This window comes from Antechinus flavipes, chromosome 2 (genome assembly GCF_016432865.1).
Source record: "Antechinus flavipes isolate AdamAnt ecotype Samford, QLD, Australia chromosome 2, AdamAnt_v2, whole genome shotgun sequence".
Taxonomy (NCBI): Eukaryota; Metazoa; Chordata; class Mammalia; order Dasyuromorphia; family Dasyuridae; genus Antechinus; species Antechinus flavipes.
The window spans coordinates 160,463,058-160,607,236 of record NC_067399.1 but is presented as its reverse complement, the minus strand read 5'-3'; the positions used below and the strand labels follow the sequence as shown (position 1 = coordinate 160,607,236).

Genomic DNA, 144,179 nt, shown 5'->3' with positions numbered 1-144,179 from the left:
CCAATAGAATTAAGTGATTTCTCCATATGTGGCCCTCCTACCACCAAATCATATTGTCTTTGTTCTCGGACTTTTGGTAGATTCCTTTCCCTACCTACCCTGTGTCACCATCCTGGGCTGCTGGACCAGGAGAGGAAGAAGGGCAAGGGAAAGATGAAGGAGGCACCTGAGAGAGTGGGGGATGAAATTTCAAGTCTAAATAACATTGGCAGTAGATCAGCTCTCTTCCCTGGGCAGGGTAGCAAGTCCTGCTTGGCCTATAGCCACCCTGCTCCCTTTGTCTCCCACGTCATAATTTATTACTGGGAAAAGGGAGCAGTAATTGTCTTACACACAATTTGCTTAACCCATTGTGGAGGTGTAGGGACCATCCTACTTGAATGGCATTATCAGAGAAACTCAGAAATGCTTGGATGGCTAGATAAATAGATTATCTGCCTGTCCGACAGGCTAATTAAAAAAGTAGCCAAAAGTTATTTCCTCAGACTGTCCTAAATCTTTGTTCTTTACATATGAGGGGAACAAATGTAATCTGAGACTCTTGGAATAATTCTGGGGTAGTATCCAGTCCAATTCAAACACTGAATTTGAAACCATGGGGATATTATGCCAAACCACCCTTCATTTCACTAGGTACATTTATGTGTAAATATATATTATGCCAAACCCAAGATACCCTTTCCAGGAATGGGTTATGTGGATGATGATAACAACAGACAGGCGTGAGCTGCCATGAAAAAAGGCTAGAAATGGGTTGATAGGAAGAGCAGGCAAGAATAACAAGAGAAGCCTGAAGCAGGCAAGGGAAAAAAAAAAAAAAAAAAAAAACAAACAGAAATTTAGAAACAACCACGATTTTATTGACCATCTAGCTCAACTTTTTGATTTTAGAGATGAGGACATTAAGGACAGAATGTAAGTAATTTATCCAAGACCACAGAGATCACTAGGTGCAAAGCTGGAACTGAATATTCAATTCTCTTAAAACCAAGACAGCATCCTTCCTGCTATAACATGCCAGCATATCAGGTCCTATTAAAAAACAAAACAAAATGAAAAAAAATTAAAGAATGAGCTCTACCAACCACTATTCATAAGCATATCTATTATTGTATATAAGTGGTATTCAAATGAGTATAATGGGATTTTTCTCAGTCTGGGGAAATTTCCTCAGTGCAGATGAGCATATCACTGTATAACTAAATCCTGTGAGCTGGTTACTTCGGGCATGGAGATATGAATAGTTTGCCAGGTTTCTATAACTAATTAGAGTCTAAGACCTAGCAGGGACTCAAGTTGACTCCATCACAAGTCCACTATTCTATGCTTTATGCTAGGCTATCTCTTGTGTATGTCTGTATATATGCATAGTATATAATAGTAATAATAGCTAGCATGGGAAGTGGGTGCCATTATTATCCCCATTCTATAGATGAGAAAACTGAGACAAAAAGGGTTGGGTGACTTGCCTAGAGTCACACAGCTAGTAAGTGTCTGAAGCTGAATTGTTACTCAGATCTGCCTGACTCCAAGCCTAATGCTACTTGTCCTACCCACTGCACCACCTAATTGCCTAGAAGATGTAAATAGTGACTTGCCATTTTCTTCTCTAACTCATTTTACAGGTGAGGAAACTGAAGCAAACAGGGTTAACTGACTTGTTCAGAATCACGTAGCTGGTAAGTATCTGAGGCTGATTTTGAATTCAGATATTCCTGATTACAGATTCAGCACTCTATTTGTTATGCTGATTAGCACAGTGTATGTACGTATGGTACATGATATGTGCTAGATATCTACCATTATACACATTTATTTAGAACTTTAAGTTTATAAAGCATTTTCCACACAATAACCCTGTGAAGTTATATTTCAAGTATTTAAATCATCACTCTTTTACAGAAATTGAACAAAAGGAGGCTATGAGAAATAGTCAATCACCCCATCACGCAGTTGCTTCCAAGAGGCAATGCTGGCATGTAAAGTCAAATCTTCTGTGCTGTTTTTACTGTTATTCCCATTCTCACAGTTCCCAACCCAGGAGCTGAGAACCCCTGGGGGTGTAGCTGAGTTATTTTAAGGAGTACATTTTTTATTAAATGACTCAGTATAACAGATAGGCAAGCTGAATAAGATCTCACCCATCTATGCAATATTATTTTTCAAACATATGTAGATGCTGTTATAGTTAGTGAAATACCAATTTACTTAAAAGTATTGATGAATTCACAGTAGCTTTTCTGTCATTATGTATTTTTTCAGTTAATAATAGCTCACACTTGCATAGCTTAATCTGCCAATCAACAAGCATTACTCAGTGCTTATTATGTGCCAACTATTGCTCTAATGATCTATAGAAAGGTAAAAACAATCCCTACCCTCAAGGAGCTCATATTATGAGAGACAATTAGGTACGTAGCAGATAGATACATATAGAGTAAGTGGAAAGTAATCTTAGAGTTATGTGGGGAGGCTGATAATATCAATACTATTATCCCCATTTACCAACTATGGAAACTGAAACTTTTGAAGATTAAATGATTTCATAGCCATAAGTGTTTAAAGAGGGATTCAAGACCAGGGCTCCTGACATCAGGTCCAAAATATTATCTATGTAACTTTTTAACAGAGCAAATATTAATAATAAAAGCATTCATATAGGTTAGTGAAAATCCTTAATATTTCTAATGTAAAAAAAAAAAAAAGAGCAGTAAGATTACAGATTTAGAATGAGAAAGATCATTAGAGATCATCTAGTCCAACCCCCTTATTTTACAAATGAGGAAACTGAGGCAAGAGAAGTAGGGTAGAAGAGAATCTTCCAAGATTCAAATCTAGTTCTGACTTTGAGACCAGCAGTTTATCCATTACACTTTACAGGCTGGGAACCTATATACTATCTCAGGAAACTAAGAATAAAAGAAGGTCCTATCTGCCAGAAGTTTATAATTAGGTGATAACAACAGCAATAATTAATAATAACCCATATTTGCATAGTGCTTTAAGGTTGACAAAATACGTGTTTCAAAACAACAGGTAGATATTACATGTCTTATTATATATATATATACCCTTTTAATAGATGAGATTACTAAGGCTCAGAAAATATTTGCCTAATATCTCACAATTAGAAGAGTTAAAGGAGGGGTTTTAACCTGTGCTTTTGCTGTCTCCAGAACTTTTAAAATTATATTACAATATAATACATGAAACAAACAATACCCTAGGCAAATAACATGACAAAAACTTATATTAAAACATCTGAAGTTACTTCAGCAACAACAAACTAGAATAGTTCACATTTGTATAGTTTTATACTTTTATACAAAGCTTACTTTACATATCTGTGACTTTTAAAAGTTAGAGGCATAGTTTCTGGGTAATTAATCATTTTATTAATAATGCTAGCATTTTATTAATAAAAAGCCAAAGACAATCATGGCTTATATGCCCTTGTGAAAATAGGTGTTCCAAAGATGGCTATCAATCTTTATTGGTTAATGATAGCGAGATCTACTCTTTTTTTTTAATTTTTGACAAGGCAATTGGGGTTAAGTGACTTGCCTGAGGTCACACAGCTGGTATATACCAGATAGCTGCCCAGGTGGAACTATTCAATGAGGGACTGGAAGAGTGACATTATGTCACTCTTGGAATGACTTTACAGCCTTGGGCAATCTAGACAGAAGATCTTCCTTTGCCCAACAAGCTTCCACAATGGGCAGGAATTCATTTTAGATTAGATATCTGATTGAGTTGGAAAGGTAGCAAAACCCAGAATGAGGAGAATGTTATTCCTATCTTCCATCAGCTCTGTCCTTGAGAAAATGGACTTTGAATAAGGAAATAGGACAGAGAAAAAAGCTTTAGTTTCCCCAATTTTAATAACTGACTATTAATATGAAAAAGAGAGAAATACACATATAAATATTATATATAAATATATAATGTATAAGTATGTATATTTTAAAATCTCATTTGATCTTCACAACAATTCTTCCCCATTTTATAAATGAGGAAACTAGTAGTAAAGTATCTGAAGAAAGATCTGAACTCAGGTCTTTTTTTCCCCATTAGAGGGTAAGCTTCTTGCGAGCAGAAGCTGACTTTTACCTTTCAGAGTATCTCCAGTGTTTAGTGCAATGCCTGACAAATAGTAAGAGTTTAATCGATATTTATTGTCTCCAAGTCCTGATCTTTATCCACTATCCCAAAGTTTCTTAAACTATGGATTTAATGCAGTAACTGAATGTTAGGGTCATGAAATTATGATTTATTATCAGTAAATGTCTGATTTATATACCTATTTTATATACTTATATACCAGGGGTTGTATAAAAATTTCTTGTACAAAAAGAGGTCATGAGTGGAAAAGTTGAAGCCCTGCATGATGTCATCTCGCTGTCTTCTGTCATAGGTACTTTGGGTAATATCAATCAGGCAATCAGTCAACAAGCAATGATTAATCCCCCTATTATATGCCAGACTCTGCCAAGTGCTGGGGATACAAAGAATGCAAAAGACAACTCCTTCTCTCAAGAAGTTAGCTCACAGTCTAATAGGTGAGACATGCAAATAATAACATATACAACAAGCTAAATAGAGAATAATTAAGAATGAAGATACTAGAATTAAGGGACATTGGGAAACGCTTCTACTATAAAGTAGACTCTAATCTGAAAGTTTAAGGAAGCCGGAAAGGGAAATGAAGAGAGAGAATTCCAGGCATAGGGGAGAACCATGGGAGAGATGCCTGGGACCCAAACATAGAGCATCTTATTCCTTCCAGTTTTGTTGACTGGATCATAGGGTGCACAGGAATTAAGTAGGGCATAAAAACATGAGAAAAGTAGGAGGTGGCTAAGTGCTAAATCACAGAGGATTTTCTATTTAGTCCTAGAAGGCAGGAAGCCATTGGAGTTGACTGACTGGAGAGGAAAGGAGGTCATGTGATAAGACCTATAATTTAGAAAGTTCAACTATTTGACAGCAAAACTGAAGATAGACAAGATTGGAGGGAGAATGGTAGCAGGCAGACAAACCAGCAATTATTCATTGCAATAATCAAGATAGGAGGTAATAAGGTTCTGCGCCAGGGTAGGAGCAGTATCAGGAAAGAAATAAGTATATCGAAGAGATGTTTGGGAGGTAAAATAGAAAGGACTTTGTCAATTAAATGTATTCATTTTGTATTAAAGAATGTGATCTCTCTCAGGACTGCCTTTCTATCTCCAACTCCTAGTAATAGCACCTTTCCTGCCATATGAGTAATAAGCTCTTAATAAATGCTTGTTGAATTGATTGACAATTTGGAAATCAATCACGTCTGTGTGCACATTTTATTGTAATTAATACCACATACATAGAAAATTCTTTTTTATTAGCTTTTCCAGTTCTTGCATAGTCCTGGCTCATTTTCTTTCCTGCTACTGCCATGAAAATGGCATTCAAACCAAAAATAACAACCCTGTCTGAATATTTCAATTTTTTAGAACCAAACAGGGAGTTTCAAAAATCCTATAAACAACATTAAAATCCATCAATTCACATTCAGTTTTTTGGGTTTTTTTCTAAATCATTAAACTAAAGTCTGAACTCCTGGTTCTAGAAACTAAAAAGATGGGCCTGGAAAACCAACTCTTTAGCAAGCAGTAGTGAACTTTTAAAAATGTCTTTTCAGCTCAGCAAATAAATTGCTTTTAAATTCCATACTGTCAGGCCTAATGTGGCTGAAGGTAAGCCTAGCCTGCTGGGACCATTTGAAAGGTGATTATTATTTACATGTTAAATCTTTCTTCTATAAAAAGGAGGTTATAAAAGGCAACTGAACTTTTAAAAAAAAAAATGCAATGATTAATCTTATTTCCAGGGAACAGATAATGAAATATGCTTCCTCCCTCTGAGTTGGGAAATAAAACCAGAGGTTGATATTATATATTATTGACAATGACAGATAGGGTCACTGTTTTGGTTTTGTTTAATTGGTTTTTGTTGCTGTTGTTACAAGGCATATTGAGGGTGGTGTAATAAACAAAAGAAATCTATAAAATTTCTCTAGCATTGTTTGGGACTAGGATTCCATTAATGAAGGGGATTGCCAGTGAGGAACACACTAGAACCACAACTGGTCTGCAATTCATAGTCATAGAGTTGTTTGGGGCCCTACTAGCCTGTGACTTATCCAGGATCATAGAGTCAGTATGTATCAGAGGCAGAATTTGAACTTAAGTTTTACAGACTGTGAATCTGCCTTTTTATTCATTTTACTATGCTACTTTTCATATATGTGGGTGTGTTTATATAAACATACATATATGTCTTTAAAATAAATACATGGTGAAAATATGTTTAGAAGAATTGTACATGTTTAACCTATATTGGATGTCTTGCTGTCTGGAGGAAAGGAGAAAGAAAAATTTGGAACACAAGGTTTTGCAAGAGTAAATGTTGAAAACTATCTTTGCATGCATTTTGAAAATAAAAAGGTATTATTTAAAATCTAAAAAAAATCTCTTAAAAATTAAATAAATACATGATTGAGGCAGCTTTGATGGCACACCAACTCTGGATTCAAAAGAACCTAAGTTCAAATCCACTCTGGACAAGTCATTTAACTCTGATTGCCTCAAAAAAAAAAAAAAAAAAAAGCAATAATAATACATGAGAGGCAGAATGACATTCTGAGTAAGGAATCAAACTTGGAGTCTGGTTCAAGCCCTGAATTCAAATCATACCTCAAATGTATGACTGTGCTTAACTCTTCTGTGCCTCAGTCTCCTAATTGGTAAAATGAAGGAATACTTGATGATCCCTAAGGTTCTTCCCACTCCAAATTGATGTTAGGAAATAAACAGTAATTTAATGAAAAATAAGTCATTTTACCTTATCAATGTTTCAGAATTATCCTCTGCATTAATTTTTTAAAAAATCTTTTATTTGCTGCATATAATGAACCAAAATGCAGAAGAAAGGGAACTTGCAATTGGTAAGTTTGCTAAAGTCAAAGACCACCCCTTCTACTTCCCATACCCATTATACCACACACACAAACACACACACACATTTACATGTACAATGGGAAAAGAAACTTCTGCTCACTGGGTGATAAACTCAGAAGGAGTGAAAGTGTTGTCAGTGCTCCCAAAAGTTCTGTGTCTTGGGATAAAATTCCAGTCATTCTGGACTAGTTCTGGCTCTTGGTCAGCTGGCTCCATTTGGTATGCTTGCTGGAGTATAAGAGGAAATTAGAGTCACAGAGCATTGCTTATATTCCAGCAAGCATAGCAACCAAATACTGCTCTGTGACTCTATTTCCCCTCATACTCCAGAAAGCATAACAGCCAAGTATTGCTCTGTGACTCTATTTCCTCTCATACTCCAGCAGGCATACTAGTCTAATTGACATGCTACCTTCTCCTAGGTCAGTGGTTCTCAAAGTATGATCTAGAGAATCCTGGGGATCTCTGAAACCCTTTTAGAGGGTCTACAAATTCAAAAATAGTTTTTATTTCCAATATAGTAAATGTCTATAAATATAATTCAGATAAACAAAAACTCTTTGGAGAGATCCTCAATAATTTTTAATAGAATTGTAATGCCAGAGAAACTGAGGCAGGAGAGAGATTAGAGAGTTTTTAATATTTTATTAATGGGAGAGTAAGATTGACTGGATAGGACTCTGTCTCAGATTATCCAGTCAGACAGAGATAAGTATACTGGGACCAAGGAATCCATATTGGTCCCAGGGCTGGAGGACCCAAAGAATCCATGGTCCAGCATACAGCTGCCAGACGCCATTCTCCAGCAATGAATGGAGGAACCCCGACTTCTTAAATACCTTTTTGGAGACAAAGAAGAGAAAGGGAGGGAAAGTTTTTATCAGGGAGGGGAAGCCATAAAACCCTAAAAAATCCGGAGACAAAGAAGTAAAGATATCGTGGGTTATCTTGGAATATTCTAAAGGAATATTGTAAATCCTTGAGGACACAAAACAGTCAGGAATCTACTCTCTTATCTTGCTAATTTATAAGAGATTGAGACAGAACAGTTAAGGAAACTGAGACACGGAAACTGAGTCAGGACAGTTAAAGAAAACTGTGGCATAACAGAATAAAGATATTGAAAATAAAAGTTTGAGAACCACTGGCTAGGTGATCAGTTCCTACTAGAAGGTCCTGGTGGACTCCACCTAGTTAGCAAACCACACCAACCAGGAAATGCCAAGAAACTAATAGCTGTAGCAGAGTAAGAATAGGTAGCAAGAAAAAGAGGCCTCTTCTGCATCTGTTCCTACCCTTTGAGCAAATACCATACTGTAGATAGATGGTTGGTGGAAAAACAAATATTGACAGAGAAGGTAAGGAACAGAAAGAGTGCCAGGTTGTCTGTGGTTTCACGGAAATCCTGTTCCTTGAAAGGAACTGTTAAAACAACCCAAGGCTTCTATGTCCAGATCTATCTGGCCACCCTAATTTAACAATGGGAGAGGTCATAACCAATAATTAATCAATCTATCAATAAACATTTATTAAGTACCTCTGTTTTTTCAGGCTCTTTATTAGGTGCTTTTGTTGTTCATTTGTTTTAGTCAGATCCGACTTCTTATTTGGGGTTTTCTTGGCAAAGATACGGGAGTGGTTTGCCATTTCCATCTCCAGCACATTTACAGATAAGAAAACTGAGACAAATAGTGTTGACTGACTTTTCCAGGATCTCACAGCTAATAAGTATCCAAGGTTGAATCTAAACTCAGGCTCTCCTTACTCAAAAGCTGAAGCTCTATCTGCACCTACCTGTGCTTAGCTGTACTAAGTGTTAGAGGTACAAAAAGAGACAAAAGGTAGCCCCTGCCCTCAAGGAGCTTACTAACGGAGGGATTTATAATTTGATGGTTATTAATTATTATTAGCAGTAGCAACAACAGCAGCAGCAGTAGTAGTAGCAATAACAGTATTAGTAACAGCAGCAGCAACAGCAAAATTAATAATAGAAGTAAAAGCAGCACCAGCATTAGTAATACTAATAGAAGTAGTAGTAGCAGCAGCAATAGGAATAGAAGTTCTTATTCACAACTCTCAATTTGCTTCTGGAGTGAGTGCCCATGCTAGAAATTCCCATGTTAGTGATATTTACATAGTGATATGTGGTTAGTTCCATAATACCCAGTAATAAGTAGTGGTCAATCAGTCAACAAGGATTTATTAAGCATTTATAACCATTTTACAAATGAGGGAACTAAGATCCAAGAAAATTAGATTAGGAGAGACAGGAAGTCACTCTGAAGACTGAAATTTTCAACTACTATTTTGGTTGAAGAAACAGCTAGGAAAAGAATGAGAACAGGGAGCCCAGTCACCTAGTACTCTGACAGCCTGGATGGTGGAAAGCAGTGCTCTTCTCTTAGGGAAGGTCTTCTTGGAAGATAGCCTAGCTTCCTATTCTGTTGCTGCTGCTACCACCACTGCTACATCTACTCTTTCACTGTCTTCTTTGCTTTGTAGATACACTTGTGTAGATATGCTTCCAGAAACTGTGCTCAGTGTTGAGTATATTTAAAAAAGGCAAAAACAGTCCATAGTCTAAAGTCAAAACATCATGTAAACAGTTATGTTCATGCAAGATCTATACACAGTTAATTGGAGTTAATCTTAGAGGGAAAGAACTAGCAGTAAAGGGGACAGGGACTTTAAACATATGGATAAATACCACCACCACCCCTTTAATTACTACCTCCCTTTAGCCTTTGATGGAGATAGCCCAGGATCCTGAATCCAGAAGTCTAGAGAATGACAATCCCACAGACCCCTCACTGGTCCATTTTTTAGTCTAGCCTCAATAGTCATCATCCTATGAAGTAAGGAGGAGCTAACCATCCACAACATTAACTATTTCTAATGAATAGATAAATCAGCCTGGTTGAAGCAACAGGACACTATAACAGGAGGGAGTATGTGGCAGGACAATTAAACCACTACCATCAGTCCTTAGGCCCCAGTAGAAATAAGAACTTTAGGAATAGCAATAATCTTTAACCTACCAGTTCCATAGCCATCACCAAGTGGAGAAATTGTCATTGAATAAGAGCCCACCTTCCTCTTCACTAGGAGCACCAGCCGCTGACCAATTATTACCAACAGACCAGTAAATCTAACAGTATTTTCCAGACCTTCAATCTTACTTCATTCCAGCTTTACAACTATCATCCTGGAAAGCAACCCTTTGGATAATGTAGCTACTGCCTGCTATAACCACAACTACTGAAAACCTAGGGAGAAAAAAAGTTTTTGCCACCAAAATCACTTTCAAATGGTTTGAAATCAGAAACTGATATGATCTTGTTGCTAGAAATGACATTAAAGAAGAAATATTATCATCTGATACCAAAACCCCAGATGCTTTGTAACTGCATTCTAAGGATCATGGGAACTTTTCCACCTGATTTGCACCTGAATCCTTCTATAAATGTTGTCTGCCTCCATTAGAATGTGAAGTCCTTGAGAATAGAGATTCTCTTATTTGGCACAGTGCTCTGCACAGAACAAGTACTTAATAAATGATTTTTTATTTGTGTTTCTTCTGCTAGGTCTTTACATTTCAAAAGGGTTTTGTTGTTATTGTCATTTGTTTTTGTTGTTTTTCTCTGACCAGACACTCAAAGGATATCAGAAGCTTGCAGTGTTCTGATCTAGACACTAAAATGAAGCAAAATACACTCCAAATGTGTACAGTACTAGAGTGAAAGAAATGATTGCTTCTCTCCTATATTAATAGCCAATTGTTGAATTAGGACTAAGGTTTTTTCCTTTTTTGTCCTGCATCATTTAGAAATCAACTCCTGTAGGTTATTCAGGAAGTCTGTAAAATGCAGGGCTTATAATGAGATGGATTCTTGGGCAAAATTGATCCAACTGGAAAACTCGGATCTCATCAAAAGGTAAATAAATTTTAGTTTAGGCAAATTAATAGATTCCAGACCATTGTGTTTTATTCAGACAAGTCTAGGTTAAAGTGGATTCTGCCTTTTTTTTCTAGAGTACCCTAGATGGAGTAATTTGGATATAGATCAAAACGGAGGGATCAGAGTCCCATCCCTCAGAATTTTATTAGAATAAGCTCCCCTCTCATTATAATATGCATTCTCTTATCACTTGTTAATCAGTCAGAGTTAATTTTCACTCTCAGGAATATCCACTCTTCCAAGGGCATTTAAGCTCTGAGTGAGTTCCATGAGGGGTTTTTGGCATTTGAGAAAGCCACTAACTTCTTTTATTAATTATCTGCTAGCATGATTCATAAAATGATTAATTACCCAGAAACCATGTCTCATAAACTTTTATCTGTCAGAAGAGAAAGTGAAGAACATAGAGGATGTGCCAGAAAGGGGCCTCAAAACAGATTGTTCTTAGCACAATCACATGAAAAAAAGATAGAAGTGTTAGGAAACCAGAAAACAAAGATCAGGCCAAAGAAAGCCTATTCATCCTTATCCAAGACTACAGAAAAGTAGAACTTAGCTTTAGCAAAATCCTAAGCCAGTAACAGAAACTGAAGATAAAAAGATACAATAAAGATATGAAGATATGATAAAAAGAACATAACACAAAAAACCATGAAGGCATTTCCAGCTAGGTAGTGCAGTGTATAGTGTGCCAGGCCTGAAGTCAGGAGGATTGGTCTTCTTGAGTTCAAATCTGATCTTAGATACTAAGTCACTCTGGGCAACTCACTTAACCCTGTTTGCCTCAGTTTCCTCATCTGTAAAATGAGCTGGAGAAAAAAATGACAAACAAATCCAATATCCTTGCCAAGAAAACCACAAGTGGGATCAAGAAGAGTTGGATATGACTTAAATAGCTGAACAGCAACAAAATGCATACAAGATGTTAAGCTAGAATAATAGAACAACTTCCTAATAATTATAAGCTGAGGGGCTTTGGGGAGGAGAGGGAAAATGACCACAAGAACAATAATGAATAAAAGAAACGAGATAAAATTGAAATATGTGCTTTAGAGGAAAAATTCAATAAAACTCAAAACAAAACCTGAGTAAGGTGACCCAAGATAAGAATGTTTGGGGTGGATCCAGGACTTCGAGCACCTAAAATTCTTTGTATCCATCTCCAATATACCTGAAGGGTTACTGAGGTCAAAGTGACATTCTGGATGGAAACGATATTTAAGCACCTTAAGTTGGATTTAAAAAGTATAAGTTTCCCAAACAATATAATCAAGTATTTTTCACAAAAGTATGTATGATATAAAGAAAAATAATTTTGATAGCCAACTTTGTCTCTAGAGAAAGTATAATGAAACATGATGCCCACCTCCTGATAGAAGTGATAGACACAAAATATAGAAAGAAGCATGCATTTTTGGACAGGGCCACCACATGGGATTCACTTAGATTTGATTATTCTTAATCATTACAGGCAGTTTTTTCCCCTCTCTTTTGGGTCTTAATTAGAATAAATTGTGGGGGGAAGGAGGAGGAGAGATTAGCAATGTTAATTGTCTCTTCCAGAGAAGAGAACCATTTGATACATTTTTTTAAATGACATAGAACAAAGTTATTTTCAGAAAAAAAAATACAAAAAAGCTTTAAAAGTAATGTGCAAATTTTATGGTCATTTTTTTATTAAAAAGCAAAAGTTTTGAATTGGTTTCACATATAATCCTTTTTGATGTTCTGCTGTGTACATAAAAATGCTCTTTTGGGGTGCTAAAATTTAGAAAAAAAATAAAAATGTTAAGAGAGACCATTGGTAATTTTGGAAAGAGAAGTTTCCATTGAATGACTGATAGGGGTACTATCAGTTCTATTCAACAATAAACTAAGGGCTACTTTCTATTGGCCTTTGCCTCTGTTCTTGCCATTATAAACCTGTATCTCCGTCTATTATTGCCTCCAGGGCCAGTCTCATAGCCAACTCAACCAGGGACAAGCACTGCCTCTTATGTCAAGCTTGAGCACCACTCCCCTATCCCAGAGCTCACACACTGGGAGTTTCAGTGTTTCTGCCCTTTTAGGCAGGAGGGCTTCTGTAAGCACCATCATTATTTTGGCCTGATTCTACCACATGTGCTCCTCTATGGGGACTGGCTCCTTTCTCTCTTCTCTGCTCCCTCTCTCCTGCTACATGCCATAGGCTAAGATGTCGCTGCTCTAGCTTAGGTCTAATATATTAATGAGGTCATGGGTCTGGCCACTCACTCTAATGGATTCTGGCCAAAGGGACAATATTTATATGCTTCTTCCTGTCAATGTTCATTCTCAGGAAGGAAATTTTTCGATGCCAATTATTCATCACTGAGGGATCCAGGAGTTCCTGATGTCTCCAACTCATAAGGCTAATTCCTTAACTAATAATTCCTGATAATAATAATAATTAATAATAATAATAATTCTGCCCCAAGACTAGGAATTCATCATAGAATCACTCACTCATCTATATGCAGAGAAAGAACAGAAAGCAACAAGTGGATTTTTAGGTTCCATCTTCCATGTACAAGTAGTCACTTGTTAGTTACATTGGGGTTGGCCATTAGGGTGGGCTCCAAAGAAATTCCTCATCGAATTCTTACTGGAAAGTGGAGAGGAGAAGCAGAGACACAGAGAAAGTCATATTGCATAGATTAGAGAAAGAGCAGATTTTTAAACTTTAAAAATTGATACAGACCTTCCTTATCAAGTATTGCCTTTGCCTATTGCTTCAATTCTGGAAGAGTCGCTGGGAAGATCAAATATAAGTCTTCCCCAAATTTAGGTACCAGAAAATCCCAAACAAGTTCTTTGTGCAAAGCTCCCAAAGGTCTCCCAAATGCCTTTTTTTTTTTTAAAGTCTCAGCAGTTCCTACTAAAACCAAACAGTTCTTTCTTTTCCCCAGTCACACACAAATCTCATGGTAAGGCACAACAGACAAAAGCTATTTCTTTGTAACCCTCAAGATACAAAGATTTTGAATTTACATTACAAATAACTCCTTAGAGCCAGGGGCTTTCTTATTCAGTAGACTTTCTAAAGGTAATTAGATGATGACCATAAGTAATACAAATCCATCTAGTCCCAGCAGGAGCAGAAGCATCTTTTTCTGCTAAGGAAAAAACCTCCCATCTTGAAATTTCAATACCTCCCTGTGGTTTCAAAGATAAAGTGAGTTCTGAGGAAATCCCTTAACCAAGGTTCTTAATTGGAGTCTGTGTGAATCTGTTTTTTAAAATGTTTTGATAATATAATTGGCTTCCTTTATAATCCTATGCATTTTATTTTATATGTTTAAAAATACTATTTTGAGAAAGTGTTCATAATTTTACCAGACTGCCAAAAGGGGCCTGGACACACACTCACAAAATATTAAGAACGTAGAGGCTTAAATAACCAGTTTGGAAGGTCTAACAATGTGGGAAAGATTCCTTTCTAGATTCCCACCCTCTCCTAGTTAATAATGTAAATTACCCTTTAACTCACAAATCCTGGTCCCTTTGAATTCCAATGACTGTCCCAGCCCCACCCGGATTTGAGCCAACTTTGGGGCTACACTCAAAAGCCCCTCGAGCTAAATTTCTCATTATAAAAGGGAGACGATGGGACCCCCTCTTTGCAGAGATTCCAAGCATGCTAGCCATGTGAGGACCCTTTGTCCACTGGACCCTCTGTCCTGTGCCCTCCTTATCTCTACCTTCACCTATCTCCTTACTTCCAAACCCAATAATAAACCTCTTTTATCAATCTAGCTCTCAGGCCAATAAATATTTTTATTGGGACTCGAGCCACTACTAGACCCCATTTACTGCCGCATCCTTGCGCTGAATCCAGGGGGATTGCAGGGGAGCTCCATTTGGCTCCCTGTACCCTGAACCTGCCACTAGACCTCAACTAAACCCTAATTTCATTTAGGTACCCCAAATCTAGACCTCAACACGAAGACCAAGAAATTTGGTAGGCTTGAACTGGAATTCATTATCACTCCCAAATTAAAAAAAACTTTTTGTTACTCAGTTGTTTCAGCCCTGACCAATTGTTCATGAACTCATTTGGGGTTTTCTTGGCAAATATATTAGAACAGTTTCTCATTTTCTTCTCTAGTTCATTTTACAATTGAGGAAACTAAGGCAAACAGGATTAAATGACTTGCCCAGGATCACAGTTAATAAATGTCTTAAGATCAGATTTGAACTCAAGATGATGTCTTCTTGACTCCAGACCCAACATTCTATCCACTGGCCACCTTGATGACCCTACAAGAATTATACAAATCCAACAAATTATAATTGCAGTTATGTTCATAATATAATTTCTAAAGATGCAGCTCAGATAAGTCCCACTGGTCTCTCTTGATGAATGGCCACAATTTATTAACTAATTCCCCAGAGTTGAGAGGATTACTTATGATTACCATGATACTTCACAGTAAGGACTTCTTACCATGAAGTAGCTGCCATTTCCAGAAGCAATATCAGAAAGCCTGGAATGCCAGAAGCCTGGAGGGGATGTTGATGAGGTTATTCCCAGAAAGGGAACCAAATGATGTGGTTAGTGGCGATGCAGAGAGTTGTGGGAACCCCTCTTTGGTCGATGCAGGTCCAACGTGAAAGAATTCACAAACCAAAAATATTAGACTAGCAAGAGTTTATTGGCACTGAGAAGTCAGCTTTTGCTAGGAGACTGACATTCAGTGGCAAGGTCCTGACAGAGAGACAAAGGTCCTAGCAGAGAAACCCTGGCAGAGAGATAAAAGAGGGTTAATGCTGAGAAGAGAATGTCTTCACAGCGGGCAGGGGTCCTGGCAGGCAGCTATGCCAAAAAGAAGTCCCTTGGCATGACATGATTCCTGCTTTTAGGTCTTTGCAAAGAAATGAGCTCCAAATTGCCCTTTAATAGAAAATCTGAGACTGAAGTTTCAATTGAATGAAATTACTGCCCCCAGGCCTAGATTTCCAGTAGAATAAGACCACTTAAGTTTGAGCTAAGTAATACCAAGAGAGGATTGTATATGAAAACATACATTTCAAACTACTTGGTTTAAAAAACATTTTTTTAAAAGGACATAAATTCTGCACCCTACTAAAAGCAATCCTTCCTTTCTGTGCTTCCTTTTGAAAATCCTTTGTTCTCTTCTGGGCCATTAAAAAATATATTGGGAACATAAAAAAAATTTTGGAAACATCAATACTATTAATATCTCCTTTTTAATTATCTCAGTAGCCACCTCTATATTCCAAGTCTTGACTTTGGGAACATAGAATTCAAGAGCTGCATGAGAAACTATGTCCCCAGCAACAAAAGTCCCTCCCCTTATTATCTATACTACATTATTACATTAATACATTACACTAATTAATGAATACATTACTCTACATATAATACAATACAATACACTACATTATTACACATATTACATATTAACTACACTACAGCTGTGGCTAGTGGTCCTGCCCAGGAATCTATCCCCTGGAGCTTTTATCAAGGAAATATAAGTGGCAGAGAAGGGAAATTGCTACCTTTCCTGCTACTGGATCTTGTATTCCAAACCTTCCTAAATCTATATTAAGATATCTGTGGGGGACAGCTAGGTGGTACCGTGGCTAGAGCACCAGCCCTGAAATCAGGAGGACCTGAGTTCAAATCTGGTCTCAGACACTTAATACTTCCTAGCTTTGTGACTCTGGGCAAGTCACTTAACCCCAATTGCCTCAGCAAAACAACAACAACAACAAAAAGACATCTGTAAAGGATTTTTTTTTTTAAATACCCAATGATCAGGGAAAGCACAGCCAACTCAGACTCAAACATTATAGTATAGATACTTATAGAGAAACTTGAATTTGCATTTAAAAGAACAAAAAAAAATTTTTTTAATTAAATCTGAACTAGAAAAAATGTGTAAATATAGACATCCATGATGCTGGAAGTGGAACAATTTAAAAAGAAATTAGAAAATGATTCTTAAGATATCTGAAGGAGGCAGAGATAGAAAAAAAGGAAAAAAATTTGACCTTTATATTTCAAGAGGTAACTTAGAAAATATCAACAACTATTGTACCTCATACATACTTTCCTATCTGTGTAAATAATAATGAGATATTCTACACATTCACTGAGGTCATCAAGGATATTTATTAACCAGGCAGGTTGAAAGACTGGCATGAACTGATACTAAGTGAAGTAAACAGAACTAGGAGAACATTGTATACAGTAAAAGAAATATTGTGTGATGAACAACTGTGATAGACTTAGTTCTTCTCAACAATACATTGATCCAAAACAATTCCAGTAGACTTGGGATGATCAATGACATCCATATTCAGAGAGAGAACTAAGGACTGAAGCATTCTGTTTTCATCTTTTTTGTTTGTTTGTTTTTTCTTTGTCCTGCTTTTTCCCTTTTGACCAGATTTTTCTTTTACAATATGACTCATATGGAGAAATGTTTGGAATGATAGTATGAGTATAATCTATATTTGATTGCTTGCTGCACTGAGGAGGAGGGAAGGGACATGATAAGAGTAAGAAGAAAAAAAAAGAAGTAGGGAAAAAAAAAGGAAGGGACATGATAGAGTAGGAAGAAAAAAAAATTGTAACAAGGTCTTAAAGGGATGAATATTGAAGGCTATCTTTGCATGTATTTGGAGAAATGGAATACTATTGGGTAAAAAAAAACATTCATTTTTTATAGGAGACCACCTCTTTACCATCAGAAAATTTCTGGGTTTTGTGTACAAAAACTGTTACTTGGTTCAATAAAGTAAGAACCTGCCTCAAGGCTATCCTTTGATTCCAAAGTTTCTTAACCTAAGGTTCATGTATCCTTAATAATGTATAGCCAAGTTTCAGAAGGTCCAAGGATTTGGATAGGAAAAAAAATTATACTTTTATTTTCACTAACATCTAACTGAAATTTACCATTGTCTTCCATTATAAATTTAACAAAAACTATTCTGAAAAGAGGTTCATAGGTTTTACTAGATTGCCTTTGGGGTTCATGTTACCAAAAAAAAAAGGTTAAGAACTCCTATTATTGACAATACATAAATCAGAATTATATAAGGTACTTTAAAAGATATTACAAAGATAACCTTGTTTGATGGCCCTTTCATAATAAATATTAAGTGAGATACAAAACAGGCCAATATACTTGCTCATGAGGGAGAATCAATGCAGAGTCCAAGTTGAAAGGAATTTTCTGAGAGATGATGAAATCTACATTGCAAAATCTCCTTCATGAGAGCCCCTAATCAACAAAAATAGTTTGCTTTAACTATTCACACAAAAAACTATCCACAGGAAAAAGTAAAGGATGAAAAGAAAATGCCTACAAATTATTTTATATATCTATACACACACATACACACACACACACATACACACACACACACATATATACACATATACATAAATATATATGTATATATGGCTGTGTGTTGATAAATATACATATAAATTATTGTAAATATATAATTATATATAAATCATAAAGAAACATACATAAAATTACAAATATATATTTTAGACAGACAGTAGCAATAGACAATGAGGTCTAAAATTGAGCAGGGAGAAGAAAAAAGGCTGGATTTAAGAATTTAAAGTTTAAAATTCTTTTCATATTCTCAAGTTTCTTCCTGAAACAAAATTCTATCTTAATAACAATATTCTTTTAGTGATATTACCTAAACATGAGTCATGAAACAGAATAATCTTTGAAAAACTGAAAGTAAGGGTCATCCAAAGTGCAAAGGAGAGCCAAAGTAATGTGTCTGAGCAGATTATATAACAAATTTCAAACAAAGAATTTCAAAGGAGATTTGGAATAAAAGATATCAGTAAAGATACTTTTTTAAAAAATGATAATCCAGTAGCATAAAGAGTACAAGGAATAACTAATGAATGACCCTCTTCATGGTGTTAGGACAACATAAAAAAGGCATCCAGCATCTCAGATGGATCCATCCCTAGTGAATGTCTGGGCAGATGTGGATTAGACTTACACAGAATGGCCAGGCACTGACAGGTTACAATCCAGATGCCTTCTTTTAAAATGAATTCAATAACTATTTATTGCATATATTTCATATCCACTGGAGAACTGGAATATACATATTGGTCACTCGATAGTCTTCCCACAATAGCTTACTCAGTCAATCTGGTTTTTAAAGGGAGGAGTTTTGTTTTTTTAAACTCTTCTGTGGAAAGTGCTGGAATTATTTTAAATGGATTCCTAAGAGAACTTGCTTGTTTAATTGTCCAAGTTTTTATAGCTAATATGGGCCTCACTTGGACAAAACTTAATTTATAAAGGGACCTATCAACTTTTAAAATGTAATATAAAAAGCTATTTTAATAAGCAATTCTTCAACTCTCCAGAGACTTGGAGTCAAGGCTATGTTGCAAGAAATGTGCATTCCCTGCCAGCATCATCAGACAAACAATGGGATTTTTATATTTTGCTCAGAGTCAGCAATTGCCTGTACATATTCATCCATTCAATCATACCCAGCAAGTCAATAAACAAACATTTATTGAGTACCTAGGATATACACAATGCTGTAAACCATCATGGTAGTGGTAGATAAGAAAAAAATATATAATGAGAACATTGTGTTTCAGGAGTATACAATCTAGTTGAGAAAACAAGATATACAAACAAAATTAGATCATAAAAGCAGAGGTTTAGAGCTATGTAATTTTAGAGACCATCTAGTCCAGCCCCTTTATTTTATAGATAAGGAGACTAAGGCACCAAGAAGTTGTGACTTTCCCATATCTCTTATAAGAGGCAGTATTTGAAGCCAGATCTGTAAGTCAAAGATATAATAAATATTATCATAAATTTACATATAAAACTTTTTTCTTTCTATTCTTTCATTATTTTTTCCTATTCTCTTGTGATTTTCTCTTCTTTCTTCCTTCTTTTCTCTTCTACTATAACTTTTGTCCAACAGGGTTAAAAATCTGAACCTCTTCCCTACACATACACACACACCAAAAATACTTGTAATGGGATATTTATTAAATGTAATTATAGTGAAGTGCTCTAAGACTCTAGATAATGTGAGGGTGTTGGGGCCTTCTCTTATCCAGAACCATAATGAACCTCCCTTGGGCAAATCTGGGTCTGAATTAGAACCAGTTCCTATTAGATACTGAACCCAGTAAAATTTCAAAAATTTGAAGAAAAAGTGATTCAGAGATCACTTGTTGATAAATAAGCTTGGGAAGAAGCTCATCCATCAGCTAAGACAAAACCGAAGTGAACTTGGTGGGGAAAATGCTTTGTTGATTGATTTAAAGTAGAGCCCACTTTCCCTAGGAAGTATGGATGAGAATCCATTCCTATATACTTCAGTTCAGAGGGTGATGTATATGTTTTAATTTCTGTTCTTCTTATTAATTTAGCTCTGTAAAAGTTCATTGGCATTAATTAGTTATATGACCAGGACAGTAATCATTGATTTCTCCTACTAATATTAGGGAGAAAACATCAAAAGGCAGTCTCAAGCCCATAGGACTAGCAGAATTCCAGCTCACTAGGGGTACCTCCTAGAACTCTGAGAAGGAGAGGCAGCTAGCCAGACCTCTGGGTTCTTGATTCATCTGAGGAAGTGGGTATTGTGATAAGAAACCCTCAGAGTTTGTATTGCTACGTAACAATTTTCATTTATATAGCCCTGCCAAGTCACAATAACTCTGTATGATTAGTGGTATAAATATTATTTCCATTTTATAGATGGCAAAATGTACTAAATAAATACTTGTTAACTGATTGATTGATTACCTAGTATCAAACAATTAATTATTAAGTGTTTGAGAAAGAATTCAAGCCAGTTCTCTCACTTGAGTCTAAAACTACATTCATTTCATAATCTTGTTCCCAGATTCTACACGTCTTTGGAAACTACTCTTTTCTTATTCATATCTAATCCCTATCTCTCCAGGTAGGGGAGAAAGGAAGAAGGGGGCAGGTTGTAGTAGTATTCTCATTAAGTGGTAGGAGTCAGTAGGCTGGGAGAAACATCTCCCCTCTGAGAAATTATAGAAATAGGACATGGGAATAGAGTGGTGGGACACAAAATTACAGAAAGGAAATGGCCAACCCTAGGCACTTCTTATCGAGGAGGACAAAGTGCTGCCTCCATTAGCCTCCCAATTCCATCCCATTTTCTCCTCAATGATGATCTTCCCTGCCTCATATCACCTCAATATATGTATATATATTCCCTGGGCTTGTGTGTGTTTGTGTGTGTGTGTGTGTGTGTGTGTGTGTGTGTGTGTGTGTGTGTGTGGCTATGTAGGGATAAATAGATAGATAGATATAGATGTATATAGATATTTATCTATAAATAAACGGATATTTATACCTATCTCTATCTTCACAATTTCTTTCACAACTGATCTCTTCCCTCTCTTTAAATGGCTACCACCATGTGAGTGATACCATTTATATTTATACATGCAATATTTACTTTCATATGTATTTGTTTGTCCTTTATAAGTAGGGTTTAATCCATGGTTTATACTTATATTCCCAATGCCTGGCATAGTGTCCACCAATAGGTGCCTTCTAAAAGCTGGTTAATTGATAGAACAGCCTGACTTGAAATCTTTTTTAAAAAGGCAGATGTAAACTTGTCAAGTGTATCATAAGGAGATTCTATTCACATATAAATTAATTAGATGGCCACAGAAGATACCTTCAACCTTAATATTTGTGTCTCTTTGGGAAATAATATGAGTGCTTTGCAAATCAGTGTTCTCTATTAATATCCCAATGAAATTTGCATTTTAACTGGGAAATAAGCTTCAAGGTACAAGGAATTTCAGTCTTGTACCAAAAGGCCTTTGAGGTAAACTGAAAGTCACTGAATGAAATCATTCCTTCAAATCCTTATTGAGACCTACTGTATGCACAGGCTTGTGCTAAAAGTTGGAACCAAATTCCATAGGGAGTTATCTACTTCATCTACTGGGAAATCCAGTTGTGAGCCTGAACACTTAGAAGAATTTGGGCCTACAGCTGCATAGCATACTGGAAAAAGCCCTGGAGTTAGGATCAGAACACTATGGCCCTACTAAGAGTAAACAGTAATCCTCTCTGGCCCTCAGCTTCCACTTCTAGTTCCTCCACTCCTATAGGCTGACAGAGAGCACAGTACATTGGAAAGAATACTAAACTCCCAGTTAGAACATTAGCTCTGCTGAGGGTGACTTTGGACAAGTCCACTTCCTTACCTGTATTTACCCACTAGATGATACTGCTGGCCAAATGTTGGCTCTTCAGTGAAAAGGACCAAGTGTTAGTCACATATTTAAATGTGGAATTATTACCAGCTAAGGAACCTAATTCCCAAATTTCTCATCCCAAGAGGAACTTCCCCACCAATTTAATATAAAGCACTTATTTGCAAATCCCCTTTTTGACTCCTGCTCTTCTCTTTCCCCATTCAATAAACCACTTTCCTTCTCTTTCCCCATCCTCCCTCCTCACCCTCCAGGCCCACTCCCCACTTGCCCAACCATGTATTTTCTCTGCCTAGCAAGTGCATTAGCATCAGACAAGTCAAGGAGGTAAAAACTATGCTGACGACAAAACCAGACTTTAGAAAAAACACTGTGCGCAAACAGTCGCTTCTCAGGGACAAAGATTGTGATTTACAGTGGAGAGTTTCCAGTGTTTTCTGAGCTGGGGCAGACTCGGGATTTCCTGCCCTCCATGGCAACAGTCCTGCCCTCACGGAGAAGGGAGACCAGGCCAGTAATTGCTACAGAGTCGGGGACTGACTTTTCACTGTCGACTTGTTTTTCAGATTTAATTAGACCTTCCTTTTTTTTTTCTTTTTCTTTCCTCCTTTCAATATTTTAGATGTTATGGGTACACACAAATACAGATACACACACAGACACTTTCAACCACACTCACCCACAATCTGCATTCAGGCAGAACAGACTTTTGGTATCACAACAAAAATATAAAGATTTCAGTCTGTATCGAAAAATTTTAGCGCTATTGTTGAGGAGCCTGGAAACTGGCTGGAGCTAGAAATGATTGCTTTAAAGAGGAGCCTGACCGAAAGTCAACCAGAGGCTTATCAATAAACATTTATGAAGTGCCTACTATGTGCCAGGCAACATGTTAATTGCACAGAAAGGCAAAGGGCAGTTTATATCCTCAAGGAGCTCATAATCTTATGGATTAGACTTAAAAGAAATCCCTAGTCATCTAACATGGAGGAGATCCGTCAGAATTGAGAACTGGCAAATCATCAATATCAAAGATTTAAAATTGGAAGGAACCTTTGAGGCCATCTAGTCCAAGCTAGTTCAACCTCCTCATTTTATAAATGAGGAAACTGAGACCCAGGATTTTCATATTAAGTGGAAGAGCTGAAATATAAGTTGAGGTCTTTGGACTACAAATCCAGTGTTGATGAATCACACAATATGTATGCATGCATGCATGTGTATATTTATGTGCATATTTATACATATATCAGTAGTTCACATATGTTCACCAAAGAATGTAAGTGTACTCATGTGTATATATAAGGAATATAATATGTGTTCATATATACATATAAGGAATATAATTTATGCATTTGTGTGTATAGGGAATATATATATATGTATACACACACATACATATAAGAATATTATCTATGAATTCATATATGCCTATAAGGAATATCATGTTTGCATTCATATATGTATATATAAAGGATATAATGTGCTCATATAGTATATATGGAACATAATATGTGTTCGTATGTGTACATGTAAGGAATAAAAGCTATGCATTCGTGTATATAAGGAATATGTGTGCATGTATATACACACATGTAAGGAATATGACCTATGCATCCACATATGTATATAAAGAATATAATATGTATTCATATGTGTACATGTAAGGAATATAATGTGTTTGTATATATGTAAGCAACATATGTATTTATATGTACATTAAGTAATATAAAATATGCATTCAAATGTATATATAAGGAATATAATTGTGTGTTCATATATAGAAAGAATATAATTTGTATGTTCATATATGTATATATGGAATATAATGTGTTCATATATAAATATATATGTATATTAGGAAATATCTGTATTCATGTGTACAAGGAATATAGGATTTGTGTCCATATATGTATATATAAGGAATATATGTTCATATATAAAGGAACATATTTGTATTTATATGTGTATATTTAAAAATATATGTAATCATATGACTATATAAAGAATATAATTTTATGTTCATACATAATGAATGCAGCATGTATGTTCATGTGTGTGCACAATGAATATGTGTTTTATATGTATGTTAAGACCTCTAATGTGTGTTTGTGTGTGGAATGTGATATTTGTGTGCATGTGTGTACATGTAAGGAATGTAATGTGTGTTCATGTACATAAGGTATAAGTGTTTATGTATATTAAGAAATAACATATATGCATTTATATAGGTATATAAGGAATAAAATATTTGTGTTCACATATATATAAGGAATATATGTGTGTATACAAGAAATACATGTATTTATATGTGTATATTAAGGAATATCATATTTGCATTCATATATTTAAGGAATAAGATATTTGTGTCCATATATAAGGAATATAACATGTATGCTCATCTACATATAAGGAATATGTATATTTATATATATTAAGGAATATAATATATGCATTTATATATGTGTGTAAGGAATATGATGATTGTATGCATAAGTGCATGTAAGGCAAATGCTATGTGTTCATGTGTATATAAGGAATATATATATTTTTATATGTATGTTAAGAAATATAATGTTTGCACTAATATATTATTATAAGGAATAAAAGATTCATGTTCATGTATGTATATATAAGGAATATAATAAAATACATACAAGTCAATCCTTCTTTGTTAATTCAGAAACCATTTCAGGAACAGAATTTCTGTGCTGTTGTGGATACTGTGTGGTTTAATGAAGAGAATGCAGGGCTTTGAGTCAGACTCCCTGAGTTAAATCAGCTGTGACTTTAGGCAAGTCCCATCATCTTTCTGGACCTGAGTTTTCTCACTTCTAAATTGACTGATTCCGTGAGGCAGCTTGAAGTTGTGGAAGTTGGAAGAAGCCTCAGAAGCATGCTGGTCATGTCAGTACCTGAACAGGAATCTCCTAAGAAACAATACATTTGCTAAATTGATCATCCAGCTTTCATGTGTTTCTCTCCAGCAGAGGGGAATCTGTTACCTCCTGACAGACACTACGGCCATTTTGTATAGCTCTGGTGGGAAGCTGTCTTAAAGATAATAAATAACAATAACAATAACAATGACATATTGTAACTACTTCAAAGTCTGTGAAATGTGTTCATTCATTCAATATACATTTATTATGTGCCCAAAATATACCAAGTCTATAATAATATTTCTATAATACTTTAAGATTTACAAAGCACCTTATAAATAATTGCCTCATTTATTCTTAAAACAATAACTGAGAAATGAGTACTATTATTAAATTCCATTAAATAAATGAGGGAACTGAGACAGAGATTGTGACTTGCCCAGAGTCTAAGTGTCTAAGGCTGGGTGTGAACTCATGCCTTATTGAGCCATCATTCTGTCCAGTTTCACATAGCTGGTTTGAGCCTCAGTCCCATTTTAGGGATGAGGATGCTTGTACTGATCAAAGGTAGAATTTGAATCCAAATCTCTCTCTCTTCAAAATCAACCCTTTCAAGGTCCTCAAACTTTTTAAGTAGGGGGCCAGTTCACTGTCCCTCAGACTGTTGAAGGGCCAGACTACAGTAAAAACAAAAACTTTGTTTTGTGGGTCTTTAAATAAAGAAACTTCATAGCCCTGGGTGAGGGGGATAAACGTCCTCAGCTGCCACATGGAGCCTGCAGGCCATAGTTTGAGGACCCCTGCGTATTATGTGATAACTCCCACCCATTATTATAAAGGCAAAGTAGAACAGGTCAGTCTTTCTTCCGTGTGACAACCCCTTAAATATTTGAAAAGAACCAATAAATCTTCCAATACCAGAATTTAGATATTGACTGATTTTACAACTGAGCAAGTCACTCAAGTTTTCAGAGCTTCAGTTTCTTCATATCTAAATCAGATATAGTAATATCTGCACTATCTTCTTCAGAAGCTTATTATGAGGAAACACTTTATGCCCCCACTAAATGCTGCATGATTATCAACTACTGCTAAGAACTGATTATTGAATCATAGATGAAGCACTGAATTGAGCATAGAATAGTTGGTTTGAGTTTGAGTAATACCTGAACTAGTAATTAGACCTTACTTAAAGAAGTCATTTAATATCTCCATCCCTCAGTTTATCTGTAGAATAAAGGGATTAGGATAGATAACCTATAAAATTTGCATTTGGAGTCAGAAGTTCAATTCCATATTACATGCTAGCCATCATCCAGATATCCCTGGATGTTCCACAGATATCTTAAATTCAATATGTCCAAAACAATCTTCATCCACCCTTTTTCCAAACTTTTGTCAAGGATACACCATACAAAATATTTTAAAGGATTGTACATGTTTAACCTATATCAGATGGCTGGCTATCTTGGGGAAGGAGGAGCTACAAGAAGGAGGGAGAAAAGTTTGGAAAACAAAATCCTATAAAAATGAATGTTAAAAACTATCTTGGGGCAGCTAGATTTTGAGTGCAGTGGATAGAGTGCCAACCCTGAAGTCAGGGGGACCTGAATGCAAATCTGCACTTAAACTTCCTAGTTGTGTGACTCTAAGCAAGTCACTTAACCCCAATGTATGTGAGAAATGTATGTATTTGAGAAAATAAAATTCTATTGAGAAAAAAAAAAGGATGCCACCATACTTCAAAGTCACAAAGGTCTGTTACCTCAGAACTAATTTTAATTCTTTCCTCTCCCTCACTGCCCATATTTAATCATCTCTTGAATAGTAATGATTCTGTTTCCTACAACTATCTTGAACTAGTCCCCTTTCTCTCCATTCATAGCTACCATCTTAATTCATGCCTTTATATCATAAATTACATCTGAATTTATGCCTTTATCATTTTTCATCTGTCCTCCTAAGTTGTTTTCTTGCTCCCAGAAATTCTCCTTTTAATGCAATCTTCCACTCAGTTACCAAATTGATACTCCTAAAGCATAATTCTGATCCTGTCATTCCTCTGTTTGTGAAACTTCAGGGGGTGCACATGTATAACCTATATCAGATTGCTTCCCATCTCAGAGAGGGGGAAGGAAAGGGAGGGAAGCAGAAACAGAATCTGGAACTCAAAACTTTTTTTTTTTAATATTAAAAATTATTTTAACATGTCATTGGGGGGAAATAAAATATTGTGGTTTTTTAAAAAATCTTCAATGGAAAAAAGAAAAGATTCTTTAGTGGTTCCCTATAAGTTCTAACATGAAATAGAAACACTTCTATTTGGTCTTTAAAGCTCTTCACAATCAGGCTCCAACTTCTCTCTCCAGACCGTTTTCATATTGCTCTCTATCCCACAATCTGTATTCCTGCCAAAATGACTTACTTATTTTATTGTGTTTGAGAGCCACATCAACCTATTGCCCTGTATTTTGCAGTTTCAGAGGAAGAAAATTAAGTGAATATTTAAATGTCTTTCAGCTAGGAGGGCGCTGAAAGAAGTCTACGAATAAGCTATGACTTCTGCTTAAAAAGAGATGCAACAGAAACAGAACAAATATTCAGGTATATTGACAAGACCTTCAACAAGGAGACAAAATTTTGTTGAGAAACTTTGGTGATCAAGAGACAAACAAGTTATCTTCCATTGATCTGTTGATCAACAGAAATGTAACCTATACAAAGATATTGAGGGACTGGCCAATTTGCCCTAAAAAGCCCTAGAGATTGGAGAAAGATAGTTTTTCAGTTATGTTTGATTCTTTGTGATCCAATTTGTAGTTTTCTTTTTTTTTTTTAACTTTCAATAATAATTTTGGGGCAGCTAGGTGGCACAGTGGATGGAGCACCAGCCCTGAAATCAGGAGGACCAGAGTTGAAATCTACCTCAGACATTTAATACTTCCTAGCTGTGTGACCTTGGGCAAGTCACTTAACCCCAATTTCCTCAGCAAAAATGAAAAATAATAACAATAACTTGATTGATTTTTCCAAATACCTGTAAATATAATTTTCAACATTCATTTTTGTAAGACTCTGTTTTCCAAATTTTTCTCCCTCTTTACCTCCCCTCTCCCCAAGCCAGCAAGCAATATGATATTGGTTAAATATGTGCAATTCTTTTAAACATATTTCTATATTTGTCATGTTATGCAAGAAAAATCAAACCAAAAGAAAAGAAAAATCATGAGAAAAAAAATAATATAAGCAAAAAAGGTAAAAATGCTATGCTTTGATCCACATTCTCTCTCTCTCTCTACATGTGGATGATATTTCCCACTCCAATTCTATTAGAATTGCCTTGAATCACTGCATTGTTAGTCAAGTCCATCACAGTTGGTTTGGTCATCATAGAATCTTCTTGTTATTGTGCACAATGTTCTCTTGGTTCTGCTCACTTTTTGTAGCATCAGTTTATGTAAATCTTTCCAGGCTTTTTTGAAATCAGCCTCCTCATTATTTCTTATAGAACAATAATAATCCATGACATTCATATACTGTATCTTATTCAGCCATTCCCCAACTGATGGACATCCACTCAGTTTCCAGTTCCTTGCCACTACAAAAAGGGCTCACACAAACATTTTTGCATATATGGGTCATTTTCCCTTTTTTATGATCTCTTTGAGATACAGACCCAGCCTATTTGGAGTTTTCTTGACAAAGATGCTACAACAGTTTGCCATTTCCTTATCCAATTCATTTTACAGATGAAGAAACTGAGGTAAACAGGGTTAAATGACTTGTCCAGGGTCACACAACTAGTAAGAGGCTAAGGTCAGATTTGGATTCACAGATGAGTCTTTCTGATTCCAGGCCCTTTACTTTATTCACTTTGCCATCTAACTGTCCTCCTAGGGTATAGACACAACTAACAAAGGAAGAAAATACTGAAAATTAGCCTGGTGCTTCAACAACCCTAAATTTCAGTACAGATTTGGAGAAGCAAGCCTCCATTTATAATAATGAAAATGATTACAACCATTCCATTTAACAGCTCAGATGTAGGAGTAGAAAAGTCAGTAAGTTACAGAAGAGTTCCATCTTTTTAATCAGTCTATAGACCAAGGGTTCTTAATCTATTTTGTGTCTTTGGCAGTCTGGTGAAGATTATGGACCCTTTTTACAAATAATGCTTTTAAATGTATAAAATGAAAGATTATAAAGGAAAAGGAATATATTGAAAGTTATCAAATGCTAAAAAAAAATTCTTTCACCCCAGATTCATAATCCTTTCAATCCTGAAAGTTGCTCTAGACTAATCTATGTTATTATTGACCCATAAGAAGTACACCTATCCAAGCAACACTACTAGAGACTGCCCATCCAAAGTACGACTTGCAAGTAATTGCATGTATTTATTGATGCAAAACTTAATTACTGCTCATTTTACTATTTTACTGTCATATTTATTTGCCTATTTACTTGTTATGTCTTAGCATCTACTTGTAACTGTTTCACTTATCATTTATTTGTATGTACACTAATGATTAAACAAAATTTGTTCTTTAGAGGTGTATTGGTATTACTGGCTTTACTTTGTTGGTTTGCTGTAAATTATTGTTTGCTTGTGTACGAGGGGACATGCTTGTATTATATCCTGCATATAATTTGGACATCTAGTCACCAAAGAATATTGCCACGGAATGCTTTGTATAGGATTTTGTATGTGCCTATGTATGCATTGCTGATGCATTTTTGTTTTCAACAATATAGAATGACTACCTGGAATGTCAGAAATTAACCTTATTTTAAAATTGTGATATTTTTATTCATGCTGCTTAATTTAAAATCCCCACTATTTTCCACCTGATATTTTGCAAAGGACTGCAAAATTTCTGGCCCCATGTTGCCATGGAGACACAAACCCAGAATCCATCAACTAGTGATGTTTTTGAACTCAGAATTTCTGCAAAGGATTTTGTGGAGATATTTGGGAGGAAGATAATAGAAGAAGTTTGAACCAAATCAGAATAAGAGTTCAGAGTTCATTCTCCATTGCAGGGCTCTGTGGACATTACAAGGTAGAGCCCTGATCAGTATCTGTGAGCTTGTGCTTTATTATAAAAACCTCTATGGCTATTGCTGCTGCTGTTTTTGTGGTTACCAATCCTGTTGACACTCTGCTGAGAAACCTGAGAATGATTGATGATCATTACTTATCAGCCACTGTGATGGGAACATCAAAACTTCCCTTAATTTCCCCATATACTTCTGGAGTTTTTATCTTGACTATTGTGCTTATGGGAGAAACCTTAAGCAGGAAAAGTGAATGCTCATTGTGTAAACCTGTTAACTTTCTATATCCTTTTGTGTTTTCATTCTTTCATATGCTTTTGTTTATCTTCTTCTATATGAAGCATGCAAAAGATAATTTATTCTTGTTTCATGGTTAATGTTAGCAGCTCAGATTGATGTTTGGGGCAGGGAATGAGCTTAGTTACAAACCAAGGTAAAAAATAGCCCACTTCAGTAGGAAGCACAGGAGGTGCCAGAGATGGTGATTCCCACTGGAAAATATTTTGAAAGCCTTTTAGAATAGTAGCTCCAAGCCAGTTCAAACTGATAAGTAGGTATAATTTAAGGAGAGAAATTAATAACATAAGTGAATCAAAAGCCCCTAAGAATAGTAGAATAAATTTGTGAGCCACCAAGAATCTGGGAAGAAGTGGAGAGAGTAAGTATTCATTGACATATAGGCACGTTGGTTCCCTCTTTGGATTCTTCATAGTTGTTTATATGAGAATATTCTTGTTTCTAGTATACCACCCTACCCCATAGGTTTGCTACCCCCTATCTTTATCACTGGTAGTATAATACCTGAGGGTACAACTACCATCACACATCTCTCAGCACATATGTAAGAGACAACATACACCAGAGGACACTTCACAATACTCACCTTGATCTAGATAAGTCAGTAAACTAGCATTTATTCTGGGCAACTTATATTTTTATAAATATTTTTCCATTTCACTTAGATTGTCAAATTCATTGGTATACAACTGGACAAAATAGCTCTTAATTATTGCTTTAATTTCCTCTTCATAGGTAGTAAATTCACCCTTTTCATTTTTGATACTGGCAATTTGGCTTTCTTTTTTCCTTTTTCTAATCAAATTAACCAAAGATTAATCTATTTTGTTAGTTTCTTCATAAAACCAACTCTTGGTTTTATTTATTAGTTCAGTAGTTTTCTTACTTTCAGTTTTATTATTCTCTTCTTTGATTTTCACCATTTCTAATTTGGTATTTAATTGGAGTTTTTAATTTGCTCATTTTCTAGCTTTTTTCATTGCATGCCCAATTCATTGGTCTCCTCTTTTTCTGTTTTATGCATGTAAGAATCTAGTGATATAAAATTTCCCCTAAAAACTGCTTTGACTATATCCCATAAATCTTGGTATGTTGTGTCATTATTGTCATTCCTTTGGATGAAACTATTGATTATTTCAACTAGTATTTATTAATGGCCTACTACATGCCAAGCAAAGTGCTCAGCACTAGGAATACAAAGAAAGGCAAAAATCTGTCCCTGCTCTCTAGGAACACAGTATAAAGGATCATTTTGGATGCCTTTGACTTTCAACTCTCTCAACTTTGTCAGATATGGGGTTTCACCTCAGCATCTTTCTATTCATTCACTGAAATATTTTATCTGCCACTTATATTTCTAGTTTAATAAGTAGTTCAAGTGATAAAGATATTTAGAAAGGTAAGTAGCATTTAACATTGGAAGAAATATATCTACTTTCTCATTTTAATCTTTTAATACCTTGTCCTTGTGCAGGGGCTGCTGTCCCTCTTCTCCAAAAATCCATTTTCTATATCTTAGTGACTTGAAGTTTTAGTGTTTCTTCCTTAATAACTTAAAATCTTGATCTTCTTGAAAATGTAGATTTCAGCTAACATTTTAAGCTGGTAGAAGATATTTATACTTCAGGGCAAATGATTTTCAGAGTCTTTCCAAAGAACTGGTTTTTAAATAATAGCTAGCATTTAGATGGTTTTGCAAAGCACTTTATAAATATTAATTCATTATACCTGACTACCATCCTGGAAGGTTTCTATTTTACCAGTGAGGAAATTGAAGCAGAGATTAAGCAACTTGCTTTTAAAGACAGCAAAGTTGAGGAAGAAAAACCAAAAGGCAGAATTTGGGATTTAAAACAGATTCCACATACTTTACCATTAGTGTTGTCCTAAACTGTTCTCCTTTAGAAATTCATAAAAGAGGGGAAAAAAATTGAGGGCCAGAGGAGGTAATAAGCATGCAGGCATATTAATCAGAAGTCCTGGGATCTTTTCCTGTTTATAGTAGCTGTTGGGCTTTTGTTTTCTCAATTATCTAAGTAATCTCTTTTTATGTCAGATCTAACATTCTATAATTCTATAAGGTTCATAGCTAAGGGCTTCTGATTTTCAGTTGGAGTAATCATTCCACTAAAATATAATATTATAATATGGCGATTCAATAATTTAATTCAACAAGCAAATAATGACTATTATATACAAAGGACTATTGTGCTCTGGGTATTTCTTTTTGTCCAGACTTGTGATTTCATTTGTTTAGGACATTGATTAGCAAAATGATGTTTAGAGACCCAAGGGGGAGCTCAAGATCCATTCAGGGGGTCTTCTGGATTCATACTTTTTACAATAATACAAAAATGTATTCATTTCTAATATGTTGTTTATAAATATAAACTACATAAAACTTTTTTGGAGGGAGTGGTCTTTAAATATTTTTTAAAATATGAAGGTGGCCTGAGACCAAAATATTTGACTCCCACTACTGTAGGGAAATCTAGTTACAGAAACTCCTTCCATTGACACAGTTCAGCAAATCATCTGCTATTCAAGTATTCAGATAGCTATGTGAACTCAATGATAGAGTGTTGAACCTGAAATCAGAAAGAGGAATTCAAATATGATCTCAGGCACTACTAGCTACGTGACCTAAGTCTATTGCCTCAGCTTCCTCAACTTGTAGTGAGAATCAAATAAGATATTTATAAAATATTTAGCACACGATCAACCAGATGATTTCAGAGAGATCTGGAGAGACTTGCATGAACTGATGATGATAAGTGAAGTGAGTAGAACCAGGAGATCATTGTACACAGCAACAGCAAGATTATACAATGATCAATTCTGGCGGACGTGGCTCTTCTCAACAGCGAAGTGATTCAGGCCAGTTCCAATGGTTTTATGATGAAGAGAGCTATCTACATCCAGAAAGAGGATTGTGGGGGCTGAGTGTGAATCACAGCATAGTATTTTCACCTTTTTTTGTTTTTGTTTGCTTGTATTTTGTTTTCTTTCTCATTTTTTCCCTTTTTGATCTGATTTTTCTTGTGCAGCATAATTGTGGGAATATGTATAGAAGAATTGCATGTTTAACATATATTGGATTACTTGCAGTCCAAGGGAGGGGGAAGGAAAAAAATCTGGAACATAAGGTTTTGCAAGGATAAATGTTGAAAATTAGCTATGAATGTTTTGAAAATAAAAAGCTTTAATTTAAAAAAAAAATCTAGCACCATTCCTGGCACATAGTAATAGATATCTAGTAATAAATATCCCCTTCTCCTTCTTCTGGGTTAGTTCAGAAAAGGGAAGTGCAATTCAGATCACAGAGCTAAAGTGTTTCAGGCCGGAGAGAAAAAAAACAAAAAATAAATCCCTTTTCTTGAGGACTTTTGGTTCTGGGGATACAACAAATATATAAGTAAATACAAAATAATTTAAGGAAGTGTTTTCCCCCAGGAGTCAGTGGAAGCAATAGTGCTTAGTTGCCAGGACTTTGGTATCTCTTTGAAGGCCATACTATCTAGCAAGCAGCTGAGATGATACCTTCCTTGAGATCTCATCCCAATTTTTATTTTTCCAGGTTGACTTAAGGCTGACTCCACAGGCCCACTCTACAATCACATCTCTCCTCAACCACCAGACACACTAAACCCTCGAAGCACATTTCCACTCTAAAATAAGCAACTTTAAGGGTATAAAGTTATGCCTTGGGTTCCTGTATTTTAAGTCAAAAGAATTCTATAAGAGATTCCTGTTGTATAAAGATGACATCTGGAATTACTTGAAATCTCAGGATGAATTTTTTTTCCCTGTTACCATAAAGGTTTTAACTGCAAACAAATTACTTTAGCAGTCAAATTGCGCAGGAATGTTCAGATATACATTGCATTAATGGGTGGAAAACCCATGAGCCCTGGCAAATGTCTGAACTAGGTTGCCTTGGTCTGCCACCTACAGACACAAAGTTAAAAGTACAATCCTTTGGAAACTGAGTGGGTGCCCATCAGTTGGGGGAATGGCTGAATAAGTTGTGGTATATGAATGTAATGGAATACTTTGTTCCATTACATATATGGAGAATTAGAAATAATGAGCAGACGGATTCCAGAAAAACCTGGACACCCTTAAATGAACTGATGCTGAGTAAAGTGAGAAGAACCAGGAGAATATTGTTCACAGTAAAAGCATAATTATGTGATAATCAACTATGACATATTTAGCTCTTCTCAGCAAGACAGTGATCCAAAACAATTCCGATAGACTTGGGATAGAAAATGACATCCACATTCAGAAAAAGAACTAGGGAGACTGACTGCAGATTGAAACATATTGTTTTCAATTTTTGTTTTGGTTTTTTTTTCCTATCTCATGGTTTTTTCCCTTTGGTTTTGATTTTACTTTCACAACATGAGTAGTATGAAAATAATTTTTAAATGATTGTACATGTATAATCTATATCAAACTGCTTGCTATTGTGGGAAGGAGAGAGAGAAGGTAGGCAGGAAGAAAAAATTTAAAATTCAAAACCTTGAAAAAATGAATACTGAAAACTATCTTTCCATGTAATTGGGGAAAATAAAACAATATTAAATAGAAAGTGTAATACATTTTATTTAAATAGATTTATTTATGACAAGAAATCTCTAGTGGAGTTTCTTATGCCATATAATTTAATAAGAGATCCAGGATCTAAACAATGCCAGTGTATCCTTCAATGTGTGGATTATAACCACTCATCCTCTTCATACTGTGCCATTCTTGTCCCTGTTTTCCATATATCTTCCACAAAATAGACATAAGACTTGGGTCTTTTTACATATCATAGATGCAACCATACATAGACCCCCAACTGTTCTTTTCTTATCTCTCCTTTTACAGCTATTGAATGGTATTAATACCTAGGGTGTGGCTACAAAATAGTAAAGTAGTTTTTGATTATCTCATTTTACTCACATCAGTACAGTAAAGATAATTCCAAAAATGAACAATATGAACTAAATGGCCAAATGAAAAAAAAAAGATAGAGTAAGCATTTATTAAGTGCCTTCTATGTGCCAACCACTATACTAAGCACTTTACAAATATCCTCTCATTTGACCCTCACAATCATGGATGGCAAGTGCTGTTATTATCCCCTATTATATTATATTCTGTTATTTTACCATCTATTATATTCTGCTGATGGCAGAACCTGAGGCAGGCAGATTAAGTGTCTTATCCAGGGCCACATAGAAAATATCTACAGGTGGCTTTTATCTCAGATCTTCCTGACTCCAGGCTCTGTGCTCTATCCATTGGGTTACTTAGATGTCACAAGAAGATAATAAGAAAACCAGAAAGGATAATTCCACTACTCAGAGCAGATAGTAGAAGAATCTTTCATTTTCAATAATATCAATTAATGCAAGAATCTTTAATGATATTTTGTAATTTAATTATAATTTATTATAATTTCTCCTATAGATGCAAATGTATTTTCTATACACATAATTATAAGCAGACATGATTATTTTATTTTGAAATTAAAATTCTCTTCCTACTCTGATATGTGTAAATTTATTATTAATTGACACAATGTGGTCCTTCAAAGTGTTTTAAAATTTTAGTCCTTCTAGTTAGCAGATAATACAACACAGAACTATGCAGTTTGTACTTCCTTTTTCTTCTACAACAAGGAGAATAATCTTAAAACTGAGAAAGGCACATAAAGGTGTTAAAGCCCAAGACAAACTAATGGAGAGCTGGGGAGCACCTAATTGCATTGAATGTAGTCAGGTCTCCATGTCCTAAAAGAACCTACAGACAGAATCGCTCATCTACAAGAAGGAATATTTAAGGAATCATGGAATATGGGAGAGATTGCATAACATGAAAAATGAGCAACTATTGTCCCAGTCTTCACAAAGGGGAGAAAGTTAGATAAGAATCTTAAAATACTTAAAAAAAAAAAAAAAAGATGTATTTATTTATTTGTAAAGAGATTTATTGATATATTTTGTTTTTATGTCACCTAGATTTCTCCTTGTATCCCTTTGCTTTCTTTGTCAAAAGAATCATCCCTTATAATAGATTTTTTTTTTTTTGAGGCAATCAGGGTTAAGAGACTTGCCTAGGTTGAGATCACTTTTAAACTCAGGGCCTCCTGACTCCAGAGCCAGTACTCTATAGCAAAGCTTCTTAAATTGTAAGTTATGGTTGCATAACTGAATGTGGAGGCAGTGAAAAATGTGGCAACAGTAAAAGTTATCAACTATTCCAAGATTTAATTATTTTTTTATAATTTTTTATTAAAGCTTTTTATTTACAAAACATACACATGGCTAATTTTTCAATATTGACCTTTGCAAAACTTTTTGTTCCAAATTTTCCCCTCCTTCCCCTCCTCCCCAGATGGCAGGTAGTCCCATATGTGTTAAATATATTAAAATATATGTTAAATCCAATATATGTATATATATTTATACAGTTATCTTGCTGCACAAGAAAAATCAGATCAATAAGGAAAAAAAAACAAACAGAAAGAAAACAAAATGTAAGGAAATAACAATGAGAGAGTGAGAATGCTATGTTGTGTTCCATACTCTAATCCCATAGTTCTTTATCTGGTTAGATGGCTCTCTTCATCACTGAACAATAGGAACTGGTTTGAATTATCTCAATGTTGAAGAGAGTTATGTCCATCAGAATTGTTTGTCTATAGTCTTCTTGTTGCCATGTATAATGATCTCCTGGTTCTGCTCATTTCACTCAGCATCAGTTCATATAAGTCTCCCCAGGCCTTTCTGCAATCATCCTGCTGGTCATTTCTTACAGAACAATAATATTCCATAACATTCATATACCACAATTTACCCAACCATTCTCCAATTGATGGGCATCCATTCATTTTCCAGTTTCTAGCCACTACAAACAGGGCTGCCACAAACATTTTGGCACATACAGGTCCCTTTCCCTTCTTTAGTATCTCTTTGGGGTATAAGCCCAGTAGAAACACTGCTGTATCAAAGGATATGCACAGTTTGATAACTTTTTGGGCATAATTCCAGATTGCTCTCCAGAATGGTTGGATTTGTTCACAACTTCACCAACAATGTATCAATGTCCCAGTTTTCTCACATCACCTCCAACATTTGTCATTATTTTTTCCTGTCATCTTAGCCAATATGACAGGTGTGTAGTGGTATCTCAGAGTTGTCTTAATTTGCATTTCTCTGATCAATAGTGATTTGGAACACCTTATCCTATGGGTAGAAATAGTTTCAATTTCATCATCTAAAAAGATGAGATTTCAAAAGAATTCTATGATATACAGTAGCCATGTGAAAAAAAAAGTTATAATAATTAGAAAAATACAAATTAAATCATCTGTGAAATTTCATTCACAACCATGAATTTGACAAAGATGACCCCCCCAAAAAATGAAGAATGTTAGAAAAGCTACAGGAAGCCAGGCACAGTAATAACACTCTTAAGTTTGAATTAGTACAGGTACTCTGGAAAACAATCTGGAACTATGCCCATGAAGTTACTAAATTGTACATACCCTTTGACCCAACAATAATACAATTCAAATGATACCCCAAAGAGAACAAAGAAAATAAGATAACAATGCACAAAAATAGTTATGGTAGCTTTTTATATCTTTGCCAAGAAAATTCCTAATGGGATCGAGAAGTGTTAGGCACAACTGAAATAAATGAACGATGTTTTGATTAGTTTTGCTTGATTTTTCATATTTATTGTAAGAATTTTACTCCTGTTTTTCATGCCGAAGATCAAACTTTCCCCTTCCCCATGCCGGCTGGCCATCATTTACAAACTGATTATACTTTTTTTCATACCCATTGACTCACTCGTCCTGGTGAGACAATCACACTACTCCTTCTTCCCCATTGCCACTTCCATATTCTTCCTTTATTACCATCACCTAACAACTTCTCTTCCTTTCAGAGTCAAGTTATCCAAATTTGTCTCCCAGTCTGGACCATAGAGGCTCTTATCTCTGAACTCCCAGGACACTCTTTCAGTGCCTGATTCACAATCTCCCTCTCCACTACAATTCCTGCCCTCATACTAAAGGAAATCGTCATTGTTCTCTCAAATACCCAATTCTTCAATCTGCTCAACTTCTGCGACCTGCTCCTCCATCTCCCCCAGCTGCAGAGATGAGGATATCTTTGATCTTGGTCACTTCCATGTTTATGAATTCCAGATTTCCTTTATCTCATGGTAGACAATCTTTTAAACTCTTCTACCAAAAAGTTATATATGTTGGGGATAAAATTTCACTGTGTTTTAAATCTCTGACTATAGAAAGGCTATTATTTTTCATCCTCATGATTCCTGGGGTCCCTGGACCCCTTGGCACTTTCCCATATCATCTCTCTTCCAGCTCCATTTTTTTCCCTTTCAAATCTTGACCCTTAGGGGAAACAGGTTCAATCCAATACTAGCTTCTACTCTCAAATTCTTTACTTTCCAGGCTCATGACTGACTTGCCTTGCCAAACCCCAATCCTGGAATGTTACTGAACGAGATGAGGTGAGATCTTTCAAGACAGTTGTGAAAATCAAGTAAGGCTTCATCTATTTCAAAGTTTGAGCAGGCCTGAAGGACTTTAAGCATTAAGTCAAGGGCATGCTTAAGCCCCTCCCTGTTATCCTCCTAAGGGCATACTTAAGTCCCCTTGTTATCCTCCTGTGACATCAGTGTCTTTCTGTTTCGGTCAAATATGGGCAACTATGTACTTATTGGTCAAGTTCAACTTCTTGGGTAGTGCCCTCGTTTAGAATGTAAGATCCTCAGCCAATGAGGTCAGTGGTGGGAGGGGGTATTTGTGTTAGGGATTAAAAGTGTTGACCCTGCCCCCAATAGGGCTTCCTCCCTTCGATTGTCTGCTGGATGAGTGGGGCACCCGATTCTGGAGAAAACGTATAATAAACTTTGCTTTGCTTCTACAGGTCTCTCCTGCTTTTTTATTAAAATGGTGACCTCTCACCATTTCTGAACCACACACTACCAATGCTGACTCTGTTCCAAGATTGTCTCTGTAATGCTACAGAAACATCTTCCTCCTGGTACCTGGACACTTCACATGTTGGAAGAACCCATTGCCCCTTCAACCCCTGACTTCAGTTGGCTGATTCCTCCCAGAAACTTCATTATGAGAGGAAGTTCTGGCCACCCATGCCTTCCTTCCACTCCAAGGTACTCTTCTGAATCTCCTACAATGACGGTACTTTCATCTGAGTTTCCTTTTACATGTTCTTTCCCATGAGAATGTAAGTTCCTTTAGGACAGGGACTGTTTCTTTTTATTTATATTCCTCATTCTAAGTACAATACTTGGCAAATTTGTGGTTGTTCATTCAGAGGTTGTGACTCCATTATGGAGTTTCTTGGCCAAGTTAGTGAAATAGAGTGCCATTTCTTTCAGTGGATTTAAATAAACAGAGGCTAAGTGACTTCTCAGGGTAAGTGCTAAGATTGGATTTGAATTTACGTCTTGACCACAAATTTGGTACTCTACTGAGATACCTAGTGACCTCCAGGTTGACAAATAGTAATATTAGTTATCATCATCATCGTCATCATCATTATTCCCTGTGCTTAGCAGATAATAAGTGCTTAATAAATGCTTGTTGATTGACTTGACTCTGATCTCAAATGGATCCTCACTGCAGGAAAGTAAACTATCTACTCCTCCCTAATTAATTTTCTACCCTATTTAAAACAGTAACTGGTCCGTATCTTCTCTCTTCACATGTCCCAGGGCACTCTTTCCTCCACTCCCTAATTACCTCATTTTACCTCAATTTATCTCATACTTCACCAAAAAAAGTTAAGGCCATTTAACACCAGAACCTTCTTTTTCCCTTCTCATCTGACATCATCCCCCATTATCACCTCCTGTTTGCCAACTTTGAGAAAGTACTGCCGGGTGAAGGGAGAGGAGGTGAAGATAAAGAATAAGATTAGGGATAGTAAGGTGTGGATAGGGTTAGAATGATTAAAAAAAAAAAAAAAGGTCATAATCATTTAGTAGTGTATCAGTGAGAGTTTGTATAAGGGGAGAAAAGATTCTGGGCTGAAGCAGGAGATGAAAGATAGGATCTTTACTCTGTCCTCACCCATTTTGGAACAGGTATTACCTGTCTTTCCTCCACCCACTAGGTATGGCTTATTCTCTATAATCACCTACCTTGACTCTACTCCTGCATAAGTGATTCTCCTTGAATTTGTGGTAACTAGAACAAAGGTCTTATGACCCAAAGTAGCAATTTGCCCATCCTCCCATCAGTCAGAAATTCCTTCTCAGCTCTCTTTTGTCTGGCAGAGGAAGAGAACTGGATCCATGCTATTACCTAGCTTTAGGAATTTATGAAATATAAATCAATGATTATCTTTCATTTTCTTCAAGTGACCACAGCTAGGAAAAAATGTCAACAATTTCTGACATTCTATTTTCTCAATTTCATTCTTTCTGTGGAATAGCTGGCTCACTTTCCCTTCACTCTACTATATTTTCAATAATGAAACACACAAATCAGAAATCACTTTGTTATACTACATTGTTATCTTATTCTAGCTTTCAATACTAAAAATGTAAATAAACTTTTAAAAATAGATAAACTTTGGATAGGACATAAGTGCTGCTGGACAGGCAGAGTGGAATAGGAGAAGCAAAAATTCCCTGACAAATATCAGTTCTCCAGAAAGTAAAATTCAACGTCAGTGGGTCACCTCAGATATGCCCCTTTCTGGGAAAAGTCTGCTCATGGCCATGATGGAAGCAATAATGGCAGCTGCCAAGATATAGTGAATGAAAATGGATGCTCCTCAGATGACAACTGCACCCCTAGATCTAGAAAAATCAAGGGCAAATTGGCTCAATTAATTCCTGCCTCCAATATGTCTTTCTCTCTAGAGATTTCTCCCTCAGGGAAAGGGGAAGTTGTCAAAGGGATTTTCATAAACCCTGAGTCTGAGCCCATCATTGCCCTCCTCAATAAATAATAATTTGCTTCCTATTAACTCCAGAATGAAATATAAAAGTCTTCTGTTAGGTGTTTAAATCTCAATTGACTATCTTTCTAGTCTGCTTAAATACTCTGTATCCTTTATAGTCCAGACATACTGGACTTTGTTCCTCACACATGATGCTTCATTTCCAGTCTGCACCTACGTCCCTTATATCTGCAAGGTTCTCTCTTCCCACCTCTGCCTCTTCAAATCCCTGGATTCCTTCAGGACTCAGTTCAAAAGCCAATTTCTTAGGGGCAGCTAAGTGGCTCAGCAGACCAAGTACTGGTGCTATAGTCAAGAAGACCTGAGTGCAAATTCTGTCTCAAGACACTTACTAGCTGTGTAAGACTAAAGAAGTCATGCAACCCTTATTGCTTTTGGGGGGGGGGGGGGGGAGTTGCTTTCTTTAAGAGGCTTTTACCAATCTCCTTGGCTGTTAGTACTTTCCCTTCAGAGGTTATTATATCATGTCTATGCATATTTATGTTGTATTCCTCACTAGAATGTAAACTTCTTGAATTGAAAATGTTTAACATATATCAGATTATTTGCTGTCTAGGGGAAGGAGCAAGGAAAGGGAGGGAGAAAAAATTTGGAACACAAGATTTGCAAGGAAATGTTGAAAATTATGTATGCATGTGTTTTGAAAATAAGCTTCTTGAAAAAAGAGATTTTGTTTTCTTTTTTCAATTGGGTTTTTTTGGCTTGATCTGGGGCATTTAATAAATCAGGAAATTCTTAATTTTTGTGTGTGTATGTGTCCTGAGGTGGGGATGGGGGAGGAAGAGGGCTTTCTTTGGCTGTCTGGTGAATGAATAAAATAAAATGTATTGGATCACTAAGAGAAATTATAGTTTCTTTCATATATTAATAATCAATTTTTTAATTAGGACTAATGGGCTTTCCCCTTCTCATCCAAAAATCAATCATTGTGGGAAATCTTGGACAAGACTTATCCACCAGAAAGGCTAAGATCTAACCAAAGAGAATAAAGAAATTCTAAGTTTCCTGCTCCTTATGTTTACTCAGACAAGTCTGGGGAATTGTGAATTCCACCTTTTGTCAGGTGATATGGATATTGAAAAAAGTCTCTTTGAACAAGACTGGTTGCTTCATTAGAATAAGCCTGACTCTCATTATAATATTCATTTTCTCACTATTTATTAACCAATCAGACTTGATTTCTACCTTCAGATGCACTCCCTATTCAAAAGACTTTATAAATATCAAAGATTCGACAGGCTTGGCTTTTTTGTTCATCACAGGGGAATAAGAAGTCTATTTTTTTGACTGCTAATAAAATTATTTATCCAGAAACTCTCTCAGAACTTTTCAGTCATCATATTACAAAAGGAAACAGATTTTATTGAACTACAATTGCCAAAATATCTTTAAGAGTTCAGGGACTCCATGTTAATACATCCTATATTAAATATCTGTTAATTACCTTATATCCTTGTCATTTACAACTATTTACTGGACCTCATTACCCCATTCAAAGAGTCAGTGGATAGACTTAAATCTGGGAGGTCTGTGAACTTAAGTAAAAAGAAAATAATATTTTTATTTTCACTAATCTTAGGATTTCCTTTAATAGTTTATAAATATTGTTCTAGGAAAGATTATACAGGCTTTACCAAACTGCTAAAGGAATCCATGATACAGAGAAAGATTAAGAATACTGACCTAGGTGGAAATCTCTTTCTCCTACTGGGTCTCCTTACAGCCTTATTTCTATTTACATCAATTCTACCTCTTCTCAGACTATGTAGAACTCTATTAATAAGATCTTATTTTTTTTATCACACACCTCTTTTTCCCCAATCTCTTCTTCCTACTTTTACTATTTGAAATCTGGCTTTCTCTGATACACATTTCTTCCCCCGACACCCCTTCCAGCACCAGTAGCTTTTATTCTCACGACTCAGGACTCACTGGTCCAGGAACATAAAACACACTCCTTACTCCTCACTGCCACTGTCACTTCCAGACTCCTATTTTTCACCATCATTCAATTTCCTATTTTCTTGAAGAGAAAGTGATTAATCATATCACTTAGTCCTGAGCCTAACCCCGAAACCTTCAAGATACTTTTCCATCTTCCTCAGTCTTTAGCACTTAGCTTAGTTTTCCTCTCATTTCCAACTTCTGTAATCATCCTTATCATGGATGACTCCAATATCAAATTTGATGACCCATTCGACAACATGGCTACTCAATTAAATACACTTGACTTTAATGACCTCCACTTCCATTCTACTTTAGATTTCACCATCACTTGAAACTAATCTAACTCTAAGAGCTTGAGCTTTAATGTTTCCCTCTTATTGAAATCTTCTGTCCATTTGTTGTTTTTCATCCTTGATTTTCAAAAAACAATGACATCAAGATGTAAGGTCTTGATCTTTGAGTAAGTTGGATTTAATTGAGGCAGAACTACATAAAGTCATTAACTTCACTGTGTCCTCCAGAATCAGAGTCCAGTGACAAGACAAAAGTCAAGATGACTTAAGATGGTCCAGCTCCTTCTATGTCTCCCACTCATTCCTTCTTACCCTAATTGTGACCTTCAAGACCTTCAATCTCTTCTCATTAAAAGTGCTTAATGTATATTATGTACTATGAGTTTGTTATCATAAATTTTATGAGAATATTATATATTTTTTAATTTTTAAAACTTATTTTCAAAACATATGTACAGATAACTTGATAACTTGACCTTTGCAGTTTTGTGTTTTAGATTTTCTCCTCCTTCCCCCCACTCCCTTCCCTAGATGGCAAGCAATCCAATATATATTAAACATGTTAAAAATATATGTTAAATCCAATATGTATAAACATATTTATACAATTCTCTTGCTGCACAAGAAAAATCAGATCAAAATAAGAAAGTAAATGAGTAAGAAAACAAAATGCAAGCGAACAACAACAAAAAAAAGTGAAAATGTTATGTTATGGGTCACATTCAGTCCTCACAGTTCTCTTTCTGGGTGTAGATGGCTCTCTGCATCATTGAACAATTGGAACTGGTTTGAATCATCTGTTGATTCAACATTGAATCAGAGAGAAGCACGTCTGTCAGAATTGATCCTCATATAGTATTGTTGTTGTCATGTATAACAATCTCCTGGTTCTGCTCATTTCACTCAGCATCAGTTTATATAAATCTCTCCAGACCTCTCTGAAATCATCCTGTTGGTCATTTCTTACAGAACAATAATATTCCATAACATTCATAAACCACAATCTATTCAGCCATTCTCTAACTGATGAGCATCCACTCAGTTTCCAGTTCCTGGCCACTACAAAAAGGGCTGCCACAAACATTCTTGCACATGTGGGTCCCCCTCCTTTAAGATCTCTTGGGATACAAGCCCAGAAGTAACATTGATGGATCAAAGGATATGCACAGTTTGACAGCCCTTTGAGCATAGTTCCAAACTGCTCTCCAGAGCAATCTGGATCCATTCACAACTCCACCAGTAATGTATGTGTCCCAGTATTCCCACATCCCCTCCAATATTTGTCATTATCTTTTCCTGTCATCTTAGCCAATCTGAGTTGTCTCAGAGTTGTCTTAATTTGCATTTCTTGATCAATAGTAATTTAGATCACCTTCTCATATGATTAGAAGTAATTTTAATTTCTTCATCTGAAAATTATCTGTTCATATTCTTTGACCATTTACCAATTGGAAAATGGCTTGGATTCTTAAAAATTTGAATCAATTCTTTATATATTTTAGAAATGAGGCCTTTATCAAAACCCTTAAATGTAAAAATGATTTCCCAGTTTATTGCTTCCATTCTGATCTTGTCTGGATTGGTTTTGTGTGTTCAAAAAAATTTTTAACTTAATGTAATCAAAATTGTCTATCTGGTGTTCAATTATGAGTCCAGTCATTCTTTGGACACAAATTCCTTCCTTCTCCACAGATCTGAGAGGTAAACTATTCTATGTTCTTCTAATTTGCTTATTATCATTCTTTATGTCGAAATCGTGAACCCATTTTGACCTTATCTTGGTATGTAGTGTTAGGTGTGGGTGGAGCCCTAGTTTCTTCCATATTAGTTTCCAATTTTCCCAGCAGTTTTTGTCAAATAATGAATTCTTATCCCAAAAGCTGGGTCTTTGGGTTTGTTAAACACTAGATTACTATAGTTATTAATTATTTTGTCCTGTGAACCTAACCTATTCCACTGATCAACTAGTCTATTTCTTATCCAGTAGCAAATTTCTTAGATGACCACTGCTTTATAATATAGTTTTAGGTCTAGCACATCTGGGCTACCTTCATTAGCATTTTTTTCATTAATTCCCTTGAAATTCTTGATCTTTTTTTCTTCCAGATGAACTTTGTTATTATTTTTTTCTAGATCTGTAAAATAATTTCTTATTAGTTTGATTGGTATGGCACTAAATAAGTAGATTAATTTGGGTAGCAATGTCATTTTTATTATATTCCCTCAGCCTACTCATGAGCACTTGATATTTTTCCAACTGATTAGATCTGGCTTTATTTGTATGGAAAGTGTTTTGTAGTTGTGTTCATATAATTCCTGACTTTTCCTTGGCAGATAGGAGAATAAATATATTAAGAGAACATTAAGTTACTATGTTCTTATGAGGAGGGATTGTTTTGATTATTGTATTTGTATCTTTAACGCCTAGCACATTGTAGGCATAATAAATGCTTGTTGGTGGATTGTTTTCCTGGTCTTAATTTTACTTTTCACAATTCAGAAGATAAATTCAACGACATAATTAAACACAACAATCCCATACCCTTGATTTTCTTGCCCTTCTTATCCTTGTTTTTCCTATTATAGTAATTTCCAACTTGCAATACCCCTACTGACCAGAAGATTGACCTTTCTTTAAATTAGGAAGATTGAGGAAATCTAGCAGGTAATCCTTTATCTCCCTTCTTCTTCTTGATCTCACTGGTTGATAAGGCCATACCTCCTTAACAAAGTTAATTCCCTTCACTTGTGCCCATGATTGCCTCTACTCCCTTCTCCTGTCTCTACTTATAACCCATTAACTCAAAAATCCCCTTCAATCTGACTTCCAGTCCTACCCTACTCTATTGAAATACTTTCAAGAGTCACCAATGACATTTTAACTCAAATCTCAGGGCCTTTCCTCAGTTCTTGTCTTCTTTGATCTTTCCCCAGATTTTGACACTCTTTCATCCTCTTTAGAAAAAACTTTTCACTGTGCAAAAGTGGAATGAACTGTTTCAAAAAGTGGTGAGTTCCCTCTCCTTGGAGGTCTTCAAATGAAGTTTGGAAAACTACTTGCCAGGCATGTCACAGTTAGGTATGTTTTTGTATGAGATGACCTCTGAGGTCCCTTCCAACTCTCAAATACTGTTTCTCTAACTACTCTCAAATCCTTTGTCCAACTGTCCTATTGCCATTCATCTTTTGTCATATTCCAAGCCTTTATTATTTTCATAATACAACGAAAAGTATTGGATTAGGAAGTGTAAAACACCTCATTTCAAATCCCACAGTTACTACCTGTAGGACCTTGGCCAAATGTTTACAACCTTCATGAGTTTGCTTCTCTACCCACAAAATGGGATAGGTGAGAGAAAGTGAATTAAATGGGCTCTTCCATTTCTAGTAATACGATCTTACAATCATGCTGTTCTTAAACATGTTATTTAACATCTCTGAACCCAACCCATGGGGAGGGCCAAAGGTGTTACATATATGTATAAGTAAATGTAACACTGCATGTTTTTAAACTTCTACACTGAATTGATTAGTTACTGATTTTTCTTTTGTCTTTAAAAATAATTTTTATTAAAAAATAATAATAATAATAATTTTTATTATATTGGTTAGTTCTCCAGGAGCTAAAAGGATACTGAGAAGAACTATGATAATGGAAAAAGCAGAATACATCAATAAAAACTTATCTTTAAAAAAATAAAAACTTTCTTGGGCCTTGGTTCCTTCAATTACTATTTCTTCCTATTTAATAATTTTTTCCCCCAATTACATGTAAGGACAGTTTTCAACATTCATTCTTGATTTTGAGGTCTCATCACTTCTTGCACAAACTATTGTGATCTCCCTGCCTCCAGTCTCTCCCCTTTCCAATCAATTCTCCAGATGCTAAGGTGATAAACTTAATATTTTTCTATCCATATCACTCCCCTTACTCTAAGTACCTTCTATATGAAGCCTTTCCTTCTCTCTATACCAACTACTACAGCCCCTGCCCACTCCCCACAGCCCTTGTATCTGTTTTTTTATACACTTGGGTTCATGTTATCTCCTTCCAATAGACTGGAGAATGGTTAAACTAATGATGGTGATGGGATTATTTCACTGCAAAAAATGACGAAAGAATGACTTCAGGAAAATCTATGAGAAAGACTGAAGTGAACAGAAAATGGAGGACAAATTAAAATGTTATTAAGAATTCTAAGAATACTAAGAATTCCATTATTGTTCTGTAAAAAATGACCAGCAGGATGAATACAGAGAGGCTTGGAGAGATTTACATGAACTGATGCTAAGTAAAATGAGCAGAACCAGGAGATCATTATACACTTCAACAATGATACTGTATGAGGATGTGTTCTGATGGAAGTGGATTTCTTTGACAAAGAGACCTAACTTCATTTCAATTGATAAATGATGGATAGAAGCAGCTTCAACCAAAGAAAGAACACTGGAAAATGAATGTGAACTATTTGCATTTTTGTTTTTCTTCCCGGGTTATTTCTACCCTCTGAATCCAATTCTCCCTGTGCAACAAGAGAACTCGGTTCTGCAAACATATGTTGTATCTAGGATATACTCCAACATATCTAACATATATAGGACTGCTTGCCATCTAGGGGAGGGGGTGGAGGGGAAAAATCGGAACAGAAGCGAGTGCAAGGGATAATGTTGTAAAAAAAAAATTACCCTGGCATGGGTTCTGTCAATAAAAAGTTATTATTTTAAAAATAATAATAATAAAAAGAATACTAAGAATTCCAATCCAGGATTGATGGTGAAACGTTTCCTACCTCTGTCACAGTGAAAAGCACACTTAGCCAATAAGATGATCTTTGTTGCTTTATCAAAGCTTATTTGATACAAGAGTTTTTGTTTGTCTTTCAATAAGAGAGAGGGGGCAAATGAAAAGGAGAGGGCAATTAGCAGGAATGTTACCAAGGTGAGGTAAAAAAAAAAAAAAAAAATCAGTAGGAAATAAATAGCTGTTTTGAAAAGTTATTTTCCCATTAGCCTTCATGACTGATTATATCAAAGGCCTTGGTCAGATCTACAAATGTTGTATAGACCTCAGTCCTGCTTCTGGCATTTTTCCTAGACTTGTGAGCATATCGACTGTTGCTCAGCCCTTCTGAAGCCACACTGGCTCTCAGGCAAATGAACTTTTCACAGGTATATTGAACTTTTTTTCAGCCTATTAAGAGGCAAGAATCTTGAAAAATAATATGTTGCATTTATTATATACTTGTAAGAAGTGAACTGGAGGTTTGGCAAGGTAGTTAGAACATAGGACATGGAATTAAGACCCAAGTTCAAATTCAGCTATGTGAAGTTGGGCAAATCATTTAATTGCTGTTTCCTCCCATGTATCATAGGGATAATAATAGGACCTGCCTCTCTGATCATCAAGGATCAAATGAAATATCGCAAAAGTGTTTTGCAAATCTTAAAGCACTATATATTAGCTATTAAAAACTGCACATTCTTTATATGCAATGTTTGTCTATTTTTAAGTTCAGAATTTTAAAATTAATTTCTCTTTCTAAAAGAACTTAAATTGCTCTTTAATGTATCTGGGATAAAAATGCATATTCCTGTTTATTTTTAAAATTTTTCATAATCAGGAAGTCTAGTTTACCAGCCTTATTATATATAACTTCCCTTCATGCAAACCAAAGGGCCAACTTGATGTTCCTTCTAATTCGAGAGTGGATTTGGAGTGGGGAATAGTTCTAATTTCAGTTATTCCAGTTACTATTAAAGTTCTCTTGGATAAAAGCTTCGGTTGCAGCTTCCTCAAATAGACACAATGTTCTTTTCTCAAATCTTCAGTCTCCTTGACCACTGACACCGTGGATCACCCTACTCTGATTTTCTCTTCTCCATAGGTTTTCAAGACTCTACTCTCTTCAGTTCTCTTATTAGATTGCTCCTCAGGTTTAACTTTGCTAGATCATCATCTAGAATCTAGAGATTATGGTCCTGTAACCTTGGACGTCCCTCAGAGTTCAATACTAGGTCCTTATCTTCTTCTATTTCACTGAGTGATCTCATCAGTTGCCAAGGTTTTAATCACCATCCCCATGCTGACTCTCAAATCTCTCCTGCCCGAACTTCTCTGCTGACCTCCGGTTTTATATGTCCAGCTGCCTTTCAGGTAACTCATACCAGTAGGTATCTAAAACTTAGTATTAAGAACTGAACTAATTATCTTTTCTAAGACCCACTTCCTAACCTTCCTGTTACTATAGAGACTACCATTATGCTCGCAGCTCCTCAGGCTCCATCTTCACCTCTCATTATCTCTTTCCCTCTCAGCCCCTCCCCAATATCAAAGCTGCTGCCCCAACCTCTCCATCTCACCTTTGCAACATCTCCTCAAACACTGCCATCGTAATCCTGGTACAGGCCCTCCTCACCTCAGGCCTGGACAACCCAGTAGCCTGCTGGTGGGTCTGCCTGACATCTCTCTCCCTTCTCCATTTCTTCCTGTATTCAGCCACTACAGATTTTCCCAAAGCCCTTCCTAATCTCCAAGTCCAATTTCCCTCTGTTATTTCCCATTTGTCCTACAATCGTGGCCTCCTTGCACGTTTGTAGTTTCTTGTATTAGAATGAGAGCGCCTCAGGATCTTGCCTTTTCTCTATCCCGCTGACCAGCTTAGTCCATTTAATGATTGTAAAATGAGGTTGAACTAGAAGGACCACTGAATTCTAGCTTTACTGATGCTCATCTCAAGGGCCATGCACACTATACAAAGGCCTTCTTATTGCCGGGTCAATGGCTTGCCCTCCCTCTGCTCTCAATAACTGATATTCATTTTGTGTATGTTGCACTTATATCTGAACTCACAAGAGAATGTAAACTACTTGAAAGCAGATAGTTTCACTAATTTTTTTTAGCATTCCCAGCAACTGGAGCTTAATGAATGCTTATTACTATCTCCACATCCCACTCTCTGCTCAACTTTTCAGTCTTCACTAGTTAAATTTGAATCCTTTCACACTACTTAAGTTCCAGTATTACTAAGGTCTTCTTTCTACATTTTCCCCTTGGTGATCTAGTTATCTATTTCCATATTTACAGTTATCATCTGTTAAACTGTGTCTTGTTCTGGTCCCCTGACCACCCTCTCCACTTATAGTATAATAAATTACTTTGTAAGTATCCAGTATAGAGGTGCAAAAGCAGGAAGACTGCAAAGGAGAACCTGAAACTTGGGCACAAACCATGCCAAAGATTAAAGGAAAATAATTTATAAGGGGCAGTTAGGTGGTTCAATGGATAGAGCACCAGTCCTGAAGTCAAGAGGACCTGCGTTCAAATCTAGTTTCAGACACTTAACACTTCCTAGCTGTGTGACTCTGGGCAAATCACTTAACCCCAATTGCTTCAGGAAAAAAAAAAAAAAAAAAGGAAAATAATTTATAAATCATACTGTTTATTGACCAAAATTCAAATCTTGGTAATATGTTCTGGACCAGGGAAGGCCACCTCGGCTCTGCTGCCAGTCTTTTGGACAAATTCCAGACCTCCACAGACCAATGTACTTTAAAGATATGTGGACATGTTAAAGTTTTACTGACAACTTTGAAATGATTGATTATATTAACGAACTAAGCTGGTGTCAGATTAATCTACTTCACCCCTCCAAAAAAAAAATCACCCCATGGAAACGAGACCCCAAACTCTTGCCCCACACCTTCACTCTTTCACCCAGGAGTTCAAGTGCTAGAATGCTCCCAACTCCAAGCTTGGTAACATGACTCCCCCCATCCTCTCACTACCTATCTTCATTCACTATTGTTATGGACCAGAACTCTGAACTCAACAAAGGATTCTTATCAGGTTCTAAGTCGGTGGAATTGATAGAGACAATAATTATCTAATTTAGCAGGGTTCAGTATGATAGATTTAATCCTACAAGGAGATGTTATGGGCCAGAACTTGAAACAAGGTACTTGGAATTGAGGAGAAAGTGGTTAAATCTAGTTTAGCATTGATTTAATCCTACAAAAAATAATGGCTTCCTAGTGATCTAATGATTGGTTTGTGGTCAGTGTGGAGCACATAAGTAGAAGCCTCAGCCAGAAAGACTCAGAGACAAGCAGACAGAAGGCTGGAGGCCGAAGGCTAGAGCACAAGCCCTTGGACTCAGACAGATTCATCCCATCTTACAAGCCCGTCTTGGTGGCAGGCTCTCCTCCTTCGCTTCTCCACAAAAGCAAGACTCCGGAAGACCCCCAGAAAACTAGCCAAGCCCCAAGTGAAGGAGATAGGACTTTGAAAGAGATAATAAAGGATTTGGACTTTAATACCTGGCTGCGCTTGGGATAATTACTGAACTGAAAGGAAGGCTGCTCCAGGACCCCAAGAAAACCTTAACAGAGAACATTACACACTATGCTTTGTGTCTCTGTACTCTTTTCATAACTAGTCCCTGTACTTTTTTTTTTTTTTTTTTGGTCCCCCAACACCCTTTGCCTAAAGTGTGATTGCCAATGTTTCTTGCTGCCAGTTGTGGTCTTTCCCAGCAGGGACCTAAAGAAACAGGCTTGCCCGATTCCATTTTCTAATTTCTTAAATAATCAATTCATAATCTCCATGCAAACAACCTGGGAACCTGCATATCTAGCTGTTTCCCACAAGCTCTTAACTCCCATCTCTACAATTGCCTGCTGGATAATTTTGTGCAAAGCCCTCCTCCCTCTATCCTTTAAAATTAAGCCTATCTTCCCTAAAGAAGCCTACCCCCACCCCCATTCTCAACTTACCTACTTCTATTGATTTAATCCTAGCTCGACCTTGGTTCTAGTACTTTCTCCCCCATATTTGTAAGACTACAAGTTCTATCCCTTTCCTGGCTTTATGTTACTATCTTACATATAGTTCCTTGACTGCCCCTCTCCTTCTAGCCCTCTTTATCGTATTACTACTCGTGATACTTTAAGAACAATTTCCCTGAAGCATCACTCTACTCAAACTTTTCCCTTACTCAAAAGCCTTCAAGAGCGGGGCAGCTAGATGACAGTCGATAGAGCCCTTAAGCCGGAAGGGTCCGAGTCCAAATGGGGCCTCTAATACTTAAGTTACAAGCAGTGTGACCCTGGGCAAGCCACTTAATCCCAATCACCTCCCCTCTCCCCTCAAAATAAGTTAAATTAAAACAAAACCAAAAAAAAGCCTTCAGGAGCTGCCCATTGTTTATGGAATATGGAAACATTACCTCATACCAGAATGCAAGGTCTTCTACAATCCAGCCTTCCAACATTTCTTCCCCACCATTACACAATAGCAGAGATAGCGAATGGCTACTGCTTCATTCTCATCCTTCCCTCTTTCCCCTTTGTTGTTCTTCCCCATACTCAGAAAGTACTTCTCCCTACCCCCGCCCTACCAACCACCAACCCATTTTATTTACTTAAGACAGATGGCTTACACACTCCCCAATTCATTCACTTCTTTCCAAATTAAGTCCTCTAAGAAATGGCAATTGGGAATATAGAACTGTGTACTTTTATCAAGACTCATGTTAAGTCATTGTGACATTCAGGACCACTGCTAAAAATAATGGTTCAAAGAGGGCTTTCCAGCAGTTACATTCTGGTTTAGTTTTTGCCCCTGACTTAAAAGCAGTTCATACACAACTCTCTCAGTTAACATGGTGTAGTCAACCTCCTCCTACCCCATCAAAAAAGGGCCACATTTATTGATCATTAACCAACCATAACTAAGACAATTTCAAATCATAAAGGAAGACAAGAGGCTCAGATATACTTTTAACACATTAAAAAAAAAAAAAACAACAGGAAATTCCAAGAAATACTCTTTATGTTTTATTATTTATATATTTTGCAATAAACCAGTTTGTGTAAAAAACAAAATAGACATAAAGGAAAAGAAAAGAAGACATACACAAGCCCTTTCTTAAATGGATTTTTATATTCCCCCATAGCAGGTAGTAGTTTAAAAAAATCAACATGGCCAATGAAACTCTATTAGGCCACTATACTGTTACCATACCCTTTAGGCATTTTCTTCTCCCTCTGAAATTGCTGACACTCTAAATAGGAGAAAATTTCTCTTCCCCAAGTATATTTATATTCCAACTACAAAACCTGTACTGTACAAGATTACTTACAAAAATAAATCTAATGAAATATTCTTGATCTCCCAATATAATATAAAGACTTGAGGTGATTAAAGAACTATGAAAATAACGGGGAAAATATGATTAAAGAATGGAATGCTTGACATCTGTCATTCAACTCTTGAGCTGAGGAATGTTTTGTTGTATGTAATTGGCTCCCAATTCCAATTTTTAATTTTCAATTGGATGAGAACACAAGTAATAATGGGACACTTGTACCAAACTCTCCTGCTAATGCTCTGCTCCAACAGGCATATTTTTGGGTACCTTTTCTTACCATTTAAAAATTATTTAGAACTTGAAATCTGTCCTCTTTGAGGTATTAGATGCATGTGACAAAAAGATTAGCTATGTTCAAATAATATATATGCAATTGAACTCAAAAGTAAGTTCTAAAAAATTAAACATGGTTATGTATTAGTCATTTTTAAGAAAGCAAAATATATAAATTTTTAGACCTAAATTTTTAGTCAAAAGTAAAAATAAATCTTCCATGGCTAATGAAATTGAGTGCAATTGATGCTGGTTTTCACATTCATCTTCAGTTCATTCAGGTTCATTCAGAGTAAAGGCAACTTAGTTGTTCTTGAAAAGGTCAATGCAGCTTTGCAAGAGGGAGACATTATTCTAGAAGGAAGGGGAGAAATAGCTGTGAGGTAGTCAAATAATTCACTTGGTCACCAATCTTAAAATGCTTAAGCTCCAGAACATAATTAAAATCCACTTTTCCATTAGACATATTCAGAACTAGGTACACGTCTTAGTAGGAATATCTAATGATATGCCAAATTTCAAATATCCTAAAAATAGAGTCCTGGGTTTTCTAGTAGTTTATAAAGAAATTCCACCTGCACACTTGCATAGATAACACACAATTCTGACTTCTGAACAGTCATGCTTCAAAGGAGACAGTTTATGCCTGTGTGTGTACATACGTGTACACACACACACACACACACACACACACACAACACAATGCATGGATACCTGTAATTAATCTTACCTTCTAGGGATTCTCTTTTAAATGTCTGAAGAACTGCTCTTAGAAGGCTGTTTGTAATAAGACAGCCTAGTCTTATTTCTGGCATGAATTATAAATTCCTACCACCCATAGTTGCTCTCAAAAACTACACGATTTCTCATTTGTTAGGCGACTGGCCTACTTTTTAGAGAGAAAACCAGTACAAATAGGGTGTCCTTAATTAAGTCTTTGTCCTATTTAATTTACATAATCAAATAAGTATGAGAATCATGGTATCAGAAAACACAATATAAGTTAGTGTCACATTACTTTGACTTTTCATGATATTGCTTTCATCGAATATTGGCATACCTTGTATATGACCATACAATGATTGGATAATGGCAAAATCTTTAATAGGTTAAAATTAAATTCTATGATAAAATGGCACTTAACCTAATGTTGACCTAATGATGTTCAAATGGGTTAAGCTCATTTTTCCAACCCAATCTCCATTTGACAATTATGGAAATGGGACAGCTTTCCTCTTGAAAACTCAGTGCTCCCTACCAGGCTTAGCTCCCAATAATGTTATTTTGGCCAATGATATAGTTTAATGAAGTCAATTAATAACATTGGGTGAAGGCTTATTTAAACAAGAGAAATTGTAAATAATACCAGTGATACATGCTGTGAAGGTATGAATTGGTGTGTCTCCCTAGCCTTTTGGGTTAATGAGTGGGGTATTTTGTACCCTAATAACTAGCAGCATGGCATACCTGCAGTGTATCTTGCAACATTAAAGCAAGGTTTTTATTCTAAGGCAGAATAAAACTGTTCAATAAAAAATGTGAAAGTTGAAAAAAAAAAACATTGGGTGAGGCATAGCTGTAGTTCTGAGACACATGACACAAAGTTTTATCAGTGAAGAAAAAACAACCCTCTGCTTTCCAACTCATGAAATAAAAATTTGCACTAAATAATTCAATCTGAAGATAACACTTACTTTTGCATGCTTTATTTCCAGTTCCGACATTTCAATTAGGTTTTTTCTAAATGCTGCTACTCTTTTCCGTTTAAAACTGATCAGTTCTACAGAAGAGACAAATGTTCAACTTGAAAAAACATGAAAAATTTGCATGTCCTCTTTACACTATAAAAATGCTAAGATTCAAAGTTATAATCCCTCACAATGCAATCAGAGACTGCTTCTCAAAAATTAGGATGCAAATCTTTTCTCTATTCAGAACTGAGTCAACCCGATCCTAAAACTACTTCACTGATGGAAGAACACTGGGATTTCCAGATAAAGATGTAATATATCTATTTTACAAATCATGAGTTTAAATGCTTTCCACATGTATGTAAGTACTATGTAAAGCAAAGTTCATATTTATAGTTAAGATTGAAATTGTAGAGATAGGAGATATTTCCATTAATTGGAGAGGACAAACCTCAAACACTACCATTTGTAGTATAAACAACTGCATTCAATCCTTTAATCCTTTCTCATCAAGCATCAACAGCAACTGTTGATTTTTCTAGATATATGAAGTAGCTTCTTGATTTTTTATAGTTTATATAATCATTGTCCCCCAAGGTACAAATTTCAATAACATGCCTTAAAACAAAAATAGTCATTTAAATGGGGTGAAGAAAATTGAATTCTAGGGGAAATATCATGAGACACAATTACTTATAAGTGGAGAATAATGATAAATTTTGTACTTAATATACTCAATCATTCATAAGATTAGTTGATGATTTGTGCTGTATAAGAATGCCCTCTGATAGCATTGAAGATTATCTAAAGAACTTACTTTCTGCCATACTGCTAAACCCAAGAACTACTAAAATTCAGCTCTAAAATCCTTATATAAGGAAACATTAAAAAAATTAGACAGGCATCTTACTTTGTAACCTTCCCTTTCCACACCCACTGCAATCATATTTAGCATTCAGTGCACACTTGCATCTTTCATGTTTCTTAATGGCCTTGGAACAGGCACTAAAGCAGTTGGGGGGCTGTATCACATGCTCTATTCAGCTATATTACAGAGACTTGTTGATAGATAAGCATCATTCCACCTTCTTTTGCAGATTCAGAAAGCTGCTCAAATTTTTGACAGCATTCTTGCTGGTGTGCCTCAGCCAGCTTGACATCTTTGCTTTTTAACCGGGCTTTGTCCAGAGCTTTGTTTGAGTTTTCATAGTCAATAAGAGCTTTTGTACGTCTGTATAAGAGATCCTAGAAAGAAGACATATGAGGCAATTCAACTTTCCTTTTAAAACTCCAAGCTTTTATATGAAGGGAGAGAACCAAAAAATGACACTGGTTTTACTACTTTAAAACAATCAATCTATGATGACATAAAATTAAAGTTTAATATTTCCAAGGTAAAATGGCTTCATTGTAGGTATTTTTAAAAAACCATACAAGATATACTCTGTAGCTTTTAGAACTCATTTTGTTAGTAATGACTGGTATATAAACCCTAGCAAGTACCTGGTAGACAACAAAAAGTAATTTTATTTCCTCTCCTCAAAACCATCCATTCTCCCAATTTCTCTTTTTCTGTCAATGACACCATTAACCTTCTAGCTACCCAAATTCACCTCTGAATCACCCTTTCCTCACTGTTAACCCATCTAAGTCATTCATTTTTGCCTCCACATTTTTTAAACACACTTCCCTTTGTGTGTATACACCCCTAACTTTCAGGTTCTTATTTCTAGTATGGACTATTGCAATACTGTAACAGTCTCCCAATTGGTTTCCACACTTCTCCAATCTATAATGCTGGAAAAAAATTGGTATTCCTAAAACACCCCTCCCCCCAATCTCTCAAATGTTCTCTTTTCTCCTCAAACACTTTATATACTATGTCTTCCAATTCAGAAAAGCAAGTCAAACTATAAGTAACTGGAAAAACCAGTCAAGGTCCTAGAGAACAGATAACAGAACCTCCTCCAACACCATCACAAAAGAGAGGGACTCCAGGATGGGACATTTCTTCTGCAGAGGAGCAGGGGTAAGTCGTGCCTCTGTAGCTTTTATGGCAGACTGGTCATCAGTGTGAGAAACTCCAAATGTGGAAACTCCCTCCATCAATGAAAATGAGAAACCTGTCTGTAACTTAAGTCTGCTTATTACCTGGAGGCCCTGGGAAGCTGTGACTTACCCCAAGTGTATCAAACCAAGATCTTTCTGACTCCTCAGTCAGCCTTCTACTGCTGCAAGCTGCCCTGCACCTTTCAAATGTCAGGCATTTAATGTGTCTGAAATAAGGATTCATCCATCAGCGAAGTCTCACAATGCTAATAAATCTCTAAAAGAATCCATTCTTTCATCTTTCTGATTTAAAGATTAACCAGAACTATATAATGAGAACCTACAAATGGAAACAAAAAGTACTCAATTTTAAAAGTTATTGCCTCCTAGAGGTAAAAAATCTGAAAGCTCACTCTAACCAAGAAGAAATCATAAAAAACGTTACAACTCAGCGAATTTTACTCAAAGCCACATCTAACCAGAATCCCCAACAGCATGATCCCTGGCCCAAGTAACCATTTTGCCTCTGCAGTAGTCCATTCCACTTTTAGTTAACTATAATGTTAAGAAAGTTTGCCATCCTTTCCCCCAACACCCCAGGAGAAAGAGGGGAGGAGGAATGACTAAGTCTGGTCTTCCTTCATGACAGCTTTCAATATGTGGTTCCTTCTTCAACCCCAGTGCCTTTACCTATCTTTACACAGAATAGACTATTATGGGTCCTTTATTATTCTGTCTGCTCTCCTTGAAGTCTATCTCCTCAATGTCCATTCCAAACTGAAGCACCCAGAAATTATCTCTATAACCCACACATGGTCAATCTAAGAATATGAAGGAGCTTTTCAGCCCTTTTTTCCTCAAAAGCTACACATCCCTTAGTGTAGCCCAAGATCATATTGCTGGCTCATACTCAGTTTGCAATGCACTAAGATCCTCTGCCAGATTTTATCAGACACACAATCACCTAACCATGCTGGCTTATCTTATACTTAAAATAGAATTTTTGAACCTAAACAGGATTTTACATTTCCAATATATGTTCTTTAGAATTTTACCAATTTTTCCAGTTACTCATAGTCTGATTTGCGCTTATGGACTGGCTTATTAGTATTCTTGTAGTGTCTATATAAACTGTTTATAGTTCTGTATTGGTTCAAATAAATTTTCCAGTGTTTCTCTGAATTCTTCATATTTACATAGCAATATTTTGTCAGCTCACTGCCAATCAATGGGCACTCATTTTGTTCCTCATTCTTTACTGTCAGAAAAAGCACAATTGAATATTTGACCTTCCTTTCAAATTTTTTACTTCAATGGGGTTATAAATTCAGTCATGAAATATCTGGGTCAAATAATATAAACAGTTTAGTCATTTCTCTTCTACAATGTCAAACTGATATCACTTCACAGCATGTTAATCTGCCCCCCCTACCTAGGCAAAGATGACAAACTATGAGATCAATCAATTTGTACAGTGAGAAGTAAAACCTCAGTTGTTTTAATTTGCATTTTTCTAACTACCAGTAATTCAGAGTTTCATGATCTTTCATATATAAATGACAATATCAATTCCTTCAAAACCTGAAAATGTGGTTCAATCAAGTATTAGTACCAGTTGAATGTAGTTCAACTGAGTGAAGTTATCTCAATTCATCAAGGGCAGCTTGGTGTTTTCTTACTAGTTATGTTTTTTCCTGTCTTTTCCCAAAAGCCATTTTCTTTGGCAATCAGGAGAAAAAAAAATCAAAAGTGAGCAGGTCCATCTTCTGTTGTCAGCTACCATTTCTTCATCTTTCTATTGCGTTCTAATCTTTCTTTCATTCATCTACCCCTTCAAACCCACTTTCTGTTGTTAAGTTTTTATCATCAGTCTCAGTTCATTCTGTGCTCTATCTAAATTATGCCAAACTTATATTTGTCTTATTGTGTGTCTTTTCATGTTCTGTATATATCTCTTTTAAAAATCACAATGGATTCTCCATGTACTCACATCAGTCTCTTTAAATAATTTTAATTTTTATCAGAATTGTTTCCTTGTCTTCAGAATTGACCATCTTTTGCGATATCTTTCTCTTTAGAATTTTAATCTATACAATCTTATCTATATTTCCTCAAATTTTTGAGATTCATTTTCCTCAAAAAAAAAAAAAAAAAAAAAAAAAAAAAGATGCTTATACTGGCTTTTGTAGTCTTTAACGTAAAAGTCCACTTTTGCCCTCACTAAACCAGGTTACCCCCTAAGGAACCAGTTAGTTTCTCCCCATTAATAAAAATCAGGATCTTGATTGGCTCTTCTAATTTTTAAAGATATTCATTGCTCTCGTTTTGGCAAAGAGAGAACTCCAGCAAAAGTATAAATAATTAAAGTCCCCTAGTACTACTATGTTATGTCTCTACACTAAACATGTGATCTGCTTTTCCAAACTGCTCAGTTTCTTCCTTTGATGATCTAGAAGGTCTGAATATTCTTAAACTAAAAAACCTGTTTCTCCCTCCATTCATTTTAAGCCAAGTTTTTTTTCCCCCTTTTGTTTCTTTGATTTCTTCTCAAATTTCTTAATACTCAATGTTACCCACTTTATTCCTTTGTCCCTATTTCATCTTTCTTATTTCTTTTAAAGACGGGCACATGCAGCCAGAGTTGGATATATTCTGGGGATGGCTTTTATTCCTTTAAATCTCAGCAATAGCTATTAAGTCAAATTGCCTCCTTGCATTGGACCTCTATTTCATCTTGTTTGCTGCCTAAATTTTGAACATTTAAGACCATAGGTTTGCTTACTGTGAATATAAAGATGCCTCAACTGTTAGGCTTCTTCCATTCTGCCTATTCTATAGGATAATTGTGGATATACCCAGGTTGTTTTCTCCCTGCCTCATCATCTTTTATTCAAAGTTCCTTTGCTAAGATTTTTGAAGACACTAGGTACATAAATTTTTATCAGCCTTTGTTAGGTGCAGTTTAACCCTTCCCAAGATCTTTATCTTCCGTGTCTTGTAGGGATAAACTCATATGAATCACCAGAAATAAGTGGTAGCTACCTGAAAAGTTCCACGAGGTTTGTTTTTTTATTATTATTTTTGGATATGTGCCCGGGGAGACAGCTCTAATTAAGACAATAAAAACAATTTCTTGGTATTCTCAAATATGATTATTCTCCAATTCTTCTTAGAGCTTCCCTAGAAGATCTTTCACTTGACAGTTCCTGTGGCCCTGCTTCAGACTTCCTTCTTATGCAGAGCCTCAGGAAAACAAACTCATTTCCCTCCCTTGCAATGTAGGCAATCTAGCCTTTTCCCCTATTCTTTATATATGATGCCCCATTCTCTGTACCACTGTACTAGTGAGCCTTGCACCCATGCACCACCACTGTCCAGATCGGTTACTTCAAGACTCCGCTCAAGCACTAGCTTTTAGAAAAAGCTTTTCCTTTTCTGCATCAACTATTCCTGCCACTGATCTTATATCTCTTCTATATACAATTAAGTTCATGTGCTCTCTCTTCAATGAAGAGGAAGCTCACTGACAGCAGGGACTGTTTCATTTTTGTCTGTCTCCAGGGCCTGGCATATAATAAGTGCTTACTTAAATGCTTGCTGACTGATTGACATGTAAATTGTCAAAATGTAACATGATTTTTTAGTTTGGGTTTCCAGCAAAATGTCTTATTTTATGCTACAGAAAATAGATACAACTGCTAGAATTCCCTAATAGTCAAGAAGTGTCAGTGTCATTCAGACAAACCTGAACCATCTATCTTAAAGATTTTTAATCATTACCTTAGCAGCTTCTATGTTGAGCATATAATATCTAAGGAGCTCTGTCAGTTTCAAATCTTCATCTGATGATACTCGGCCTTCGACTTTCTATAAAAAGAAACAAAAACAATTAAAAGAACCAGCCATTATTTGCCAAATCCAATTGGGGGGGGGGGGGGGGGGAGGAGGGGAAAGGAGGGAGATATTAAGATACGAACACTTACCCTTAGCTTTTCAAATAGCTCAGCAACTTTCAGTAAATATCTGGAGGGAAAAAGATATAAAACAACAATCATATCGATTTCTAACAGAGTATTTGCTCATTCATGAAACCTGAAGTAAATCTTTTATCATTTGATAGATAACTTAACTACATTAAGGGCATAACTGTTCTCTACATTCTGCAAGCACTAAAAGTATTGTTTTAATTTAAATTTGCTCTATATAGATTAGAGAATTTCTGTCTTGCCCATTCTATACAAACAGAATATTTTCCTCACACATTTCAAAAACAAAAACCAGAAAAGGTTAAATTTCTAGCATTTAAAAACTATTATCTTTAATCTAAACATTCTCCAAAGCAAATCTGGAAATTCACAAAATGACCAAAATGTCCATATCCCTTGACTCTTCCATTGGAAGGCATAAAAGAAACATTCTACACATACCCAATTATTTATAGCAACACTTTTTTGTGGTACAAAAGAACTGGATATAAAGTATGTCTTTTATTAGGAAATGACTACATAGATACATGAAACAAATGAAATATGAAAAGTTAGAAGAACTCATGATACTATATAAACCGATGCAAACAAAACCAGAAAATCAACATATGCACTGACTACACAAACTTTACTCAAAGACCCACAAACCAATCAAAATTGACTACAAAATTATAATTGCCAAAAATTTAGCCATGAAGAAAAGATCTGAGATATCTCCCACTTCTCTGCACAAGTAGTTGACTGTGGATTTGGAATATTGCTTAAAACATCAGACTTCTCTGATCCCATTGGTTTGTTTTATAAAACTTCTCATTTTCTTTAGTATAAGAAATGGCTCTCTGTAAGGGGATGATGGTGGAAGGATACAATGGGAAATGCAGACTCAGGCTTTATTTTTAACTGCAGCCAGATACTTAACTAGGAGGACAAGACAACTAAGGTGGGTTGAAATTTCAAAATTTTACAAATAAATATTTGCCAAATTGCCAATGTAATCTACCTTTTAGGCTATAAGATTCAAAGAATTTCGATATCAAAGTGCTTTGAGGAGTATGAAATGCTAAGGAAAAACTAATTTTTAAGATTCAGAATGCCAAAAAATAAAGGGATTATTAGCACAGTTCCAAATAGCAAGCATGCTTATTTACAAATATAACACAAGTATTTCCACTTTATTAAGGATCATATAAATCAAAATAATCTGTTTCAAGAAAGAGCCATGAGCAAAAAGGACAATAATTTTAGAAGTAAACAAAAAGAGGAGAGAGGTCATTACTGTCCCAAACTACTTCTAGCACAAAGAAACTCCAAATTTATCCAAATTTAAAATTTGGTTTTAGAATTTTAGGATTTTAGAATCCACTTGAATTTTCCATGCATCCCTCCTTATCACCCTTGCCATCCTCCCCAACTTTGCTTACTTTTTGATGACGGTTGGTTCTTCTAAAGCTAGGCTATTCAAGCAAGCTGAAGTGTGAATATAATCATCTGCAACATCTGTAGAAACAAGGATAGAACTTTCAGTTCTACTGGAACAAAGATGACAACATTAACAATTTTTCTTTTCTTTTTTAAAACCCAGAAAGTCTATAGTATGTACTTTTATGAGATCTGGTCATTCTGTCGGCTTTTGCACATGAATCCTTGATCCTATTGTAATAGTTGATGAGGAAATTCTTCTCTTGGTCAAAGAAGTCATCTACCTCCTATAAAGGAGAAAAAGATTTTCTTTTAATTAAAAAAGGTATTAAGTTGACCAAACCAAGAGAGAAAATCTGGACTAGCCAAGATAGTTCCATAGGAAAACACATCAAAATCTAACATTCACTCTGAAAGTTCCTGAGTTTAGACATTCCAATGAAAGATCAGACTTTAAAATGGCTTTTTCTATTAACTGAGATATATTTAACTATATTACTAGGGGACAAAGGAAAAGAACAAGCTAGGACCTAAGCATCAAGAGGAGAAAAAATAAACAACTTTGAAGGGTTCAGTTGAACTTAGCAACTTTCCAATTCTTTTCATAGTAACAAGGAATAGAAAATATAAATAAATAAATACCCCCCCCCAAAAAAAATAACTATGATAGGGACTTGGAGGCAAATCTTGAGGTTCAGTATCCTTTTTTACATCTCTTACATCTGTCACGTGCTTTTTGCACACAGAACAAATTCATTAAATCAATCTAGCAGTATTCTGTAATTTATAAAGAAACATTTCTAGGGTAATAGTTAGACACTGGGTTTTTTGGTTTGTTTTTGTTTCTTTTAAATCCTCAACAAGGTGGTAGGAGTAAGGGAAAAATATGGAAACAAGAATTTCATATCCGAATTGGAAGCATTTATTTTAAAAGGGTAAGATTAGTGGAGAGGAAGGAGCTGAAAATGAGAACACTTGGTGAGGACAAGTAAGATTTCATTTCTCATTAAAGTACAAGGCAGATAGATAAAGGAGTTCTTAAAGCCCGATGACATCTCTGAAGTCTAGGAAGCTTGCTGCAACACAAGAAGACTGTGTTCAAGATGTTCACCCAAGGAATGCCCAAATGGGAACATCTCCCTGTTCTCTCTCTACACTGTGATCCTTCTGCATTAATATCAGCTGAGTTTTAAAGGCTTGTATCACCACTGGAAAGCAACACTATTCAAAGGGCATGCTGCCCAGTTTGGCCAAGAATAATACATTACTTGACTGGTAAAGACAATCCTGTAACAGAGGAAACAAGGGACTCATTCTGTAACCTAGAAGGTATGGGAAGAAACTATGTTCTGTGTACTTGATAATGAATATCAGTTTATTTAAAAAATATATAAACTGAAGTCACAGGCTAAGTTTAAGAGACTTAAAAGTAACAAACAGCTGATAATGAAAGAACCAGGGTTCAACTTTCAATTTTTGTTTAGATTTTATCAGCTTATAAAAACAATAGAGCATAATACTATGACCACTTCATAAGAGCAAAACTTGATATTGAGACATTTCTTGAGCTCGGTTTTCTTGTGGTGACATCTTTCAAAATTGGTTGACTATGTTTAGTCTATTCTTGCTGGTAAAATTAGTATGACAACTTAAGAGGTGTAAGACATATGTAAAGCCATCTGTATCCTGAGGAAAAAGGACCCTAGACATATTCTAACTACAGGAAGGTTAAAATTGACCCTCTGCTGTTAGGCTTTCTTCTATATATACCCCAATTTTAAGCTCTCAACTCTCTTTCTGGCGGTCCTTTTGTTCTCCCCTTCTGGGGTTGCTGTTTTTCTATTCATGAATCCTTGCTGTCTCTCCCTTTCTGTCACCATGACCTGATTCTTCCTTCCTCGGAAGGAAGCCCTATCTACATCTTGAGAGCTCTCCCTCCAGTTTCTACTTGCTGGAAAACCTGTTTTATTCTCCCAAGATTATTCTTGCTGTAGCTGAAGTAGGTCACTGAAACAAAAGGGATATATCAGAGCCCTTTTTTTTGATGCTACTTTCCCTTGACTAATACAGTTGCTAGTAAGTTCTATACAAAGCACTTTAAAGAAACGTGAACATAAGAGAAAATCCAACTGTTTTTAAACAATGTTCTTATTGGGAAACATTTTTATCATTGATGTGTCCTAATATAGTGCTCATTTTCTCTTCCTTAGTAGAAGATACAACTACTAATACCAGAAAATGGAATCACATTTCAGGAACAAAGTTAAAAGTCATTTACCTTAACGCCAGAAAAAAGAACTTCATCAGCACTTTTCACCACACTTTTAAAAAAGCCACCAAACATCTCCTTGGTGTTTTTCCTTCTAACGCTAAGCTAGAAGTGGGGAGAGAGACAGTGGTTTTAAAAAAAAAAGAGGAATGAAAAGGTTTCAAAAAGATGGTTCATGAAATACAGATGACATTAAAAACTTTAAGCCTGTTCTAAGCCATTTTAACATTTTCCCCAGTGTGGTCACTTTTAGCAACTACTTCCTTTATTTCATGGACCTTAACAAAGGTCTCCCTACTTCTTGAAACTCAGTTCTTAAGATATAGCATAACATTGCCTGATCAGCTACAGAGAGTTATTCACATAAATCTGAAACCTTTGTTTAGGCTGCCTACAAAAAGCTACAAAGGAAAAGTCACATAATTGATTGTATTTTAATATACAACCTTCATTTAGAAAAGAAAAACATTAGTTTAGGGATATTATGGGAGTCTAATAATCATACAGTTTGCAAAAGACTAAGAAATCCAAACATGAAAAACCCCTGCAGCCCTGTCACAAAAACCTCAAGAAGCAGAACAGACATTACCAAAGACCTTTCTCTGAACTATGAATGAGTCTGCACATGTGACTACTCTTTGACCTTAAGGCTTCTGTTCATGTGTGGGGGAATGTAGTGAAGGCTAGAATGAGTGCTTTAAAAGAAAAAAGAAAAATTCCTTTTCCTAGTAAGGAAAGATAATGAATAAGTTACCAAAATGCTTTCTATAATGGCTTCACTTGAAATCTAAAAGCTTTTCTTGCTAACATGGTGTCTCTAGTGTGTACAACTTGGTGACATGTTTAGAACTTTCTCAAGTTTGGGGGCATGCAGTATAATCATAACAGACCCTCTAAAACAGATGTAAGTGTCTTACATCCTGATCATATTCCAGGAAAACATGAAAGTTTCGATCTTTGCTGAGGACAGGATGAGAAGAAAGCCGCTGAAGAAAAACTTCATGGGATGATACAGTCTTCTTAAAGACAGCTAGATATTCCCTGAAATAAATGTACAGTATTGAGACGCATGCTCAATTCTTTGATCGCCCTAATGATCCCAAGTATTAATTAACTATTGACCTAGTGTGAAAAATGGCATTTGATTATATTGCTGTCTTTACCTAGGTAAGCAGAAGATCAATAAAAGAACATACTGACATTAGCAGAAGTAAAAAAAAAAAAAAAAAATCAATAGTAAGTACTATCATGGTTATCTCCCATTGGTCAGATAGGATTATCAAGAATCACACTAATCTATTACCACAATTTGTCAGTCCCAGAAACAAGTAAAATCTCAAATCAAAAACAGCTATATAATTCTTGAGCAGCCATGCAATTAACACAAGCATATAGTCTGAAATAAGCAGGGATTTCAATGGATTGTTTTCAACTCTCTTAATCTATTAATTTTTTTAACTATCCCACAAATTTGAAGACTATTCTTTGACTAATAAAAATTTACCAATATTTGGGCATTCACATGCAAGCATACTTACTACATGTATGTGTGTATAGGGAGGTAGAGGTTTGGAAGATGATTAAAATTAGCAAATATGCCTCTGATCTTTAGAAGTTTACAATCTAGATGTTTGCTGCCAAATATACTTCTACCATGGCAAAGTAAATATGAAATAACTAGTCCAGTTCTAACATATTTACAAATAAAATTTATATAAGAGTTGGAGAACTTAACATAAAACCAGGAATAACTGCATTCATTCTATCACCTTATACTAAATGTGCAAAAAAAGCATTTTGACGGAGATTCAAAGACAAAGACATGGTACTTGCATGAGGAAATAACCCAGGGAGATAAGATATGTACACAAATAAAAGAATAAAAAGTCTGAATGCTCAATGATACCAAAAAAAAAAATGCTATGAAGGTTCAAAGGAAAAAAAGATAACGTCTACTTGGGTGGAAGGTATGATCAGGGAAAACTTCATTAGTAAACATTTAGAAACCCACCAAGTAAATATTCCAAACTAGGATAGCCCAGCATAAGAACAGGCCCAAAGTCAGAAAAGTATGAGACGATTGTAGAACAATGAATAGTCCAATTATATTGGAATATATTGTCTATGGATGGCTGTAGTGAGAAAAGACTAAATAGGTAGGCTGAAGCCAAACCATGCAACTCTTAACTACAAGACTTATTGAATCTGGATTTGTATCTAGCAAGCAATAGGAAGCCATGATCAGAACTGGGCATTAAGAAATCTATTCTCACACTGGTAAGCAAGATAGCTTGGACAAGAAAGTCTAAAAATGGGACTCTGATTATACTGCCACAGCAGTTCAGGAATACACTAAGGGGTGGTAATAGCAGGAAGCGACAGATTTAAGAGACTCTAAAGTGGTAAAACAGGACTTAGCAATATTGTGGAGACAAAGGAAGAAACAGAAAAAATGATGCCAAAGTTTTAAATATGACATAGGCAGTATATGAATATTAAATGAAATGGAAAAGTCATGAAGAAAAAACTTAGGGGATGGCAATCAGCACTGACATAGTAAATGAACAGGTAGAAGACTTCTGGGCAGTCATGTTCAATAGGCAGCTAGACATAGATATGTGCTAAGAAAGCAGCACGTCTGTCCCAGGCATCTGAGGTAACATTTTTATGTAGGACAGGGGAGAAAGAAGCCAGAGAAAGGCCAAATATAGGAAGAGAACTAGGAAAGCAGAATATTATGAATGAAGCCAATGGGAGAGTTAGGAAGGGATAGTAAATGTAGAGGAGGAAAGGCAAAGAGGAAGAATAATAAAGTATATATCCTAAAGTTCTGTCCTTGGTCCTCTACCCCTCACAAATCCCATATTTTGACCTGGAGTAGCTTTAGTAAGTTTTGTAAGATATACTAATAACAACAGAGCAAAAGCTCTTCTATGCAAGCAGCCCCCAATTAACAAGGACAGAACAAAGAAAGTACATCTTTAGGATATGAAATGAAAAGTGATCTACTGGTGAGACAGGGTTTATATGCCAGCGATGCTCCTTTATAACATCAGATAATTCACTCGTTGCTCTGAGCCTGTCTCCTCTATGAAGTGAAAAAATTAGATGAGATAGTCTATAAAGTCTTCACCACCCGTAACTTTTCTACAATCCTATTAGTGAATAGATAACAATAAACCACATTCACGTATAGCCAGTAAGCAATGAATATATTCTCTGTGTCTATTCTCATCTTCTTCCCAGTTTTCTCTAAAAAGAGTCAATAAACCAGAAGCCACCTTCCAAAAAGACTACTTACGCTTCTAGTTCTTGCTTCATTTTTGCAAATTCTTCTTTTGTCATAGAACCTTCACCTTCCCCCAGTTTCTGCATCTTCTCTCTGGGGCCATCAAAGTCAGGTTTTGTAGGAGCCGGTGGTATCTGCATTCAACACAATACTTATAAGGACTCTTGACTATGGCATTAAAGAAAAGTTTTAAGAAATGCTATTTCAGATCATATTTAAAGAATCAATTTTCCTTTCTACATTCTATTGTCTCATTTCAAAGTCACCAAGGATAGGCAATATTCAGGAACAAAAGGACAGCTGCATTATCTCTCCCCTTAGGAGGATGGCAGACCAAGCAGCCAAAGTAAATCTTATTCAACCCTGTCCCCAATTAGTAACTCAGATATAAGAGTCTTTTGTTTCTTTAGTACCACCAGTATTTACATGCAAAACTTGGGCAGGGCAGGGGAAGAAAAAGAATGCCAGTCCTAGACAAGCAATTAGGTTTACTTACTATAATCATTCAAATTTAAATTGAAAAGGAAATGTGTCTTTCTATATTAGAGTCAGCTGGTAGATTATCAGAGACTTTATCCAGTTTTAACGCCAGCCTAAACAAACATTTAAAACCCCCAAGGTTCAATTTTTCAGAACTGTATCATCACAATCATCATTAAAATTACAAACAGTTTGTAGTCTTCAAAGGGACTTCATGGGAATGTTTTGTTTTGTTTTAAAGTACTTTAACTTTTGGCCAAATGGACATCCTTAATCCACAGGTTCAACTGCCAACTAGGATTAAATTGTCAAGTAGAACTCACCATTTAAGCTGAGAAACCATTTGCTTTTATTGACTACTTTTGACAGTTCAAACTGCATCTAGTACTCCTTTAAACATCAGGCCACATTTCAAAGATACAAAACAAATTACTACAGGATTAAGTAGAACAGAGACCATGGCATAGGCCTAAATCCTTATTAAGAAGTACCAGTACTATCCTATTAGAATACTAAGGACGAATGTTTTTGGTTAGGTTGGTCTACAAAGGTCCTAAACAAAGGCTACAGGTCAAAATGAAACAAACTTCAGATAAACTTTATTAGTAAACTGTTTGCAGCCAATTCTTCATTAAACAGATCCAAAGACCAAAAGAGACTACAAAAGAGACTACAATGCTAATCTTATAGCACTGATGATATTTTGGAAAAGCACAACTATTTGAAAGGTTTTATTAGGAGTACCTTATTTAAAATGGAAAAATATTCATTTTGTTAAAATGAGCTGGAAGATAGTAAAACAAATTATAGTTTTTCAAATATAGCAAGCAATATTTGAAAAAAAGCATTATTTATTAGAATAATTTGCCTCTTTAAAGCTTAAGCTCTTACGATGAGTCCTGCATATTCTTCAGTTTCAGTAAGTGTATCATGTAGCCACACAAAGTCTTCATGTTGTCTTGTAACAGAAAATTCCGGACTCTGAAAAACGGACAGGGTGGTCTATAAAGGAAGAAAAAAGGTTGAGAGATAACTACCAATTCCAAGTAAATATGGACAATTATCTATACACGGCTAGTAGTGTGCCATCTTTCCCTTACCAATAATCCAGTCCATTATTCTTTTCATATTTATCAAAAGGTTCAAAGTGAACATAACCTAGAGTTTCAGAGTCTCTCTTACTACCTTCCCCTTCTTTCCACAAATAAAATTACCTTTGTATGCACTGTGAATTTAACCTTATCTCTTTCACTGAGGGCATCAGGGATATCAATCTGGAGTGAAGGATCAACATTCAAATCCACAGACACAGATCTCATCTGGAAAACAAAGAGTTATTGTTAATCTTCAATTTCTGTCATCTTTCACAACTTACCGAGGGGGAAAAACAGTTTAGGTTAAAAAAAACTTTTTTGTCATTCATTTAATAAGCATTTATTAAATATCTATGATATGCCAAGCATTATACTAAGCACTGGAATACAAGAAAAGGAAAAAGACAATTGTAAGGAGCTAACAATCTAATAGGGGAAAACAATATATAACAAGATAAAAAAGGGAGAAGAAAACCAGGCGGGTAGGAACATTAAGACACATAACAGAGTGGATAAGATGGCTTCCCTGGGTCCTTCTTTTTATACTGTCTTCTTTGCTAATTTGCCAGATGGGGGGAGGTAAAACATCAGTTATTCTGATTTTCAATTCTCTTATTAGTGATTTGGGGGAGATTCTTTCACAGTTATTAATTGTTTTAAGTTCTTTTGAACACTGTTCAAAAAAAATTTTTTAACCCCTTCTCTACTGGGGAAGGCAAAAGTACAGTTGTTTTAGTTTCCATTTCTATTACCCTGAATTTGAGGTATGTTTTGTTCTACCAGTTTCCTTTCATTGTTCTGCCTCAGTTTCCCTAAATCATCCTAACTCACTTTCCCTAAATTATCCTCCCTCAATTCCTTGAATTGTTTTGTCTCAGTTTCCCTAAATTATTCTGCCTCAGTTCCTTAAATTGTTCTGTCTCAATCCTCTGGTTGCAATCCCTCTACCTCCCTTCCTGACTATTAGAACTGACATAACTTAAGGCTACCTATTATAGAGTCATAAACTGTAAATGTTTAATCTCAGATAAGGGGGAGATCTTCTATTTCAAACATCCTGGCTCCTAAATCCTCCTAAGTTACCAAGAATTTATGGTCCTCACTCTGTCAGAACTGTCTTGATGGTCCCTTCCTGGAAATTCCCACCAGTGATCAGTGCCTTTGTCTCCCCTGATCACTAGAGCCATATAAAAACTATTGGAATCTCAGATCCTAGTATCAGTCCACAACATGAATCAACATGAGGAATTATACATGTCCATAAGTCCTAGAAGGAGGGTATATAAATAACAACCACACATATACGTCCTTCAACAGCCAAGAGATAGTCCATTACTTCATGTGTTAGGGAATTCAAATAATTCCTGCACATTTTGAAATCCTGCAAGTGTCAGGGCCCTTATATACCTTAGTACATTACAGCATACTAATTATGTGTGAACTAGGGAACCATTACATCACCATACTAAGTATACCTATATTATAAGCGCCATGCTGACCTAGATTCAAGTACACCTTTTCAGAGTTCTGGCCCTCTACAAGAAGTCAGTAACACTGTTCCTTGATCACTACTGGGCATAGACCCCATGGAGATTAAAAACAACAACAAAAAGTTCAGAATATATCAAAATATTCATAACAGTAAAGAAATGAGAGCAAAGTGAATGTCCACTGACTGGGAAATAGATGAACAAATTGTGATATATGTAAGGAATTCATAAAAATATAAGATATTATACAAGATACAAGAAATAAGGCCAAAATTAGTACAACAGGCACAATGGTAAAGACATTAAGGAAGCGAAACTCCAAAATAAATGAAAAACCTACACTGGCCCTACAGAGGACCTAATGAAATATTCATACCACCCTCTAGACTTTGGTACCTTAAAGATGAAAATTATTGCCTATGATATGTTATGCCATCATTCAAGCACTTTATTTTTTTTTTCCCCTTGGGAGAGTTGAGGAAGAAGATAACCAGAAATTACTAGCATTTTCTCACAATTTAATCATTAAAACCAAAAATTCCCTAAAACTCTCTCTATGAAATAGGCAGATTAGAGCACTAAAAGAACAATGAGGACAGAAGAAGTCCATGACAAACCAACAATTCACTTGTTAACTCAAATTTGATTAAATGGGTTAAAATATAGTAAGTTGAAGTTTTAGGATTCTCCCCCAAGATCTTAATAGTCCAAATAAGAGGATCATGTGATAAGAGTGGAAAATATACTCCTACAGAGTCCAAGAACTCAAATTCTAACCTAGATTCAGCTACTTGCCCCCTCCTTCAACCTAGTTATTACTTCACCCTCTTCATCTATAAACATTTATGTTAACCTAAGTGACACTGAAGTCACTTAAACTAATCTTTTATTTCGCAAGGCAAAAATCAATTAACTTAGAAAAGCATTTGAGTAAAATGCCAAATGAAGCTTATATATCTAGAGTCAAAATATACATACTTCCTAATACTGGCTCCCTGTTAGCACTTCTCCAATGCCAGAACCTATGCTAAGCTCCACTGATAGAATGAAAAACAAAAAAGCTCAGTTCCTGCTCTCAACAACTCACAAATTAATAATGTGAGAGACAAACTAGCAAACAATGAAGAACAAACAAACTCTATGTGGGATCAACTGAGAGAAATCTCAAAGGGAAGGCTTAAGATTAAGGAAGATGAAGGTTTCTTACTGAAGGTGAGACTTTAGCTGATACTTAAAAGGAAGCAAGGCAAACTCGCTAAGATGAAGAGAGTTCCAGAATGGGGAAAACAGCCAGTGAAAATTGCTCAGTTTGGAGATAGTGTCATGTGCAAGAAACAGCAAAGAGGCCAGGATCACCACATCACAGAGTTACACAGAAGTGAATAAGTGTCAAAAGATAAAAGATAGAAGGGCAAGGGAACATGTTAGGAAAAGTCTTTGAAAATTAAGAGCAATTTATATTTGATCCTGGAAGCATGAATCATTGAAGTTTACTGGGCATTGAGAGGATAGGGAGCGAGTGGAGGTAAGATGTTAAGACTTGTACTTCTGATAAAGGCTTCATTTCCAAAATATATAGAGAACTGACTCAAATTTATAAGCAATCAAGCCATTTTCCAATTGATAAATGGTCAAAGGATATGAACAGACAATTCTCAGATGAAAAAATTAAACCATTTCTAGTCATATGAAAAGATGCTCTCACTACTGATCAGAGAAATGCAAATTAAGACAACTCTGATATACCACTACACACCTCTCAGATTGGCTAGAATGACAGGGAAAGATATTGCAGAATGTTGGAGGGGATGTGGGAAAACTGGGACACTGATACTTGTTGGTGGAATTGTGAATACATCCAGCCATTCTGGAGAGCAATGTGGAATTATGTTCAAAAAGTTATCAAACTGTGCATACCCTTTGATCCAGCAGTGTTACTTCTGGGCTTATATCCCAAAGAAATACTAAAGAAGAGAAAGGGACCTCTATGTGCCAAAATGTTTGTGGCAGCCCTGTTTGTAGTGGCTAGAAGCTGGAAACTGAATGGATGCCCATCAATTGGAGAATGGCTGAATAAATTGTGTGGAGAGACTTAAGGGAGGAAAACCAATCAGCAAATCATTGCAATAGTAAACATGGGTGGTGCTAAAGGCCTGGCACCAGAATGGAGTAAGGTCAGAGGAAAGAAGGAAACTTATGAGAGATGCTATGAAGACATAATTTTTTATTTTAAATACATAGTTATTTTTAAAATAATATTTTATTTTTCCAAATTTTTCTCCCTCTTCTCTTTCCCTCCTCCCCAAAACATCAAGCAACCCAGTAACAGATAACATGAGCAATTATTCTATGAGCAATATATTTCTATATTTGTCATGCTGTGCAAGAAAATCAGATCAAAAGGGAAAGGGGAAAAAAATGAACAAACAAAACAACAAAATCCAGTCTATATAGTTCTCTCTAGATGTGGATGGCTTTCTCCATCACAAGTCTACTGGAAGTGCTTTGAATTACTGCATTATTGAAAAGAGCCACAACCATCACAATTGATCATCATATAATTTTGTTGTTACTGTGTACAATGTTCTGATTCTGCTCACTTCACTTAGCATCAGTTCATGTCAGTCTCTCCAGGCTTCTCTGAAATCCTCCTGTTGATCATTTCTTACAGAACAATAATATTCCATAACATTCATATAGCATAATTTATTCAGCCATTCCCCAAATGATGCATGTCCACTTAATTGCCAGTTCCTGGTCACTACAAAGAGGGCTGCCACAAACATTTTTACACATGTGGCCCCCTTTCCCTACTTTATGATCTCTTTGGGATACAGGCTCAGTAGAGATACTGCTGGATCAAAGGATATGCACAATTTCATATCCCTCTGGGCATATGAAAACATGAAAAGACGTACACAAAATAAAGAACCAAATGAATGGAACCAAGAGAACATCATATATGGCAATAACAAAATTGTTTTCAGATTGATTATGACAGACTAAATTATTTTGAATATTAATTATACCCAATTAACTATAAAGGATATATGAAGATACTATCTGTACCCAAAGAAAAAAATGATAAATAGAAGTATGTCCAGAATAATTTTACATGTGTGTGTGTATACACATGTATGTCTAATGGTAGCCACATCAGGAGAAAGAGGAAAAATTCACATGATAATTTTGTTGCATATTTGAAAGAAATATGTTGATGGTAAATGTGTAATTTCATATGCAAATCATCTTTTTTATTGTACTACAATATTGAGGGGAGGGGGGGGACATAAAGGACATCTGAAGAAAGATGTTATCTATATAAGTGTCAGTATTATAGAATTTTATATACACACGTACACATACTTTTAAATATACCTATCTGTCTAATACTATTAGCCCTATCTCAGGAGAGGTGACAAAAAGAAAATAAATTTACATGATAATTGTTGCATATTTGAGTTTCATGTACTTTTTTTTACTATACTACACTATACTATGTTATGGAAATGTTTATTTTGTTCCATAAATTATAAATAAAAGAAATGATAAATGTGATGAATATACAAAATGCTAACAAGAATAAAAATGGCAACAATCATATACACAACACAGAAAAATCAAGTATTATGATGCAAAATTACAAACAAGCATAGCTAGAATGAGGAAATAAATGAAAACATATTCCTATTCCACTCATCTGCAGAGACAAGCATTTCACACTGTATATATGTTCAGACATTTTTCATGCATTGATGAGTTATTCTGATTGTCCTCCTTTTATTCCTTTTTTTTAATGTATATTATTGGTAAATGGAATGGCTCCCTGGGCTGGGCAAGAGGATATATATATACACACACACACACACACACACACACACAACACACACATATATATATATATATATATATATATATATATATATATATATATATATATATATATAATATATATATAATATATATATATATATATATATATATATATATATATATTTAAGTGCCATGACCGGACTTAGTATGAAAAATACCCTATGTATCCAGAGAGAGAACCATGGAAACTGAATGTGAATTGAAGCATAATATTTTCACCCCTTTTTGTGGTTATTTATTTTCTTTGTTGTGGTTTTTTTCTCTTTTGATTTGATTTTTCTTATACAATATGACAAACATGGTAACATTTACAAGGAATGTACATGTTTAACCTATTATTAGATTGCTTGCTATCTTGGGAAAGGGGAAAAAAATTAGAACACAAAATCTTCATTGAAAACTATCCTTATATGTATTTGGAAAAATAAAATAGTATTGAGAAAAAAAGAAAAAAAATGTCATGGGTCAAACAATTTGAAATATCCAATAAGCAGTTGGAGATAAGCAACTTTAAGTCAGGAGAAAGGTTAGCCTGGGCAAGTAGAAATGAGTCACCTGCATAGAGTGGATAACTAACACAAAGAGAATGGGGCCCAGGACAGAAACAGAGGACTTAAGCAACACATGAACAAAGCAAAGGAGAGAGAGAAAAGGCAGTCTTCCTAAGACTTCAGAGGAGACAGGCTACAGACAAAAACCACATAAAAAAATAATACAGCAGGTCATGTCACACTCTATTTTTCCATGTTGTTACCTGTTGTGCTTCAGTTCACATAAGAAAAACAAAAACTCTAAATCAGAAAGCAATATATGTATCTCCATCATCTTCAGTTTAGTGGTCACAATGTTTGGATATCACGCAGCTTAAAAAGTAAAAGTTTCTCTGAAACAACCTAGAACCTAAAGGAAAGATACGAATAATGGTGGAATGACAAGCCATCATGAAGTATTTCCCAAGTTAAATTTTGAAAGGCTATACACGTTATTTTTAAAACTGAAAACCCAGATGCTAAAATTCTTTCAATTTCTACTCTAGAAATTCTCTCTCCTACTTTAAATGCTTTGGGATAATTGTCTTTTCACTAAGTCAATTTAGCCTTGCCAAAGTAGAACACAGAATAAATGATATATAAAATAAGAGTTAAGTCTAGGTATGGAATGTAAACCATTAAATTAAATAGATACTTAGAAAAGGAATCTTTCTTTGAAAAAGGGAAAGCAAAGATAGGACTGAGTCAACTTTGGGGGAATTCTAGAGAATTCTAACTACGGAGAACAAATACTCTGGGTGCCATACCAATTAGAATGATCAGAATCAGGAGAAGTAACAAGACTTCCCAGTTGCTTGGATACAGAGGTACTAGAGGGGAGTAGTCAAGGGAGACTTGGAGGAACCTGAGTAACTGAAAATAATTGTAGTACCTTTACTTCTCCCTCTCCCTCTTATACCCAATCGCACTCTTCCCCTCATACAACTTTCCCACCATCACAATGATTTCCTTTTTGCTCTCTCTCTCTCTCCAGGCCAGCCTACAAATATTTTACAATTACTATTCCTACAGAAGCCGCTACACCCAAAGAAAGAACACTGGGAAATGAATATAAACTGCTTGCATTTTTGTTTTTCTTCCCGGGTTATTTATACCTTCTGAATTCAATTGTCCCTGTGCAACAAGAGAACTGTTCGGTTCTGCACATATATATTGTATCTAGGATATACTGTAACCTATTCAACATGTAAAGGACTGCTTGCCATCTGGGGGAGGGGGTGGAGGGAGGGAGGGGAAAAATCGGAACAGAAGTGAATGCAAGGAATAATGTTGTAAAAAATTACCCTGGCATGGGTTCTGTCAATAAAAAGTTATTTTAAAAAAAATTAATATTCCTAAAAGCAGAGATTCAACCTGTAAAGAGTAATTTGGTTGAAGCACTCCCCAACTCAAAAAGTTCCACCTATAAAGATAAAAAATAACTATTTCTGCATGACTTTTAAAGTTTGTTCCAATCTGCCTCCAGCCACTGCCTTTACAGACTTACTGCCCATTATGTTTACACACTACAATCCATCCCAAATGGCCTCCCTGCTGTTCTGTGTACATGATGTCTCAGCTCCCATCTCTGCGCCACTGTACTCTGTCTCTGAAACCTACTCCTTCCCTCACCTCTAGCTGGGGAATGCCTAGCTTCCTTCATATCAACTCAAGCATCATCTTCAGGAAGCCCTTTCTGATCTGGTAGTTGTTATTGTCATCCTCTCCTGGAAATCACCTTGTCTATATTTTGAATTTAGGTTTCTTTGCACCGGTTTCACTTCCCCTAACCCCATAGAGGGTAAGTTATCTCAGGGCATGAAAGTAAGCACCATTTCATTTTTATCTTCAGCACTTAATATAGTATTTGGAACATAGCCGACACTTAAGAATAGCTTACTGATGAGTGAACTTCATGAAAGCACTTTTATTCTATTTGTTCTACTTAAAAAAGACAAGGAAAGTATTATCTAATTATGTATTAATTTCTAAAGCAAAGGTAAAGTGGACAGTGTGCCAAGCCTGAAGAGTCAAGAAGACTCCTTTTCTGGAGTTCAAATCTGGCCTCAGACATATATTATTAGCAGTTTGAATTAGCATAAGTAATTTAATTCTATTTGCTTCATTTTCCTCAGCTATGACATGAGATGGAGAAAGAAGAGGCAAACCACTTCAAAATCTCAGCCAAGAAAACCCCAAATAGAGTCACAATAGAGTTAGATACAACAGAACAACAAAAGGAAAGCTTTTCTAACCATTAAATTCATTATATAAATGGGTAGTAAAAGACCAAGTCCCAGAAATTCGCTACAACTGCCTCTATGCACATGTGCATAAACATATAAATAAAAAAGAGAGAAGCTATAGATCGAAGCCTAAAGATTGTCCAAACTCTTGGTTAAAACAACAGGGAATGCCTCCCTATTACAGGGATATGTGGACTATAGGGGTTGGGGAAGGCTTTATATTTGCTGCCCAATTATTCCAGGGATCATGCCAGTTTCATCCAGCCCCAGAGGGCAGAACTAAAAACAATAGGCGGAAATTGCAGAGGCAAATTTTGGCTCAAAAGGAAGAACTTCCCATCAATTACAGCTGTCCAAAAGTGGAATGAGCTACCTCAGCAAAGAGTGATCATCTCATCCCTGGACACTCTCAAGAGGGCCCTCTGCTGAATATGACCATAGAAAGGACAGCTTGGGTTGAATTCTATGGTCTAAGGTCCTTTCTAATTTAAATCCAATATTCTAATTATTCTTACTTCTCACCTTCACTAATCTACTTTCTAGTTCTGTAGTTCAGTGAGAAAGAAATTAAGACATGAAAACCAAGTGAGATATATTTAATTAAGTGACTGTAAGAAATCCTAGAAAGCAAGAACAAGAAAGCATCTAACAAGTTTCTGGCAAGGAACTTTGAAGTTTGCTTAAGCTTATCTAGTTACCACTCACAAAAAGTATCTTTTTCAGGTCTAATTTCTTTAATCAGTATTTGCTTCAATACACTTTTAAACAAAAGCTTCAACAAACAACTTCAATATTAGAATAGCTTGGGATGAGTCTCTTTTGGATTTCTTCATTTCAGGATGGATTCTAGTTTATTGCTAGCTGTTTGTCTGTTTGGTCATGAATTCACTGCTGTCATATGACTGTCAGTCATATGGTCACCTGATGTCAGATTTGATAGTAACTTCCTATAAATGAAGATAATGCTAAAGAGGTCAGAGATATGCTCATTTGTCACAGCTGAATCTAACTTAGGCATCCTTCTAATAACACTTCCTTCCTCTTTAAGAGAAGTGACCATTTGTGGAAGAAGTGCATTAATCAAAAAGATCCAAGTCAGCACAAATATACACTGAATGTTCAAGTTTCAAAATAATATGAGCCACAAAACTTCCTATTTCAGCATAGAGGTCTAGGGGATCTATGTTTTCCAAGATACTTCAAATATGCTTATTGGAAGTGAATGCTACTAATGACTAAGCTTGGTCCCAAAGAAGAACTATTAGACACTGCCCCATTGCTGCTTTGCAAAGGTCAGGAATCGTGGGTGCGGCATCCTGCTTATTACATCATTCTTTTCTGATGAGCTGGTTGGTAGTAATCTTTTTTATAAAGGATAGTTTTCTGAACGGGGACGACAGGAAGCATACAGTGAGAATTGCAGGTGATGTATAAACAGAGTAAGTATGTCATCAGAAATTTATCTTTAAAATATGAATAAAGCACTTTTGAATTGGATTAATCATATACTCAAGCCTCCTACATTATACCTGACAAGAATAGTGATATTAGGCCCCCTGCCTATTTATGCTTAATTAGGCTTAAAAAATTATCACTAAACTATCAAGCTACATTTCAGAGTGAGGCAGGCAAGTTTGATCAACATGCAAGACATTGTAAAGCTCCAGGGAAGTTGCAGAACTACTATGTATAATTGTCTTAATAATACAAACTTAAGAAGGTTGGGAATACCAAAAGTCCAGTACAAGGCAGTAAGACAAGTCAGTTTTATAGAGGAAATAATCACAAAATGAAGAGGCAGTCCAGGAAGCTAAAGCGGGGAACTCCTGCTGGGGTCCTGAAGCTTGATCACCCCTTTCCCTACACCAATAAAATCTGGTAGATTTGCATACTTTTTTTTTTTTTAACCTGCTCAAGGAATTGAAAAAAAAAAAAAAAAGTTAAGTCTATATCTGGGACTAATGCAGATTCTTGCAAGATGAAAAGATGACTCAGAGAATCGGACACTAATTGATATTCAAACTCCCTGGTTGGAAGGAAAAAAACAGGGCTTCTCAAAAATTCTCAAAATGATTCTTGATACTAGATCAGTGACAAAATCTTCCCACAGGATTCTCACTTTATCTGGGTAAGAAGGCTATTGTGGTCATTACAGCCTCACTTGCACAACTTTACCAATGCTGCCAATGCTTCAAAGGGCAAAAGCAGCCCTCGCTAGCAACAAACATCCAAATACCCCAAAATTTTCAATTATCTTCTCCGGGATCTCAGAAGGGGCCTGCACCTCCACCATACCAACCCCCATTTTCAAAGGCTCAATGACTGGTAAAGCAGCTTCACCAACATTTGGACAAAAAGCTGCAACAATGGAAGTTGCAGGTAAAGTTCAAGGCCTAGGGCAGCTAGATTGCACAGTATAGAGAGCACCCAGCCTGGAGGTCAGAACACCCAAGTTAAAATCTGGCCTCAGACACTTACTGGCTGTGATCTTGGGTAAGACACTTAACCTGTTTGCCTCAGTTTCCTCATTTGTAAAAACCACTCCAGTATTTTTGCCATCAACACCCCAAATGGAGTTACAAAAAACTAGAATGAATTAACACAAAGTTCAAGTTCAGATCTTGTATACTACTTGTGTGATGTTACTTACCCATTTAATCACTCTGACCACGGTTTCCCCATCTGTAAAAATAAGGCAGTTTGCCTAGACAATCTCAAGGTCGCTCTTTCAATTTTAAATTTTTTAGAATTTTGGGATGTTCTCTTACTCCCATAAACTTAGGCTTATTCTTTTCAATGAGCTTATTTATACCCTTTCCCAGGGTTACATTATATTGTTTAAAAACACAAAATAAAGGTTGAACAATTTCACTCTTCAATAGTCTCTTAAACCATCTATATCAACTAATAATAAATCAACAACAAATTCACATTTATGTAACACTTTTTGTTTACAAGTGATTTTCTCACAACTCTTATCAGGTAAGTAATGTAAATATTATGACCTGCCCCACCCCCCATTTTATAAATGGGGAGACTTAATCTATAGCCATATAACAAATTTAATAAGCAGGAAATTTTGGATCCAAGCTTAAGTTTCTCAGCCTCAGAATCACAAAGTTCTCAATTGTAAGTGATACCCGAGACCAACTACTCACTCAAGCCACATCCTTTACACCAGCATTTCTCAAAAGAAATTTCTCTGTAAGTGGAACTGAAATCTGCCTCTATGCAATTCCTAGCCCTAGTTGCTTACTGAGCTTTAGCAAGAAGAATAAGTCTAATAATTTTTCCACATGATGGCTCTATAACTACTTGAAATAGTTATAACTAGCCTGTCATCAAATCTTCTTTTCCAAGTTATCTCTAGCCACTTCAATCCATTTTCATGTTAAGAGTACCTAAAGTTCTTCCTGTCCCATCCTTTTGACATGCTCTGCAAATAATGACAGGTATTCCTAAAATATGGTATCCAGAATTGCACATGCACAATCTTCCAAATGGGAAACAAGTAAGGAAACCATCATCTCTTCACTCCAGAACATGTTCCTTTTAAATAATATTTTACGCTAATCTTCCAAGAGCAAGAACAAAACCAGGATGACAAAAAAGTTTTTGCTGAATACAGCACTGATTCTGGATACCTATTATCACCCTTTTCATTATCTCTTTTTGGTTATATTTACTTGATTCTATCTTGGGGGGAAAAACCTGAACTCATAACAATTATAAGTCATGCACAACAATATGATACTTCAATTTACAGCCAATGAAACTCTACCAAAAGCAGAATGGCTAATAATTTAATTGTCATAATGATAACGTCATCCTTTAAAAGGTAAAAAATATCCAAAAGGGAAAAAGCTAAATAATGAGGAACTATATGCTTTTTTTGGGGGGGGAGCAGAGGGAAGGGGAGGAGTGGAGGGTGGAAGTGAACATGGAATTTTATAGGAAAATTACACATGAATCCTACATGGCCTAAAATCCTAAAGGTGAGGACCAAGAGAAATGAGAAGACATTAAATGAAACTCTGAATACATTAAAAATATTTATTAAAAATAATTATGATGAGGAAAAAAGGAAAATTGCCTAAGAGACTAATGTGGATGCACAGAGAAATCATTTTTAAATTTTAAAATTAAATTTTAAAAAGTTGAAAGAATAGGTAACAGAAAATGAATACAAAATGTAGCAGAGGTCTATATAAAGAGCATCTGACACACCAAAGCACAAAATGGGAAGAAAACATAAGGACAACAAAAAGGAGGTTTTTAGGGGAAAAATGAATTAAGTAAAAAGAGAATCACAGGCAAAAGGAGAACCACAAAAAAGCGTTTAGAGCACTGTTCACTGCAACTGAGATGTTAAAAGAGTCAGAGAAAAGGGAGCTTTTTTTTTTCTGTCAAGGAAAGTAACCTTAGAATTAGAAAAGACAGAATTAAAATTGCTTAAAAACTTTTGATACCCAAGATGAGTAAAGAGATGGTAAAGATATGCCTATCTATCTTTCATGAGATCATATTATTTATTCTGAGCATAAATAACCAAAGTAATACAAAAACTAAACAACGTGACTGCTAGGATACACTCAATCTTTGGATATAAAAATCATGGAGAAAAGAAGTGGCCAAAAGACTGAAAAAAGCAAAAATAAGATTGAACAATTTTTTTTTAAAGAGAAGAGCAAGAGCAGAGTTGACTATTACTCTCTCCAGCTGACTCATTGACTAAAAGAGGGTCCTTACCTGGATCAGCCATTTTGTCAGCTTTCTGGGCTATACTACAATCCTGTGAAATCAAGTTTTACATTAAATATGCCATCTCTTAACTCCCTGGTATTTTCATTGTGTAACCCATGTCTGGAATGCTCTCCCTCTTTGACTCCATTTCCTGGCTTCCCTCAAGTCTCAGCTTAAATCACACCTTCTGCAAGAAATCTTTCTTGGTTCTTCCAATTTACTATGTTTACAATTTGTCTGTACATACTTCTACACAATTTCGCCCATTAAACTATGGACTCCTTGAGAGCAAGAACTGTTTGTATTTTACCTTTCCCTGTATTCCCAGAAATTAGCATATAGATAATTATTTAACAAATACTTGTTGATCTGACTCTATGAACTATAGGCTAATGAAATTGGCTTTCATTCTTGCTATCATATTAAAATAGCTTGTTCAATGTTTTTTAGTTTTGGAAACTGCTGGAGTAGTTCAGTAGATTCACAGCTGAGAAATCGTCAATTCTAGTTTGGGGGACATAAACTGATATGTCAGATATACAATTCCAAATTATAGAAGACGGATTCATATTGATAATACAAACATATATGTCAGCACCCCACTAGCCAGAAAAAATAACAATGGTTCTCTTATAGCACTTCCAGTTATAAAAATGTTATTATTCTGTAAAAACATAATCTGCAAGTACTGTATCTCCTTAGCAAGAGAGGAAGATAAAAGGAGAAAAAAGCGCTATGAAAATCAGATTTGATTATCACTTTTTAAGATATGACAGAACAAAAAAAGTAAGTGATTAGCAAATAACCGATTTCATATGATGTTACAAAGCAATAATAATTATTATAACTAGTTAGTACTAACTGAAAAGTCAAAAAGTTAAGTAGTGGAAGTGATTAAAACTTCAATAAACCTAAAGACCTCAACTACTGAAGTAAGAACTCATAATTCAACCAAAACCTCTGGGATAACTATCAAAGAAAACAAGTAGGCAGAAATTTGGTACAGACCAACATCTTACACTATATATTAATAAGTTCCCAAATGGATATATTATATACAAGGTCACATCCCAAAGTAGAGAAATAAAGAAGGAATTATCTTTTGCAAGAGTTCATGACCAAAGAGGAGAGAGAGGATCTGAAGAGAAACTTACGTAAACTTTTAGTTTACATAAAACTTAAAAATGTTTTCAGGGGGAAAAAAATACAGCCAAAATTAAAAAGAAAACAGTTAATTTAACATCTTTGCAAAAAAAAAATTTCTCTAATTTCCAAAATAAATAGAGAACTGACTCAAATTTATAAGAAATCAAGCCATTCTCCAATTGATAAATGGTCAAAGGATATGGACAATTTTCAGATGATGAAATTGAAACTATTACCACTCATATGAAAGAGTGTTCCAAATCACTATTGATCAGAGAAATGCAAATTAAGACAACTCTTGAGATACCACTACATATCTGTCAGATTGGCTAAGATGACAGGAAAAAATAATGATGAATGTTGGCGGGGATATGGGAAAACTGGGACACTGATGCATCGTTGGTGCAGTTGTGAACAAATCCAACCATTCTGGAGAGCAATCTGGAACTATGCCCAAAAAGTTATCAAACTGTGCATACCCTTTGATCCAGCAGTGTTTGTTTCTATTGGGCTTATACCCCAAAGAGATACTAAAGAAGGGAAAGGGACCTGTATGTGCCAAAATGTTTGTGGCAGCCCTGTTTGTAGTGGCTAGAAACTGGAAATTGAATGGATGCCCATCAATTGGAAAATGGTTGAGTAAATTGTGGTATATGAATGTTATGGAATATTATTGTTCTGTAAGAAATGACCAGCAGGATGAATACAGAGAGACTTGGAGAGACTTACATGAACTGATGCTGAGTGAAATGAGCAGAACCAGGAGATCATTATATAGCTCAACAACAATACTGTATGAGGATGTATTCTGATGGAAGTGGATCTCTTCGATAAAGAGAGCTAATTCAGTTTCAGTTGATCAAGAATGGACAGAAGCAGCTACACCCAAAGAAAGAACACTGGGAAATGAATATAAACTGCTTGCATTTTTGTTTTTCTTCCCGAGTTATTTTTACCTTCTGAATCCAATTCTCCCTGTGCAACAAGAAAACTGTTCGGTTCTGCAAACAACTATTGTATCTAGGATATACTGTAACCTATTCAACATGTAAAGGAATGCTTGCCATCTGGGGGAGGGGGTGGAGGGAGGGAGGGGAAAAATCGGAACAGAAGTGAGTACAAGGGATAATGCTGTAAAAAATTACCCTGGCATGGGTTCTGTCAATATAAAGTCATTAAAATCTCAAAATAAATAAATAAATAAATGAAATTACTTTGAAATAAATAAATAAATGAATGAATAGGAAGGGCGGGGGGAGGGGGTAGAGACAGAGAGAAGCACATAGTAACGCTCTATTGACGCAGCTGTGAACTGATACAGAAATTCTGGAAAGTAATGTGGCACTATATCCCAAAAATCACTAAACTGTGCATGCCCTTTGACTTTGTGATAACATACTACTATTAGACCTATCCCTCAAAGAAAAAGGAAAAGAACTCAAATGCACAAAAATATTTATAGCATCAGTATCTCTTTTTAGAACTGAAAATAATTGGGAAATGGCTTAAGAAATACATGCATAAGATGGTATAATTTTATTGGTTATACAAATGATAAAAGGGTTTGTTTCAAACAAATCTGAGAAAACTTCTTCTAACATTTATTTGTACCAAACAGCATAGCACAGAAATTAAATGAATTTCCTTGTCCTTTATAGAGCCTTCAATCTAAGTTCTACTTCTGATAAATGTAAGCTAGCTGTGTCACCACTAAACTTTTAAATAAATGATTACTATGTGCCAGGCTCTGTGCTAAGCAGTGAGTATGCAAAGAAAGCCAAGGAACTCTCATCTTATTTGGTAAGATAGCATACAAAAAAATTGTAATATATAAGGTATATACATACAATATAAATAATCTTGGGGAAAGGCTAAAAATACTAAGTGTGCCTCAGTTCTCTAAGACTAAACTACAGATAAAAAAAGAAAGGTCCTACACTGATATAATCACAAGTGTGGGCATTGTGCTCCAGCACCTCCCCTACCACTACAAAAAAACAAAAACAAAAACACTCACTTAAAAAAAAAAAATCTATCCATTTCTTTATTTGGGTCCAATTTCTAATTCAGTATCACATTTTTTTAATATGCTTAAAATGCATTTTAAAATATATCAAGGCTTTAAAAATACATCTAACAGCAACCACTTTATAGGTTTTGAAACACTGAAAACAATTATAGAGTTTTGTCATGGTTATTCTTTTTTTTTAATGGCATATTATTGGCTAAATCTATGATTCACTGATGTTGAGACCTTAAAGAGAAAACCAATTAAAGAGTAGTTCCTGTAGGAAAATGAAATTTGCTTTACAATGATTTGGTTCTGTGAAAAGGCTAGGCTTGTTTAAAAGAAACATGGGTTTGAAGAGCCTGTACCTATCCTTATTAACAAGAGAGCCTCTCTAAGTTTTTTTTTTTTTTAAATAATATTTGCACTACCTATCTCATAAGGGTGTGAGAACTCAAAGTACTTAAATGAATTATTGTTAATAATGAAATATTACCGCTTCAGAATATATAACTGTAGGCAACTAACAAAATCTTAATGCCTTAGGCAAATATCTAAGATTGTAAATAATGATAGTTAACATCTTAAGTAGTACTTTACTATAAGTCAGGCACCATGCTAAGCACTTTACAATTATATCATTTGATCCCCACAATAACTCTGGGAAATAGGTGCTATTATCATTCCCATTTTAATGATGGGGAAACTGAGACAAACTTAGGTTATATGAATTGCCCAGGGTCACACAGCTAGAAATAAGTGTCAGAGGCTGGATTAGAACTGGCAATTTCCACACTGGAATCCAAATTATATCTCAAAATCATAGTGGGGGGGGGGGAGTGTTTTTAGTCAACACTGCTTCTGTTTTTCACTATCAAAACAAAAAATATGTGCAATAAGTGATTTCCTAAACAATTATATACCTGAATTCTTAGAAAACCAAGACAAAATAGATAATTCTGCTAAAAATCTAAATCTGCATTTTACAATGTTACTATTAACTTTAATTTCAGTTTTTTCAAAAATTGATACCCAAATTGAACAGCATACCAAAATATTCTACAAACCAACAAAAATGATGACTTATTTCCCCTTTCACTGCCCCCTCTACAACCAGTAAGTTAAAAATCAACTAGATTTATAACAGTTGTGCAATTTTATTGTAAACTTACTAAAGCTTAACAAGCAACTTACAATATTTCCAGGAACCACTGCCCAAGATCTATCAGTAAGTAGCAGAGAAGGCACTAGAATTCAGGCCACATTCCCTCTTCATTAATTCATCTTAGCCTCTAAACATTTCTTTCCATTAATCGACAAGAGCTTATTAAGAACATACCATGCCTAAACATTATAGATACAAACATTAAAAAGTTCCTTCTCTCATTCTAAATATATCTTAATGAGTCAGTGGTATCCAAAGGTATAACAAAGGCCTGATGTGAGTGTCCACAATCCATAGCTCAGCAGAAATGTCAGTATCAAAGAAATAGGCTAGGCTGCAGCATGTGATCAGACACCAGTCATTCGTCTTGGCAAGATGGAATCTTAACTAGAAAAGGTTCCACCTCTGCTGACTCCATCCCTTCCTACCAGCATGGCCACCAAACACACCTGCCATGTACAGTAGAACACTGCAAGCCTGGAGGGCATCTGGAGGTCACATAACCCAGTTCCTAGAACAGGAGCTGAGAGCTGTAGGAAGGGTAGAGCAGCACACTCAGAGAATGGATAAACTTCATCATCATTTCACATATACTGCAAGCCAAGGACACAGATCCAAGTGTAGAAACAAAGAATAAACATTATCCTAGTCTACCTCAAAGGAATGTAATCAGCTAAAATCACTTCACCTACACAGACTGACCTGATATCTAAAGTGCAATGGTTTAAATTCTTTCCCAGTATGATATAGGATCACCGATCTAGATCTGGAAGGATTCCTAAGAGTTCCCTAGTCCAATGCACTCATTTTACTATAAGGAAGCAAATGCCCCAGAGGGTTTCAATGACTTACCTTAGGTTATAAAGATAACAAATAGCATAGTTCAAATTTGAACTCAATTCTTCCAATTCCCAATATAGTACTCTTCCCTATTCTAGATACAAACACAATTCAAATGGAAGCAATTCCTTCCTGGCCTGGTACTGGTAGACAATCCAGGTTTCACAGGCATACAACAATGAGGTCAGCACAACAGCTCTGTAGCCTTTCAGTTTGGAAGTCAGACTAATAATATCTCTCCTTTCCCACACTTTTTTTCTGAGCCTCCAAACACTGAGCTAGCTCTGACAATGCATGTGTCAATTTTATTATCAATCTGGACATCTCTGGGTAATAGAATTTATCCACTTACCCATTTGAATTGTCTTAGGAAAATTCTGACAAAGACCCAGCAGGATAAAATATCAGATCCCAAGGTTCTTTTTTAAACTAAATTGCTAAGCCTTCCAACTCTTACTGCAGAGTGTGCAGCTCTGTTGGGCTGGTCAACAATTTTTCAAATGTCAAATATATGCTTGCTAAAACGATTATTTTAGGGAGAACTCACACTGGGCAAGCGCTCACAAGGTGGTCAAAAAAGTGATAGAAGGATACTCTTAAAGTCTCTCTTAAGAACTTTAGAATCGACTGTTTTACACGAAAAACTGGCACAGGATTGCCCTGCACAGTGTGCTCTCATCAGAGAAGGTGCTGTGCTCTATGAGCAAAGCAAAATTGAATTAGCTCAAAAGAAACATGAGATGCACAAAGTTAGAGAAGCTACTGCAAATGTTCATAGGGACTATTTGTATCTAGCTTATGGCAGCGCATTCCAAACTTGCATTGATCTGTTCAATGACAATCATATTCTAACATATTGTGATGTCATTCCAGAAGGAAAGACAACCAACAGATACTGGCCCTGAATCCAAAGACCTGTAGTCAAAAGCTGTCTCCAATGCCTACTAGCCAAATGACCACAGCCATTTCAAGAGATTCGAGATGCTCCTGTAAATAAACATGTAAATAATTACCTCTTCAGGTTGTGTCCAATTCAAAGTTAAGTACCTAATTTGTACACCATGCATCATCTCTATCCTCAAGGAGCTAGCATCCAGTAAAGTTTAGAGTTGGGTTTCCAATTACCAATATCCAAAGGAACTTTGGACAAGTTCCTTGATTTCTAAGGCCTCTTCTACTTCAATAATTCTAAGGTTGTCATGTTAGCAGCAAAAATGAACAAAAGGAGCAATCGGGAACAGGCAAGTAGTTCCTTCAAAATTGGGTCTCTACCAACTAAGGCTTCATTTAGAATCAGTGCATGCTAAAATGAAAATACAAAGATGCTAAATCATATTATGCAGTCACGAATAACAAAAAATTCACTGGTGATGTTCATTAAAACAAATTAACTATCCAAGTAAAATAGTGACGCCTCCAAGGTGACATTCCATATTCATTAGTTCCTTTTTTTCTCCTTCCTTCCAAGTTTCACTATTTCCCCAGAGTGACATTTATGGTGTGTCTCCGCAGTAACTCAATTATAGGTTTGGGGCAGTTGTGGGGAAACCTAGGAAGAGCATCAGGGGGATGAGCTTGGAAGATGTCCCCTAAGGTTCCTCCCAGCTCTAAAACTAAGATCCAGTTTGCATCAGTTTCCCTTCTGGAAAAGGAATTTTTAGCACTTCCTCCTCACCAAGGAAATACTTCCAGCATGAACTTCATTTTGCATGGGTTACAAATTTCAAAACAAAGTGATCAGGAAAAAAGTATCATGAATAATTGGAGAATCTAAACTGGAAGGCATTTTACCAGTTCTATAATCCACACTGAAAATTTGATTTTCCATAAATACAGATCTGACTAAGTCATTTCCCTAATTCAAAATGCCCAGTGGTTCTGTATGGTCACTAGTATGTCAAATACAACTTTTTTTTTTTTTTTTTAAGTTTTAGTTTGTTTAGTTTTTAAAGCCCTTCATGAAAACTTGGCCAGAACCTGATCATTCATCCTTATTAGAAGTTAACTCCTTTCCCTATTCTTCAAATTCAGCCAAACTAGGCTCCCTTTCTGATTCTCAACACCTCTGGGGTCTCACAACTACAAAGTAAGCTCCTTAGAAGAGGGATTGTTTCATTTACAGTATTTATAATACAATGTTTAGCACCTACCAATAAAAGTCTGTTGATAATTATCCTTTAAAAAGGAAATTTCCCTGAAACATCATTGATGAAAGGTCTAAACTTCCTTCAGAATTAACAAAAGGAATTCTAAAAGAAAGTAAGCTCTTACAATAAAAAAATGCTAATTAATTTCCTCTCACAGCAGGTACTACTAATTCAGGTTTAGAAGTCATAAAAAGGCTAATCATCTTCCACACAAAAGCCCTTCCAAAAGTTTAAAGTTAATAATCCATAGCCCATCAATCCCTCAAGTCTTCTCTAGTTCCTTATTGCTCATGGTATTAGATTCCATCCCTCTTACTGCCTCTCCTTCACATTTAACTGAGCCAAATCATGTTACATTAAAAAAATTTCAATTCAGAAATTTATTCTGGGGGTAGGGGGGAGGAAGAAGAAAAGGTTTCTTGCTTTTGAATCTTTTTTTTTTTAATGATATAATAAAATTCAGATAATTATAAAATTATTGCATCTAATGGTAGTCAAGTTGTTGAGGTCTAGCTTTGGGGTACCTAAATGAAATTAGGGTTAAGGTCTAGTGGCAGGTTTGGGGTACAGATTCGGCGCAAGGTGGTCTAGTAGCGGCGCGAGTTCCCAATAAAAGCATTTATTGGCCCAGAGAGCTAGATTGATAAAAGAGGTTTATTATTATATAAGCAAAGGTAAAGTATAGGCGAAGGTAGAGATAAGGAGGGCACTGGACAGAGGGTCCAGTGGACAGAGGGTCCTCACATGGTAGCCATGTTTGGAATCTCTGCAAAGAGGGGTTCCCAGTGTGGCCTTTTTATAATAGGAGACTTAGCTCGAGGGGCTTTCGGGTGTAGCCCCAAAGTTGGCTCATATCCGGGTGGGGCTGGGAACAGGCCAAATCTTCTATTGGAATTCAAAAGGACCAGGATGTGTGAGTTAAAGAGCAATTTACATTATTAACTAGGAGAGGGTGGGAATCTAGAAAGCAAGCTTTCCCGCATCAAAGTAATCATTCTATATCAAAAAGGATTCAATTAATCTTAAACTTAAGATTTGCTGAGCTGCTTTCCTTCTTGTTGCAAGCAATGGGTTTGTTTGTTTCTAGTTAAATAGCCAACTATGAAAAGAATTCTTGCATTTCACCCAAAAAACAATAGAGATGGTTTTGAAGTATTTTAGATCTAATCTTACAGTCGGATCTAAATGTTTTCCCCTTCATTTTCACCTTTAACCTCCATTTAATTTCATGTAGATCATCTGGCTCTGCATTAACAACCATCTTAAAATGAAAAAATGTTAGAAGTATTTTTTGTTACATAGAAAAACTGAACTTTTCTTGGCCAAATTATAGGTTAGACAAAAACAAACAAAAAACCCACTTCATTCATCATCACAAAATTAAAGTTTTTGCTTCTCCAAGTGTTCAACCTTTATAATTTAATCACTCAAACAAAATTTTTAAGTCCAAACGGAACTTGTGAGATGTATTCATCCCCATTATTTCAAATCTCTATTGTCCCATAGGAGTACATTACATTTAATTTTCTAGCCTATAATTAAAGTGAGAAAAACAAACATAAGATGAAATATTGCAACACACTTATCAATTTTTGAGAACTTGCTGCACAAGAAACTACTATTGCTAGTCCAGAGGTCTGACTTTGTTGGAAAAGGCTCTTCTTTGGCAGTATAGTCAAGTCCACTGATTCTTCGGTATCATGAGTAAAACGCATAAAATGAAATGGAGATGATTACAAAGGAAACTAATTACATTGAAAAACATTTAAATAAAAATCTGTTAAAAGTCAGATGCCAAGTTAAAATCCTCTGTGCTAGTAGTCTGACTTCTACATAAGTTTGTATTAGAAATTCGAGAAACTTAGGCAAAACAACAATGTCCTTTTAACATATCTTTGTCTATAGTTTCATAAGTAAACTGATCTTTTAAACTATAATTGATAAATCATTTAATATGTAATTTTTATAAAAGTAACTTGGATTGCCGCCAATCTATAAACTTTTTTTTTAAGGTAAAATAGAAAACCCAGAAATAATAATATACAAAGAGTGATGAGGTATGATGCAACAAGATAATTTGGAATCCAAGAGCAGGGATTTTTAAATCCCAACTTTGTTATTATCTGAAAGTGACCTTAGGGTTTGGTCATCTGGAAAGTGAAGAGGCTCAATACCATTTAACAAGCATCTACTTTTGTATGCACTGAATCTAACACAAAGTAGGTACTTAAATTCTTGACTGATTACAGCACTGAATATACAAAGAAAAACCAAAAGTCAACTCTTATCCTTAAAGAGTTATACTATGGTAAGAAACTAGAAATTTAGAAGGCAAAAATAAAGGAAAACATTCCAGGAAGGAAGGATTTGAGAGTGAGAGAGAGAGAGAGAGAGAGAGAGAGAGAGAGAGAGAGAGAATGAGAATATGAATGTCAAGAAGTCTAAAGATCAGAAAACAGATTAGTTTGGCTAGAATGAAACAATACTAGAAAAAAGCAGGCTGCAGCCAGACTGCAAAAGGCTTCAAATGGTACTCAGTTGAGGAATTTTCATTTTATCCCAAAGGCAATAAGGAATTGAAGGTTCTAGGGTAGGAAAGTGATATTCTCAGACTTATATCTTTGCTTTAGGAAAATGATTTTGGCAGTTGTGTGTATGACAGATTAGAAAGTGAAAGATGAAATCAGGGAAACTAACTAAAAACGAACTTCAATAGTTCAAGTGAGGGGCAGCTAGGTGGTGCAGTGGATAGAGCACCAGCCCTATAGTCAGCCCTATATAGACCTGAGTTCAAATCTGGCCTCAGACACTTAACATTTCCTAACTGTGTGAACCTGGGCAAGTCCCTTAACCCCAATTGCCTCAGGGGAAAAAAAAAAAAAAAAAAAAAGAATAGTTCAAGTGAGAAGTTGCATTAGAGCAGTAGTGTCAAACCAATTTGGTCATGAACACAGGGTTTAAAATATATGGTACAACACATAAATGCTGATCTGGGGAAGAAGGAATTGAAGATATGGAATAACAAAGATATTGGGTATAACACAGAAAACGGGAAAATGCTCTATTTTTAGTAAGAAGAAAATTGCTTACCAGAATCCTCATGGAACCTTTGTTCAAACAGAAGAAATGCAATTGAGGAAAATATATAAAGGAACATTAATAGCATCTAGATCATATGATCATTAACCTAATGAATCTTTAAGTTCAAAGGAATCAGGTCAACAAAATGTCCAAGATTTTAACTAACTGCCTACATCTGAAAATCATTTGGTTAAAAAACTGTGAAATCAGATACACGTTTAAGTATTCACCAGCTGAATTAAGATATTGATTGGGTATTAAAGGCCTAGGTTTTCCCATCAAATATTCCAATCTGAGAGGTGCTAGTTGATCTGCTAAGGTTGTTTTGGGAGAATAATGGAGTAAAAGGATTAAGTATTGAAACTATGTCATGGCTAGGCTCCATCTCAATTTGTTCTGATTCTTTCCCTCCTAACCCTATGTATCCTTAAAAATAGCAGTTTTCCCATTCATTCTAAATAATATGCATCTTCTAAATTATTTAAATATATGCTGGAATCCATAAACACTAGGGTTTAGGAATATATATCAGGAATAAAATACCATGAATATAAAGAAAAGATCAAAGAAATTTGCAAGCAAAATAAAAGTGAAAAAATGCTGCATATAATGTTTTTAGAGGAAAAAATTGTTCTCATCCATTCAGTATCATTTTTATTCTTCTCTACAACACTAGCTGTTCAGAAAAAGTTAACATTTATCCCAGAGCCCTCCTAAGAAATCTCTCTTGGGAGGGGGGGGGGGGGGAGAGAAAGTCTTTTATTAGGTTAGATTTTGAATTTTGTTCCAATGTGGCTCTGAAGACTCTTTTTCTTCTTCTTACACGTTTCCTTTCATAGTTTGTTTGACTTTTCTTCTACAGGGAGAAGAGAGGTGGAAAGTGGGGAAAAAAGATTAACAGGACAAAATCAAAGCACATTTGACCATTTGCCATTAAAGAGCTACAAAGGTGATCCCGATAGCCTAAGGAATCCCTCAAAACAGAATCCAGAAGAGACAGTCTGACAATATAGAAGAACCTGCTCCAGACTACTTCAAATTCCTTGTTTCCTGAAAAAAGATATGTAAATGGTTAATAAGCAAAACCTAAGAGAACTAGGGGGAGCAACAAAGAGTAACCAATTAAATGTAATAAACAAGCTTATGATTCCAGCAGCACATATTAGTTTTCAGTGAGGTAATTTTGTCTATAAGATATTTTTGTGGGACTATCAGTCATTTTATTTTCTTGAAATATTGGCAAAAAATTTTAAGACTAAATATAAATTAATGTGTTTTCCTATTATGGGTATAACTAAGTATAAGGCTCAAATTTTAGTTTTAAATGTGCAGTCTTACGGGAACATAATCCCTTTATAACTATATACTTATATGTATATAAATATTAAAATTATTAATAGCTGATATCTAAATTAATAAAGTTTCCCAAAAAACTATACATATTATCTCATTTCACTTTCACAACTTTATAAGTAATAATTTAATATGAATCTGAGCTTAATCTCATATTTAATTCAAAAGAAAACTGAGGCTAAGGTTAAATGACTTGCTCATGTAACACAACTAGTAAGTATCAAAAGTAGGTTTCTGATTATGGCAAATCCAGCACTTTAACTTTTTTGCTGGGGAAAAATTAAAACAGCACTTAGTCCTTCTATCAGCCGTGGAGATCACTTTTTAAGGAAGAGGCAAATGTCTATCATGGGAACGTTTATCCATCTCACTGAAAAAACAACCTGCAGGGCACATCCAATGATCAAAATAGATTTGGTCCAATCTCATACAACAAATTATTGATGTAAGATTGAAGAGGGGACCCCTGAACTTGGAAAATCCTGGAAGGAGAAAATCTTCCATTCTCTGTCTCAATAAGAGACTTTGCCCCATGTCTTTTTCCTTAAATGAATTTAAGTTCCAACTGCTTGAGGGGGGAATGATGCGGGAAAGCTTCCTTTCTAGATTCCCACCCTCTCCTAGTTAATTATGTAAATTGCCCTTTAACTCACAAATCCTAGTCCCTTTGAATTCCAATAGAAGATCTGATCTGTTCCCAGCCCCACCCGGATATGAGCCAACTTTGGGGCTACACCCGAAAGCCCCTCGAGCTAAGTCTCCTATTATAAAAAGGCCACGCTGGGAACCCCTCTTTGCAGAGATTCCAAACATGGCTACCATGTGAGGACCCTCTGTCCACTGGACCCTCTGTCCAGTGCCCTCCTTATCTCTACCTTTGCCTATACTTTAACTTTGCTTATCTAATAATAAACCTCTTTTATCAATCTAGCTCTCTGGGCCAATAAATGCTTTTATTGGGAACTCGCGCCGCTACTAGACCACCTTGCGCCGAATCTGTACCCCAAACCTGCCACTAGACCTTAACCCTAATTTCATTTAGGTACCCCAAAGCTAGACCTCAAAGGAAAAGGCAACTTTCTTATTCTTTGCTATAACTAGCATATTGTCTCCTTAATGAAGTTTCTAATAATGGTTGTGGCAAATATAACAGGAAAGGAAAAAATTAAAATGTTAAGTTTTAAAAGATTCAAATAGAAAGCCCAATGTTCCCTAAGCAATCCAATTGTTAACAATTATATAGTAAACACAAAGGGCAACCAAAGTTGCTACAATTATCTTTTCATCCAAACTCTAGGACTATTTGCAAGGCAAAAACAGTGTTTCACTTCCTAAAGGCCAGTTATGTCCCTACAAAGTTGGTCAGGAGGATCAGAGAAATTGGGAGAACTCTTTCAACACTTGGGGGAAGGAAGAGGGAAGGAGGAATAAGATAAACAGGAAATAGAAAACCAAGGAATGTAGCAATGTCAGCTGAACTCTCCCCTCCCACTCCTATGCAAAAAACAAGACAAAGTTGAAAAGTTGGCTTTCTTAAAATATTTGTGATCTTAAGGAGATGTTTAGAATTAAGATTTCCAGATGCTAATCTCAAGAGAATAGTAATTAAAATAAACTGAAAAGGGGAAAAGGAAAATTACAGAAAAACAAGTTGATGACAAAATATCCATCCTTAAATATTTATATGGCTAGTTTTCATAACAATATCAAAATCACGAAAGAGTACACTTACTAATCATGACTCTCACATGCCCACAAAAAATACCAGCTTATTACACTTATTGTCATAAACCAGAGAAACTGAGGCAAGACAGAGATTGGTTTTTAATTTTTTAATGGGAGAGTTTAGGCTAGACAACCAGATGGGACTCATATCCAAATCACTCCAGCCACGAGGAACTAAGGCAGGGAATGTACATAGGGTTTTTGCTAACTAGGGTTTGCAAACAGAATATATATAATACATATAAGAATATACAATCTTATAGAGGAAAAAAAAAGGCAGATAAGGGGAGCAGGGACACTGGGTGGACAGACAAGCCATAATTCCAGGAAAGGATCAATCATAACTTAATCCTGACAGGATAGGAGTTAAGACAAGAAGGTAAAGAGCAGGAGACAGTGAGGCAAGGGCCAATACTCAAATAGAAGGGGATAATGCACCAGGAGTTTATGACACAATGTTAGGTAAAGTGGTCAGAGGGTCAAGGTTTTTTCTGACTCAATCCTAACTGCAAGGAAGGCCATAATAATTTTATTCAGGGCATAACATACACGCACACACAAAATGTACACCAAACTAAAATCTCTGCCACACAAAGTAGCATTTCAATAACTCATACAGGAAACAATGACCCTCTTGTTGAAATAATCAAGCTCTGTTTCATTTGAGCCAAAAAGTCATGTTAAAAATGCAGGAACCTGACCAATAAGATCAAATTTGCTTAATAATCCATAGAATAAAAGCTTACTATTAATGGGAAAGTCACTTTTTTTTTTAAAGAAAATTTCTATATAATGGAACTTAATTCCAATTCGCTTCCAAATACTTGCCAAAGTTTTTGTTGTTTTTTTTTTTTTTTTTTGCATACAGAACTTATGTCAGATTACAACCAAATATTTATTCTTAAAATTCTATGAATCAAAATTGCAGTTATGGAAGACTAATGAATGGAATAGATTTAAGATTTCAGTAAACAGTAACATGAAGTCATTATAAAGGGCACATGACTGGAAGAAGTGAACATTAAGGTGATCATTAGGGAATGATGATAGACATCCAACTCAAGTCCCACATTAATATTTTGGATGAATAATCTCCAGTGCATGGCACTGATATTTCATGTCAATTTAAGGAAAGACATAGTAAAAAAAAAATCATAAACTAGTTCAAGGGAGGGTTTCAATTCAAAAGCTAAATTATAGCTTTACAAGCTAGCGGATTTCATATATATAATTTTTTTTTTTTTTACCTTCTCCATGGTTGTGGGAAATGAAGGGAGAGGGAAAAATTGGAACTGAAAATAAAAATTAAAAATAAAATATTAAAAATTGTAAACTAAAATGCTTGTGCTATGGAATGATTACACAAGTTCAGTTTAAAAAAAAATCTTTGCGGGCAGCTAGAGGGCACAGTGAATAGAACACTAGCCCTGAAATCAAAAGGACCCGAGTTCAAATTCGGCCTCAGATATTACTTCCTAGCTGTGTGACCCTAGGCAAGTCACTTTAATCTCAATTGCTTCAGGAAAAAAAAAAAAAAACCTTTGCTCCAAAATATCAAAGATTTTGCATATTACAATCCACATATAAACTGTCATGTTTTTGCCTGTTCTAGGAATCAGAAATACGGGATAACTCAGTTATGGTTTGCTTGAATTTTTGTTTTCCTTCTCGGGTTTTTTTCTTTCTTTCTAGATCCAATTTAAGATAATTGTATAAATACGTATACATATATTGGATTTAACATGTATTGAACTACCTGCCATCTAAGGGAGGGGGTGGGGAGGAAGGGAAAAGTTAGAACAGAAGGTTTTGCAAGGGTCAATGTTGAAAAATTACCCATAATAAAACTATAATTAAAAAAAAAAAATCCCTGTAGAGACCTAAATCATGAACAAAATCATCCCATAGACTTTCTACTGTGGGAAATCTGTGCGGTTTGCCTTGACTGGTGTCCTAGTTGTTATTGTTTTTAAATAAATCAAATGAAACAAACAAAAAAAAAAAAAAAGAAAATAAGAAAGAGGGGATAGTTCATATTCCAAGTCTTTGAGTTAGTTTAAAAACTGGCCAGTTTTATCTAGATTAAATTCTTTCATCACTTTCAACATTTGAACAGAAAAGGGGAATTAATTTATATAATCCTTGACAATGGAAGATGTAAATTCAACTCAACAAGTACCAGCCACGTGCAAAGAAAAAAAAAAAACTACAATGTATGAAGTATGTAATTTTTCTTAAATTTATTGGAATCCTCTCAATATGAAGGCCAAAGTTCTTCTTGAGAGGAATTAAACTCGAGGACAAACCAAAGTGAACGATGCCAAGTTCAATTCTTGTTTCTAAAAAATTGACAAACTCTCAACATTTATTCCATAGCCAAAAAAAAAGAGAAAAAAGCTAGTGTTTCATTAACCCAAAAAACCGCCAAAGGCAAAAATTTCAAGAGACAATAAGGAATATCTTTCAGACTTTTTATTATATTTACAATCAAACTCATAGCATTTCATCTTTCCCATCCTCTCTGAAACGATTAACTATACCTCAGGGAAACCATCACAGGAATGTTCAGAATAACATGTATATATATCACAATACTTAATTCAAAATAAAGTCACTAAGAATATAGTTCACCCTGTGATTCTGTTCAGCAAACATTTATTTTGCACTTAAAAGGTGCAAAGTACTTCCTTCATTAGAGCTTTTTGTTCTTTTTTGTGCTTTTTTAGGCTCTAATGTAGTTTACAATCAACTGGGAAAATACAGCAGACTTACACAGTGAAGAGAGTGCTAGACCCGAGTTCAAATTTTACCTAAAAAAAAAATACTATCACGAAGCCTAGAAAATCACTTAGCCTTTTGCGGTATATTTCTTCACCTGTAAAATGAAAATCGCCTACCTCACAGGTGTTACCAGAAAACATGAGTTGATATAAACGTATTGCTAAATCATTATTATTCTTCCATCGAGAACAGACACAACCTTAAAGCGCTCAAATGTTTTTAATTATTAATTATGCTTTTCAGAGCTTATCGGATAATTTTTTGAGGGGTAAGAGGGATAGTGTGTTTATGTATTCCCAGTAGAATTGACAATAACATACATATAGTGTGTGTGTATATTAGCTTTCAAGAGGAATACAGTAGACTGGGACTCGGGGGAGTGCAGGGGGAGAAAGGTACACAGTGTGTTCAGTTCAATCGGCCCGCCCGCCTGTCAATTACCAGGTGAGTGTCTGGAGGAAGGTGTATAAAAGATAGCATGTCAATTTCGGGAAGCACAAATTTGGCGTGTCAATTTCAAAGGATAAACAATGGAAGAGAAGGGGATGTGATGAAGACCAAGTGGAAGAAAAGAACGCGTAGAGCCCGCAGGGACGGGCCAGAGAGAATGGGGAAGTCTGAGCTATTAGAAACGTGGCGGCAGAGAGCAAGAGACAAAAGAAATAAAGGGACTTCTAGGGGGCTGCTAGCTAGCGACCCAGAAAGATAGGGCGGGTGAAGAAAGTTGGCAATCTGCGGAAGAGACGGCTACGCCCCACCTATGCTCACCTTGCTGCGGTCGTCCTCCTGCTTCAGCAGCTCGGGAACGGAGGCCATAGCGAATAAAGTAGCGAGAGGAAGAGAAGCTGCGACTGCGGCTCCTCTAGCTCCCGCCTCCGCTAAAGTACCTAGTCTCCCGTCGGTCCGTGGCTCCGCCCCTGTCTCTCCACGCCGCTGGACTCCTCCACCATCCCAGCAACGCCCTAGCGAACCGCACGTGGCAGTTTACAAGGCCAGGCCTGACTCCGGGCCCGCCGCCTGCCCACCATTTTGGAGCCGGGCAGAGGAACGCGTTCTATATCTAATCCCTTTCTCACATACCCTGTCTGTCCTGGTCGCTAATCTCAAGTTTAGAGAGGAAAGGAAGAAGAAAAGAGAGGATGCTATCAGTCCCACCACTGAGAGAAGCCGACTCTTCCTGCAGGACGACTCGCCTCGCCTCGCAGAACTCACTGCTCCTGCCGGAGCCCTAACTCAAGATGGCGGTCTGAAAGCTAAAAGAAAGAGAATCGAGAGCAGAGACTGATCACGGGACCATCACCCCACCCCACTCCCGAGCCTCAGCGCCTCGTAGTCTGTTTTAAGGGGCAGCTGTCCATAGGGACGAAAGTGGGTGAGGGGCGGAGCGGGGAATAGCAGTCGCAGTGCATGATGGTTGCGGCTCTCCCTCCCGCCAACCTACATCTAGGTCTGGTTTGCGGGACCTATAAAACCAGGGACCGTGAGTTTTGCGGGAGCTGCCGCCCGCCACATCATGGCGCTGTAAGGAGCTGTCAAGAGTCTGCGGCGCACGAAAGGTACAAATAGGGTCCTGCCTCCCATCCAACCTCACGTCAGCCAGCCCTCCGCTGCTGCTAGAGCTTTAAATTGACTACACTCTTAGGTTGCATGCCGTAACCCCATTTCCTCCCAATCAGCTTCAGCCGGTTTCCTTTCCCGGCCTTACGCTTTTACGTCCCGCGCACGCGCTCAAGTATGTGCACGTTCTTCACGCTCTTCTGAGAATGCACGCTCGTCCAATGAGCGCCAAATTCTTTTTCCCGCCACCTCGTAATCTGGGATTCTATAATTATTACCTGTTATTATTTTATATAATCAACATTCTCATAGGAAAGTCACTTGAATGCTGTCAGCGGTCTCTTTGTCTTCTCCCGGGATTGGGGCCCACATTTGTAGCTGCCGGCATAACGGTGAGGGGACGATTAACCCCCTACCAGGTGTGTTTAGTAATAATAGCGACATCCCATTTCCTGCTTTCGTTGCCTTTGCCCAGCGCTTTCCCAGGGTCTATAAATGTCCTCCTTTCCATCTCTCTGGGAAAAAACAACTCGGGTGCCATCTCCCTCAAGAGATCTTTTCTGACTCTCATCCCACCCGAGCTCTAACTTTGTATGCTCTCCTTGAAATTACTTTGTAGAAACTTTCCATTTAATTGTGTTCATGTTATGTTCTCTGAATAGAATTTAAAATTCCTTTGAGAAAAACTTTTCTTATTGTCTCTAAGTGCTTTCCACAGTTCTTTGCCTATTAATAATTGCTTTTTATAATAATAAATACCTTTTACATGACACTTTTAAGGTTTACAAAACGCATTACAAATATTTTATATCCTCACAATATCCTTGGGAGTAGGTGCTGTTATCTTCCCAAAACTGAGGCTGAGATTGAAATTACCCGAACAGGGTAGGCTGGATTTTAATTAATTTGAATTTAGATACTTTTGATTCTCAAGTCTGGATGGCTAGTCCATCTAAGTGCCTTCTATCTTATGTGTAACTAACAAAATGCTTTATGGAGTACACTTACATTACTTGAGGCTCACTGACAATATCTTGAGTTAGATATTAAAGAGCTTCTCATCTTCATTTTATAAACAAATTGAGACTCTGACAGATGGTCATAGTGCTAGTGTCAGAAGTAGAATTTAAAAACTAGATTCCATAGAATTATTCTATAAGAAATGATGAACAAGCAAATTTCAGAAAAACCTGGAAGGACTTAAATGAACTTATGCAGTTCATTTAAATGAGCAGATTCAGGAAAACATTTAACGCAGCAATATTGTGCTGATGATCAACTATGATAGATTTTGCTCTTCTCAGTAATACAGTGATCTAAGACAATAACAAAATACTCTTAATGGAAAATGCTATCCATATCCAAAGAAAGAACTATAGACTCTGAATGCAAATTGAGGCATGCAATATTCACTTTTTTGTTGTTGATTTTTCTTTCTCATAATTTTTCCTTTTTGTTATGATTTTTCTTTCATGACATGACTAATGTGGAAATCTGTAAGTGAATGTTGAAAACTATCTTTACCTTTAATTGGAAAAAAATATTTATAAGTGAGGAAAAAAATCAATTACAAGGCCAGTATGCTTTGATAAACACTGTGCAATTGTTAGTTTTTATCATTATTATTATTCCAAACTGGCTTTCTGGTATTGCATCTTGCTGGTTTTCACAGTTTATTGCCACCCAAATCAACAAAATGTCAAGTACTTGCTATGTACCAACTGGGTTTCTTTCTATTCCTCATAAATGACACTCCCATCTCCCTCCTCCATATCTTTGCACTGGCTCTTTCCCCGGCCTGGAATGCATTCTTTCCTCACCTATGCCCCTCATTTTCACTAGAACTCAGCTCAATCACCACTTATGCATGCAATTTTTCCTTATTCCCCCAGCTCCTCATGCTCTCCCTCCACTAATTAATTAATTAGTTTATCTTCTATTAATTTTAAAATATGCTTAACATGACTCTACCATTAAATTTAAGTTCTTTAAAAATGATAGAAACTGGAGGGATTTTTGTTTTGTTTTGTTTTAGGAGAGAAGAAGAGAGGTCTGTACAGTGTCTCAATTTAGTTGGCACTTTATAAATGTTTATTGACTGACTGATAGATATCTCTTCTATAGAGCACCTGATGAAAGGATTAGAATTGGGATACAGTTTAGAGCTCATCTAAACCAGCTTCCTCATTTTACATTTAGTGCCACTTTGTTTTAAGTTCTATTGATATGTTTTTGTTTGTTTACTTATAAAGAAGATAGATTGTATAATCTATAATCCAGCTTTTTCAGCTTTGAAATGATTCTGTGAGTATTGAGAAATTCATATTGTGTACCCTAAGAACCAAGCAACAGCTGTCTACTAATTCTGAAACTTGCACACACCAGGTGTCCATCTTTTTGCATGATTTGCAGAGAGAAATCAACCAAATGAATGCTCAACATAAATGGCTCAGTACCCTGAAAAGTCAAGTACAAGTTTTGCTAAGTAGGGATGCTATCATGGAAAATTAGAAAATGTTAAATTGTTGTTAAATTACTTTCTTTGACTTATTTTTATTAGTCAAAATACTGATTGCTAACATTAATTACTTTTCTCTTTTAGGACACTCCCAAAATACCCATTGAAATTTGAAGTAAAAGAGGGAGAACTTTGGACCAAATTATATTCCATATAAATCTAGAACCCAAAAAATGCAGTCACTATCAGGCATATGTAAGAAACTTGGAAGATCAAGTAGGTTTTTCCTACAACTAACTCCTTCTGTAGGTTTCTCTACTTCATGTTACTTTTGTAGCCAGAAAAAGAAAAAAAACCCTTATCAAGAAGTTGACCAAGACAAATACTCTAATTTAATACGTTCTATTGTGTCAACTAGAATTAGTTCTCAAACACCAGAATCATTGTTTCAAGAAGATGATTTATTATATGGACCTGTGAGTAAATGTAAGGCCCAAGAGCAAGAATCAAGACCAAAAGTTACACAAAATACAGTTCTTCTCCTCAATCCAGAAAAAAGAAATGGATCAAATACTTTACCTGAGTCCTCAATTCCTTTGAAAATACCTTTGCAGAAGAATAAAATGCCTAGTGTTACTCGAATCCTTCAGCAAACCATGACAGCAAAACAAATCTTAATCCTAGAGAGGTGGAAACAACGAATGATTCTGAAACTGGGAGAGGATGGCTTTGCAAAATATACTTCAGGTAATTCTATTCTGTTTATTTCAAAAAAAAAAGTTATGCTGCAATAAGGGAGCCATCTTTTAAATGTTGCTTAAAATCCACTATAAATTTCCATAATAGAATTACTTGTTTTCCATTATTTAGGGATAGAAACTGGACACATAATTTCATTTTTACATGAAATTGCTGGATAAAGAAATTTCTGTTAATACAGTTTGACACCTTTTCCACGTGTAATCTTAGAACACCTTGCCAACAACACTCCCAAATAGGATAAAATGTAGTTCCTATCTGGTTTTAATAAAAAATAAGTACGTGAACATAGTTGGTTTTATATGTCAGTATGTAACCTGTAAGGTTCCTCATGTGGCCCCAGTACTATTTGACACCACTGTTTTAGAGTTACTTCTTGAGGTTAATTGATATCCTCAACATCTGCCATTATTGAAGGCAGAATCCTGTGAGGCCAGCTTTCTGTCCACTATGCCCTGAGAAGTACATCATCATAGGTGTCAATCTTGTAGAACTATATTAAGTAGTAAGTACATATAAATAGAGAATCCTTATCTTAATTCCACTGAGTTAACACTTTGTTGTAAGAGTAAATCAAACATACTGAACTAGAGAACCATTCATCACCTTGCTAAACTAGATAACCATTGTCTTATCAATTTCACTGAGTTAACACTTTTAAGTGTACTTCTCCAGAGTTCTGCCCTTTACAATTCCTTCCTATGATTAAAATTTTTTCACCTGTTCATATTGCATAGTATTCAAGCTAGTAGGAAATAAACCCTTTTAATTCAAATTAAGTTGACTGTAATATCATTGAAAACACTGTCAATAAACTATTACAAATGATCTGAATTCAGATCTTGGCAAACTTTGCTAACATCTGATTGAAAATTGAAAATAGGTAAACTAACTTACAAGAACACTCTTGGCTCTTAAGGCACACTTTGAATGCTAAGTATCAGACTTAGCATTTTGAAAACAAAAGTATCTCTCATCAATAGAAATTCTGTTTGGATAAGTAGAGACCCCCAGAAATTAATAACAAAAGAAGCAAAAAGAAAACTATCAAACCACTAAGGAGGCAGATGTATAAGGAATCTAGAATCATTGAAATCACAGATTTAGAATCAGAGAGAGCCTCAGAAAGTCACATATCCAACTCATTAACAAATGAGGAAAAGAAGCTGAGAACTTAAGTATCTTGCCTGAGGTCACTTGAGTATTTATTTCATAGAAGAGGCAGAAATTGCATACAGGTCCTCTGACTCTAAATCCAATGATCTTTATACTCCATCTCTAAAGTATTCTTCATCCTCCATCTAACTCCTTAGGACTTTCTCTACCCCCTATTACTTCTTCATCCTAAAAGTTTACTCCACCTCTTTGCCCCTAAGGCCTCACCTTCTGATTGGCTTGTTCCTACTCAGAGGCTCAGGCCTCCTTAAAATGATCCCTTAACAAGATTTCAACTAAGACAAGTACTCTAAATGAATTTGCTCATTCTATTATGGCAATCAGCATTAGTTCTTAGACACCAGAATCATTGTTGTAAGAAGATGGCTTATTTTATGAACCTGTTGAGTAAATGTAAGGTCCAAGAGTAAGAATCAGGACCCAAAGTTGCACAAAAATACTTTTCTCAAACCAGAAAAAAGAAATAGATCAGATACTCTACTTGGTTCCTCAGTTCCTTTGAAAATACCTTTGCAAAGTTCCATGCCTAGTGTCACTCCAGTCCTGTGGGATCATGACAGCAAAACATTATTTTCATCCTTCTCCAAGCCACACCATGCCTGGAATGTAATATGTGGTCAATAAATAATTGTGACTGTCTTCTGGTTGGAGATCTCCATTAATGTAGAGCTTATTTCCTCCTGAGGCATCCTGTTCCACTTTTGGACCGTTTTGACTATTAAGGATTACAACCAGTAGAAATCTTTCTACCTCCATGATTTTGACCTTTCTCTCAGAATAAGCACAACCTATCTAATCCCACTTCCATATTATTCTGTAAAGAGAAGAAAATTGTAGTGCTTCCTACTTCAAATTCATTTTAGTTTTGCTGACATTTGTTACTTTGTGCTAGGCACTGGAAAAACAAAGGCAAAAATGTCACTGCAATAAGTTTATGTTCTTTCAAGGAAAATACAATATGAACACAAGTCAATGAAAGCCATTTTGAGCATGAATTAAATACCAGAAAATGTGGGAATCAGCAAAGACTTTCAGGAGGTCACATCTAAGATAAGCCTTGAACAAGATGTTTAGTCAATTAAGGGTATTTGTTAAGTGCCCATTTTATGCCTGGCACTGTACTAAACTCTGGGAACACAAAGTAAAGCGGACAACTATACCTGCCCTTACTGGAGCTCACAGTCTAATGGATTTAGAAAAGTGAAGTGATTTCCTCTGCCTTCTCTTCTTCTCCCAATCCCTTCCATGAAATTACTGAGATAGCCTGAGGTGAAGAATGAAGCGGTATATTCAGGGAAGACTAATAGACTAATTTAACTGAATGTAAAGTCATCAAGTAAAATCCCTTCATACATAAAAAACTAGCACAGAAAGGCTCGGATACACAAGTTCATAAAGCTTGCAAGAGACTAGGCTGGTATGTGAACATAGGTTATCTGACTACAAATTCTAGTCTCTTGCTGCTGTACCATTCTGGGGAAGAACAAGAAATTAAGCTCTGCCCTGGAATCTTTTCTCTATGTACACCTCATTATCATATCTGCCGTTATAAATCCAGTTTTCTCTATGCAGTTTGACAACTAAATCTATATGACTAGTACTGTTCTCTCTCACAAACTCCAGTAATTCATAACCGACTCCTCATTGGACATTCCATATATAAATTCCATAAGCATTTATCACATGGCCAAAATGGAATTTCCTAAAATGTTCTTTTCCTACATTTCTCCGTTTCTACCCCTGAGTGCTATATTCTTTTTTGTCATGCAGGGTTCCAACCTTAAAGTTACTCTTGAATGATTCTCTCTCTCACTCCTCATGTGCAAACAATTCCTAAGTTCTTTAGTTCTAGCTTCACATTTCTCACATTCATCCCTTCTCCCTCTAGTCATGGGACAGCAGCCTTATTATCCCCCATCTCCAGATATTTGCATAATTAGTGTCCCTGCCTTGAAACTGTCCCCTCTTCAATTTGTCTTTCACAGAATTGTCCAATGAATGAATAGTCCTAAAAATCTGACCTAACCATATCACTCCTCTACTCAAAAATCTTAAGTGATTCCCTAAGGTAAATATATGCAAAATTTCAACCTGCCATTTAAAACTTCACAGAGTAGGTTCTGCCTCCCTCTCCAGTCCAGTGTTATTTTATATTAACTTCACTTTACAAAATCTGTTCCAGGCAAACTGACCCAACTTACCCATGTACAATACTGTATTTCCCTTGCATGTGTAGTTGGTCACATGACTGAAATGCATTCTCTCCTCAACTCCACCTTTTATAATTCATAGCATTCTTCATATATCATTTGGCAGTAATAAGAGCACCTGTCGCACAAGGTGGTGAGGATTAAATGAAATATTGTATATATATATTGACTAGTTAACTTGAAGCACTTTTCTTTGAACTTCTTTTAGAACTACTAAAACAGTTCAATAAATGTAAAGAGCAACAAATGTAGATAAACAGGTTAAAGGAAACTTTTCTTACACCTTGTTCACAAGTTCATGCTTTCTTTTGTGCCTTTCACACAAAAACCTGGTTGGGTAGAATCAGTATGCAGATGATTAAACAGTCTTAATAATAAAAATAAATGTTAGCTATTAAGAAAACAAACCAATCTAGTATTGTCAGTAAAATACAGGCTGGGTGGTTTATTAGATAGAATGCTGGGCCTGAAGTTAGGAAGACTTACCTTTCTAAGTTCAAATCTAGCCTCAAATACTTAATAACTAGGTGACCCTGGGCAAGTCACTTAAAACTGTTTGCCTCAATTCCTCATCTGTAAAATGAACTGAAGAAGGAAATAGAAAACCACTCCACTGTCTTTCCAAGAAAACTCCAAATAAATTCACGAAGAATTGGATGTGACTGAAACAATAGTTTCAATGATATTTATGTTAATAGTAAGAAAAAGTTCATAATGTACTTCAAATAATTGTATACATTATTATAACTTTGCTTATGAGGAAATTCTATTTTTAAAAAATCCTAATGCAAATCTTTTTACTCCATCACTTCTTTAAAGTAAGATATGAAAGAGGCATAATGGATAAAGAGGACTTTGATCCAGAAGATCTGAGTTCAACTTCCACCTTTGATATATAGTGGCAGTCTGATCCTAAGCAAGTCCTTTATTTAATCAATGTTCTAGGCTAGTTGCAAAAAAAAGTACCAATCTTAATTAAGAAAGTTTCCTCCCCTAAGTAATTCCCTATTCAAGGTAATTAACAAGTCTGATTCCTATTCTTTAACCATGGCAAGCAACATATTTGAATTTTCTATTATATATTTCACGTAAGGGAACCAGTCTTTGTAATCTTACTTGCTAACAGCTCATGGAAAAGGTTGACTAGTACTGAAGATGGGCATTTGTCTAAAGTTCAGAAGCCTAAAATTAATCACATTTATAAATGTCATTGTAGAAACAAAAATTCACATTTTTATATTTATAGGTTCAGTATTTGAAAATACAGTATGATGATTGTGATATTCATTATAAAGAAATTATCTTCTTACTATGTTTCCCTATATCCATCTATGTATAAATGTTTGGGTATTTCTTTGTGTCTCTTTTTCTTTCTCTTTGGTTCCATCTTAGTGTATATAACTTTGTGCTTCTCCAGGTCGTCTTCATCTGTATTTGTGTCTTTTTTTCTTTTCTCTTCTTATTCCTGTCTTAATCAAAATATTTTTTAAATTTGTTGTTTTTATTCATACTTTTATGTTTCCTGTTTTTAATGTTAAAAGTAGATGAGTGAGATGATTTATATTCCCTCCCAAAATATTAAAATAGGTTACTTTTAAATTGTGGGGATTTTTATTTATAACTATCATCCCATGGATGATATTGATAGAAAAAAAGGGTTGCTATCCCCTTAAGCTTATACAAACAATTATCCTTTAATTGAAATGCAAACAGAGCCATAATTCATTGGTTTTTCCCATTTTCCTTCCTATTTTAGCAGCCCTTATTTTATTTTTCCTTTGTATATGTAAATTCATATTATTATAAAGTATAAGTGTGACTGTGTGGCTTCATCTCTTTCAAAAGATGTTTGCCACTTATCAGAGGCCTAGTTAGTTTTCATTAGTGTATCCTCCTGGAATACTTATTTAAATTATTTTCATTACCTTAAAACAATTCAGATTATTACAGTTTTGAAAATATTTTTAATCTCTGTTCAGAAATTTTTTTTTAAAGAAAGCATTTCTGGATTGGGGCTACAAGTGTCACTCCTGTGGACACTTGGCCAAACATATCAAGTTTGTGAGAGATGATCTGGGAAGGGTGTGGCTTTGATCTTTGTGAGAGGGTTAAGTTCATCAAAAAGGGGTGGGAAGTCGCATCAGGGCCGAGAGGAAGGAGAGCTCAGCATGTCCCACTGCCATAAGGAAGGCTGCTGCCAACAAGGACTAAACTAGACCTCGCCTAGCTTTGTCCCCTCACCAAATAAAGAAGGATTTAACAACAAAAAAAAATTGTTTCTGTAATATGGTTTTTAAATTATTTTAATAAAATGTACTTGTTTAGTGCCACTCTAAGTTTTCCTGCTTTTTTTTTTTCTTCTTCTCTTAGATATCTTTTTGCAAGGGAAACACTTCCATGAAGCCTTAGAAGCCATACTTTCATCCCACGATCAGTTAAAGGAATTAGATGAAAAAACTATTAGCTCTGGCTATGTAGCAAGTGTCCAGCATGTCCTAAAAGACATAAGTGGAGTAAGAGCTCTAGAAAGTGCAGTTCATCATGAGACCCTTAAGTACCTGGGACTACTGGACTGTGTAGCTGAATATCGGTAAGTGCTACATTATAGATATCTATAACAGCTGAAAAAAATTAATTTCTATAAGAGAACATCATCTTTGCCAGATAGAACCTTTTACTTTGGTCATTATTCCCAAGAGCCTACTCCTCTTCTTCAGGTTTGTCTCTACCATGCCTGAAAGCACTGCTTATTTAAAGTAGGAATGAGAATGCTGCTAGTCCCTTTGTTCATAACAAAATCAAGGTAATATCTCAGTAGCTCTGGGAGTAGTAACCCACTCTTCCTGTCTACCAAGCACAATATCATATCTAAGGCAGTCTACTGTTCCCAAGAGACCTGATATCAGATATCAATATATCTGATATTGAAAAGAATTAATTTTGACTTACTCGCAGACACCTGTTAACTATAGCTATGTCACTGAGAAAATGGCATCATCTTTTTAAACCTTAGTTTCCTCATCTGCAAAATGGAATAACAAAATCACCTAATCCAGGGTTGCTGTTAGGATCAAATGAGATCTTGTTATCATCAATTGATTAAAGCTCTTGTTCTGAAACTTTAAACTACAAATGGTTGGTTCTGCTCACAGTGCTAAGAGTACAAATAACTTGACTTTCACTGAATGAAGAGATAACAAAACTTATTTCTTCATGTCTTTCTTCCCTGTTTTCTTAAGGATAATACTATGTTCTATTGATCAAATAGTTCAAATCTGTTCTTGATTCTTCCTCATTTTGTGACCCAAGAAAAAACCTTGGGCATTACAAAAATTTCCTCTGCCAAATTTTTCAATATCTCCAAATTCAGAGATAACTCATCAAAGATCTTCTGTAACCTGACAAAAACTGCAGTTACTCTCTTTATCTTTTTTCCAATAAAAGATATTTATGAAGAAGAGCTGAGAACAGGAGACATTCTGGGGTATAACTTGATATGGTATAAGATGATAATCTTAAAATACAGTTTAATGCCTTTTATAAAGATTTGAAATAAGATGGTGAGTTGAGTTTATTCAGCAGCTTAAAGAGTAAAGAAGAAAGGTTTAGCTCCTACTTTCTATCTAGATTACTTGTTTCAACCACTTAACAGTTATGTGCTTCAGTTGCTTCATCTGTAAAATAATAACCATTGTTGGTATTGTTCATTTTTAGTCATAGCCTCATTTCGGGTTTTCTTGGTAGAAATACTTTAGTGATTTGGTATTTCCTTCTTCAGCCCATTTTACAGATAAGGAAACTGAAAGCACACATGGTGAAATGACTTGCCCAGGATCATACAGTTAATAGGTTTCTGAGGACAGATTTAAACTCAGAAAGACAACTTTTTCTGACTTTATCTACTTCACCACCTGGTTGTCCATACGTTCTTAATTATTTCAATGGAATATTAAGAGGATTAATTAATAAAAGTTTTTTTTAAAAAGCTGTACAAATTATCATAAACCAAGACCCAAAGTCTTATAAAGTTATATGTTCATACACTGGGTATATTTTAAAATATTTTTACTGCTCTTACATATATTTTTTTAATTTATTTTATTATTGTGAATAGGAATTGGAGCAATTTTAATGGGGTAAGATAGTATATTTCAATGTTGTTATTTTTTTTTAATTACAGTATTTTGTTTCCAAATACATGCAAAAATAGTTTTCAACATAAACCTTTGCAAAATTGTGTGCTTGAAATTTTTTACCCTCCTCTCCCCAGATTGCAAGCAACCTGATATGGGTTAAATATGTACAATTCTTTCAAACATATATCCATATTTGTCATGCTGCATGAGAAAAATCAGATCAAAAATGAAAAAAGTACAAGATAGGAAAAAACAAACAACCATAACAATACAAAAGTAAAAATACTATGCTTTGATCCATATTCAATCTCCATAGTTCTTTTTCTGGATACAGATGGTACTTTCTGTCACAAGCCTATTAGAATTACAGTAGTTATTTTCTGAAAAATATTTTATAAAACTCTGTAGTCCAAATACTTATCACACATGGGTGCATGTTAACAACAAAAATCCTCTTATTGTAGCAAAGGACAATCTTTTATGCTCTCTTTTTTTTTTTTTATCCATCTTCCCCTCCCCTCCACTTAGAGAAATCACTACAGTATGATATGGGAACTTTGAGGCCCCCCTTCCTCCCCCCCCCTCCCCCCCGACAAAGCTCCTCTAAACCTCATGATTATGTAGTTAGGGGGAAAGAAGAGTGCAATGAGGTGTCTCAACCTCAAAATAACGCTTCAAAATTCCTTTAAATTTTACAAAGAGCTTTTCTTACAAATCTGTGAGGCAAATAGTACATATAGATGGTGAAGTTGAAGTTCAGAGAAGTTAATGATTTACATAAGATCACAGCCGGTCCTCTGATTCCAAATTTAAATTCTTTCTAGATAGCAGGCTGTTTTGACATTCATACCTATATTTTACTCTAAAATTCTGGCCATTAAGCCCGGGAATATCTTTAGAGAAGGAAGTAAAATGCCCAGAAATAAACCTAACATCTATCATGTTCCCATTAAAATTTCTATTTTTGTGTATGCTTTAAGAACTTTTCTGTCTCCAAGCAATCCCTTTAAAAAATTATAAATATTTTTAGGAATACAATATCTTAGTTTTAAAAAATCTTGGTTAAAAAATAAATAATAGAGAAAATGAGGAAATCTGATATTTTCTCTGATCTTCATGACCTCTCAAACCTCTTTAAAATAGGTGAAATTATTTTACCTCTTGAATTTAAATTCTACCTCCATGGTCCAGGACACAAAGAACCTCAACAAGGTGAAAACCTGATGAACTAATAGCAGAGAAAGGTAATTTTACTAAATTATAATATACTCAGCACCTCTTCCTTCACTATCCACCTCATTCAGACAGAGCACATAATTTCGCTGTGCTGTGCAAAACCAAAAGGCAGACGCTTGCTCGCGCTGGAAAAGCGGCTTGGCAGTTCAAGCAAAGAACTGAGGAACCAAGGAAATGGATACATGTGAGTGCTCAACTAAGCCTAGAGAAAGTACAGCATCCAGCTGGGGCTTCTTCTGACTCCCCAGAAGTTACCTAGGAAGAAACTGAGTCAGGTAAAATGCGAATTGCCCAGTCTAAGAGGAGGATGAGATGGCTTTGAGATCTAACCCCTGGGGGAACCACCATCAAAGAGAAAGGAGTCAAAAAGTGTACAAGAGGACAAAATAAAAAATTAAAAGCATCGGAATTACTAAAGATCTCAGGAAGAAGATCTCAAACACTTTGAACTTACGCAGATAAGCCAACAAGAAGGATATCAATAACAGAAAGTAAAATGGCCTCCAGATCAGGGGAAAGTACAGGTATCTGTGAATAAATATTTCAAGATAAAGAAAAATAAATCAATATCTGATAATCAATAAGAGAACCTAGGATCATAGCAAGATGTTTCTGAATGGAAACATAGTAGAAAAACATAGTATTTCTATACTATACATAGTAGAAACAATTAGCAGATCTGGGTTAAGAACTCACCATTTCACAAAAATTACTGGGAAAATTGGAGAACAGTGTGAAAGAAAGTAGACATTGACCAACGTCTAGCACCCTATAGCAAAATAAGGTTGAAATGGGTTCATGATTTAAACATAAAGGATGATACTAGAGCAAAGAATTGTCTACTTGTCAGACCTGTGGAAAAGGGAAGAATTTATGGCCAAAGAACAACTAGAGAACATTATGAAATGCAAAGTAGATAATTTTGATTACATTAAATTTTAAAAATTTTGCACAAACAAAACTAATGTAACCATAATTAGAAGGAAAGCAGAAAGATGAAAAACAATTTTTACATTCAATGTTCCTGATAAAGGCCTCTTTTTTTTTTAAGTATTTAAAGATTTTTGTTTGTTTGTTTTATTGAAGCTTATTTTCAAAACACATGATGCAAGAATAATTTTTCAACAATGACCCTTGCAAAACTTTGTATTCCAATTTTCCTCCCTTCTTCCATCCCTCCCCTAGATGGCAAGCAATCCAATATGTTAAACATGGTAAAAAAAAAAAAAAAAAAATATATATATATATATATATACACACACGTAAATCAAATATAGGCATACATATTTATACAATGATCTTGCTGCACAAGAAAAATATCAAAAAGAAAGAAAACAAAATGCCAGCAAACAACAACAAAAAAAGTAAAAATGCTATGTTGTGTTCCACACTTAGTTCCCACAGTCCTCTCTCTGGGTGCAGATGGCTCTCTTTATCACAAGACCATTGGAACTGGCCTCATTCATGTAATTGTTGAAAAGAGCCACATCCATCAGAATTAATCATGACGTAATCTCGTTGTTGCCATTATGTATACAGATCTCCTGGTCCTGCTCATTTCACTTAGCATCAGTTTGTGTAAGTCTCTCCAGGCTTTTCTGAAGTCATCCTGCTGGTCATTTCTTACAGAACAATAATGTTCATAACATTCATATCCATAACTTAGTCAGCCATTTTCCTACTGATGGGCATCCACTTAGTTTCCAGTTTCTGGCCACTACAAAGAGGGCTGCCATGAACATTCTTGCACATACAGGTCCCTTTCCCTTTAAGATCTCTTTGGGATATAAGCCCAGTAGTAACACTGCTGGGTCAAAGGGTATGAACAGTTTGATAACTCTTTGGGCACAGTTCGAAATCGCTCTCCAGAATGGCTGAATCCATTCACAATTCCACCAACAATGTATCAGTGTCCCAGTTTTCCTACATCTCCTCCAACATTCATTATAATCTTTTCCTGTCATTTTAGCCAATCTGAGAGGTGTGTATGATACCTCAGAGTTGTCTTAATTTGCATTTCTCTGATCAATAATGATTTAGAGCACTTTTTAATATAAATAGAGATGATTTCAATTTCTTCATCTGAAAATTGTCTGTTCATATCCATTGACCATTTATCAATTGGAGAATAGCATAAATTTTGATAAATTTGAGTCAATTCTCTATATATTTTAGAAACGAAGTCTTTATCAGAACCCTTGAATGTAAAAATATTTTCCCAATTTATTGCTTCCCTTCTAATCTTGTATTACTTTTGTTTGTATAAAAATTTTTTAATTTAATATAATCAAAATTATCTATTTTGTATTCAGTGAGTTCCATTTCTTCTTTGGTCACAAATTCCTGTAAAGGCCTCATTTCTAAAATATATAGAGAACTGAGTCAAATTTATAACACAAGTCATTCCTTAAATAATAAATGTGATGTGATATGAACAGACAATTCTTAGAAGGAGAAATTAAAGTCATTTATAGTCATATGAATCCTTTAGAATATGCATGATTTTATAACTCTTTAGAAATAGATCTTATCTTTTGAACATTTATCAATTGGGGAATGGCTTTTTTAATTTATATAAATTTGACAGTGTTCCTTACACATTTGAAAAATGAAGCCTTCATCAAAGAAAGTTGCTTCAAAATTCTTTTCACAATGACTATTGTAACTGTATTTCCTTTCTCCCTTCCCTTACCTCCTTTATTTTCTCCCTTTCCTTTAACTTGTCCCTCCTCAAAAGTGTTTTGCTTCCAATTATCTGACATAAAAATGAAGCAAGAAAAAGCTTTTACAGTGGAGGGGAAGGAGGAAAGAAAGTATGAGTATGACCTAATTTTCATAAGAATTGGCTCAAGAAAACATACATACTCAATATGGGTATAGAAATCTATCTTACCCTGTAGGAAGCTAGAAGGGAATGAGATATGGGAAGGGGCAAGAAGGGTGATTAAAAAAAAGAGAGCATATTGGGGGAGTAGCAAAACCCTTTTGAGAAAGGGACAGGATAAAAGGGGAGAGAAAATAAATGGGAAATATCAGTTACAATAGCCATGCCCCAGTTCATAAATGATCAAAAGATATGATCTATGCCCAAGGGCTGTAAATTCATGTTATATCCTTTGACCTAACACCACCACTAGTAAGGATGAATACCAAAAGAGATTTTAAAAAACAGAAAGGAAAATGATCTACATGTACAAAAAATAGTCATAGCAGCTCTCTTCTCTGGCCAAAAAAAAAGGAAATAGAGGGGGTGCCCATCAATTGGGGAATGGTTCAATAAACTGTGGTATGTGTTTGTGATGAAAAGTTATCTTAAATGGAAAATGATAAGCAGGATGCTCTTAGGAATAAAAAACCATGAAAAGTCTTCCATGAACTAAAGCAAAGTGAAATGTATTGTATACAAAGCGATAGCATGTTCTGGGATGAGCAGCTGTAAATGACTTTGCTATTCTCAGTAGGACAATCATCCACGATTACTCTAAAGGACTTATGATGAAAAATCCTATCCATACCCAGAGAAGGAACTGATTCTCATTTTCTCTCTCTCTCTCTCTCTCTCTCTCTCTCTCCCCTTCTCCCTGACCCCTTCCTTCTCTTTCTCTCTCTAACTTAGTTTTTCTTGAGGACTTTTATTTACATTAGGGTAAGAGATCTATATTTTCTTTCACAACTTGACTTTTATGGAAATGTTTTGTATAACCTCACATGTGGTGTCTTAATTGTGGGTGGGAATAAGGGAAAGAAACTAGAATTCAAAAATTTTGAAAACAGAAACAAACTGACTTCTTTAATGTTAAAGTCACCCTACCCACTGAGAAAGCATTCTCTTCTCAGTGCCAGCCACCACTAAAGAAGTTGGTCTCTTAGCAAAACTGGCTTCCTATCCAACAATAAACTTCCATTTTTGGCACTTAATATTTCAGGTTTGTGAATTCCTTCATGAAGAACCTGCGCCAACTAAAAGGGGATTTTAACAATTCTCTTATGCCACTAACCCCATCATTTTCCCCTAACCTCATCATTAATGGCTAGCATTTATATAACTAGAAAGTATGCAGAGTGCTTTACAAAAATCTTGTTTTCAGAGGGAAAAGGACTCATATGTGCAAAAATGTTTGTAGCAGCCCTTTTTATAGGGGCAAGAAACTGAGTGGATGCCCATCAATTGGAGAATGGCTGAATAAATTATAGTCTATGAATGCTATGGAATATTATTGTTCCAATATAAGAACCAATCCGGAAGATGATTTTAGAGAGACTTACATGAATTGATGCTAAGTGAAGTGAGCAGAACCAGGAGATCATTGTACATGACAACAACAATATTATACTACAATCAATTCTGATTGACATGGTTCTTTTCAACAATGAGGTGATTCAGGTCAATTCCAAGAGACCTGTGATGAAGAGAGCCATCTGCATCCAGATAGAGGACTATGGGAAGTGAGTGTGGATTGAAACAAAGTATTTTCATCTTTTTGTTGTTGTTTGCTTGGAGTTTTTTTCCCCCTTTTGATCTCTGATTTTTCTTGAACAATATACAAAAATGAAATTGTGTTTAGAAGAATTGCACTTGTTTATTAACCTGTATCAAATTGCATGCTGTCTTAGGAATGGGTAAGGGAGGGAGGGGAAAAAATTTTTTTTTCCGAAAATGAATTTTGAAAAGTTTCTTTACATGTGTTTGGAAAAAAAAAAAAAACTATTAAAAAAAATCCCATCCTCAAAACAAGCCTAAGAATTACATGCTATTGTTTTCCCACTTTACAGATGAGGAAATTGAGGCACAGGGAGGTCAAGTGACTTGCCCAAGGTCACATAGCTAGGATATATCTGAGGAAGGATTTGCACAGGGGCCTTCCTAACTCCAGGCCCAGTACTGCATCCACTGCAGCCCCTGCAGTGTCAGTAGAATGGCCTTTTTCTGTTTCGTTTCTTTGTCATCGTTTTTTAGTTTATAACAATAGGAGTCCTGCTTTTTAATTATTCATCCTAATGGACACCTGAAGTAGACTATAACAGCTGATCTCTAGTTGGTACTTAATGTTTATCAAGTACCTTATCTCATTTGGTACTTTACCTACCTTATCACATTTGATTTTAATGACAATCCTGTGAGGCAGATTTTGCAGTTAGCATTATCCCTATATTACAGATGAGAAAATTGAAGGCCTGACAGACCCGTCTGTCATACAGCTACTCAGTGCCCAGGCAGTGTGTCAAGCTTGGATGTCGGCTGTCCTTTTTCTCTCACGCTGGCGGCACAAAGGAAGTGTTAAGGAAAGTGCAAATGAAGCCAGAACTAAGAGGGTGAGGACTGGAGTGAGCAGATGCTGTTTCTGCTCCCATGCGCCTCCTCTTGAGGCACTCACCATGGCACCCCAGGAAGCAAACTACATTGTGTGCCCTGAAGGGCAGCAACCAGTAATTACCTTGAATTAGCATGTCAAGGAAAGGTTAAAGAGTTTCTCACTGGGAAAAAGGAGCTAACAAAGTTATTATTAGCAGTGGCGTTTTTCTTCTCCTGAAAGGATTAAAACCCAAGGGGGAGAGTCTTTTAAAGTGGAATGCACCTTACTGTGGAGAACTGAGACCACGGTTGGAAGGCCACGAGCAGTAGGTAGTGGCCGTGGGTCCCGAGGCCTCTACTCCAGGGTTTTCTTGCTTAACGGCCTAACCTGAAAATCAGGCTTTTGCACTGTTTTCGTTGTAGGGGTAAGCTGTGTGTGATTGATTGGAAGACATCAGAAAAACCAAAACCATTTATCCGGAACACATATGACAACCCTTTACAAGTGGTAGCATACGTTGGAGCCATTAATCATGATGCCAACTATAACTTTGAGGTCAGTCTTTTGACTTGAATTGTGAACTTTGCTGGGTATTCGTTTTAAGGGCCTCACTTCATTTGTGCTTTATGTCTTCCATCTTTGAGGTAGGTCCTTTATCCCCAATTTCTTTCTTGCCCCAGAGTCGATCTGAAAAAGGATTTCTTTTCATTCCTCTTCCTCTCTGGACTTCTCTATTTATCGTCTTCCATTCCAGTCCTTCAAGCATTTATTACTTTCTGCGTGTTACTTCCACAGCCATCCAATTATGGTGGATGTGTAGCTTGGTGCTGTCTCATGCTAAATACGCCTTGGTGAATCTAAAAATAACATGTAGATTGCTTTATAGGGAGCTTAGATTTCTTGACTTGAAAGGAAAAGAAAATATACCAGAACTCTAGGCTATTTTAGAACTTGTTGAAAATATTATTTCTTTTTTTCTTAGGTTCAGTGTGGTTTAATTGTGGTGGCCTACAAAGATGGATCCCCTGCTCACACACATTTCATGGACTCAGATCTCTGTTCCCAGTACTGGCCCAAATGGCTTCTTCGACTAGAAAAATATACAGAAAAAGAAAAGAACCAAGCTACTCTGAATCCAGACTAAGATACAGGATACTTTTCAAGGACAGTTTACCCTTTCTCACAGTTTGGGGGAAAGGATACTTCAGTAATTTAGTAAATCCATGATCTCACTAATGGGGTACCCTCTCCAACTCAATTACTCTTTTGCTATCAAATGAAATCTAAAAATGGTAATATTTAAATGTTGAATTTTTTTGATGTTGATAATGGCTCATTGATTTTTAGTTGTGAAAACATGGAACTCCAGTTAGTTCAGTGTAACTGAAATGAATGAAAATCTAGAAAACTTTCTCAGTTGAAGAGCTGCCCATCAATACAAGAAAAACCTGCTGTTAACTTTGTCTTGTTACTGTGGCAATCATCATTTCCTTGAAAAGAAAGGAAATAGTATACACAAAGATTCTAGTTAATCTAGGACTGTGTTATAAAACTTTTTATGTCATTTCCATTTTGAGCATTAAATGACTATATCCTAATGGGCTGAAAATATTGGAGCTCAAGAAGTCTTTGTTGATAGAATTTAGTGAACAAAGCCTATATTGAGGTAACGTTTGTGTTTTTTTCCCAACTACAAATAACAAATAATAAAACTTGTAAATTGTGTGAACAATTATAAGTGTATGCGTATAAATGTATATACATATAATATGTACAGGAGTGTGTGTATATCATATGTGTGTATATTAATGTAAGTATTATATGATTGTATTCACTGGTAAATCACTGGGGTAGAGGCCAACTCACATTTGCTTTTTATCCTGTTACTCTTGTTAACCAATTAATAAATCAAACAATTAGTAAACATTTATCAAGTACCTACCACATATGAAGTACCTACCATATATATGTATACACACACACACACACAAAACAAGCTCTGTATAGAAGAAATAGGAGTGATTAACAGAGGAAAGATACCAGAATTAAGAAGGGTTGGAAAAGGTTTCCTTTAAGAGATAAGATTTTATGTTGGAATTTAAAGGAATCCAAGAAAGTCAGTAGGTATAGTTAAGAAGAACATTCCAGACATGAGAGACAGCCAGAGAAAATGCCTGTATCTGAGAGATGGCATGTCTTGTTCATGGAAAAATGAAGAGACCAATGTCTGGTTTACATAGAATTTGGAGAGGATCTACCCAGGGTACCAGAGATTTTAGATTTTAAAAAACTTTTTATTAAATGACACATCCTGGAAAAAATATCAAAATGGCTACTAGGTAAGAACTCATTTAACTAAGCAATGTGTTGGGTTTTTTAAATTATAACTTAATTAAAAGATTTTTTGCATGTTAAAAATAATACCAAAAAGTGTGAAGTTAGCTTCTGCTGAATTATCTATCCCACCAATATATGCATCTTATATATATTCTGAATCGTTTCCTTTGGCAATAGTCAAAAAGCTATCCTAAGGATTACTGCTGGTGTTCTTTTAAAGGAACAAAACCTTTACACTTATGGCTGGGGACTCTTGAGAAACTCTGCAACCTTTATATTTTAATATCCAAAAATAATCAAATATATAGTAACTTGTTGTATGTTCAGTTTGTATATGGAAAAGGTTGGGTCTGCAAAAAGATTGTTGGAATAGTATCTACAATTTTATTTTCCAATGATAGGGGTTTTTTAAATCTCAGTTTATAATACTTGCAAACACATTTTTTGGTAATATAAGATTCCAAAATAAAAGCTTCAGAATAAAACTTGGGCAGAAAAAAGATAAGAAGAGGTTAACTGGTTTCAAAGAAATCTATATAACAACTGTGGCCCTAGAAGTTTATCCTCTCTAGGGTAAATCTAGCATTTATGTTTGTCAGTTTTGCAAACATTTTAATAGGTTACAAAATTAGAAACCACATAGACTTCAATGACTGAAATCATTTGCCGATTAAAAAGAGATTAACAAAAATTGAACAGACTGTTCCATGATCCTATTAGAACGTTATTTCTTAGAGTCCTAAAATGAAATAAATTGTTCTGTGAGTTTCATCATAAACTCACTCTTAGACAACATCATTTAATATCAGTAAACAATCCTATAAACTATAATCCTGATAACTCTGAAGCTTATGTGGCAAAGTGGGTTTTTTGAAATATGAGAACTTCATAGAATAATAACTTTGCCCTCCCCCCCAAAAAAAGACCTAAAAAGAAGATAAATTTATATTTCTAAAGCTACTAGAAAACACTTCCCTATAAAATCCTCTTGGTAATTATTTATATAAATATAATTTCCATAAAGTAATTCACAGATTTCTTGGAGTTGGCACATTTATGTTACCGATTTGGGACATGGCCACCTCTATTAAGTATAGAAGGTGAGTTTTACAAAAGCTCATGAATTGGTAATTCTTGGCGCTAGGAGCTCTTTCATTTTTAAAAAGACTTTCCTGGGAAACTATGTGTCAAAGTGGATAGAATGCCAGGCCTGAAGTCAGTGTGACCCTGAGCAAGTCACATAATCCTGTTTGTCTCAGTTTCCTCATCTGTAAAACTAAGCTGGAAAAGGAAATGGCAAACTACTCCAGGGTCTTGCCAGGAAAACCCAAAGAGGGTCATAAAAAGTAGCACTGAAATGGCCGACCGGCGAAACAGGAACAAAGGCTGCCCAGGCTTGCCGTCCAGTTCTCTAGAGGCCAAACCTCCCGTCAGTCCCTTATGATTAGGCAAGAGCCCCATGAGGACAAGGAGAAATCAAGGCAATAGCCATGTTCTACAGCTGCTTTGAGATGGGATTCTGAAACGATAAAAAGGAAAACTACATCTGCCTTCTGCAAATTAGATGGTAACAGCAGGGGTTTTAGCAGAAAAGACCAATTAAGCTAAATGAAAAATAAAACGTAATTCTTACTATAGCAATTAAGGCTAAACCTTGAAGCTTAGAGGGCAAGAAAAGGAAGTCAGAAAGTTACCTGCAAAAGCCAATCACTGTAAAGAAAAAAAGAGAGAGAGAATGTTTTTGGAGTATCTTTGATCAATAAGGCTTTGTAGCCAATATCGGAGAGCTTAAAACCCACCTAAGAATATGACTAGAAAAGTGGGTCCCAGCTTTCCTCTTCTGGACCAAAAAAAAGGTGGGGGGCGTGGGAGAGCCGTGAAAGGACGAAGCGACTTACCGAGGTCTCTCACTAGGAGGCGGCAGCGTCAGGACCCGAGTCCGGCCTGGGACCTCGGGTCTCTGCTCCCCTTTCCCACTGTACCCTGCCCCCTTCTCAGAGCGTTTACACGCAGTCCCCCCAAATACGTTTAAAGCCAGTCCGTGATACCCAAAGAGATCAGAGACGCAGGAGCTCGTGGAGAAGACCACATGGAAACAAGAAGGACCTGGTCATCCGGGGAAGGAGAAAATAACCGGCAAGGCTCTGAAATTAGGAGGGCTGCGGAAAGGCTTCCAGCAGAAGAAGGGATTTTAGCTGGGCAGAGATGAGGGCCAGCCCTCCCGGCACGGGGGCAGCCCGAGCAAAAGCCCGGGGGCGCGCTACAGAGCGCCTCGGGCGGGGGGCCGCAAAGGGGCCTGCATCAAACGACCGACGCGTCCTGATCGGAGGCGATTGCTGGGGCAAAAACGGTGAGCTGCTTCAATTCTCCTAAAATGAATATACTCCTTTATTAAAAACTTCAAAGACTCGCGTGTGCCATCTAGTGGTAAGGTCGGCGCAATGGTTACTCAATAGCTATCGGTGTGTTGCAGGGCATTCCGACATCGAGCTTGTGGTAGTCATTGTTCCTGAGGTGTGGATTATCTGAACCGGGTTGAAAAGTTTGTAAGAGCTTATGTTATCTGCTTCTCTTATTTAAGCGGTAACTTTTAGATCCCTAATTTTTAAAAATAGCCTTTTATTTTCATGATATGTACAGAGATGGTTTTCAACATTCACCCTTGTAAAACTGTGTGTTTCTGACAGTTTTTTTTAAAGAGAAAGGTCAGAGTGTTAGAACTGCAAGAAACTTAAAAAAAAATTTAAATGATAGAGAGGGAAAACTAGGAGTTAAAACCTCCAAACCAACAAACACTAAACACTGTGTATTAGGCATTGGCTGTAAAAAGAAAGTGAAAACCTTCCCTCAATGGGCTTACATTCTGGGGAGGAGGAAAGGGTAGCAGGTTCCAGATGACTGGAAACCTACATCCACAAAAATTCTTCAAGTCATTTAGGAAGTCATTTAGTACACAGATTTAAAAAGAAAGAGAAATTGCAGTACAGAGAGTGAGAAGAGCACCGGGTTTGGGATTAGAAGAACTGGCTCTATCATTTATTAATCTCTGTACCTAAAAGTCCTCATCTGTAAAACAGAAGTGAATGAATTCCGAGATACTTTTAGCACAAAATCTACAATCCTACAAACTAACTAGTGACTGCTAGGACTAGAACCTAATTCTTTAAAAAAAAAAAAAAAAAAAAACATAAACTTAATATAAACAAATGTGAACATCTCTCTACAAAGAACAGAAAAAGAAGACTGAACATGAAGGTGTGAATCTATACTACAAAGATGTGTCATGTTTGGCTTTTTGGGATATACTTCCAATTTAACATAGCATTAGAACCAAGCTCTTGTCCTAATCCAGGGAGTTTTCCTCCACACCAGAGGTGTCCAACACTCTGTCTTCCTGGAAACCTCATCTTTGAAGTGCGGAAGATTAAAATTTTATTGGAAATATTTGACAAAATAAAAAATACAATAAAACATAGATAATGTTAATTTGTGGTTTTCTATGTCAATATGTAGCTTACCAGGATCATTATGTACAGTTTAATGGCCTCTGTTTGTATTTGAGTATGACATCCCTGCTGTATGATACACTACATTGCCTCTTCTGAAAGGAAAGTCTCCTGGAAGGAAAATGTTGTCCATAGAATCTCAATCATTTCAAGTTGTGCATAGTAGACTGGCAGTTTCATTTACATTCATCTTTTTTATTGTACTATTATAAAAATGCTTGTTTTAAAATAAGTTGATTCAGGCTAATTCTAATGGTCTTATGATGAAGAAAGTCGTCTGCACCCAGAGAGAGGAGTGTGGGAACTGAGTGTGGTTCACAACATGGTACTTTCACTCTTTTTGTTGTTTGCTTTCTTTTTGTTTTCTTTATCATTTTTTCCTTTTTAATTTGATTTTCTTGTGCATCATGGAAATATATATAGAAGAATTGTGTCTGTTTAACCTATATTGGATTTCTTGCTGTCTAGGGGCGGAGGTGGGGAGAAGGGAGCAAGAAAAAATTTGGAATACAGGGTTTTGCAAGGGTGAGTGTTGAAAACCATCTACGCAAAATAAAAGCTAAAAAAAAAAGTTTATTTTATTCCATAAACTTAAAAAAATTTTTAAATGATAGAGAGGGAAAACTAGGAGTTAAAACCTCCAAACCAACAAACACTAAACACTGTGTATTAGGCATTGGATGTAAAAAGAAAATGAAAACCTTCCCTCAATGGGCTTACATTCTGGGGAGGAGGAAAGGGTAACAGGTTCCAGATGACTGGAAACCTACATCCACAAAAATTCTTCACTTTACGTCTTTGAGAGTTGCCTATGGTGAACAGCAGAGTCATATAGCCAAAAAAATGTCAAAGATGGGATTTCAATCCTTAATTGCAGCTCTAGCTTTCTCTCTGTTGCCTTCAGTGAGCTCGGGACTATCACCTAAATAGGCAATTGTGAACACAATAGGGAGATTGAGAACACTTAACAGTTAAGAGCTTTAAGAGGGTTTTCCCACCAGGGATGGTTTCTGAACTGAACCTTGAAGAAAATATGAAATTCTAGGGAGTAGAAAATAGGTCAGAATGCATTCCAGGACCTAGGAAAAAGATGGAATATTGACCTAAGCAATTAAGACAATTTGGCCAGATTGCAGGTTGCATGAAAGAAAATAATGTGCAATGAAGCAGTCTGGAGCCAAGTTGTAAAAGACTTTAAACACCAAGTTTTCTTTTCATCCAAGAGGTAATAGGCAGGACCTGATAATTAACAAACATTAAGCATTTAGTGAGTGTTAAGTATCTTGGTAGGCCCTAGAGATACAAACTCAAGAAGTCAGAAAAAATTTGCCTACTATTTTTTCATTATGAATTCTTTGAAATTGTCTTTGGATCACTATGCTGATCGGAGTAGCCAAGTCTTTCATAGCTCATCATCACTACAATATTACTGTTACTGTGCACAATGACCTCCCAGTTCATCTCATTTTACATTCATATAGTTCTTGCCATGTTTTTCTGAAACCATCCCTCTTGTCATTTCTTATAATACAATAGTACTCCATAATAATTATAAGCCACAACTTGTTCAGCCATTCCCCAATTAATGAGGATTCCCTCAATTCTCTACTAATATAAAAAGAATTGTTACAAATATTTCTATATAAATAGGTCCTTTTTCTTTTTCTTTTTTTTTTAATTTTTTGAGAATAAAAACCTAGTAGTGGCACTGCTCAACCAAAAGATATGTAGTTCTTTGGGCATAATTAGAGAAAGGTTGGACCAATCTGCCAACAATATATTAATTTATCTGTTTTCCCTTATCCTCTCAGCATTTGTCATTTTTGATAGGTGTGAAGTGGTACTACAATGTTATTTTAATTTTAATTTTTTTAATCAATAGTAAGAGCATTTTTTCATATACATATAGATTATATCATCTTCCCATATAGATATGTAAACAGTTTATTGACATGATTACTCTTATATGTTTACCTTTTTATGCTTCTCTTTAATCTTGTGTTTGAATGTCAAATTTTCTATTCAATTCTGGTCTTTTCTTCAGAAATGCTTGGGGACAGCTAGGTGGTGCAGTGGATAGAGCACCAGCCCTGAAGTCAGGAGGACTTGAGTTCAAATCTGATCTCAAACACTTAACACTTCCTGGCTGTGTGATCCTGGGCAAGTCACTTAATCCCAACTGCCTCAGCAAAAAAAAAAAAGAAAAAAAAAGAAAAAGAAATGCTTGAAAGTCCACTATTTCATTAAATATGCATTTTTTCCTGAAGGATTATTATCAGTTTTGCTGGGTATATTATTCATTGTTTTGATTCTAGATCCTTTGCCATCTAGATATAACATACAAAAAATTAGAGAGACATAATTTCTAAGTTATTAATCATTTTATTAATTATAACTAGCAAATAATAAATGGATGGTCATTTGGCCTTCTCTCATTAGCTAAATTTCTCTCATGGGAGTCTCTTGATGCTTACATGGCCTTGTAAGAATGGATATTCCTGCCAGGTGACAATCATTTCTGAATATTATAATGAGAGGTAGACCTATTCTAATAGGGATATCTTGGACTAAGCGACTTAAGTCTATCCAAATCCTCACCTAGGGCAATCTAAACAAAGTGGGTAGGGGTCCACTTCCTCACAGATCTGTCTGACTAGAACACAATGGACCCAAATTCACCTAGACTAGAATCTCTATCTTTTAATCAGATCTAAGCTTTCTCAGGTGGATAAGTCTCACCCAAGATATTATCTCATCATCAGCCTGTCATCATCATTAGTTCAGAGGACTAAGCTTTGATCTAATAGGAGAAAAAATCCTGGATCTCCCCAATATTAACAATTGGTTATTTAATAATAATTTCACTCACAGAATATATATATTCTAAGCCCTCCATTCCCTTAACATGGAAGTTGATAAATCTTATGTAGTCTTGATTATGGCTCCAAATTTGCAGTCTCTTTCTGATTGCTTGCAATATTTTTATTTTCCCTTTGATATGAGAGCTCTATGGAAATGGACTATAATATTTCAGGGAGTTTTCATTTGGGGCTTTCTTTTAGGAGGTGATTGTTGAATTCTTTCTATTGCTATTTTATCCTCTGGATCTAAGATATCAAGGCAGTTTTCTTTGATAATTTCTTAAAATATTATGTTAAGATTCTTTCTGTGATCATGGTTTTCAGGTAATCCAATAATTCTTAAATTACCTCTCCTTAATCTATTTTCAAGGTCAACTAAGTTTTCAGTGAGACATTTTATATTTTCTTCTATTTTTTTTCATTCTTTTGACTTTGTTTTATTGTTTCTTGATATCTCATGAAGTCATTAACTTCCATTTACCCAATTCTGACTTTAAATTCTACAATTATTTTCTTCAATGAGCTCATGTACCTTTTTGTATTTAATCAATTCTACTTTTTTAATTAAAGCTTTTTGTTTTCAAAAATATACATAGATAATTTTCAACATCCACCCTTGCAAAACCTTGTGTTCCAAATTTTTCTCTCCCTTCCCCCACCCCCCCAGACAGCAAATAATCCAATATATATTGACCATGTACAATTCTTCTACACATATTTCCACATTTAGCAAACTGCATAAGAAAGATCAAATTAAAAAGAAAGAAAATGAGAAAGAAAATAAAATTCAAAGAAACAAGAAAAAAAGGTGAAAATATTATGTTATAATCCACACTCAGCTCCCATAGTTCTCTCTGGGTGTAGTTGGCTCTCTTCATCACTGAACAAGTGAAACTAATTTTAATCCTCTCATTGTTGAAGAGAGCTATGTCCATTAGAATTGATCAATGTATAATCTTGTTGGCGCCATGTACAATGATCTCCTGGTTCTGCTCATTTCCTTTAGCATCAGTTCATTTAAGTCTCTCCAGGCCTCGCTGAAATCATCCTATTGATCATTTCTTATAAAACAATACTATTCCATAATATTCATATACCATAACTAATTTAGCCATTCTCCAGTTGATGGGCATCCCTTCATTTTCCAGTTTCTGGCCACTACAAACAGGGCTGCCACAAACATTTTTGCACATATGGGTTCCTTTCCCTCTTTTAAGATCTCTTTGGGATATAAGCCCAGGAGAAACACTGCTGGATCAAAAAGTATGCACAGTCTGATAACTTTTTGAGCATAGTTCCAAATTGCTCTCCAGAATGGTTGGATACATTCACAATTCCACCAACAATACCATCAGTGTCCCAGTTTTCCCACATCCCCTCCAATATTCATCATTGTCTTTTCCTGTCATCTTAGCCAATCTGAGAAGTGTGTAGTGGTATCTCAAAGTTGTCTTAATTTGCATTTTGATTTTCTCTGATCAATAGTGATTTAGAGCACCTTTTCATATGACTAGAGATGGTTTTAATTTCTCATATAAAAATTGTCTGTTCATATTCTTTGACCATTTATCAATTCTTTTAAAGATATTTTCTTCAATATTTTTGTGCTTCTTTTACCCAGCTGTTTTTTCATAATTTTCTTGCCATCAGTCTCATTTCTTTTCCCACTTTTTATTTTATCACTCGTTTAATTCTTTAACTTCTAGGAATTCTTCTTGGACTTATGTCCAATTATCATTTTTCTTTAAGGTTTTGCTTGTAGTTGTTTTAACACTGTTGTCTTCTGACTTAATTAATGTCTTTGTCTTCCATCCTAGTGTCACAGATCTCTCCTGCTGCCTTCCTAAGTTTTCTCAATCTGGAAAATTGTCTCAGCCTGATTCTTTGTTGGTTCTACTGCTCCAAAATTTTATTTGAGGTATTATTTTAAAGTTGTTTAGAGGAAAATGTTAAAAGAGTTCAGATAGGTTACTGACTTCAATTTTCCATCTTAGCTCTGCCTCCTAGTTTCCCAAATCTTATAGCTAGCATTCATTGTCTAGAATGAACAATTTTTTCCTTAAATAACAAGAATTATAATCAACATGATCAAATATATTTTTTCTCAGTGTTTCTTGCTAGTTCATCTTATTTCTCCAAATAGATTATCAGAAGGAGTCATGTTTTCTTGTTTTTGATCTCTACAGCACAGAAATAGGAAATGCTCTTTGAATGACCTTAGATTGAGTAGTGGACAATTCTTTCATTTCATCTCATATGGCAGCCTCATCTGAGCAGGATGGTTCTCAGATTTATGGAGGAAGATGGCTAGTGGGACGTAGAAGTAGCAGTAACATATAAACAATATCCTCAAAAGACCTATAGTTTACTTGAAATGAAGAGCTTGAGGTATAAGGACACTCCCTCTCCTAAAGTAGATCTTTAAGAATTCTAACATTTATAATCTTAGAATTACCTGGGATAATTTTAATTTTAAAATATTTAATATTCCATACCAATCCCTTATGGTTATTAAAGTAACAAACTGGACAAAAATGCTTTACAAAGAGTTTCTTGGGCTAAAATTATCTATTATCTGTTTATAAGCTATAATCCAAGAATGAGAAGTTGAAAAGTCCTAATGTTGAAACATCAATAATCAATTGTCAAATTATTCCATTATTTTAAAGTAAATTCCAGTAATTGAATATTCTAGGAAAATAAAAAAGAATAACATGCTTCTATTGAGAGACTAAATGAAAGATATATAGATATATATATAAATCCCCATCTCCCTTTTCAAAATCTTAACCAAAAAGAGCTTCCATGAGTGCCTGCTTTGTCTGGCAAATAGGTGTGTGGTGCTAAACCAACAGCAATGGTACTCCTCTAAATCTTGACAAAAGCAAAGCCAGTAAACTATAAGTAAATGTGTCTAAATGATTTAACTCCTCTTGAGGAGTTTTTGATCGATGGTGGAAACACTGAGCATTACAAATGCTGTTGCTGTTTTGGGAGCAAAGATCTTGTGTGTTAAAACTGCACAAAAATATCTTTTGCAAATTGCAAACCACATTCCAGTCTGATGGTCACAGGGCTTTTTGGGGTGACAGCTGTGCTGTTTGGAATTGCCAAGATTAACCTTAAAATGACTCCTACATATTTATTCCTACTGTCCAGTTGTTGATTTAGTTTCATATATACCTGACTTGACTGTATTTCTCTTGGACCTAAAATCATTTTTACCAACCATCTTCCTAAAATTTATTGGATGACAGTGGGTGAAGATGTTGCAAAATACATGCATATGCAGCTTTTCTATAGCTCTTGTCAGCTAGGGCAGTTGCAAAAGTGTGATTGTGTGGGGGGAAAGCACACCAGGCTAATTTTAAGTATGCAGGCAAAGCACTGAAAGCAACCCATGCAAACAGATGCCCATAAAATCATGAATGATCAAGCTCAGTCTAGACTAAAGCCATACTGGTAGAGATCTGTGTGTCAAAAGCAGCATCACACAACTACAAGTTGCAGCATCAGGGCCAACTGGACTTAGTAATCATGTCAGCAGTAAGCTCTCCATGATTTTTGGGTTGGAATAAAAAGCTAATTAGTTTACATGACTGTAGCTGCAGGCCTATATTATACAATACATTTTTCATATAAAATCAGCATCTGAGAAAGACAATTAAAGTGAATAAAAACTAACTGAAATAATGGAGAATTACCTGAAAACGTATTTTATAAAAATTAAATTAATGGAAAGCAGTTAATAGGGAGTAGAAATAATAAAAAGAGAAACAACCCCCCCAAAAAGTGCGCAATAAGTAGAATATGTAGTATGTGCAAGAAGTAGTAAGAAGGTCTGTATCTCTTTGTGAGGAGAGATGTAGAAAGCTGGCTGGCAGGGATAGATTAAATGAGGGTTTCTGAGGGTGGGGGAGATACAAACATGTTGACAGGTGGGCACCAGCGGCAGACAGGGATTGAAGATTAGTGAGAAAGTGGGAAGGACAGAGAGGGCAATCTGCTGAAGGAGAGGAGGTGTCACGGGATCCAGGGTTCACACAGAGGGGTTTGCCTTGGCAAAAGGTTACTTCTTGGAAGAGAAGAAGGGTATTGTGAGGGAGAACACCTGAGTGACAATAAATGAGCAGGCAAAAAATTGGCCTCGATTTTTTACTGTGAAATATGAGACAAAGTTTTCAGCAAAGACAGCGGATCAAATGTCCCATCTTCTAAAGCCTTTCCTAACCTGCCCCCTTCCCATTTGTGGTCTTCTGGCACTCAGTGCTCTCTGCTGGCTCCAAGTGTTTTTGCTGGCCGTCCCTCAGGTCTAGAACACTCCCTGCCTACCTCCTGGCTTCCTGCAGTTCTCAGCTAAAACCCTTCCCTCTGCAGAAGCCTGTCCTGGTCTTCCTTCCCCCCGAAGCCTCCCCTCTGAGACTTCCCCCAAACGCTCCCGTCGCCCGCTTGCGTGTTGCCCTCCCCCTTGGACGATGGGCTCCTGGAGAGGAAGGCTTTTTTGCCTTTCTTTTTAGCCCTGTGCTTAGCTCAGTGCCTGGCGCATAACAGGAGCTTAATAAAGTCAAGTTGACTGGCTGACTGGCAGGGAGGAAACGTGGCCCGAGAAGCTAGAAGGACAGAAAGGTTTGGAATGCCGGAGGGTGATCAGAGAGTCAGTCCAGAGGCCTGAAAGGACGGCCTTGCTGCAGTGAGGGGAAGCCACTGATGCCATCCAAGATAAATGTATGATAGTCCCATCTTGGGGGGGTGGGGGGGGAGATCTTCTCTGGCTCTCCGGTGTAAGTGGGATCATTAACAACTGTCAGCTAAGTGAATATGGAAAGTAAGGGGAAAAGCATTAAGGGGACACACCTAGGGGATAGAAAGGGTTGTGGTTATTTCAAGGAAAGAAAGCAGCTTAGAGAGGTGAGTTTAGGGAGGAAATAATGAGTTCCATTTAAACTGTGAATATAAGAGACCTTTGGAACGTATTTGGAGATGCCCAAAAGGCCTCTGGTACAAAGCAAAACTGAGAAAATATGGTTGAATATTATTAAACATGAGAGCTTTGTGTAAAGATAACTGAACCTATGGAAACAAATGAGATTACCAAGAAAGAAAGGTATAAAAAGAAAAAAAATAGATTTGGACAGAGCTTTATATCCTGGTAGAAGCTGGGATATTTTTTCAGCAAACGAGTCTAAAAGGGATCAGTTAAACAGGCAAGAGGAGAACCAGGAAAGAGCATGCACGGAAAATTCATGGGAGCATCCACGAGCAGCAGCATGGTTGAGTCTCAAATGCTATTGAAAGGTCAAGAAAGTAGAAAGGATTGAGAAAAAGCCATTGAACTGAGCAAATAAGAGGTTTTCAAAATTGCAAAGATTAGCTTCAGTTGAGTAATGAGATACATAATAGATCAGGTTAAGAAGTTAGTGGGAGGAAAAAAAATAGAAGCAACCAGCTATAAGGTTCCTTTTCACTTAGTATAATCCTACTTAGAAATCTGAAGGAGCTTTGCTTAAGCAGTACTAATATTCAATGGAAAAAACTGTGAAATATGTACATTAGTTCTAAGACCTTCCGTGATATACCTTTTAACAGGAATTAAGCTGTTAAAATAATGTGCCCTTTTAAATTTTATTATAAGAAATATTAAAAAAAAAAAAAAAAGAAGAACCTGGATGGGGTAAAGGACAAGTATATATGAGGAAATGAAGGTGTAAAAAATAAAAGATAACAATAAAAATTATTGTTAAAAATAATCTGCCATAAGATGATTTCAGAAAGGCCTGGAGAGACTCACATGAATTGACGCTGAGTGAAATGAGCAGGGCCAGGAGATCATCATATACTTCAACCAATTCTGATGGAGGTGGCCATCTCCAGCAATGAGATGAACCAAATTAGTCCCAATAGAGCAGTAATGAACTGAACCAGCTATACCCAGCGAAAGAACTCTGGGAGATGACTAAGAACCACTACATAGAATTCCCAATCCCTATATTTTTGTCCGCCTGCATTTTTGATTTCCTTCACAGGCTAATTGTACACTATTCCAAAGTCCAATTCTTTTTGTACCATAAAATAACTGTTAGGACATGTATACTTATAGTGTATTTAATTTATACTTTAACATATTTAACATGTATTGATCTTGATCTAGAAAAAAATAACAACAAAATTCATATGGAACAATAAAAAGTCGAGAATCTCAAGGGAATTAATGAAAAAAAAATCAAATGAAGGTGGCCTAGCTGTACCTGATCTAAAATTATATTATAAAGCAGCAGTCACCAAAACCATTTGGTATTGGCTAAGAAATAGATTAGTGGATCAGTGGAAAAGGCTAGGCTCACAAGACAGAATAGTCAATTATAGCAATCTAGTGTTTGACAAACCCAAAGCCCCTAACTTCTGGGAAAAGAATTCATTATTTGATAAAAACTGCTGGGATAATTGGAAATTAGTATGGCAGAAATTAGGCAAGGACCCACACTTAACACCATATACCAAGATAAGATCAAAATGGGTCTATGACCTAGGCATAAAGAATGAGATTATAAATAAATCAGAGGAACATAGAATAGTTTATCTCTCAGACTTGTGGAGGAGAAAGAAATTTGTGACCAAAGATGAACTAGAGACCATTACTGATCACAAAATAGAAAATTTCGATTACATCAAATTAAAAAGCCTTTGTACAAATAAAACTAATGCAAACAAGATTAGAAGGGAAGCAACAAACTGGGAAAACATTTTCACAGTTAAAGGTTCTGATAAAGGCCTCATTTCCAAAATATATAGAGAACTGACTCAAATTTATAAGAAATCAAGCCATTCTCCAATTGATAAATGGTCAAAGGATATGAACAGACAATTTTCAGAGGATGAAATTGAAATTATTACCACTCATATGAACGAGTGTTCCAAATCACTATTGATCAGAGAAATGCAAATTAAGACAACTCTGAGATACCACTACACACCTGTCAGATTGGCTAAGATGACAGGAAAAAATAATGATGAATGTTGGAGGGGATGCGGGAAAACTGGGACACTAATGCATTGTTGGTGGAGTTGTGAACGAATCCAACCATTCTGGAGAGCAATCTGGAATTATGCCCAAAAAATTATCAAATTGTGCATATCCTTTGATCCAGCAGTGTTTCTACTGGGCTTATATCCCAAAGAAATACTAAAGAAGGGAAAGGGACCTGTATGTGCCAAAATGTTTGTAGTAGCCCTATTTGTAGTGGCTAGAAACTGGAAAATGAATGGATGCCCATCAATTGGAGAATGGCTGGGTAAATTGTGGTATATGAATGTTATGGAATATTATTGTTCTGTAAGAAATGACCAGCAGGATGAATACAGAGAGGACTGGCGAGACTTACATGAACTGATGCTAAGTGAAATGAGCAGAACCAGGAGATCATTATACACTTCAACAACGATATTGTATGAGGACATATTTTGATGGAAGTGGATTTCTTTGACAAAGAGACCTGAGTTTCAATTGATAAATGACGGACAAAAGCAGCTACACCCAAAGAAAGAACACTGGGAAACGAATGTGAACTATCTGCATTTTTGTTTTTCTTCCCGGGTTATTTATACCTTCTGAATCCAATTCTCCCTATGCAACAAGAGAACTGTTCGGTTCTGCAAACATATATTGTATCTAGGATATACTGCAACATATCCAACATATAAAGGACTGCTTGCCATCTAGGGGAGGGGGTGGAGGGAGGGAGGGGAAAAAAAATCGGAACAGAAACAAGTGTCAATATAAAGTAATTATTAAATAAAAAATTTAAAAAAAATGTATTGATCAACCTGCCATCTGGGGGAGGGGATGGGGGAAAGGAAGGGAAAAATTGGAACAAAAGGTTTGGCAATTGTCAATGCTGTAAAATTCCCCATGCATATAACTTGTAAATAAAAAACTATAATAATAATAAAAAAAAAAGACAACGGATAGTAGAATTCAGCATATTTTCTTCCCAATTAGTTTTGAAAGGATTTTGACAAATGTATTTCTTAGAAAGAAATGGCAGATTGTCTATTATTTTATTTCTATAGGACTTTTATTTTTGTCTTTTCATGGGAGGCACATGGCAGAGATATAACAAGGATATTTTGGGTAGCACAATTTCAATTTATACAATTTGTGATAGAGTTTTATTCATCTGTCAAGAACTGAGCATTCCATCAAAAATGGATAGATTTAGGATTATATATTCATAAGTTCTATTCAGACAAATCTTTTAAAAAATACTGTTATTTTATGGAATCACTTGATACACAGAAAATAGCTATCAATATAAAATTATTAGGCTTCCCAAAGAGATACTAAAGAAGGGAAAGGGACCTGTATGTGCCAAAATGTTTGTGGCAGCCCTGTTTGTAGTGGCTAGAAGCTGGAAAATGAATGGATGCCCATCAATTGGAGAATGGCTGGGTAAATTGTGGTATATGAATGTTATGGAATATTATTGTTCTGTAAGGAATGACCAGCAGGATGAATACAGAGAGGATTGGCGAGACTTACATGTACTGATGCTAAGTGAAATGAGCAAGACCAGGAGATCATTGTATACTTCAACAACGATACTGGATGAGGGTGTGTTCTGATGGAAGTGGATTTCTTTGACAAAGAGAAGATCTAACTCAGTTTCAATTGATCAATGATGGACAGAAGCAACTACACCCAGAGAAGGAACACTGGGAAATGAGTGTAAACTGTTTGCATTTTTGTTTTTCTTCCCAGGTTATTTTTACTTTCTGAATCCAATTCTTCCTGTACAACAAGAGAACTGTTTGGTTCTGCACACATATATTGTGTCGAGGATATACTGTGACATATTTAACATGTATAGGACTGCTTGCCATCTGGGGGAGGGGGTAGAGGGAGGGAGGGAGGGGAAAAATCAAAACAGAAGTGAGTGCAAAGGATAATGTTCTAAAAAATTACTCAGGCAGGGGTTCTGTCAATAAAAAGTTATAATTATTAAACATAATTTTTTTTTAAAAAAGAAGATGGAATAAAAAAATTATTAGGCTTCCTGAAACATTATGCTTCTTTTAGAGGCAATATTGTACAGAAGAAAGAAGGTAGGATCCAGAACAGGAAAAACCTAAGCTCGCATCCTGAATCTCATATTTAATTGCTATCTTTGGGAAGTTCACAATTTGTTTCACTTTCATTTTTATCACCTATAAATGATAATGGGGTTATTATTATCCATAGTACTTAAATCACTAGATTGTTGTAAAGCTCAGATGAGGTCTTTCATCTAAAATCCTTCTCTAATTTTAAACAAATTTATGCATCAGAAAAAAAAATAATCTGCCATGTTTGTTATATATTTTAAAATAATTTGCCTACATAGAATTGCTGTGCCAGTGGGACTGATTTGAATTGTGTTATTAGACTTAATGTCTGCAGAGTCAGAAGACTTGGGTTCAAATTCTGACTGTGAGGCTTCCTATTTGTGTAACCTTGGACAAATAGCCTAGTCATAAATCCATCCATCCATCCATGGTCTTTATTTAGCTCTAGATCTCTGATTCTACAATTGAGTGGTTGTAATTAAAGGATGAGCTCTTCAGACAAATTTGGCACCTTACTGTCCAAAATACCTGGGACATTCTTTGTTTTTGTTTTTTCCCAATTCATTCTTGAGTTCAAAGCTTTGCTTATACCCTTCCTTCTTCCTTCTGTCTATCATTCCCAATCTATCCATTCTTCAAGACTCAGCCCAAACTCAGTCCAGATCTTCTTCATCTTTGGATATTTTTGTCTATATCATTTGCCTTGGCAGTTAAACATATATTTCAGAGGCTCATAACTTTTAGAAATAGAAGACATGTTAATGTCTATCTGTTCTAACACCTTCATTTTACAGAGAAAGAAAATGAACCCAGAAAAGTTAAAGGATTGCCTGAACTGACACAGGACACTGGGAGAGCCAGGGTTCAAATAGAGGTCCTTGGATGTCATAATTTTTTCCCCTTGGACCACCCTATTACTTACATTTCATAGATGATATGTGACAGTTTTCCAAAAGTATTATAAATACAGGAATGATATCTTAGTTCTTTGCATCTCTCAACTCTTAATACAATATTATGCATAAAGGAGCGCTCAATAAATGATATTTGTTGAATAAATTATCAAAGATTTAATAATTAATTTCCCTGAACTCTAATACCATTATTAATCAAGACTTACTAGATTTTATTTATGATCTGGGGAGTAATGTTTATCAAGTTTATAAAAAATGTTTTAGCATCATTATAGATTAAGAGTTTAATGCAAAGCCCTCATTATACAAATTTGAAAATTTAGATCTAGAGAAGCTAGACTTAAACCTAGTTCTTAAATGATTTACTCAATGTCACACACATAGTAAAGGAAAGAACTGGAATTTGAACCCAAGTACTCTCACTTCAGCTTTGGCGTTTTCTCCTGCATCATGTTGCCTATTTGGATTAGAATTCCGAGGCTATGAAAAGTGGGGAAATCACAAAAACAAAAAGAATGAGATTTCAGCTGCTGGAAGTGTAGGAAGGCAGCAAAGTAGGGCAAAAGGGAACAGGGCTTCTGGTTAGTCTTCTGGAATGTCTTGGACGGGCATTCTTTAGGATTTTTAATTTTCTTGATGTAAGTTTAAAAAAAAAACAACAGGCAAGTTCTGTGAAGTTGTAGAAAGCAGATAGAGCCTAGCCCTCTTAGGTCACTCTGTGATCAGGGTTCCTGATCTTCAAAGGGATGAGATTGGATGTTATATTTCAAATCACTCCCGTCTCCCACATGCTATGACTAACACCCAGCCAGGCACATGCTACTAATTTCACACAACATGCCTGAAGTTGCACTTCGAGCACGTGGATGTATGGTCACCACACAAGGCTCCCGGTGGTACAAGAAAAAGCAGTGCTTAGCTCTAACTACCATCCTGCTATTTGTCATCCCATCCATCTGCTGCCCCCATGAAACGCTCACCCACGTCAACTAAAATGGTAAGTAAGCAGTATCCGGAATCCGCCTGGTAAATGTCAGGCCAGCCAACTAACAAGATGTGTACAAGGAAGAAAATCAGAATAGCAACTGGGCAGAAGGGGGGCTACAGATCTGTCCGTTCATGGCAAAGCCACAGGCCCTCCGCTTATGGAACCATTCTCCGGCCAGGCCCTTCCTAGTAAGAGCTGGCTAGGGAATTCCAAATGTCGGTTCCCACTCCTTCTCCTCTATAGAGTCCTCTTGCGGGATGCCCGTCTATTCCTCCTTCCTTTACCTGGCTTTATACCAAGCTAGGGTAGCAGCCCTGACCTAGACATGAGCAGGGATTCTTCTACAAAGATTTGGATCCCTTGCCTTCCCGATAGTACTTTGCACATCATAAAAAGACAACCTGGTAGAGATTCTAAGCACTTTCATGTTGCAACTAGAGTCAAATTTAAATCATTACCTTCTATAATTGTTAATTGTGAAACCTCAGTTTAAGCCATATAATCTCTAGGCCTCAGTTTCCCTAACTGAAATATGGATGTACTTCATAGGATAGTTGTACTGAGGAATATATTTTTTGGACTTGACTGATACAAGAATTGGTTTTACTTAATTATGCATATATTATTACAAGAATTTTTTTCTTTCTTAAGGTGAGAGGAGGTAGTTAAAATTCAATACAAAGTAATTTTTTTCAGACTTTGATTTCTTTTTCAGTGAACCAGAAATCTTTTTTTCTCTACCTCTCAATTTGAGCTTGAGATCCCTGAAAGTAGGGATTGTTCAACCTTTGCATCCCCAGTACCATGTATAGAGGACACTTGAATTGTCAGCTTTTGTTTTATGTGCCTCATGAATATTTTTAATCTGACTTCCAGAAAGTAACTTCCAGATTAATTTTTAGTAGACAAGGACCCAGAAGTTCTTTCTCTTATCCATAAATGCTCCAAAGTTTGAAGCAGATATCCTCTCCATTGATGCAATGTACTTCTATCTGGGAGGTTTGAAAGTTGCTATGGTTCAAAAATGTATCCCTTTGAAGCTAACCTGATGCTGAGTTTCTCCTGAATTTAAGCCAGCTGATGGACAACCTGTCTTCTCCATTTTATGAGAGCCTCAGTCCTATGCCTCGCTCTAGGATGTTTCTTCCAGAGGTTATGTTCTCGATACATCGGCAGCCATTGGGAGGCCAGCATCTCCTGCTCACCATGAAGCTTCTGAGCCTTGGTAAAATGAGGATCAAAGTTTTGCCCCTTGGCAGGCATTGAAGATGCTTTGGGTGCGAGAGTTATTTGAATACTCCAATGACTCCTTCATATTCCCCAGACCACAAATTTAGGGAATCTCTAGTCCAACCTCCTCATTTTCAGATGAGGAAATTACAAATTGATTACTCAGTTATTGAGTCCCAGGGAGGCTAAGTGACTTGTCCAATGTCAAAGTTTGAATTCAGGTCTTCTGACCCTCACAATGCCTCCTCGAGTACACTCCCTTCCATATCTATCCTACTGATTAACATATTCCATTTTTTCCTCTTTAAGGGCTCTAGGCTCCCCAGGTCAAAGTCCCATCAGCCCACAGGGTGGTTCCCAACTGTGTATCCCCTGGAGACCTTTCTTCTCACTTTAACCTCACTTTCTCCCAATTATCACTAAACCTTTTGCCTCCTAGTTTTACTAAGTGCTCTCTTACTACTCAAAAGTGTCACTGGGGCTGAGGCAACTCCCGTGTCTCTAATCCCCCAAGGCCAGGGGATCCTAAATAGGAGAGGGTAACACAGACTGAATGAAACCTGGCTAAGGGCTCCACTTCTCACTCCCAACCCAATTAAAATATCTGCCTCCGTCCCATCAGCTCAGTCTGATGCCTCTCAAAGAACAAAGGGAAATAAACATTTATTATGTGCCTACTATGTACTAAGCACTATTCTACACATATTACAAATAATATTTCATTTAATTCTCACAGCTCTAAAAAGAAAGTGCAATTATCTACATTTTACAGCTGATGAAACTGAGGCAGATAGCTGTAGATGACTTTGCTTATTTACACATTTGGTGAAGGCTGGATCTGAACTCAGGTCTGGCTGACTCCAGGGTCAATGCACTGTGTCCCCCAGCTGTCTTTCTAGCTCTTCAGGAGTTCTTTGTTTATTTTGGGGTGAAGTGTAAGAAGAACAGGGAACAGAAACACTTCATCTAACTTGGTTTACTACAAGACAAGAGTAGAAGAAAATGAATGTAAAATCAAAGAGGGGAGAATAATTTACCTCACACAGAGATCAAAGGCTACAGCCTCCATGAGGCTGACCATCCCATCAGGTACCTCCCCTCCCAAGCTCGACTAGCACTTAGGCCCCAGACACACTCATGCATCAGGGGGGTGGACCCTTTATCCAGAGCCTTGGCCCTCCACCCTGAGGCTGAGTTTTGGCACTCTTGCTTATTTGAGGATCTAAGGAAACTTAGAGGGAAGCAAGCAGAAAAGGGATGGCTAGCATCAGACACATGGACAGCAGGGAAACGGACAGATGGCAGGCTATCAGCGAATAAGGCAAGATGGAAGAATGCAATAAGAGATACAAGCGGAGAAATTTGGGCTTGTTTGGGGGAGGGGCAGGCTGCAGGACACTATACTCCTGGAGGGCATCCCTCTGGCCTGATGGTCCCGAGCCCTGCCTTCTAAACTAGGTGCCCATGGACAAGCCACTGAACCTCTTTTTACCTATTTCCACATCTGTGCAAAGGGTACATAACCATGGTATTTACCTAACAGTTCTTGTGAGAATCAAATAAGTTACCTAGGTAAAGTGCTATGCGTGTCTGCTATTTTTATATCAAATCTTGGTATTCATAATTAAGGCCCTAAGCCATTAAGAGAGGATTTGATTGCACATGTTTTAACATATATTGGATTACTTGCCATCTAGGGGAAGAGGTGGAGGGAAGGAGGAGAAAAAAATCTGGAACACAAAGTTTTGCAAGTGTGAATGCTGAAAATGTTGAAAATTATCCATGCATATGTTTTAAAAATAAAAAGCTTTAATAAAAAAAAAGAAAGAAAGAAAGAAAAAAGAGGATTTGAACCCAAAGTCTTATGAGTTCAGAATCAGTACTTAGTCCTCATCATACCTTATATTTCAGTACTGCTTTCACGTTTATAAAGACTATAAAGAAGTTAAATTATAACTATAAATTGTTTGGAGTGTAACTTCGTTTTTGTTATGGTTGTTAACAATTATTTTATTTAAAAGAAAAGGTCAGATTCTGTTCAGTACACTGTGTCAAAAGGCAAGGGAAAAGGGTGACATACTTTAGAATGATTTTCATTTCCAGAATGAGAAGCAGGTGTAGCAAATTGAGCTGGCCCTGGAGCCATTTTGAAGAAAGGTTCAGACTAGCCTTAATAATTCTCTGCTCTTTGATATCATGTCTTTGCTGACTTGTCCCTCCTCTGCCACCCCTCCTTTTCCTCCATTTTGAGGAAGGGCCCAGATTTGCCTTCCTTTATTCACCAGACTATAACATCGGATTCCAGAAAGCTTCTCCTTCCCTGCCCCACTCTTAAAAGTCCCTTATATTTGTTGTCATCTCATTAATTTATGAAGATAAGTATCTCTACCTAATCTTATTCACTTGGATATTGGGGAAAAGGGAGATAAAATAGAAGTCAGTCAACCAACCAAAAATCTGCTTTTGTAGGAATGATCCATTTATGAATAAAGCAAGGTTTGTCTTAATTACCTATTATCTTACCAATACTTTCACTTTGTAAGATCAACATCTGATCATATTTTATAGTGTTATGACCAACAGTATCCTTGATTACAAATAAGAGACAACCAAGCAATTTCCCCAGGAAAAGTCATCTAGGGTAATATGCTGTGGCTCAAGAATTACTGGGGATTTCCACAGTTGGCCTAGGGCCTTTATTACCCATACAAGTATATCTAGTTTGGAAAATGTTCCAGTTCACAGACTTATACTAAGTTATTTTTTTTTTGACCCTTTATGTATGTATTTTTATTGAAGTTTTTTTTTTATTTTCAAAACATATGCAAGGATAATTTTTTCAACATTGACCCTTGAAAAACCTTGTGTTCCAATGTTTCCCTCCTTACCCCCATTCCTCTCCCTTAGATGGCATGTAATGCAATATATGTTAAACATGGTAAAAATATGTTAAATCCAAAATAGGCATGGGGGGAGGGGCTGAGGCAATTGGGGTGACTTGCCCAGGGTCATACAACTAGGAAGTGTTAAATGTCTGAGGCCAGATTTGAACTCAGGTCCTCCTGACTTCAGGGCTGGTGCTCGCTCTATCCACTGTACCAACTAGCTGCCCCAGGAACACATATTTATGCAATTATCTTACTGAAAAAAAAAAAAATCAGATCAAAAAGTAAAAAAAAAAGAGAGAAAATAAAATTCAAGCATACAACAAAAGAAAAAGTGAAAGTGCTATGTTGTGGTCCACACTCAGTTCTCACAGTCCTATGAGTGCAGATGGCTCTCTTCATCACAAGATCGTTGGAACTGGCCTGAATCATATCATTGTTGGAAAGAGCCACGTCCATCAGAATCTTACACTAACTTCTGAGCCTCCTAGAAACTTCTCTGGGCCCAGGTGAGGATGGGCCAATGTGAGAGGACCTGAAGGTAATCATGAACTGATATTAACAATACAGAAGAGCTAGAGGGAAGATGGGAGGAGGGCTCCTGGGCATACTCCCTTTCATTCAAGTCAACTAGCATTTATTAAGTGCTTACTACTTGCCAAGTTCTAAATGCTGGGGAAACTAAGAATGGCCAAAAAAAAAAAAAAAAAAGTCCCAGCTCTTAAAAAGCTCGAAGTCTATGATCTAATCATCTGGGGGGGGAATGGAAAAAAAAGCCCAAAAGGCTATCAACCCGTGCATACCCTTTGATCCAGAAGTGTCTCTACGAGGATTATATCCCAAAGAGAACAGAAAGGAGGAAAGGAACCCATATCATTGTGGCAGCCCTTTTTGTAGTGGCAAGAAACTGGAAACTGAGTGGATGCCCATCAGTTGGAGAATGGCTGAATAAGTTATGGTATATGAATATTATGGAATGTTATTGTTCTGTATGAAACAATCAGCAGGATGAATACAGAAAGGCCTGGAGAGACTTACATGAACTGATGCTAGGCGAAGTGAGCAGAACCAGGAGATCTTTATACATGGTATACATGGCAACAAGATTATACAATGATCAATTCTGATGGATATGGCTCTCTTCAACAATGAGATGATTCAGGCCAATTCCAATGGTCTTGTGATAGAAAGAGTCATTTGCACCCAGAGAGAGGACTTTGGGAACTGAATGTGGATCAGAACAGTATTTTCACTTTTGTTGTTGTTGTTTGCTTTTTTTTCCTTTCTCATTTTTTTCCTTTTTGATCTGATTTTCCTTGTGCAGCAAAATTGTGGAAATATGTATAGAGAATCTGCACATGTTTAACATATACTGGATTACTAGCCTTCTAGCAGGGTTTAGAAGGGGAAGGGAGGAGAAAAAATTTGGAATACAAGATTTTGCAAGGGTGAATGTTGAAAATTATGCATATGTTTTGGAAATAAAAAGCTTTGTAAAAAAATAGAAAAGAAAAGGTTTTAATTAAAAAAAATAAAACTCAACAGTCTAACAAACAAAAAGCTATTTACAAAAAAAAAAAAAAAAAGATTCATATAGGATAAGTTGGAGTTAATTTCCAATAACAGTAAGGAGGATCAGGAAGGTCTTCTTTCAGAATTTAATTTCAAGATTATTGTGGAGGCTTGAAAGACACTGGGGAAACTAAAAGGTAGAAATAAGGAGGGGGAGAGAATTCTAGGCATGAGAGACAGCCAGTGAAAAAGAAATGGGCACATTGTTTTGTCTGAGGAATAGCAAAAGTTACTGCCCTGAAGGAGAATCTAAAAGAGAAAATAAGCAAACAATTATGTACAAATAAACCAAATACAGGAAAAATAGGACCAAAGAGTAGGAAGGCATTAGAATTTAGAGGGTTTGAGAAGACTTCCTATCAAAGATAGGATTTTAATTGTGTCTTAAAGTAAGCCAGAGAA

General features: G+C 35.9%; 2 protein-coding genes and 1 non-coding gene across 4 annotated transcripts; 1 reads left to right on the top strand and 2 right to left on the bottom strand.

Annotated features, from left to right (window-relative positions):
• Positions 1-53,544: 53,544 nt before the first annotated feature.
• On the bottom strand, positions 53,545-100,420 carry SNX5 (sorting nexin 5). Its single transcript, XM_051975881.1, has 13 exons — positions 100,328-100,420; positions 70,552-70,656; positions 70,229-70,339; positions 68,870-68,991; positions 66,486-66,609; positions 65,578-65,673; positions 63,481-63,586; positions 63,302-63,377; positions 61,878-61,917; positions 61,675-61,761; positions 56,931-57,090; positions 55,849-55,934; positions 53,545-54,508 (listed from the first exon to the last, which is right to left on the bottom strand). Exons 1-13 carry the CDS (start codon positions 100,373-100,375, stop codon positions 54,458-54,460), a joined length of 1,212 nt encoding a protein of 403 aa, XP_051831841.1. The 5' UTR covers positions 100,376-100,420; the 3' UTR covers positions 53,545-54,457.
• LOC127552673 (small nucleolar RNA SNORD17) lies at positions 87,976-88,220 on the bottom strand. Its single transcript, XR_007951528.1, has one exon. It is a non-coding gene; the product is annotated as a small nucleolar RNA SNORD17 (small nucleolar RNA).
• Positions 100,421-101,017: 597 nt separating the features above from the next.
• MGME1 (mitochondrial genome maintenance exonuclease 1) lies at positions 101,018-120,123 on the top strand. 2 transcript variants are annotated; one of them, XM_051975882.1, is made up of 5 exons: positions 101,018-101,115; positions 103,719-104,321; positions 110,090-110,309; positions 118,808-118,940; positions 119,368-120,123. In XM_051975882.1, exons 2-5 carry the CDS (start codon positions 103,808-103,810, stop codon positions 119,527-119,529), a joined length of 1,029 nt encoding a protein of 342 aa, XP_051831842.1. In that variant the 5' UTR covers positions 101,018-101,115; positions 103,719-103,807; the 3' UTR covers positions 119,530-120,123. The 2 variants fall into 2 exon arrangements, with proteins under 2 accessions (XP_051831842.1, XP_051831843.1); XM_051975883.1 differs by lacking the exon at positions 101,018-101,115 and adding an exon at positions 101,123-101,535.
• Positions 120,124-144,179: the final 24,056 nt, after the last annotated feature.

Excerpts from the sequence above, each read along its gene's own strand:
- MGME1 (XM_051975882.1), top strand. The coding sequence starts at position 103,808 with ATGCAGTCACTATCAGGCATATGTAAGAAACTTGGAAGATCAAGTAGG. Across the intron at positions 104,322-110,089 it reads CTTTGCAAAATATACTTCAG|ATATCTTTTTGCAAGGGAAA; the intron begins GTAATTCTATTC and ends TTCTTCTCTTAG. Across the intron at positions 118,941-119,367 it reads ATGCCAACTATAACTTTGAG|GTTCAGTGTGGTTTAATTGT; the intron begins GTCAGTCTTTTG and ends TTTTTTTCTTAG.
- SNX5 (XM_051975881.1), bottom strand. The coding sequence starts at position 100,375 with ATGGCCTCCGTTCCCGAGCTGCTGAAGCAGGAGGACGACCGCAGCAAG. Across the intron at positions 70,657-100,327 it reads AGGAGGACGACCGCAGCAAG|ATGAGATCTGTGTCTGTGGA; the intron begins GTGAGCATAGGT and ends TTTGTTTTCCAG. Across the intron at positions 63,378-63,480 it reads AATGACCAGATCTCATAAAA|ATGTTGCAGATGATTATATT; the intron begins GTACATACTATA and ends TTGTTTCTACAG.